General features: G+C 31.4%; 1 protein-coding gene across 14 annotated transcripts; it reads left to right on the plus strand.

Moving 5' to 3' along the window:
* The first annotated feature begins 26,594 nt into the window (after positions 1-26,594).
* On the plus strand, positions 26,595-119,942 carry LOC143083254 (liprin-beta-1-like). 14 transcript variants are annotated; one of them, XM_076259512.1, is made up of 25 exons: positions 26,595-26,650; positions 33,378-33,456; positions 33,953-34,036; positions 34,816-35,033; positions 60,678-60,863; positions 78,722-78,853; positions 80,739-80,847; positions 82,417-82,479; positions 85,037-85,098; positions 91,089-91,173; positions 93,173-93,261; positions 93,833-93,878; positions 94,349-94,455; positions 95,192-95,411; positions 101,222-101,336; positions 101,872-101,994; positions 103,921-104,065; positions 104,862-104,973; positions 105,646-105,734; positions 106,401-106,526; positions 109,114-109,245; positions 109,750-109,938; positions 110,805-110,924; positions 114,385-114,444; positions 115,230-119,942. In XM_076259512.1, exons 3-25 carry the CDS (start codon positions 33,961-33,963, stop codon positions 115,281-115,283), a joined length of 2,658 nt encoding a protein of 885 aa, XP_076115627.1. In that variant the 5' UTR covers positions 26,595-26,650; positions 33,378-33,456; positions 33,953-33,960; the 3' UTR covers positions 115,284-119,942. The 14 variants fall into 14 exon arrangements, with proteins under 14 accessions (XP_076115627.1, XP_076115631.1, XP_076115629.1 ...); XM_076259514.1 differs by having other exon boundaries at positions 26,602-26,650; positions 95,192-95,372; XM_076259519.1 differs by having other exon boundaries at positions 26,605-26,650; positions 95,192-95,255.
* The last annotated feature ends 24,237 nt before the right edge of the window (positions 119,943-144,179 follow it).

Here is a 144,179-nt window from a genome sequence, read left to right on the forward strand (position 1 = left end):
ATATCCTTGACCTCATTTTCATGGTTCAGTGACTACTTGAAAAAAAAGTTAATATTTTTTGTAATGTTAAATTCTCTCTTATTATAAGTAATTGGATAACTATATTTGGTATGTGCGTACCTTGTAAGGTCCTCATGCCCGTCAGACAGTTTTCACTTGACCTCGACCTCATTTCATGGATCAGTGAACAAGGTTAAGTTTTGGTGGTCAAGTCCATATCTCAGATACTATAAGCAATAGGTCTTGTATATTTGGTGTATGGAAGGACTGTAAGGTGTACATGTCCATCTGGCAGGTGTCATCTGACCTTGACCTCATTTTCATGGTTCAGTGGTTATAGTTAAGTTTTTGTGTTTTGGTCTGTTTTTCTTATACTGTATGCGATAGGTCAACTATAATTGGTGTATGGAATGATTGTAAGGTGTACATGTCTAGCTGGCAGGTGTCATCTGACCTTGACCTCATTTTCATGGTTCAGTAGTTATAGTTAAGTTTTTGTGCTTTGGTCTGTTTTTCTTATACTGTATGCAATAGGTCAACTATATTTGGTGTATGGAATGATTGTAAGGTGTACATGTCTAGCTGGCAGGTGTCATCTGACCTTGACCTCATTTTCATGGTTCAGTAGTTATAGTTAAGTTTTTGTGTTTTGGTCTGTTTTTCTTATAATATATGCAATAGGTCAACTATATTTGGTGTATGGAAATATTTTATGATCTACATCTTAGTTGCTCAGGTTTTATTTGACCATGACCTCATTTTCACAGTTCATTGCTCAGTGTTAAGTTTTTGTGTTTTGGTCTGTTTCCTTAAACTATAAGCAAACAACCATATTTGTTGTATGGAAGGTGTAATTCCTTTTTATATTCATTTATTTATTTTTAATCAGAAACAATTTGAATATTGAATACAAGAATCTTTTTAATGGAAATATGAATAAATCATACATTTTTGTTATAAGTAATAATTACTGAACACTGATTAAATGAAACTTTTGAAGGTGTGGAAATGTTAGAGCATTAGCTCACTCATGCATGAACATTTGTCCTGTACTACAGTTCACCACAACCATATTAATTAATCGTTTAAATGTGTACAGATTGAACAATATTTTCTTTCCACAAAGTTAAAGAATAACATTTACAGAATTGTTTTATACATATGATCTAAGATAAGTATACTTTGGTTTTAAATATAATCATGATTTGATGGTAGCAAATATAAATTAAATGACTTAAGTTAACATATTGTTAAAATTTATCCTTTTTGCAGATCTATTATTTTCAATAATTATACATGTATTCTTATTGATTAAATTAGTTATTTTTTTTTATTAAAAGCATAAAATAGTAATATTACTAAGTATATAGAATGATAGATGTGAGAAATATCAATTAATTATATTTTTAAGCTTAATTATATTATGTAACAATGTCCTTTTACAATAAACAATTATACCCTCACTTTAAAAAAGTGCAGGTATACTGTTTTACCTGTGTCTGTTCATTGGTCAGTCCATCAATCCATCTACCACTCCGTCCATCCATCCGTCTGTCCTTTTGTCTGTCTGTCCGTCACATGAATATTTTCATCACATCTCTCTGAGGAACTACATTACAAGGATTTCTGAAATTTGGTTTCAGGGTTTATATAAGTTAGCTATACCTTGTGATGCGTTTTGAGATTCATCACTCAACAACTTCCTGTTTACTGAATACTTGTATCATTTTACACATATTAGCCCAGTTGAAAAGTTTCGTCACATTTTTCCCAGGAACTGCAATACAAGGATTTCTGAAATTTGAGTTCACCATGTGATGTGTTTTTAGAATCACCACTCAAGATTTTCCTGTTTACGAAAATATTTTAAAACCAGTTGCTCACAGTTTCACTTGTTATACCCCATGCAACGAAGTTGCGGAGGGTATAATGTTTTTGACCTGTCCGTCCGTCCGTCAGTTTGTCCGTCAGTCCGTCAGTCCTGTTTCTTGTCATTGCAACTCCTCTGAAACCACACAACAGAATTTCACGAAACCTTTTCAGATAATAAGGACATACTATGTAGTTGTGCATATCGACGGGAAATTGCGATTCAATTTTTTTTCTAGGAGTTACGCCCCTTTGAACTTATTTACTTTAATGTACTACTGCAACAGTTTGTCATCGCAACTCCTCTGAAACCACACATCAGAATTTCACGAAACCTTTTCAGATAATAAGGACATACTATGTAGTTGTGCATGTCGACGGGAAATTGCGATTCAATTTTTTTTCTAGGAGTTACGCCCCTTTGAACTTATTTACTTTAATGTACTACTGCAACAGTTTGTCATCGCAACTCCTCTCAAACCACACAACAGAATTTCACGAAACCTTTTCAGATAATAAGGACATACTATGTAGTTGTGCATATCGAAGGGAAATTGCGATTCAATTTTTTTTCTAGGAGTTACGCCCCTTTGAACTTATTTACTTTAATGTACTACTGCAACAGTTTGTCATCGCAACTCCTCTCAAACCACACAACAGAATTTCACGAAACCTTTTCAGATAATAAGGACATACTATGTAGATGTGCATATCGACAGGAAATTACGGTTCAATTTTTTTTCTAGGAGTTATGCCCCTTTGAACTTATTTGCTTCAATGTACTTCTGCAACAGTTTGTCATCTCAACTCCTCTGAAAACACACAACAGAATTTCATGAAATTTTGTAGATAATAAGGACATACTATGTATATTGACAGAAAATTATTATTTAATATTTTTTCTTATACAATTTTTTTTCTTATACTTATTTAATTTCTCCAATGACTATGTGGGGACATGGGGTATGTGAGCGTGCTCACTAAGGTTCTTTAATTTGCTTAGGGCTCAGCAAAACAAAAGAATGTCATCAAATATTTATTGCCCTTTATTGCTAGACAGTTACTTTCTATTTGGTGATAATAAATATTCATATTAAAGGGGCACTAGCTACGAGATATATAAAAAATCTAATCTATTATTTTTTTTATCAATCAATAATTAAATGCAAAAAGTGAATATTAATTCACTTTTAGCAGCCAGTATGGTTCAATTTTGTCAAAATAAGCTAAAAAACATTGATTATGAATTATTTACTTGCAAGTGAATAATTCAATTTCATTGAATTTGTATTCAAGTGACTTTCAATTTAACCCCTTAGCTTGAGATAGATAACAAGTGAAATGTATATGTAAAGTTATTTAAAGGAAAAGAACTTTTTAATAGTTTGGACAAATGTTTTACATTGTTTTAAATCAGATATGAGAATTTGATTAAAATTGGTGAACATGAATTTGACAGCTAGTACACCTTTAAATACACATGGCCATGCAAAGTTAGCTACATATTACCTTTTTATGTCAAATGTCTGATACACAAAGGTAAGTATCATGAGGGTAGTAATGCCCTTTACCATCAGGCGTCAAAAGGCAATTTCAGCTACCGTTAGCGTCAAATTGATTAAAATCTTCAACTTCGTACTTTATTTGGCTTTTTAACTTTTTTGGATTCGAGCGTCACTGATGAGTCTTTTGTAGACAAAACGCACGTCAGGCGTATATATAAAATTAGGTCCTGGTATCTATGATGAGTTTATTTACCGTGATTCGTAAAAATATCCTTATCATGAATCGTCAGAGGTCTCACATACTTATTGTTACCGTTATTTTTGGAAAAAAATTAATGTGATACAGTTAACTCTCGTTGTCTCGAACTTGGTTGACCCGAAATTTCGGATTAGTCGCAGTTTTCACCTGGTCCCAAACTTTATTCCATACAAAAGTATGTAATTCGACTCCTGATGAGTCGAAATTTCGGTTGAGTCAAACTCAATTTACGGTCCCAAGGTAAACTAAGTATTCAAAATTCATTTTTTATCTCGAACTAATACACATATGTCAAAACATGACCTCCGGGATTTAAATGGATTGCAGAGTTATCTGACAATACACGTGTAATTAAATTTCCAGTCACTGACCACTGTATTGATTTATGACATGCTATTTCCATGAGTGTTTATATATTTACCTAAGATTATCTTTTATAGAATTTTGATAAATAATTAGTGATGCATTGTTAATGTTCATGAAAAAGTATTTAAAATGTTTACAAAACAATTAATTTGTGATTTACACTAATGAGCTTGGGTGTGTATAAAGTGAGGATTATGGCTTCCGTTGATGATCACCTAAAAACTACTCAAACGGCGTCTTTGATCTTGTTATACTCTCTTGGAAAAGCCATAGGATTTTTTTTAATTGAAACAATTGAATAAGTAAAAATAATGTCATTATAATAATAAAAGACTGTGACATACAAATACATCGATCTGATACTAGAATATTGATCCCCTCGCCATATTCACCCGGATTTATTTTAGCTTTACCAAGCTAAGCAAGAGTTGTGTCCCTTAGATTGTCGAACTTCCGGTGTTCGTTTGAGTCGAACTACGTGTATCTCGAAATATTTCTCTGGTCCGGCTGACTTCGACATAACGAGAGTCGACTTTACGTCGAAATCATTTGATTTTTGTATTGTCTAAAAGAAAGTGCATATTTTATCATCATGCACCAAAAACTACCGTTAACGGTTATTGGCAAGAATTTTTACCGTAATTGGTCCTGAAGCTAACTACATTACCACCCTCTATCATATGCATGACATAGTGAGCAACTCTTTGTTGCGATTTGCACATGTGTCATTTAGTGACGACATCAAGTGGTCAATGAAGGATAAAAAACTTAATTCATATAGTTTTTTTCACTGACACCCTTACCCCCTCTAAACTTAATTTTCGAAAAATAGATTGACCAATATGGATATATATATAAAATCAATGGCAATTGAACGAAACTTGATGCAACTTTGACCCCCTCCCCCAGCAATTTATTTGAATTAAGTTTTTTATCCTTCATTGAATTTTTGATGTCGTCCCTTATACATTGTGTTTTACAGATATGTATATATGCAATGAATGCAGCAAATCTTACAAGACTAGAAAAGGTCTTCAAAACCATGCATGTAATATATGCCAACTATGTAGAAAAACCTTTCCATCAGCACAAAAATTGAAAAGACATAATTGCAAACAACAGATATTAAACAAGGAGATGCTGAAATGCCAACTTTGTAAAAAGGAATATTCTACAGAGAATAGACTAAGATCTCATAAATGCTCATATTGCCAGATGTGTTCAATTCTTTTCTCAACATACCAAAAATGTTCCAATCATATCTGTCGACATGCAGGAAAAACCTTGAATACAGAAAATGAAACAAAAGATGAAGTAAAGAATAACACTCAAAAGACAGATAAAGTAAAGAATAACACTCAAAAGACAGATAAAGTCAAGAATAACACTCAGAAGACAGATGAAGTCAACAATAATACTCAGAAGACAGATGAAGTCAACAATAACACTCAGAAGACAGATCAAGTAAAGAATAACACTCAGAAGACAGATAAAGTAAAGAATAACACTCAGAAGACAGATCAAGTCAACAATAACACTCAGAAGACAGATCAAGTCAACAATAACACTCAGAAGACAGATCAAGTCAACAATAACACTCAGAAGACAGATCAAGTCAAGAATAACACTCAGAAGACAGATCAAGTCAAGAATAACACTCAGAAGACAGATAAAGTCAAGAATAACACTCAGAAGACAGATAAAGTCAAGAATAACACTCAGAAGACAGATCAAGATCTTGTTGCACTTGATGTTATACATGAAATCTTCCAATTTAAACCGATAAACTTGACATGGCAAATGAAACATTGCACAAATTTAGGGTTAAGGTTTGAGAAATCATCATATCCATTGTATGATTTAACTGCGCCAAACATAATTGGAAATCCTAAAGACTTACAGAAAATTATAGGTGATGGAAACTGCTTTTACAGAGCCATTTCTTATGCTATTACAGGAACTGAGACAAATCATATCAAAATAAGATCTGCAATAGTTAATCATATCCATCACTTAGGGACAAATCTTCATTCCCTTCTACAACATGGTCAAACATGTTTTTCTTATGTACTGCAAAATCAAATAAATATTCCAGGAAGTTGGGCAACAGAAGTTGAGATTTTTGTAGCATCTAATTTATTAAGAACTCATATTTTCACCTATGTCAACACTGGCAATAACTCATATAAGTGGACCAAATTTGATGCAAACTACCTAAATCCAAATATTATAACAGATGAAACTGGTATTTATCTAAACCATACAAATGGTAATCATTATGATATTGTTTTGTCAACCTCAACAGTTCATAAAACATTACCCTGTGGACATTTTGATGAAAAAAGGGAACAAAGACAACCAAAAAAACAAGAATCTGAAAAATTTGGAGAAAAGAAAATAAGGAAAACAGAGTATATGAGAAAATTCATGCAAATGAGACGATCCAATACAGATTATGCAGAAAAGGAAAGAATAAGTCATCAAAATCGAAGACTAGAAAGTAAATTTAAACATTTTGAAGTAGACTACAATAAAAAGAGAAGGACTAATCCAGAGTTTGTTGCTTTTGAGAAGGCACACAACAAAAAGAGAAGGACTGATCCAGAGTTTGTTGCATTTGAGAAGGAGCACAACAAAAAGAGATGGACAAATCCAGAGTTTGTTGCCAATCAGAAAGAGCACAACAAAAACAGAAGGTCAAATCCAGAATTTGTTGCATTTGAGAAGGAGCACAACAAAAAGAGAAGGTCAAATCCAGAGTTTGTTGCATTTGAGAAGGAGCACAATAAAAAGAGAAGGACTGATCCAGAGTTTGTTGCATTTGAGAAGGAGCACAACAAAAAGAGATGGACAAATCCAGAATTTGTTGCCAATCAGAAAGAGCACAACAAAAAGAGAAGGTCAAATCCAGAGTTTGTTGCATTTGAGAAGGAGCACAACAAAAAGAGAAGGTCAAATCCAGAGTTTGTTGCATTTGAGAAGGAGCACAATAAAAAGAGAAGGACTGATCCAGAGTTTGTTGCATTTGAGAAGGAGCACAACAAAAAGAGATGGACAAATCCAGAATTTGTTGCCAATCAGAAAGAGCAAAACAAAAACAGAAGGTCAAATCCAGAATTTGTTGCATTTGAGAAAAACCATAATAAAAGTAGAAGAACTGATCCAATTTTTATGAAATTTGAAAAAGATTACAATAATAAAAGAAGAAGTGACCCAACCTTTAAAGCCTTTGAGCATGACATTGACAGGAAACGCAATAGTAGTATTAACAAAGCTTTAGATTTACATGAATTGATTGATGCATTTCATCATGAGGTTTCAACAGCTTGCATTTACAGATGTACATCTTGCGATCAGCTGTGGTTTAAGGAATCTGTTGAACCAGTTGAAAAACTACAAAATTTGAAAGAACCCTTATTTTCACAGTGTGTTCGAAAGAAAAATAGTATTGATGGATTTGAGTATGTCTGTCGCACATGTTTAAAATCTTTGAAGAAGGGTAAACTGCCAAATTTAGCAATTTATAATAAACTAAATTTCCCGTTAAAACCACAAGTTTTGATGCTAAATTCTCTGGAAGAAAAGCTTGTGGCACCAGTATCAACATTTTTTCAAATGCGTGAACTTCCAAGTGGAGGTCAGTTTGGTATTCAAGGAAATGTAGTCAATGTTCCAGCTGATAATATGTCAACTGTTAAAATGCTTCCAAGAAGACTGCCAGAGTCACAGACAATACCAGTAAAATTGAAAAGAAGATTAAGATACAAATCGCATGTAATGTTTCAGAATATAAGACCACAAAAATGTATAGATGCAACAAAATATCTTCTGACTAAGCCTTTGTTTAAGCAGTACGTCACGGATGGACTTGATGAGAAATGGCTTACTGAACATATGCAAAGTTTAGAAAACACAGATTGGGATACATTTATTGAAAAAAATCCAGAAACAAATCATCCTCATCCCGTTAAATCACCTGAAATAAAAAACAAACAGAATGAAGAAAAAACTAAAATGAAACAAGAGACAGACAAGACAGAAGAAGATGACCTATGGAGTGAATATGATGATGATTTTGTTAATAAAGATGATATGGAAAAACAGCAGGAATGTGATGGGGTCTATGACACAATGTTATACCCAGAAAACTTAGATAGTCAGAGAAATATACTGTCATTTGCACCAAGTGAAGGTAACTTACCAGTTAGCCCTTTTGGAGATGCTATTGAAGAATTGTCATTTCCTGGTTTATTTTGTGGTGAAAAAGGTCCATCAAACAAAGAACGAACAGTGTCGGTGAAATATAGCGAAATATGCAAGTCCGAACTACGCCAAAATGATCGAAGAGCAGCACAAAATATTACTAATATCTTTTTCAAAGCCAAAAAAATTCAAATGAAACAAATTCAAGATAAGGTTTGGTTGTCACTACGACGAGTAAAAACCAAAGGAAAGAAAATTACAGCAAAAGATTTAAAAGACGAAAGCAATGTCGATACTTTGGTAAAGTTAGATGATGGTTACAGAATATTTAGAACACTACGAGGATCACCACCGTACTGGGAATCTGCCAAAAAAGATTTATTTGCTATGGTTAGGCAATTAGGTTTACCAACTTGGTTTATTTCCCTGTCATCAGCAGAAACAAGATGGAAACCACTATTAAGGTCACTTGGAAAAATAATTGATGGAGTGCAGTATTCAGATGCAGATATAAATACCATGACCTGGCAAACTAAATGCCGATTGGTGCGATCTGATCCAGTCACCACTGCTCGCTACTTTGATTACAAAGTACAAAAGTTTTTCCATTCTTTTTTGAATTCATCTCTAATGCCTCTTGGGAAAGTTAAAGATTTTTTTTATCGAATAGAATTCCAACAAAGAGGTTCACCACATGTTCATTCAGTTTTATGGATTGAGAATGCACCCTTCTTGGAAATAAACGAAAACAAAGATATTGAAGACTTTATATCTAAATATATCACCACAAATAGAAATTTGCCAGTTCAGGATGGACAACAAGATTTAGTAAAATTGCAAATGCATAGGCATACACATACATGTAGAAAGCAAAAGAAAAAAACCTGCCGTTTCAATTTTCCACTACCACCTATGAAAAAGACTATCATTCTAGATAAACTGCCATCAAATATGACTCCTAAGGAAGTGAAGAGACACGCAAAGGGCTATGAACTTATTCAGAAACGTTTAGCACAACAAATGTCCTTAGATTGTACTTTTGAAGAATTTTTGCAAGACATCAAAATGACCGAAGATGACTATATTCTTGCCATTAGATCATCTTTAAAAGAAACAAAGGTTTTTTTAAAGAGAGATCCAGAATGCATTCGCATCAATGGGTACAATGATACTGTATTGCAAGCATGGATGGCTAACATGGACATACAATTTGTTACCAATGCATTTGCATGCTTAATGTATATTGTAAACTATGTTAGTAAAGGACAGAGAGGGATGAGTAACCTTTTAAGAAGAGCATGCGAGGAAGCTCACAAGCAAAATAGCTCTATGAACAATCAAGTAAAAACTATGGGTAACAAATTTTTAAAACATGTCGAAATATCTGCACAGGAGGCTGTTTACATAGTTTTACAAATGAAGCTGAAAAATTCAAGCTGTGGACATATTTTCATAAATACATCTCCCCCAGAAGAACGTCCATTTATTATAAAACCAAATGAGGAGTTACAAAAGTTGCCAGATAACAGCACGAACGTTCAATGTGACAACATTATAAAACGATATTCTCAGAGACCCAAGAAGGTAGAAAGTATATGTTTGGCAGATTTTGCAGCATGGTATGACCTTAGATCAGAAAAGAAAGCAAAAACAGATAAATTGAAAAATGAAGAAGAAATTGAGGAAACTGACATTGAAGATAATTTGGACGATGAAAACTTAAGTCAAGATGAATATGACCCTGAAAATGATCCTAAAACTTTAAAATATAGGAATGGAGTAATTTTAAAACACAGAAAGAAGAAAAACGTCATCAGATATGTAAGATATTCAAAGACAAAAGACCCTGAAAATTTCCATCGAGAAAAACTTCTTCTTTTTCAACCTTGGAGAAAAGAAGAAAGGATTATATATCCCTTTGACACATATGAAGATAAATACAACAGTGTAAAAGAAGGTACTGACTGCAATGCAACTCAATATGAACATCATGCTGAAGAAATTGAAGAAGCTGAACATCTTATTGAAAATGAGTTAGAAGAAGAAGCATTTGACGAAGTTGCCCCTGTAACACAGCATATAGAACTGAAGGATGAAGATGAAAAAGAATCTGAAGACCTTCATCAGATGGGTGAAGACATCTTCACACAATATGATATTGCCAATGATTTACAGTGTACAGGAACAGATATAGAAGAAGAAAAATTAAGAAACAGATTAACTGATACAGAATTTAGAAATATGTGTAGGTCATTAAACCGGAAACAAATGGAGTTTTTTTATCATGTGCTTAACATATCAAAATCTGATGACAAACAATTTATGCTTTTTTTAAGTGGTGGAGCAGGAGTAGGAAAAACAAGACTTACAAAATGCATATACCAAGCACTAATAAAATATTACAATACAACACAGGGAGAAAATCCAAATCAGAAGTCTATTATTCTGGCTGCACCAACAGGTAAAGCGGCGTATTTGATATGAGGTGTTACATTGCATGCAGCATTTGGAGTTCCAGCAAACCAGGGATTTCAGTATCGTCCATTAAAACATGAACTTTTAAATACATTTAGACATCAACTTGAACATCTTCATCTTATTATCATAGATGAAATTTCAATGTGTGGATCAAAATTATTTTGTTTTATCAATCAGAGAATGCAAGAAATTATGGGTGTATCAAAACCATTTGGAGGGATTAATATCATCACTATTGGAGATCTTTTCCAACTTAGGCCAGTAATGGATTCCTGGATTTTTAAGCAACCTTCTGGCAATTCTACTGAAATTTTATCACAAAATGTGTGGAAAGAAAAATTCATGTTTTATGAACTGACAGATATAATGAGACAGAAAAATGATAAAACATTTGCAGAGATACTTAACAGAATAAGAGAAGGAAACCAAACTGTTGAAGATGTGAATTTTTTAAAGACAAGAGTAATACAATCTGATATTCCAGAGTATCCTACATTTGCCACTCATCTGCTTTACCACAACAAAAGTGTAGATATGTATAACAACAAACTGTACAATGAGTGCAAAAACCATAAAGTCATAGTGAAATGCAAAGACATAGTAATAGGAGATATATCTGCAGAGACAAAAGAGGAAATTAAGGAAAAGCAAAGGATTTTGAAATGGGACTGTCCAAAATGTGTGGTATAGCTGTTGGAATGCGTACAGAGTTAACAGTTAACATTGATCTATTCGATGGATTAGTTAATGGAGCTGCTGGAGTTATCAAAGATATTGAATGTGTGTGTTCCCAACCAGATGTTATATTGGTAATATTTGATAATGATGAAATTGGAAAAAATTTGAGAAAAGATTTCATGAAAAAAAAGAAAAATTGGACTCCTATCAGAAAAATATCCAGAGAATTTCCTGTAGGAAAGTACAAAAGTATCAAAATTTCAAGAAAACAGTTTCCATTGAGATTAGCAGCTGCAAAAACTTTACATAGATCTCAAGGTGACACTCTGACTGAAGTTGTAATACAGTTGCCAACACGAAAAGAATGTCATATGCATTATGTTGCATTTAGTCGTGCTGAAAAGGCTGAAAACATGTTTATACTGGAAAATGTATATGAAAACAACATTACAGTATCTCAAGAGGTAAAAGAAGAAATGGAAAGACTCAGAACAGAAAGAAATATGTTGCTTTCCTTTACTCCCTTGTATTGTTTAGATAAATCAAAATTTGTCATATGCTTTCATAACAGCCAATCACTACACTTACATATAGAGGATGTTAGAGCTGATTTTAACTTTAGAGAAACAGATGTAAATATGTTTGTAGAATCTAGATTGTGTTCAGAAGATAGTGACATTGACTATAATCTACCAGGATTTAGATTGTATCGCAATGACTTTTCTAAAAAGAGAACAAGTTATGGCACTGTTGCATATCTCAAAGAATCATTGAAAGCAGACATAGTCAAAATGAACATTAAAAGTATTGAGATTATGAAAATTATCAATCCATTTCTTCAAATTGTTTGTATATATTCCCGTCCTAAAGAATCAGTTGGCAATCTGTTTAGTGCAATGCAGAATCTATGTTCTTCTTTAGATCATAAAAAAGTTATTGTCATAGGCGGGGACTTCAACTGTGATATTCAGAATCCATCACAAAGTACGAAAAGGTTATTAGAATATTTGAAGCTTCAGGGGCTTTTTCAAATTGTTAATCACATTACTACAGACGGGAAAACAATTCTGGACTTAATATTCACAAACTGTTGTGCAGGAATTCAATTTGGAACATTAGAAGCATATTATAGTTATCACAAACCAGTTTGGATAGCTTTAGATAGTTTTGATACCAGTTTCTAAGCAAAAGATTATAATAAAAAATTATCAATATATAACTAGGTGGTGATACACTATCAGTTATAACTTGGACAAGCAGTACCAGCATCTCTAGCAGTTCACTATCTCATCACACATATTGTCTATGACGGTACTTATACAAATATCATCTAAATGGTCTCTCCATCTATACACAAATAACATCTCTAGCAGTTGTTGATCTCTACAAACATATCATTTCTAGCAGCACTTTCTTCCTACACAAAAATCAGACTGGAAGTTCATCATCTCTACACAGATATCAACATAGATACCATCTCTGGCAGTTCATCATTACAACATAGATAACATCTCTGGCAGTTCTTCATGTCTACATACATAACATCTCTGGCAGTTCTTCGGGTCTACATACATAACCGTACTTGGCAATACGACTTTTTTAAAGATTATAACTCGGTGGTGAAACACTATCAGTTATAATTAGCCAAATATAATTCATGTCTCTGTCAGTTCCAGTTATAATTTGCTGAATTTAATTCATGTCTCTGGCAGTTCATCATGTCAACATAGATAACATCTCTGGCTGTTATTCATGATAACAAACATAACATCTCTTGCAGTTCTTCATGTCTACAAACAAAGCCGTACTTCGCAATAAGACTGGTTTTTTGTCGAGCCTGCAACTTTTGTTGCAGAAAGCTCGACATAGGGATAGTGATCCGGCGGCGGCGGCGGCGGCGGCGGCGGCGGTGTTAGCTCACTTCTTAAAAGCTATATATTTTAGAAGGTGGAAGACCTGGATGCTTCATATTTTGTATATAGATGCCTCATGTTACGAAGTTTCCGTCAGTCACATGTCCAATGTCCTTGACCTCAATTTCATGGTTCATTAATCACTTGAAAAAAAAGTTCAGAATTTTTGTAACGTTGAATTCTCTCTTATTATAAGTAATAGGATAACTATATTTGGTATGTGCGTACCTTGCAAGGTCCTCATGCCCGTCAGACAGTTTTCACTTGACCTCGACCTCATTTTATGGATCAGTGAACAAGGTTAAGTTTTGGTGGTCAAGTCCATATCTCAGATACTATAAGCAATAGGGCTAGTATATTTGGTGTATGGAAGGACTGTAAGGTGTACATGTCCAACTGGCAGGTGTCATCTGACCTTGACCTCATTTTCATGGTTCAGTGGTTATAGTTAAGTTTTTGTGTTTTGGTCTGTTTTTCTCATACTTTATGCAATAGGTCTACTATATTTGTTGTATGGAATGATTGTAAGGTGTACATGTCTAGCGGGCAGATGTCATCTGACCTTGACCTCATTTTCATGGTTCAGTGGTCAAAGTTAAGTTTTTAAGTTTTGATCTTTTTATCTAATATTATATGCCAAAGGTCAACTATATTTGGTGTATGGAAATATATTATGATCTATATGTCAGTCCCGCAGGATTTATTTGACCATGACCTCAATTGCACGGTTCATTGGACAGTATAAGTTTTTGTGTTTTGGTCTATTTTTCTTAAACTATAAGTAATAGGTCAACTATATTTGTTGTATGGAAGCATTGTTAGCTGTACATGTCTGCCTGGCATGGTTCATCTGACCTTGACCTCATTTTCATGGTTCATTGGTCTTTGTTTAACTATCTTGTTTAATGTTAAGTTTATGTGACAGTTGTAATAACGCTTTATACTTAGGACTATCAACATAATATCAATGATTAGTAAAGAAGGCGAGACATTTCAGTGTGTGCACTCTTGTTCATTTTGTTTGGGACTTTATTTTTCAAAAGAAATTACAGCTTTTGAAAAAATGTTTTTGTCGAGCCTGCAACTTTTGTTGCAGAAAGCTCGACATAGGGATAGTGATCCGGCGGCGGCGGCTACGGCGGCGGCGGCGGCGGCGTTAGCTCACTTCTTAAAAGCTTTATATTTTAGAAGGTGGAAGACCTGGATGCTTCATACTTTGTATATAGATGCTTCATGTTACGAAGTTTCCGTCAGTCACATGTCCAATGTCCTTGACCTCATTTTCATGGTTCAGTGACCACTTGAAAAAAAGTTCAAATTTTTTGTAATGTTGAATTCTCTCTTATTATAGGTAATAGGATAACTATATTTGATATGTGCGTACCTTGCAAGGTCCTCATGTCTGTCAGACAGTTTTCACTTGACCTCGACCTCATTTCATGGATCAGTGAACAAGGTTAAGTTTTGGTGGTCAAGTCCATATCTCAGATACTATAAGCAATAGGGCTAGTATATTCGGTGTATGGAAGGACTGTAAGGTGTACATGTCCAACTGACAGATGTCATCTGACCTTGATCTCATTTTCATGGTTCAGTGGTCATAGTTAAATTTTTGTGTTTTGGTCTGTTTTTCTCATACTATATGCAATAGGTCTACTATATTTGTTGTGTGGAATGATTGTAAGGTGTACATGTCTAGCGGGCAGATGTCATGTGACCTTGACCTCATTTTTAGGTTCAGTGGTCAAAGTTAAGTTTTTGAGTTTTGGTCTTTTTATCTAATGCTATATGCCATAGGTCAACTGTATTTCGTGTATGAAAATATTTTATGATCTTTATGTCAGTCATGCAGGTTTTATTTGACCGTGACCTCATTTTCATGGTTCATTGCACAGTGTTAAGTTTTTGTGTTTGGTCTATTTTTCTTAAACTATAAGTAATGGGTCAACTATATATGTTGTATAGAAGCATTGTTAGCTGTACATGTCTGCCTGGCATGGTTCATCTGACCTTGACCTCATTTTCATGGTTCATTGGTCTTTGTTTAGTTATCTTGGTTAATGTTAAGTTTATGTGACAGTTGTAATAAAGCTTAGCTTTATACTTAGGACTATCAACATTATATCAATGATTAGTATAGAAGGCGAGACATTTCAGCGTGTGCACTCTTGTTAATATATTAAGGTGAAATGTTAAAAGTAAATACAATAAACTGACTTGTTTAATATTTAAGTACATTTCATGCCTATAAAATAATTGTTTTTTGTTAACAATAACATTAACTAAATATTTACAGAATAGTATTTCTGCACCTTTAATCTACAGAAATATGTTTACTTTTCAATTTTTAATTTCATAGGTGTATCTTTAAGTCATAATCTATTCATTAATTTAGACCTTAGATGTCTAATACAGGGCTTTACTATGAAATTTAAAGTTTTACACTGTGAGTTTTATTAAGTTAATATTTAAACAGGTCTTTTGATGTCCGTATATTCTTGAGCAAAAATTGATTGAATTCCAATTTGTTTTGAAAAAAAAGATCCTGCATGTATCTTTTACTTACTTTAATATTCTTCAATAATTTGGGATTTTACTATGAAATTGTTGAACCTAAAAAATGTTTGATTGTCAATATAGTTGTTTGTAAAATATGCATAACTAATTATATATGTGGTCAATGCAGGTGATGCTTTGACTAAAATACCTGCTGAGGAGAGGGAAAAAAGATTTATCTACCACAATCTCAGGTATGTTTCTCATAAAAACTTTAAAAATTTTGTCTTTGCACTTTGTGTTGAAACCACCATTAGGTGTTAAGGGGGGGGGGGGGGGGGGGTCAAGGACTAGGATGAAATTTAAAAAAGGCATAACATGAGTTTTGAGTTAAAAAAAAAAAAAAGGCAGGATAATAAACTTGGCCCAAAAAAAAGGAAGGACAAAATTTTTCATCCTTAAGCCCTATAAAAAATCAAATGGTAGCTCCCTTTACTTCTTATACAAAACCAAAAGTTGTATGACAGTTGATCATCATCTATAAAGTTGGGCTATACTGCATTTGGGTTAATCTGTCTATATGCATATAAATTTTAAATACAAAAGGAGTTTGCTTTTTGATTGTAATATGGCTAGTGGTAGTTAAATGATCTAGAACCCATAAACGTGATGTGTTCTTTTAGGGCCCTTGTTCAGAATGATTAAGGTGATTTGTTCTTCTAATGCCTGTGATTGCATGATGAATATTCTATGGGATTTGTTCTTTAATGGTCCTTCATAGATGAATGATCTAGGTGATTTGTTCTTTAAGGGCCCTTATATATTAATGATCTAGGTGATTTGTTCTCAAAGGGCCCTTGATATATTAATGATCTAGGTGATTTGTTCTCAAAGGGCCCTTGATAGATGAATGATCTAGGTGATTTGTTCTTTTAGTGGCCTTGATAGATGCATGATGATCTAGGTGATTTGTTCTTTTAGTGGCCTTGATAGATGAATGATCTAGGTGATTTGTTCTTTTAGTGCCCTTGATAGATGAATGATCTAGGTGATTTGTTCTTTAAGTGTCCTTGATAGATGAATGATTTAACCGCTGATCTCTTCTTTTGGTGCCCTTTTGAAGATCACCGGGGCCTTAAGGTCCACATGTGAGCTTCTGTCCCTTATGTCATCCCTTGGCATCCGTCATCGTCCATTGTCTGTCGTCGTTTGTCGTGGTAATGTTTTTAAAAAACTTCTCCTCTGAAACTACACTTGGCCAAATACCTTTAACTTTAACTAAACGTTCCTTAGAGTATCTAGTTTATGAATTCGATCCATCAACAAACATGGCCGCCATGGCTATAAATTGAACATAGGGGTCAAACAGTTTTTGGCTTATATATCCAAAACTAACGCTATCAAAGCAAATCTGTCATGGGGATAAATTTGTTCAATTGATCAAGATCTATCAGCCCTGAAATTTTCAGACAAAATCGAACAACCTGTTGCTGCCACTAAATTGGTAGTTTTAAGGAAATTTAGAAGTTTTCGGTTATTATCTTGAATATTATTATAGTCTATTATGGATAGATATAAACTGTTTAAAACAGCAATAATGTTCAGCAAAGTAAGATCTACAATAAAGTTTTTATGACCAAAATTGTTAATTTGATCCCTTGAGGAGTTATTGCCCTTTAAAGACAATTTTACACAATTTGTTCATCAAGTTTGCTAAGGGAGCTACCATTTGATTTTTATGGGGGGGGGGGGGGGGGGAGCTAGGATGAAATTTGAAAAAAAATAGGCAGGACAGGAGTTTTGAGTAAAAAAAAAGGCAGGATGAGACACTTTGCAAAAAAAAAAAGTCAGGATGACAATTTAGGTAAAAAAAGTCAGGATAAACTAATAAAAAAAAAGGCAGAACCGAATAGAGTGAAAAATAAAAAGGCAGGACAGAGATTACAACTAAAAAAAATGCAGGACAAAATTTTTCATCCTAGCCCCCCCATAAAAATCAAATGGTAGCTCCCTAACATTTAAAAATCTTCTCCTCTAAAATACAGGTGAGCGATTCAGGCTGTTGAGAGCCTCTTGTTTTTCTTTAGCAGTGGCAGAACCAGCGGGCTCAAGGGTTTGAACACCCCTTCTTTTTGGTCAATCAATTGCATTTGAATTTGGACATAAGGTTGGAACACTCCCTTTATCCTTGTTTGTGAACCCCCATTTTCAAAAAGGTTGGGATCTGGCCCTGTTTAGTGCCCATGAATGATGAATGATCCAAGTGATTTTTTTCATTTGTGGTTCTTTTAGGGTCCTTGACAGTTTGAAGGCAGATCCAGGGGCCCAGACCCTGCTTATGTGGGGAAAATTTGGTTGATTATATGGGGAATCACTGAAGCATGACTGGAGAGACCCCCCTTTTTAGGTCAGTTAGTGCCCCCCCCCCCTTTACAAAAAATTCCGCTACTGTGGTTGAATGAGTTGGGAATAACTTTAGGAGATCAACTGTGACATATCTAATGATTTAAAATACATAAATTTTGTTGGTTTAATATTGTGCGAAAAATTTGCTATTTAAAAATAGAATATTAAACAAGGTATCATTACGGAATGGCCTTCATAATTTACTTTCCATTAATTTGACAAAGATGTATACGCTGTCAAACTAATTACACATATTTATCTACAACCTTGTATTAGTTAAACAAATGTTATGTTGACATTAAATTTACATAAATTTTCTTAAAGCATTGATTGATGGGAATACAATCATATGATGGAAGATTACAATCTTACAGGTTAGTTCATAGGTATACATGTATATATGATGTAAGTTAAATTACTTGATTCTGTCATCAATAGTATATGGAGTATGAATTCATAGTAATGATTTGAATTATACTAGGTATTTATGGACTCAAATGTTGATGTCTTTGTTAGAATATTTGATTTGTAGTAAAATCTAGTTCAATTATCTCCCCTTTGATTGAACATATATGATACTCAACTTTACAAGGTCAATCTTATTAATGTGTCAGGATTCATAGATGAAAATTCAACACAAAATAATGTATTTTGTTGAATATTAGATTGTGGTTTTTATTTTAAAACCAAAATTAAGAAGATAAACCATAAAAATGGGTTCTCTACCATTAAATGTACTTCGAATCGGTATGCATTTTGATCATCTATGAAGGCTGTATGATAACCTGTAATTGTTCTTTGTACTATGGTCTTCACGTATAGTATTCTCAGTTGCAGCAAAGTTTTGAGTGGTACTTTTGAAATGTATATGCATTAACACTATATGTAGCTCTATAAAAGTGTGTGTCAGTGGCAGATCCAGCCATTTTAAAAAGGGGGGGTTCCCAACCCAGAGTAAAGGGGGGGGGGGGATTCCAACTATATGCTCCCATTCAAATGCATTGATCCGCCAAAAAAAGGGGGGTCCAACCCCCGGAACCCCCCTCCCCCCCCTGGATCCACCACTGTGTGTGGGGATGGTGAGGGGGCCTACCTAACCTCTGTTAATTTGCCTGTTTTTTTAACATTGATTTCCAGTCAACAAGATGGCTGCATCCCACATGATTATACATTGGAATATTTCTCACTGGACATAAGGCAAATGCTTATTAATTACTTGAGGGTAAAAAATCTCAATTCTGAAATTCTGTTTTTTCTTCTTATAAAACAAGCCCCAGGACGGAGACAGCTTTCTCTATCAGATTGCTGACATTCTTTTTTACACAAACATGTTTTACTTTCCAGCATAGATATGATTTTCACTTGTAAGTCTTTTTGTATATAATTTTAGTAAAAATAGAAATAAATGTAGTCAGTTTCATCAGCCTAACATCCAAATCTGGGGGATTAAATTTTGAAAGGCATCCCTCTATCATTCAAACTCTTCAGAACAGGCAAGAATATAAAATCATAAAATTATCTATAAAAATGATTAATTATAAATATTTCTTATTTAGATCATATAAAACACCTGTTTTTATGAGATAAGCATCTGGATGATATCTTACAAGTTAAAAATATATATCTAATGTTGTTTAACATATGATGACTGCTCTCTAGTGGGTACTTGAACCATCCATCTTTTATTCTGAGATATAAAAAAAGAATAATTGGCAGACTATTTATTATAAGCTACAGAAAATGGGCCCAAACGGAATAAAGAATAGAAAGAAAAAATAATTATGATATAAAAGAAAGACTAGAGAAATTACCATGGGGGTCTAAAATATAAAGGAAAGAAAATAATGGCAGAAAAAGTACAGAAAAGAGAAAAATGGCCTAAAAAATTAAAGAATGCAGAATTGAAGTACCCCTTTAAAAATTCAAATGTGGCAAGGGTATAAATTAGCTTATTTCTACAAAATCATATTTAAAGAGTAAAAGAGGTAGAATTCCATATTTTATTTTATTTATACTTATAATTATTGATATGATATTGATTATGATGACTATTGGATCCTCGTCTAAGTTTTAATATGTTCTTGACCTTTAATTTGCATATATCCCATTGACCTTATGAAAACACCAGTAAAATTTCCTGACCACCTTTGGAAAGAGATTCGAATTTGGGATCTGACTTTACAAAAGATATGTTTTATCAGCCTGGCTTATACAGAATATAATGTGTTTAAGCGAACAGGAATTGTTTGATACAACTTTATCATAGGGATAATGTCAGTGTACTTAATTTGTATAAATTGTATAACCAACTGAATTTGTGTAAACAACTGAATTTGTATAACAACTGAATTTGTATAACCAACTGAATTTGTATAACCAACTGAATTTGTATAGTTGTTGCATAACTTGATTATTTCATTACCATGATTACCATGCAGAGCAAAAATATACAAACATGAATAACTTAACTTAAAATTATAAGAAAAAGAAGATAGATTTGAAATTAGGTACTCTGACATCTTTAAAAATGTCTCACATTAAAACTTTATCATAATAAACTGATTTCATGGCTTGCAGCTTCATCCTTCCACTATATACTGATGTTAATCAAGATGATTTTGGTAGATATTAAAGTAATGTTCTGTGCACAAGATTATATAGTTTCCTGTTTATATATGCTATTTTGACCTATACTTTACTTTTATAATTGAAAAGACAAGATAGATCCCTGCAGGGGATGAACCTGTTATCAATACAACCAGAAAAATATCTTTATTTACTAACACTACTCCTGAGGCCACATATATTTAAATATGTGTCTTTTTAAATTCTTCATTTTATGTTTATATTTGTTTACCTGTCATGTTTGATCTAATGTTTTATTTTGAGGTTATCTTTTGTAAAATTTGAAAGCTTTTTGTATTTACATATAGGTATTACAATATCTCTTATTTGTAAGTAAATAAAAGTTGAAGGGTGAATAAAAGGATACTTGGGATATCAGCAGTCGGAAACCCGGTTGAAATAGAACAAAAGAATCGAAGCTCTTTGTTAGAGAAGGCGATAAATGCTTACTGTAATGTTTACTATTGTGACAAAAATTTTAAAAGTTAATACAAACAAACAAAATTACAATTTTCTTCTCAATTACGAAGTGTTTTATTCTAAAAACACCATTTGCATAAGTTTTCAATTTATTTAGTACATAGTTAAGCAGAACAATTACATATCAAGTCGACGACATGGGTATCTTTCAAGTTGGATGTAGAAAATGCATAACCTCCGATTTTTTTTTTTAATTTACCTCGGACGGAAAACATATCCATCTATTAGTTTTGTAATTTTCGTGTCTGCCCTTCCATTATGTGACTCAAGAAAAAATTCAAAAAAGGGAAACAATTGTATCGAAAAGAGAAAATCGAGTGCACCTTTTCATGTTAGGGCGTGTTTGAGTTGAATATTTTGTCTTGATATCGTACAAAGCAAGAATATTTCATACATCGTCTCGCTTCAGATTCTATCATTTTTATATATCAAAGCTTCAGGTTGACTTTATAACATAAAAAAAGCACTAAAAGATGAAATATACTGGTCAAGTGAAATACCTAACTAATGAATCACAAAAACAGAGTAGGTGTGTTCGAATAGCTATATTTTTACTGAAAGTACTTGACGACAGTCTTTCAAGTTGGATGATGAAAATGCATGTCTTCGAAAAATTATAATTTTTTGTGTGTGAAAACTAGGGTTTATAGTCTTCAACCACTAAAAAATCAAGTTTGCCCTTCCACGAAATATTTAATTAGGATTTTTTTAAATGTTTATGAATTTTCGAAAATTCCACCTGACAACCGATCAGACAGTAGTTTTAAGTTGAATCAATACAGACAAGATCATTAACTGATGCTCATTAGCTAGTTGATACATTTGTCTTTTAAAATACAACTGACATATAAGGATCGTAATGGTGCACTGTGGATAAATTTATCGGTTTCAGAGAGCAAAATTGACAGCACGTCATCCCTACAATGGCTTCCATTTCTAAGATTGTGAAAATGAACTGGCGTAATGGCTTCCATTTCTAAGATTGTGAAAATGAACTGGCGTAATGGGGAGATAATTTTGACGAAGTAGAATCCTGACTGTCAGGAGCGGATCCAGCCATTTAAAAAAAAGGGGGTCCTAACCCAGGACAAAGGGTGGGGTTCCAACTACATGTCCCCATTCTAATGCATTGATCGTCCAAAATAAAGGAGGGTTCCAACGTCCGGACACCCCTCTTTTCCCCCTGGATCCGCCACTGGATATACACCAATAACACTGTAACTAAATATTACAAAATTGGTAAACGTTTCTCAACTTGTAGCTTACAAATATACTCATTGACCTAATAATTTTATTGTATTTTTTGTAAAATCACTTGAAATACATTTTCAACATGTTTTATAGGAGCAACATGATGGGTGTCACATGTTGAGTAGGATCTCCTTCCACAGCACCTGAGATCACCACAAGTTTTTGACAGGGTTTGTGTGTTTATCAGTTTTAAGTTTTCTATGTTGTGTTTTGTGTATAATCCCAGGATTGTTTTTCTATTTGGTTTTTTTTTCTTTTTTAACCATGGTGTTGTCAGTCTTTTTTCAACTTATGACTTTAAATGTCCCTTGGTATTATTTAGCCCTCTTTTAGAAAAGTAATGATATGAACTTCATTTTGGCAAAATAATTAAAAGTTTAATGATTTTTTTAAGTACTCAATTTACTATCTTTAACGATAACCGTTACTGTAATTGTTATTTGCAATTCTGGAACACATATCTATTTCTCTTTTGATATCGAAATTTTACTTCACATTATACAAAATCCTGTAATGGAAAAATAGCATATAAGTTATAAATTCATAATCAATACTGTAAATTAAATATTTTAAATGTATGCAGTGCATTTCTTTATATTTAATCAAACCCCAACAATTGCAGTAATAAATGCACTAAATACTAAGGGGCAGAACCAGCCATTTTAGAAAGTGGGGTTCCCAACCCAGGAGAAAAGAGGGGGTTCCAACTATATGTCCCCATTCAAATGCATTGATCGGCCAAAAAAAGGGGGTTTCAACCCCAGGACCTCCTGGATCCGCCAATGAACTTATAGTATTAAACTTATCTCTTGCATTTCTTGATCAGTACATGAAGTTGTACAACTCTATCAATAAGTATTGAATAAGTACTGCTTGAAGCCTAATTGATATCTTTAAGTAAGCTTTATATAAATCTGACAAAATCAGATATTAAGCCATAAATTAAGTCAATACCAATTCTTATTTGACATATTTACTGGATTGACCTTATAAGCAAGTCCAACTTAAATAATGTTTCATGTTTATTCTAACATATCTTTCAGATTAAAAAAAAATGGTACTTTTGTATTATCAAATCATATATAATAATGAGGTATTTACTAGCAGTTATCCTCAATTGACAGCTGCAAATATTTTGAAGTTGATAAAAGCAATTCCTATACTATATTTATTAGCAAATAAATGCATTCATAGAATATCATTTAATTCTATGATGGGTGTTACATGTAGAATGCTATATCATTTAATTCTATGTCAGGTGCATATTCAAGATTTAAATAAGATAGTTTTTAAAATAATGATTTTATTTTATAGGAATGAAAAGGTACACTCAATATTGACATCAGTCCTCTTAAAAAGAGGGATGAAAGATACCAGAGGGACACTCAAACTCATAAATCGAAATAAACTGACATCACCTGGCTAAAAATGAAAAAGACAAACAGACAAACAATAGAACACATGACACAACATAGAAAACTAAAGAATAAGCAACACAAACCCCACCGAAAACTAGGGGTGATCTCAGGTGCTCCAGAAGGGTAAGCAGATCCTACTCCACATGTGGCACCCGTCGTGTTGCTTATGTTATAACAAACCCGGTAAATAGTCTAATTCATTACATCACATTCATGAAAGGGAAGGGGGTTGTAGTAACGACATAAGAAATGTATCCGATATCATTTGTGAAACAGTTATTCCATAACGGTCAACCAACTTGGCTTGCATTAATATTTTGATGAATTGCGATAATTGAAGTAGAACAAATTAAAGAATATTTAAGGTCTGATTCATTTTTGAAACACAATTTCCTGCATAAATGAAAAACTTTTTCAAATATCCATTGTTTTAATTAAGAGAATGATGGTGCCGAGTCAGCCATCATGAAGCTATATCATAGATTGTTTCTTCCATAATATGTTTCTTGGAAAACTAAGGGTTGAACATGGTATACAAATAAATTCATCACTGGACATTGCCTTCCTTAAGTACATGTAATAGGAGGAAATGCCTACTTTTGAAAAAGTCAACTTAAAATTTGATTCATGAAAAATAAATCTAAATTTTTATTGTCTGTAATCCCGAAGCACTCAGCCAAATATTGGCAAAACACAAAATTTCTTTATCTGAGCCTAATTCTGATTTATTGCTTGAACTGATATAATTTTTCAAACTTTTTTTACAGATAGTTTCTATTGATATTGGTGAATCTATTGGGTTGGAATCCTCTCAGAATTGGTAAGTGATTTACGTTCCAATATTTTAATTGGCGATACTTTAAATGAAATATTTAGAGCTTGAGAAAAGCATAGTCACTAATTAATAAAAATTGGCCTCAAGTGTAAGGAATTTTACAACAGGAAATTGGTTAATTATATAAAAAAAAATGTTTTGTATTTTAATTAGAAAAAAAAAATCTTGATTATGTTAGCAGATTCTCAGAGATTAATCATGATTAAAAGGTAAACATTGTCAACAAAATGGAAAAGGAAAATATTTTAAGAAGTATTGATACTCACAATTTTTTTTTATTTACACTAAATATTATTTCCCGTGATTCATTGATTATTGGTTGCTTGAAAAAGATATTTTATGTTTAAATATTTGGTCATTAATTTCTGCTTTTTATCTTTTTTATTACTGTGAGTTGTGGGCTTAATTTTGTTTTATAAACTTTTGTCTGTTATCCCCAGTTTATACATTCCTTATAATTCTTTGTTTCTGATCTAATATCATTGCTGCGTACATTGACGCACTTAAGTCATCCTGAATATGTGTGAAATATTTGCCACTAGACATTAAGCAACCAACAATCAATCAATTAATCATTCATTTGCTTTAGATTATTTTGAAGCATGCTGGAAACTTATGCCCAATTAAGTCCCAAATCATATCCCAAGACTGTATTAAATTAGAGTTATTCACAGGAGAGCTGAGAAAAACAGGCCGAGCTTTACAAGGATCTTTTTAACATAATCTTTTTTATGATTTATATTTTAGTTCAGATATTTAGTATTAATATGTTCTAGATATGTGTGATATACAGCAGTTTTAGAGAAATTCGTGTACAGTTCATTTATATTCAGATAAAAATTTAAAGTAATTTTTGATGTAAACTATTTTAAATTGAACTATTGAAGTTTTTATCATTAGTCATAGGTGTGTAATAATTGTTCTTTATCAGTTTAAATCAATACTTTTATCATTTGAATCACAATTTTAAATCGATTTGATTGTTACATGTTAAAAATTGAAACATTGTTTAAAATTGAAAAGTAGAGGAAGCATTAAACAACCCAGAATAATTAATTTTCTTTTTCCTCATTAAGTGACTTTCTTTACTAAATCTTCATTTATAATAAAACATTGAACATTTAAAACCACACTTCAATGTGATTTTATTTTGTGTTAGTCAATTTTATTTGGTTTTGTTTCACTTAACACAAAGGTATTAAAGGTAAGGCAGCAACCATTTGATTTTCTGGGGGGGGGCTATGGTTTTTTTTTCTGGACAAATTACCAATCTATTTTTTTCGCGACAAGTCGAAAACAATTTTTTTCTTTCAATTTTAGCATTACATATAGTGGCAGCTGAGGGTGAAACAAACAATTTTTTTTTCTCAGAATCAAAAACAAATTATTTTTTTCTCCAAAAACTGGAAACAAACTTTTTTTTCCAAAAAAAACCATAGCCTCCCCCCCTGAAAATCAAATGGTTGCTGCCTAAGTTCATCAATGTAATGTAACTTATTTGCTTTACAATATATTATGGAATTTTCTACAAATTGATATTGTAAAATATCAGTTGTGAGCCATTATGTGACCCATTTTGGTGAGTGAGCACAACAAAGAAGCATAAAAGCTTCACAACTCAAAGCTGTGATGACTGAGCAGGGTGATATAGGCATAGGAAGGTCAAGACAAATCTTTTTATCATGCATATACATTGTGTTCATTTTGTTATCCTTTTTCTCAAAATTTGGTATGGAGATCAAGATTTGACATTTAATGATAAAATAAACTGGACTTTGTGTAATGCTTTTAATTTTCTACTTCTATTTTCAGACAAATATGACTTTTTCAAAGTTTGACACAGTGTAGTTAGTAAAGTCAGAAAGAACGTGAGTTGAATATGAATACTTATATATAATTAAATTAGGAAAAAAAACTCAATAGAAATTTCAAATATGGGTTGTTCTATGAAAAATAATCCCACAGCAGACTGATGTTGATATCTTTACAATACTACTAGAGGAAGAGACCAATTTCATTGAGATGCATCTCTTCTGAAACCATATAAAGTCGGAAATATTTGTGATATCACATATAAATGTAGTGTTGTTTACTTCCTAAATTTGTCATTGAAACAATCTTTTTTTCACAGAAAACACCAATTTTTGAGAGTATAACCTAATTCTAACTTTGTCTTTTATGCTTTCCAGCATGCTCAGTTGATGTATTGCCCTTTGAAAAAATTGTTTCATTACTTGTCTAATTGTACTAGCATCTTTAATAATAGTACCTTTAAAATTAAGGACTTATTTTATACCATCATCATAATTAAAAACAAAATTACACTTTGCATTCTCATTTGATATCAAAATACAATTGAACTAGATGATCTAAAGAGCCTGTGTCGCTCCCCTTAGTCTATGTGCATATTCAAAAAAAGAAACTCCAACATTGTAGACCAAAATAAAACGCTCAAAATACTAAAGAGGGTCAAACAATTCATTTTTAAATTAAAGGCAATAACTCTTATTAAGAGTGACAGCCGATCTAATCACTTTATATCAGCAATCTACTTTACTTGTTAGTAGATCTTGCCTTGCTAATCATTTTTTTTATTTAAAGTGTCTTTTTATCTATTTTAATTTTCATCATTGTAGGTGAAACGTAAAAAAATGGTAAAAAAAAAAAAAATGGTCAATAAAGGAGAACAATTCCATGAAGAATATTTAGTGAACAAACAATAATACTTATAACTACTTCAAATTGCCAAAAGAGAATTAATGACTATAAAAAAGCAATGTAATATGATTGCCAATAAAATGAATATAGCTACAAGAGACCAAATAACATGGATATCAGCAGCTGAAGATACAGTATGGCCTTCAACATGAGCATACAATACACTTTTGAAAGGCTTTGACATAACCAAATGTGAAACAATTCAAATGAGAATAGCAATGAATGAGGGTCTGGATGGGGGTCTGTTATTCTGTAAACATTTAATTTTCACCCCTTTTTTCTCTAATCTTCAAAAAATTAACCCCTTTTTCCTCTAATCTTCAAAAAATTAACCCCTTTTTTCTCTAATCTTCATTTTTTTTGCCCGTTCTCTAATCTTCATTTTTTAAAGGCATTATTCTTTAATCATTTAACCCCATCCAAACCCTCATGAATAGCCCTGATTCATGACATTTAAACAAAAGAAAAACAACTACAGCATTTAAGGGGGTAGACCTTGGTTCAGGGAGATAACTCTTTAAATCAGTTAAGCGTTTGTAAAAGTCAAGTTCATCAATGTATTTTAAGCATTTACCTGAAACAGATTGAAAATAATCTATGTAACCTAGAAGCTTAGAATATATTTTTGAAAATGGTTGACACAAACGTACTGGTGATTTTAAGAGTTATTTCCCTTAACCTAGGTCTACCTCCTTAACCACAACCATAAATGACTTTAAACAGGCTAATAAAGTGAGAAATTAATTATATTTGCTTAAACTCTGCCAATAATCTGGGACAGTAGTGAAACAGCAAAACATAAGAACAAACTGTAAAAAATAGATAGTAATAGCTTGCTTCATCAGATTATGACCCAAAGCACAAGCAAAAGGGAAAATAGACACAATTTAAGTACCCGGTACAGATTTAAGTTGCTCAAATTATAGACATTTTTTCTAAAAGAAATTAGGATGAACACCCATTTAAATCTAGGGTCCCTTCAAAATTTCATTTTATTTAAATGATGTTTACATATTTTTTTGGATTCAATTCTTTATTTACACTCAGACACAAAATATGTGTTACATGAGGACAAATTAATATTAAAAATAGTGTTATTAAATATGTGGTATTAAATATGTTGTAAATGTAAAAATAATAAGTCAAACTATTATAAAATGCACATGACATAAAATGGGTGTCTTAATTTTCACACAAACAGTTTATTTTGACATTTCTGTATTATATAATAATTCATTTTTGTACAAAAAGGTAAAAAAAGCTGTAGGCTTGGTAAAAATTGATAGCGGTAATAAATCGTCAACGAAAGGATTAATAAATCATATTCTATTATCATGTATACTCTTTGTAATGCAAGCAATTGACTTCTGGTTTGAAAGTGTAAATATTACTTTACAATTGTCATGTGTTAATACATGTAAATGACAGGGGCATTGATTTTCATTATGCATTTATAGTCAAAATAATTGCTTTCTTATAAACATTGAGGTTAATTAAAACCTACCATTATTGAATTAATGTTATGCAGTGTTTCTTCCTTTTGTTGTGCTCATATTTATTTTGTTGATGTTAAATGGAATATTTGTGCTTGGATAATATTGCAAAGTAGATGTGATACATAAATAAAGGAGTAGATTTGATATTAAAAAAATTACATATTGGAGGTTAATGCAGTTTTAATATGATACAAGGAGTAAACTTATTTCGGTAAGCAAATTTTTGTACTGTACTTAAAATTTTTAATACTAGTTTCTAAAAAAAATAATAAGTCTGTTCAGATATTAACAGAAATTTCATCAGAAATAAAAGAAAAAAATTACATCTAATTTATAATTGTGAAAAAAGCTAGTTGCAGATGGGAACTAAGTGTACCAATTATAATGTTCAGTGACAAATATTCAGGGTTTTCATTCTAAGAACTTAATATATAGTGTATAAATTCAAATTGAGACATGGAATGTTATAAATATGATGCAGAGAGTAGAAGGAAATTTAAACAATGTTATAGTATTACTTTTGTGGGTATGGGGCAAGTGAGAATAAATTCATAAGGTCACCTTACATGTTAGGTCTGTTTAATTGATTGATTTTTGATATTTACAAGATCAATTACAGTGACTTGACTGTTAGTGTTGCTATTCATCAATTGCAACTCATTCAACATTTGACCAAATTGCAATTTGTTTTATTAAAGTGACTTGACTGTTAGTGTTGCTCTCCACCACTTGCAACTCATTCAAAATTTTGACCAAATTGCAATTTGTTTTATTAAACCAAATTGTTCAACTGGTCAGAATATTGAACATATTGTTCAGTCAATATGTGAATTCAATATATATTCTTATAAATATAGAATACTTTTAGAAAGAATAACTATATGAAAGCTTAGTTTGGACAATTAATTAGCAATTCAAAATAAACAGTTCCCCTTCATCATGGAAATGCCTATAATATAACTATACAAACTGATAAACTAATTTTGTCACAACATCATTAAAGTGGAGTTAAAGTCTTATAGGATTGAATTATATTTTATTTTATCACCTTGCACTTTCATGACTTGGCTGTGGTTTTCTACAGCAGTTGGTTCAAATTTCTGACCAGTTGCACAATTTGATTTTATAAAACAAATTGCAATTTGGTCAAAATTTTGAATGAGTTGCAATTGGTGGAGAGCAACACTAACAGTCAAGTCACTGTAAAACAAATTGTTCAACTGGTCAAAATATTGAACAAATTGTTCAGCCAAAATGTGAAAGTGCAAGGTGATAAAATAAAACATACTTACAATCCTATAAGACTTTTAACTCCACTTTAATGATGTTTTTTTTTATCATTATCCACTTTAATGATGTTGTGACTAAATAAGTCTATCAGTTTGTATAGTTTTTTATTATTTATTGTATAGGTATATTATAGTCATTTCTTTGGTGAAGGTACTAGTTCATTATTTTTAATTGCTATAAAAATGTCCAAACTAAGCTTTCATATAGTTTTTCTTTCTAAAAGTATTCTATATTCATAAGAATCAGATATCATTTTAAATAAAACATCATATATTCAGTAAAATAAGTGTGAAATAACAATATGCTCTTGATAAGTTTCCATGGGGAGATAACCTAAAATATTATTCTTTTGAACAAAGACTTTTTGAAAGAAAAAATTATTATCTCCCCATGGACACTTCCTACAAACATATTGCAATTTTACACATATTTTACCGAACATGAAATGTTTTAATTCACATAATGTCTGATTCTTGTGAATATAGAATACTTTTAGAAAGAAAAACTATATGAAAGCTTAGTTTGGACATTTTTATAGCAATTCAAAATAATAACCGTTCCTTCAGCATGGAAATGACTATTATATACTACCTATACAAACTGAGAAACTGATTTTGTCACAACAGCAACAAAGTGGAGTTAAAGTCTTATAGGATTGTAAGTATGTTTTATTTTATCACTTTGCACTTTCACTACTTGACTGTGGTTTTCTACAGCAGATAGTTCAAATTTCTGACCAGTTGAACAATTTGATTTTAAGAAACAAATTGCAATTTGGTCAGAATTTTGAACAAGTTGCAATTGGTGGATAGCAACACTTACAGTCAAGTCACTGTAAAAACGAAATAGAACTAATGGTTTTCATTCAAACTGTTTCACATTTTGTCACAGGACAGCTTTTTAAAGGAGTTTAGCTCATTTTCTAGGCTTTTTGTGACATAACCTTAGTAGTTGCATGTTCACGATGATTTGGCTTTTGTCTTTGGTATTTGGTTTTAAAATGAAAATTTTTAAGCAGGAGTTCTCTTGAGCCTTTTGATTACAACAACAACTACACATAACACACTCACACCCATCCACCAACACTCCCACCCACACACATTAACACATACTGATGCATGGAAAAAATAATGCAGGGGATTAAAAGACATCCTAGCTACTTCTTAACTGTTTTTTTTACACTTTAAAATTGTCATGATATTAATAAACAGTGAAGCATGTTCCAAGGTGTGATTAAAAAAATGCTAAAGTGCCAGTTCATAATATGATTCAAAAAACTTTTCATATTTTGATAGTGTTCATAAACTGAAAAATTGTTGCCAAATACATTTTGATAGAAAAATGAAATCTATTACTTTTTTTTGGCAAATTTTAATGCACAAAAAAAAAATATGGTGTGATTTGATACAGATATAATTCACTGGATCATTTTGCATTGACTTCAAAAGCTAAAAATCTAGCCTTAATTAAGATCATGTAATAATCAAAATTTTGAGTATGATCTGGTGAGACTCAGAAATTAACCAATTAAATTACTGGATTTGGTGTTACTAGCACACACTTTGTACTGTGAGTACTGTACTGTTGGTAAGTTTTATGACTGAGGCCTTTGCCCTTGCATTCATAAAAACATTTTAGAACAATTATCATTCTTAAACTTGGAAATCAAACAATGAAATGACAGGATTTGGTGTTTCCAGTACAAATTTTGTATTCTTAAGTACTGTGCTATAAGGCTAGGATGTTAGACTCCTTTTAAATCCATAAAATCTTTATATGCCTATATGTTAATAGAAGAAGACACTCTCATCTGAACCCCCTTGCCTTTAATTGATCCTTATAATTGCTCATTTAAGTTTTATGAATTTTCCATGATAATGATAACATTGTAATTTCCGTTCTCACAAGAGTAATTGATTTCTTAGAATTTTATGCTAAATTAAAGTCGTTATCATTTTAGTATTTTAATTTGTTCTTGTCTGTCAAGGACCTTATGAATAGAATCTAAACTGTTATAAATTTTCACTTTTATCCTGTTATTAATTGATGGTAATAAGGAGGGGACTGATGGACAGAGGGTAGTGGGGAGTGGGGAGGGTCAGTCAACCATGTATATGCCTAAAAGGCAGTACATACAGAGCTTATACCCGATTCATGTGCAGAGCTTTTTAAATAATTAAAATTAAACTGTTGAAAGTGGAGAAATATCGTAATACACTAGTTATAGAAGTAGATTCTGTGTCTCTAATGATTTTTATCCTTTCTTTTCAAACATTTGCAGAAAATTGTGTTCTTTATATATGATGTCACTAATAAAGAAAATTAAACGTCATAATTAAATTTTGACCAATCGTCAATCGTTTGCTGAGAACAGATAATTCACTAGTGATGAGAAATATTTTTCTCACACCGCTTAGGAAATGTGAAAAAAGCACAAAAATTAGAGAAAAGTTACATTAGATGATGAAATAAAGACCAAGTTTAAAATTGACGGATTTTACTTTTGTATACGGGAGTTACTGCCCTTGATTTGAATAAAAATAAGTTACTTATCTAAAATATTGAGAATTGATATCAGCAGAACCTCAGTACATTTTTTATCGTATTTACCAACTGTGCTAATTTCCTGTAATATAAAAATATTAGAAACATTTTTATCAGTTAGGAGTTAAGATGAGTAATATTAGTAACATAGATAATAATTTTTATATATTTATCTCAAAGATAATCAAAGTATATCATATTCTTTCTTCAATACTATTTTGTATCTAAAAAAACTTTTAAGATCCTACGGTGCATCATATCTGTTAGCCATTACTATCATACATGTTGTTGAATTGTACATTTTTGTTATATTTGGAAAACATATAGGTGTTTTTTTTCTCTCATTGACAGATTTTTAATATATAAGTCATGTTTTGTATAGAAAAATATAGAAAAGCATTAAACATTTTGGAATTTGACCTTTCAAGGTAAACCTTGTATGAAATACAGACTAATGTGATTTCATGAATTAAATTAAATTTCAATTTATTTTTAATGTTACTGTAGATTTATATGTTTTTAAAGGACCATTCATTTATATTTTCAGAGTGATGTTCTATAAAATCTCCATAAGAATGGGATGCTGAAACACTGAAGATTGGAAATTTTTACTTTTAAAAGTACAGGTACAGATATATTAAGATTTTAACATACAAGCTTCCAAACATTATTTCAAAGTGTAGAGAGTTAGTTTTTCTTGAATGAAGTGCATTGGAATGAGAGAAAGAAACACAATTTATTGGTGACATAATAGGGTATAGGCTTTTCAATTCAAAAATTGCAAAGTTGTTATCTCCCTTTGCAATGAAAATCCTGATGAATGTATGTTGGTTTACTAGGAATACACAAATTGAGCCAAGCCAATTTTAAAGCTTAGATGAAAAATAAATTAAAGCAGTTTTAAGCCTTATCAATTGAGACAAAAATCAATACATTTAGTGTATCCATGAGGTTAAAAGTTAAAAATTATTTACAAAAAAAAAAACCTGTCAAAAGTCCTTCAGACCAACATATATTGTGAGGAAATGAAATGTTTTTGTCCTCAAGAGTGTGCCTTGTAAAATATTCTTTTGAAGCTTCATTTTGATTTATTGATTATATATAATATGTTTTACATTTCAGAGTGAAACATGGACTCAAACAGTGGAATTGAGGCCAGTGACATGCTTGCAGAAGCATTAAAACAACTGGACAATGTTTTAGCAAGTAAGCTTTTTTTGGTGCATGTACTTAACTTTCAGCAAATTTACAATAAATTACAGAAAAATGTAGAAAATGCACTGGTCCTTGCATTTTTGATTTCTTATTTTCTGTTTTATAAAGAAGGCATTTCATTAGAAAAGTAACTTTTTCTTCAATGTTATTAATTTAAATCAAATCAAAGATATGCTGTGGATTCATTTATTTTCGTGGGCACCAATTTTCGTGGATCAAGGAATCTTACATGTTTGTTGATATTTAATTTCATTGTAATGCTGAAGTCTTCATTTAGATACAAATCTATAGGAAATTTGTCATTCTTTGAAAAGTCAATTTCATGGTTCACCTGTACCCAGGAAATACTCGAAAATTAGTATCTGATGAATGAAAATGAATCCACATAATTAAGGTTTTTAACACTTGTAACACCTTTTACTTCTTCAAACGGGTACACAGTCACACCCTCTCAAATGTCATGGGAGATAACTCTTTGAATATAGAGGACCTGATTTGCAATAGCAGACAGATAAACAGTATTATTTAGTTTCTGTTGAACGGCTCACTTTATACAGTCTTCAATCACTTCTCAAAATACATTTATTTTCTCAGTGTGTTGTAGACCCGTTGGTGACCTTGTGCTGTTTTCTGCTCTTTGGTCGGTTGTTGTCTCTTTGACGCATTCACCATTTCCATTCTTGACTTTATATTGTAGATTATTTCAGCAGATTAATAACAATGATTATGAAATGAACTGGTTTCTAAGATTTTATATTTACCTTAAATAGACACCAAGTTTGAACCACCCAATGGTAAAGCCGAACTGAGTAGAAGAAAGACCCCAAGACGACATTCACATCAGGCCAGAATTGTCAAACTAATGGAGGATTTAAAGAATTTCTTGGAGACCTGTGATGAGAAAAGCAAGGTCATCACCATGGTTCCCAATGAAGTTACATCCTATATTAGAAAATGGATGATTGGTGGGGAGGAGAATACATCTACAGTGAGTTATAGCAAATTAACCACAATTTCAAATGTTCAATGGATTACAAATTTTCTATAGGCATCGTATGTGGAGAAATGCAAAACCTTAAAATTAAATACCTACGAAAATGCAAGTTTTCGTCAATCCACAAAAATTGATAGTGTGACTAAAATAAATTAATTCAAAGTATCTGTGATCCAAAAGTTTTTAGTATTGATAATTATGAAGATATGGCATGGGTTTCCCCAAAATAAAAAGGTTCATATTATTCTCTTAACATTGTTTGTATCATACTGTAAATCCAAGGCTATGTCAAACCAGAAATACTTTGACTGTTCTCTTGTTAAAATGCCAGGTATAAGAGAAGAAACAGAGAAACATCAGCTATAATTGGCCATTTCAGAACCTAATGTATCCTGGGTAATATTTTCAAATGCGTACACCAAAACGTCTTGATTGATTAATAATGTCATAAACAATGGAAATTCAACCAATGATGTGACGTTATTTTCATTTGGTGTATTATAGATTCTGAAACGGCCAATTCAAATATGGGACTGTAGTATTTTACCCTCCTAGGTCACATGGTCAGTTGTTAGCCTCTGGTTACAAGGTCACTTAGAGGAAATAAAACAGTTTTCAACATTTTTAAAGGTCAAAGTCGTTTTTAAATAAGATGTCATACATTAAGGATGCTGCTATACCAACTAAGCTGGCTGTTAAAATTTGACCACATTGGAGCAGCAGATAAATTGATAAAAATGTACTCTCTTAGATGTTACCATGGGAACTGACACATTCAATTTTATTTCTGAAATTTTGTGTTGATTGGCTATTTATGGCTTCGATATAATTCTATTGTCTATTCTAATGTCTTTACTAAACTATAAACTAAACCCAGCAAGTAACATGTACCTGAAAATAATATAAACCAAATAATAGAAAACAAAGTAGTTAACATTGTGTACTATTTAACATGTCCTTGTGTTGACTATGCATTACTTATTTGCTGCTGAATATCAACCACCAATTTGTCAATCATTAACATTTATGATTTATCATAAGTATGTTCTCTTCATGAATATACAGGAAATATTTGCCGTTGGACATTAAGTAATCCACTATCATTCAGTAAGTGCAGTTTTGGCAGTTTATAATATGTGCTGCACTTTACCAATATACAATGGAATAAGTTTTTGATGTGAGCTCACAGCCCGTATTAGTTGCTGTCCATAGTCTGTCTTTATTATGTGTTGTCACATACAAGATGGAGAGAAAATAAAAACTGAAATATTTATCAGAAGAACAAGATCAATGAAAAGGAGATCTTTGTCATTAAATTCTTAGTTTCTAATGTTGGAGAATGGCTATTTTAGGTCTACATCTAATCTAAAGGTTTTATTTGAGGTAATTCTTGACATTTATCATAGAGAGGTAGACCCTAAAACTATTTAATCTTCACATCTCCATCACCTTGTATTTTCCAGAATCCACTTTCCCTTCAATCTTGAGATTCAACATTATACCTGAAATACGAATGTACATACATACTTAAAACAAACTTAATACTGTAAGTGCAATTGTTTTAACAGATTCCAAACATTTGTATAAGATACCTTTTGATGTTGTGTAAATCTTTTTGACATTCAGACATTAATCTGATTATTATTGGGGAGAAGGAAGCCAAAAATAATAAAGCAAAGTTAGATTAATGGATTAATAAAACATATTTATGCTTAATGTAACAAGAGTGCACACACAGAAATGTCTCGCCTTCTTTACTAATCATTGATATTATGTTGATACTCCTAAATCTAAAGCTTTATTACGACTGTCACATAGACTTAACATGAATCATGAAAATGAGGTCAAGGTCAGTTGAACCATATGCCAGGCAGACATGTACAGCTAACAATGCTTCCATACAACAAATATAGTTGACCTATTGCTTATAGTTTAAGAAAATAGACCAAAACACAAAAACTTAACACTGAGCAATGAACCTTGAAAACCAGGTCAAGGTCAAATAAAACCTGCACGACTGACATATAGATCATAAAATATTTCCATACACAAAATATAGTTGACCTATGACATATAGTATTAGATAAAAAGACCAAAACTCAAAAACTTAACTTTGACCACTGAACCATGAAAATGAGGTCAAGGTCAGATGACATCTGCCCGCTAGACATGTACACCTTACAATCATTCCATACAACAAATATAGTAAACCTATTGCATAAAGTATGAGAAAAACAGACCAAAACACAAAAACTTAACTATAACAACTGAACCATGAAAATGAGGTCAAGGTCAGATGACATCTGCCCGCTAGACATGTACATCTTACAATCATTCCATACAACAAATATAGTAGACCTATTGCATAAAGTATGAGAGAAACAGACCAAAACACAAAAACTTAACTATAACCACTAAACCATGAAAATGAGGTCAAGGTCAGATGACACCTGCCAGTTAGACATGTACACCTTACAGTCCTTCCATACACCGAATATACTAGACCTATTGCTTATAGTATCTGAGATATGGACTTGACCACCAAAACTTAACCTTGTTCACTGATCCATGAAATGAGGTTGAGGTCAAGTGAAAACTGTCTGACGGGCATGAGGACCTTGCAAGGTACGCACATACTAAATATAGTTATCCTATTACTTACAGTAAGAGAGAATTTAACATTGCAAAAAATCTGAACTTTTTTTTCAAGTGGTCACTGAACCATGAAAATGAGGTCAAGGACAATGGACATGTGACTGACGGAAACTTCGTAACATGAGGCATCTATATACAAAATATGAAGCATCCAGGTCTTCCACCTTCTAAAATATATAGCTTTTAAGAAGTGAGCTAACACCGCCGCCGCCGCCGCCGCCGGATCACTATCCCTATGTCGAGCTTTCTGCAACAAAAGTTGCAGGCTCGACAAAAATCATTAAGTAGTATGATCTTCAATGGTATTGCACCTTTGATGAGGTTTTGTGGTTTTTGGTCATATCTGTGTGAAGGGCAGCTTCCTTTTCACAGTAGATAGGGTTATAGGTTGCATTTCTGTAAATATTGACAATGCAATTTCCCATAGGAACTCCTTTTACAGCTAAAACTGTACCACTTTTACTATGAAGTTTTGAAAAAAATCTTATCCTAGAATTGAAAGTTCATTTGCACCACAATTTTTTTCAAAGGTCAAAATATAGGGCTGTGCGGCATATTTTCAACGTTTATATGCCCCGAACTTCTCAGAGTTGAAACTTACACTAATTTTCTTAACTACCCCTACCTCGAATGAAAGGTTACCACAGATTTCAATGTAAACAATATGCACGTGTTTATTTACTGGTAACATTCCCCAGTTCTGTCTCTGCGATATGGAACACAGAGAGCATAACTGGGAACCAGTATGTAAACAAAATTAATTTTCTATGAATATTCTATTTCTCCCCAAAAGAGGCGTGTTGTCAGAAACAGCTGTATTTACAAAGTGCAACCTATAATTGGCTGGTTCTTTTATTTAATTGTCTCAAAACCTAAACTATAAAGGATTTCCTCAAGAGAAGAAAACCGCTTTCTTGTCGATATATTTTTTACCTTGAGATATAAAGTTGAGATGGAAGTTATTGGCAGAAAATTTGAAATGTTTCATAACTTTCATTTTCATTTTCATTTATATATGTTTTGGAGTTTAGTGTAGCATTCATTTATGCTGAAATAATACACATTTTTGTTTAGGGGCCAGCTGAAGCTCCTCTTTGTGTGTGGGATTTCTCACTGTTTTGAAAACTCATTGGTGGCCTTGGGCTGTTTTTTGCTCTTTGGTCGGCATGTTGTTTCAATAAAGTATTCCCTGTTTCCATTCTCAATTTTATTCATTATTGATTTGGCAGACTATGGCTAGGGGAGATAACTCTTTAGATTGATAATGGTATCATTGTAACAGTCTATTATACATGTGAAACTGGTTTTATGAATTATTTCCCTTGACTGAGGGACATTATCTCCTGAACTTCTGATCACTGGTATAGTTTTTTAAAGAATAAATATCTGTCTGAAGACATTCAACAAATGTCATATCTTCCAGGTCAAGGTAATATCGGATGATACCATACTGTAAATATTTCAAGGTCAATGTAGCTTATATCATAATGCATACTATCAGTAATTTTATTTATGACAGTAGTATTGTTTTACATCTGGTTCAGGAAGCTACTATTTGAGTGAAATTACAAAAAAAAAATTAGAATTTAGAATTGATACTACAAGTCAGAAGAGCATTAGATAAGGAACAAAATAAGATAAAAATATTGATAGATTATGTATGGAACTCCTGTTTTTTTGGATTTTTGATTTTTTTTAAATGGCAGGAAAAGACTGACTCTGACTTTAACCTTACATTAGCATGAGGTTTACAAATATATTTAGCTATCTTGCAATAAGAAAAAAATTCTAGAATCTGCTTTAATTTTGGTAATGGAGGTATTGAAGTCTTATATGTGACAAGTAAAAGTGTGTCATATGATATGGGGCAATTTATTCACTCTGTATGGTAGGAATTCCCCAAGGAGTACAAATATCTGATAAATACCTAAACCTGACCTGACCACATTCTTAATTGTTCTCAACAGACAATTCTGCATGTGCCACATATTTTAAAAGTTATTTCCCTCCACATAGGGACCTTATCTAAAAAAAACAATTGATCAAGACGAAATATTATATATTAAATAATTAACATTAACCAAAGGTCATATCTTCCAGGTCAAGGTCATATGGATGGGACTTTACTGTATTTATGTCAAGGTCAATGAAGCTTGTGATAAGGCAGCTTATATCAGTAATTTCATTTATGACAGTAGTAATGTTTTACATCTATCTTGTCAAGTTCAGGATGCTGTTAAAGAATGAATATTCACCAACGGTCAAATTTTCCAAGTCAAGGTCATATGGATGAGACTTTACTGTATATATGTCAAAGTCAATGTAGCTTATGATAAGGCAGCAATAATCAGTAATTGTATTTATGACAGTATTATTGTTTTACATCTGCTTAGTGTCTATATCCTGTCAAGGTCATATGGATGAGACTTACTGTAATGTCAAGGTCAATATAGGTTATGATAAGGCAGCTCATATCTGTTATTTTATTTATGACAGTTGTATTGTTTTACATCTGCCTTGTGTCTATATCTTGTCAAGGTCACATGGATGAGACTTTCTGTAATGTCAAGGTCAATATAGGTTATGATAAGGCAGCTTATACCAGTAGTTGTATTAATGGCAGTATTATTGTTTTACATCTGCCTAGTGCCTATATCTTGTCAAGGTCAGGATGCTACTGCAGGAGGCAGGAAGTGATAATAAACAAATAAAATCATTTGTTATCTTAACCATAACCATTAATGAGCAAATAATATAAACATTTATATGAAGAAGATTATTCTATTGACTTCTCTGCATTTTATTTATCAATAAACTGTTTAAAGCAAGGAAAAGTGTAATTACATGTTGAATCTTTCTATGGTATAAAAATGTGCTATTGTTATTGGAATTCAGATGCAAAGATTAGAAAAAATATATGAAATATTCATGAAATTATGGTTGAAACATTAACCAAGGTCGTTATTAGAAAATTAAAATACATTTCTGTCGTAAGAAATTATTATCTAAAGTACAAAACGTATATATAGCTTCTTTACTGTCTGTCTGAGGATGCTGTAAATTGTGACAAGATTGTCTTTCTTCATTGTTGTTAATTAGCGTTAGTGTCGTAATTACTAATTAACCGTGATTGGTATACTACCTACCAACCTGTCAGCGATATATTAGTAAAACAGATTATACTTGCATTATATATCTGTTGATAAAATACCCAAGAGAATGCGAATTTCGGCAGAATATTCCGTAAAAATACTTCTTTTAGATTTGAACAGAGGAAGAAAATCACTCAGCCGAAAAATAACAATTTAATATTCTTTAATGGGATACAAAGTTGAATAGATGGTGAACTTTTAGAACTTGAACGGAATGAAGTTATTTAAAAGTCAAATTCTTATGGAGAGTCTTCATGAATAATAAATGGATATTTTATGATAGGGGTTTATTATAATGTAAACACCTGATGTACAGAAAGAATGTCATCTTAGGCCTCAGTGATTTTAAAAACAATCAGATATGTCAGTGTTTATAGTAGATAAATGGAATCAGAAGTATCGCTTTCATGATTGTATGGAATAATCATTGTGTTGTGTTTTTCCATGTGTTCTATTTGACTTGATAATTGTGATCATTATCATGATTGATTAGTTTACTTGATGAATTTTGAGATTTTTAACATTGACTTTGTGTAAATTAGCACCTATTGGTTTAAGTGGGCGAAAGATGTCCAAGTGATTCAAAACATTTAAACATAGTGATTAGAAAGATATTACAGGAAAATATAGAAATTCTTATTGAATAAATTTTAATTTTTCAATATATATTGAAAAAAAATATTTTTCAATCAACTGGAATTTAATGATGTGATTTTTGTGTTTAATCATGATAATCAGAATTGAACATTGATTAATTGATCATTTATGATTTTACAGGTCATTGACCTTACATAGGAACATAGAATTTTTATGAAATATATCTTTCATCTTTGGAGGTTTCTTACTCTTCAATGTTAAAGAAAAATGAGTGATGGCCTATGCCTAGTTTCCAATAACTAATGTGATTTCTAAGGAGGAAATAACAGGTCAAACTGCCAAATAGAAAATGTTACAAATGTCCATCTAATCTAAGAGATTCTTAATATTCATTTAACTTAAGCCTGAAAAATAGGCTTACGTAAAAATAGTGGAATTTATATTGATGATTTTGAGAAAAAAAAGTAATTTGTGAAAATGAGAACAAAATTGTGCTATAGCTGTAGACTAATGAAATATTGATCTCGTAAAAAATGAATTTAATGAATTAGACAAAAGGATGATAGACATAAGTTTACTTATTTTTGTTTGAAAAAGCTTTTAACAGAAAGGAAAGAGGAGAAAAATGTGGTGGTATAATAAATTGGATGTAAGCTATATATATTCTTATATTGAAAACCAAGGATAGCTAGGCTTTATATAGATATATATGAATGTTCTTCTAAGATTGCATTGAAAGTTGAGACAAATAGAAGACGATTGTTTTATCCATTAAGGAAGTGTCAGCTTGATTTACAGATTTCCAACAGTTTTTAAAGCATAAAAAAATGTGCACCAATTTTTAATTAATATATATCAATGTTTTTTAATTAATTACATGGGAATTTAAAACTTGGATGTGTTTTTATTTAAAAGCTTGTAACTACTTTCTTTAAACATCAAAGGGGGGAAAACATGGATAAATATAACCAAAGGGGGATTTTATGATTAAGTACAAAACAAAGAATTGTTACTGGTAGTTTTAGCGTAATTGTGTATCTGTTTGACGTTCAGTGTTGTGACTTTATAAAACGAAGGAATAAATTGAAAAAAATATTTTATTATCCCAGAATTGGCCTATAGTGGCTTTTGAAATGGATTAAACATTGATTTGAATTTGAGTTAACAATGGATAGGAGGAAATCAGCAGCAGATTATGATGACTTTGTGAGACGTGTGTATTATCAGACTTTACCGGGACCCAGGAGGAGGAGTAGATATGTAAGTCATGTAAGTTAAACATACAGAACTCAGAACATTAGTATAAGGATTTGGTCATAAAGCTTTACTCAGTACTTTAAGAGTACAGCATCAAATCTAGTATTTTGATTGGTTGAATCCTGAGTCTCAGTACATCACTCGTACTCAAATTTTTTAAAGATTACAATGCCTCGATGTATTCGGGAAAAAGTAAGTGAAACAGCAAACCTGAGTCACAAAAAAAGGAGACATTAATTGTGTCTATTCCAATTTATGTCATATGTATATGTTAGATTAAAACATATGGTTCAAGTTTTGAACAAATGTTACTTTTGTAGATCTGTGAATTACAATTGCCAAGACTTATCAATTGGAATATATAATTTTGAAATAAGGGGAAGGGGCCAGAAGTACGAAAGAATTGAATTAGGATTGGGACTTGTAAAAAGTATATGAATTAACCGTATATAATTATACACAAATGATTCTTTTTATGGCCCGCAACAAAGTTGTCGGTGCCATATAGTTTTACCCTTGTCCGATATTCCGAAATTCCGTAATTCCGTAATTCCGAAATTCTGTCATTCCGCAACAAACCATTGTACAGAGTTTTTTTTTAAACGCCTTCAGATATTGGGCTGATTTTTGGTATGTGAGTTAACCATGATGAGTTACAGATCAAGTTTAAGTTTCGTTTTGCTCCGCTAATTTTTGCCGAAATTACGGGCTTTGGACTTTGATAAATTGTTGAAAATCACAGTTATACAGACTTTTTTTCTGAACGCTTTCAGATATTGGGCTGATTTTTGGTATGTGAGTTACTCATAATGTGTTACAGATCAAGTTTAAGTTTTGTTCCGCTCTGCTAATCTTTGCCAAAATTAAGGGTTTTCAACTTTGAAAATTGTAGAAAATCACAGTGATACAGACTTTTTTTCTAAATGCTTTCAGATATTGGGCTGATTTTTGGTATTTGAGTTACTCATGATGAGTTATAGATCAAGTTTAAGTTTTGTTCCGCTTTGCTAATTTTTGCCAAAATTAAGGGTTTACAACGTTGAAAATTGTTGAAAATCACAGATTACAGACTTTTTTTCTATACACATCCAGATTTTGAGCTGATTTTTTATATGTAAGACTACCATCATGTTTGTTGTCCACATGTATTATTGAAATTGAAGATTTTTCAACTTTTTGAGACGGGCCCATTTGTGTCGCTTTGACACATCTAGTTTTTTTATAAAAGAGGGGGATTACATTAAAGCAATTTCAGGAGTGGGGCTTTTAAAAAGTGTATGCATTAACCATATACATTTGTATGTCACTCTATAAGGGAGGCAACCCAACCCCTTTTTAATCTTCGTTTGAATCAAATTGCTAAGATATAAACAATTTAGACAACTTAGCTATTTAAAATGCTCACCTGAATTCAAATAGATACAATTCCATTATGAGAGGTTAAAAGTTTTTGGAGAGAAATAAAAATCAATCAAATATATTCATATGGGCAATGGAGGTTAATTTTGAACAGATATATCATGTTAAGGAGGGGTATTTGCGAAAAATACCAGTCGAGAGAATGTTAAATTTCACGAGCCGTAAGGCGAGGGAAATTCATTCTCAAGACTGGTATTTTTCGCAAATACCCCTCAATAACATGATATATCTGTTTAATTACACCGAATGTTAATGTACTAAAACGCATTGATGATCGTGACATTACAAGCGTCCAGTCGGATAGAGTATTTTTTGGCAAATACCACGGCAGAGAGGGTAAAAAAGGCATATCCTTTTAGCAAATACCCCGGCGGTGTTAAAAATTAACGATATTCATTTGATAACAGTAAATTGGTGAAAAATACACTGGCTATTAACCAATCAAAACCCCGGATTCTTACATAAGGTGTAATTAGACACAAAATATGTCCAGTCCTGGAAGATAAGAACTTATGTTTCCCTGGACTAAAGAGTAAAAAGTAAAAAGCAAGATTTTTTTTAGGGTTACAATGGAATTTATATCTATATGTATAAACATTTTGTTATATTTTTCTATTATAACTTTTATATTAATCTTTCTGTGTTCATATGTAAGAACATTATTATTCCCAACAGTATCACTTATTAATTGTAGCAGGGATATATAAATACACTTAATTTAGTAATGTGACAATGAATAAGATTTACCCTAACCCATGTAGAGGCATTGAGTTTTCTGGTCTATCCATTAATGTCTTTTAGTTTGTCTGTTATCAGGTTAAAGTTTATAATTAGTTTTGAAATAATGAATCTCTACCCATGAAGTTGATGATCATATAAACTAAAAAAATAAGTATAGCTCTTTTCATTATAAATGAGTTTAAAAATTGTATGTCAAGTCTATGCTTTTCATCCAGATTTCATAAATCACTGACCAATGGAACTATGATAAATTTTGAAATATCAGTAGGATATGGCTTTCTATAATGACACTTGTTTTTGTTATTTTCTGTTGCGTCCTTTGTCCAAATGTTTTGGTTGTGGAATTTTATTTAGCATTGAACTATAGAGAATAAGATAATTCAATCCATTTTTAATTTATGAAACAAATAGTCCAATTATTTATAGAGCACACTTAATCTGTCATCATAGTTTAATATTAACATGATTTATAGCTGCTGATGAAGTTATGTATTCATTTGATGCATTTTGCAGTGAAAGCACTTCTGCAGGCATAATTCTTATTAGGCTTGTATACAACCTACAATTACAATTCATATTTGTGTGCATTTATATATTTTTATACCCCACGCAACGAAGTTGCGGAGGGTATAATGTTTTTGACCCGTCCGTCCGTCCATCAGTCCGTCCATCAGTCCGTCCGTCCGTCCTGTTTCTTGTCATCGCAACTCCTCTCAAACCACACAACAGAATTTCACGAAACCTTTTCAGATGAAAAGGACATACTATGTAGTTGTGCATATCGACAGGAAATTGCGATTCAATTTTTTTTATAAGAGTTACGCCCCTTTGAACTTATTTGCTTAATGTACTACTGCAACAGTTTGTCATCGCAACTCCTCTGAAACTACACAACAGAATTTCACGAAACCTTTTTAGATAATAAGGACATACTATGTAGATGTGCATATCGACAGGAAATTACGATTCAATTTTTTTTCTAGGAGTTACCCCCCTTTGAACTTATTTACTTTATTGTACTACTGCAACAGTTTGTCATCGCAACTCCTCTGAAACTACACAACAGAATTTCATGAAACCTTTTAAGATAATAAGGACATACTATGTAGATGTGCATATCGACAGGAAATTACAATTCAATTTTTTTTCTAGGAGTTACATCTCTTTGAACTTATTTGCTTTAAGGTACTACTTCAACAGTTTGTCATCTCAACTCCTCTGAAACCACACAACAGAATTTCATGAACATTTGTAGATAATAAGGACATACTATGTAGATGTGCATATCGACAGGAAATTACGATTCAATTTTTTTTTCTAGGAGTTACGCCCCTTTGAACTTATTTGCTTCAATGTACTTCTGCAACAGTTTGTCATCTCAACTCCTCTGAAACCACACAACAGAATTTCATGAAATTTTGTACATAATAAGGACATACTATGTTGATGTGCATATTGACAGGAAATTATTATTCAATATTTTTTCTTATACAATTTTTTTTTCTTACACTTATTTAATTTCTCCAATGACAATATGGGGACGTGGGGTATGTGAGCGTGCTCACTAAGGTTCTTTAATTTTTGATAACATTGAATTGTACAAATAGGATGATGGACTATAGGGGTTTCAGGGGTGTTGGGAGTATTAGGGTGTCCAAATATCAAGGCTGACAAACATTTTTATTTATTTTTCACATTTTTTATATATTATCTTTTTCATTATATTGAGGCATGCTTTATTGTATGCATAAAACTCTCAATAATAATCAATTATCTTTTTACTAACAGTAATATGTTGTTTTTATAAGTTTGCCTAAACCCCTTTGCCCCCAATCCCACACAAAGTCATGATTGATGGCTACCACCATTCTTTCATGGCCCATAATGTTTAAATGATATCCCAAATTTCAATTGTCATGTAGAGAAATAGACTGGTATGTAACTATGGTAAATTGTGATTTTTTAAATGAAAAAAAAATTATTTGAAAGCAGCAAAATAACACCATTACATTTAGTGCTTTTTTGATATATATGTTGTATGTCTTATATTACAGGTTTCCCCAACATTGCTGCTAAAAAAAAACTATTTGTGATAAAATTGAAATACCCAGGTAGACCAAATCATTTCTTTCTATCGAAATCTCTGTTTTTTGTCTTATTGATTCTTTTATTATTGATTCCCAATATAATTCTAACACTAAACTTAAGTTTTGTGAATTGCTTCAAGGGAATCTGAAAAAATCCAATTAAATCATTTCATTTTTAAAAGAAACCGTATGCATTGTCTTGCTAAGCATTATCCTTGCTCATAAAGAAAGTATCAGAAAAAGTATGAAGTAGGTATCTCGCAGACAAATCTGAAAAGCGCTTCAACATTAAATCTCCATCACTGCCAAATGTCATTCTGTTCAGTAATTTTTTAGGAAAGTGTGACGAAAAGTAAAGTTCATTCAACATATGAAATATTTAAAGTACATGTATCAGCCAACAGGAAGTGAATGTCTGATAGATCTTAAAAGTGCTGATGCAATAACATCTCACCACCATCAATCTGCTGATATAATATGTTCTAGCATTTACTGCTGAAATGTGTCACAGATGACAAATTTTAAATTCATTCAACATATTGAAAAATTTAAAGTACATGTAAATTTAGGTGTCTTACAGATCTGAAAAGTACACACACATTATCGCTTCCAAGCTGCTGATCTTATAGGAAGTCATTCTGTTTAGCAGTACTTGAAAAATGTGTGAAGGACATAACTGTTGGATGAAAAGACAGACGGACAAGGTGAATGCTATATAGCCCTCACTCATTGATTGGGGTGTAATAATAATAGCTTTATAACAAAGTTCAGATATTATTGTACAATTTTGTAACACCATACTTTTTTGTTATGTGTTAGAAATTTTAAAACATACCAAAGATTACACGATAATAAATTGAACAAATTGAACAAGGGAGATAAATCAACATTCTTCATCTTACATTTGGCCTCTTGTTGAAATGGTAAAACCACTTTATATACAGACATTTAACTAAATCAGTAGTGTTGATAATTGATCTATGAGTGTTTAATAGACTTGAGAGATTTGTATGGCTGATACTATTGTCCAGAATTTGACAAATCTATTATCACACCTTAATTATTAGACTGAATAAATGAATGCTTAGGGTACATCATCTGATTTGTATAATTGATACCTAGACACTGAATCATTTCTGGCAAGATAAGTACTGGTATACATTCTAGACGGCTGAGGAAATTACTACAATTTCTTCAGTAAGTTTGAAAGTAGACAACTTAGAAGTCTTCTTATATTAGCCGTCTGTATTCCGTTAACATATGTGATTTATAGGTAAATTGCCAATAATTAGAATATGAATAAAAGTGAAGGTACAATGGACCAAATGACAGAGGAGCAACACAATGGTCCACTGATATTCAGTTGTTTGTGATTGAAATTTTTATAATTTATATGGTAAATTGTTTCTTGATATCTATATTAAAATTAGAAGATGTGGTAATCATGGTAATATGTTTTCTAATGAGAAAAATATTCAAATGGATTTGATGCATGATAACTTAAATTGAAATTTAAAGAAATAGAAAAGATGTTATAACAAAAACTATTTGTAGAAAGCTCTCAAAAAAGTCATAACTGTAAAATTCATTTTATAGAAAATACCAGATGAGGGGAGATAACTCAAAAAGTGTTTTTAGTTTTATGGATATGTCAGTATCATTGAATGAAGAATAAAGTCAATCTTGAAAAGAGCAAATCATGAGCTTTTTTTTTTTATTTCAAAAGAAAAAATCATTTATATAGTGTCTGCATACAGGAGTATGGGTTAAATAGTTATCAAAGGTACTAGGATTATAATTTAGTATACCAGATGCACGTTTCGTCCACATAAGACTCATCAGTGAGGCTCATATCAAAATATTTATAAAGCCAAACAAGTACAATTTGAAGAGCATTGAGGATCCAAAATTTTTTAAAGTTTTGCCAAATACGGCTAAGGTAATCTATGCCTGGATAAGAAAATCCTAAGTTTTTTCGAAAAATTCAAAGTTTTGTAAGCAGGAAATTTATAAAAATGACCACATTATTGATATTCATGTCAACACCAAAGTGTTGACTACTTGGCTGGTGATACCCTCGGCGACAAAACATCCACCAACAGTCAAATTAATTGTTTTTATTTCTATAATGGATTCAGCTTTTTTTTTTAGTTAATCTTCATTAGTACTTTGCTCAATATAGTCATCTTATAAAGTATGAAAAAAAACTATTTAAATTGTATCAGTGCATAAAATAATTATGACTTTATGAGAATCAGTTCTGATTTCAAAGATCTTTAAATGTAAACTTAACTGTTGATCCTGGATTTTCAAATTGTACTTATAATTATAAATATTTGATGAATAGCAGCAAAAAAATCCAAATACCATATTAATTACATTTAAGACATCTTTCAAAATAAGGCTTTTATGTTTTAATATCCTGAAATAAAAACAAGATAAAAAAATTTGATGAATAAAAGCACTGGCTGTCGGTTATTAAAGACAAATCCCTCTATTGTTTATGCGCATATACAAGCGCAACAGTACTATGCCGTCAGCGGTTTATGACGTCGCGGTTTCCGCGAACTGGAAACGTTTATTAGAGTTATTCCTCTTTGAGCCGATGGAGAGAGTGACAATCGTTTTGATAGGTTAATTTTCCGAGAAAAAAAATGAAAATTGTTTTTATATAATAAACATGTTCCAGAATTGGATAAAATATGAGAATGAAAAGAGAGTCAACTATACAGCAATCTAACAACAACAAATACACAAAAATGACTGCAAAGAAACGATACAGAATCTGGATACTCGACAGAAAGATGAGCCAATCAAATTATAATATAATACTTTTTTCCTTAATTTTCTATATGTATAGACTTTCGTAGGTTCTTAATTATATCGATATTTTACAAATCATTAAGAAAATACGAAAATCATCAATCATTCTGGACATGTCCTCAAAATTCAATGTATCTTTAGCAATAGGTACATAACGTGCCTATATATGGATATGGCAAATTGCACTGACGTATTTTGAATGTGTACGGCACTTACATTTTTACATGAATATAATAATTAGATTTCTGATAAACACCAACAAAACAGTAACCTAACGACGTATACATGTAAAACAAAGTACATCTAGAGAAGTTAACATAAAACCTTCTAACATTCTAGGTTTTTCATATGACCATTCCGAGTTTGTTCCGATTTACCAAATTTGATATTTATGTGCAAGGTGCGCAATTTTTGTATGAAAAAAACATAATCGTGTCTGTGTTAAAAAGTTGTCGGAATGAAGAATTACAGAAGAATGCATATGGAAAAAAATCAATTAAAAGGAGATTTGAGAAAAGAGGTCGGACTAGGTTTTATCCATACTCACGGTATGACATCTGTATGAGTATACTTAGACTGAGTTTCTAGCAACATTACGGAATATTTCGACATTCATTGATGCCTAAGGATGAATGATCAAAACAGATATGATGTTAATTAGACCCCGTTAACACATGCACGGAATTGAAATAAAATCTATCTCTGAAGAGCATCTCTCGTTTTCGATCTTTTAAGAACTTGTGCGTTTACATTTAGTATACATTGCATATCTAAAATAATCGGTCTAACCATTTCGATAACAAAAAATCGTAGAAAATTGAATAAGGAAATATTTGGTTCATGAGATAATTATATGCTTCTGCATTTATTAATTTTATTTTTGATTAACATGTCATAAGTAATCATAAATAAAGAATTGTCAGAAAAAAATTACGTATAACGGAAGATGAGTAATTTACAGAAAATAAAAAATAATAATGAATAAATACAATTGAAAAGATATTTTTTAAAAGGTGCACCGAATACCACACGTATAGTAAGTGAATATGAAACGAATAAGTAACAGGGCATCAGTTGAGCACTGAAACGAGTATTTACGCCTTAGTATAGGGTTATTTTACCTCTTAGAACCAATATATAGCATCAGAGGCAAGAAAAAAAAAAATGGAAAAGATTTGTTTAAAAAGGTGTTACCTTTAACAAACATATTGTAAGCGAATAAGTAGCAGGTCATCGGTCTAGCGCTAAAACTGGTACATACACGGTAATAGGTATGTTTCACTTTTAAGAACCCATACCTAACACCAGAGACAAGAAAACAATTGAAAAGATTTGTTTCGTAATAGATGCAACGTATTTCAACGTATAAGCAAATAAGGAACGGTATCAGTCGAGCGCTGAAACGGTTCCTGTCTCAACTCAGGAGTCGGTAATTAAGGGGTTGTTGTTTGTAAAAGAACTACATCTATTAGTTTTTCATTAATTTTGTTTTGTCATTTTCTAGTTTGAATTGTGCTACATTTGTCCTTTCGGGACCTTTTGTAGTTGTTTATGCGGTATGGGATTTGCTCAATGTTGTAGGCCGTACTTTGACCCATAGTTAATAATTTCCTGTGTCAATTGGTCATTTGTGGAGAATTGTGTTATTTGCAATCATACCACATCTTCTTTTTTTATTTATATATTTTCAGAAGAATGACGCAAAAAACGTCGAATATATTTATTTGGTTTTTATTATCTCTATGGCACGTTCTGTCAAATCATTTGAGAATAAACACTAAAATCAGCTTTTTTTAAGAACATTTTTAAACTGACCATGCGCAGATTTATTTTCATATCTACATAAAACACTTGGAATTTTATATCGATTGATTGATTGAAAAGTCGATCGCGATGTATATAAAACGTTTTCACTTGAAGAAAAATCGGTCTTTTAAAACTACATCTGGAGATGGAATGTTTACGTCCGATTGAAGATCAATCTTTCTCATTTTTGCAATACTAAAGATCGGCGATCTCAGAAATGATCGATCTTTATTGTTAGTGGAAACGGAGTCTTATATTTCTAATGATTTTAAGTAATTATCATCTAAATAAAAAGGAACAACATTCTTAAACGAAATTAAAATTCATGATATATACCTGAAGCTAAATTCGATCTGTCTTGTCTTTCAGATATACTTTGATTGAACAATGATATTATATAAAAATGTCTTCACTATTTTAAAAAGAATTTCTGTTAAACACATAAGCACTATGAATAACCTGAAATGAAATGTTCATAGAAGCATTCGTGTGTACATTTGTACAACGCATTGTTTTCCAACCACCGCATTTATATTACGTGTCTGTGATTATATACTGACTTAAAACTAAGTACTATCATGTGTAGATTAATGTGAATTTATCGTAGTTTAAAACAAACAAACAACAAATCAGCAAATAACGAGAACTGGGTTGTCCCTAATTTGTAAGAATATAGCCTAAACTGGCCGAACGTCTTTCGACGTTGTTTTTAGAATTGGCGCAATATGTTCCTGCCAATTCAAATTGTTACCCCCTTTTTAGAAATATCTCTTTTTTCCATTACGGTGACCCCATCTTTTTATTTCCTTATTTTGTTTAGATATAAACAACGCATATTCTATTGAAGACTCATGGAGAAATTATTGGTCAATTTTTTTTAAACTTAATTTTTTTATAGGTATTTCACAATAAAAAAGGCGGGAAAACTATTATAGCAACTTATCATTATTATTTTCCACTCAGAAAATGGTGATATTATTAAAATAGTTTGTATTAACAACTAGGTTAACAAAACAGACAAGTTTTTATTGGATACAGACTTTTAAAAAAATATTACACTGCTATTGAGTAGAAGTCCCAATTTCCAAATTCCGTGAAAAAGATGGCGTTTTAAATCGAAAACGAGGTCGGTGACCCCATTTTTTTATTTGCTTATTTCAAAGCTTTTACCTAGCCTAAAGTAAAAATAAAATATAAAGAAGATATTATTGGTAGATCTGAATAGAAGGATTTGTCTTTAAGTGCCAAACTGCCTAAGAATCAGACAGTGCATGGTGAAAAAGGAATAAAAAACCAACTCAAGTTGACATTAATTATATATATTCAAAATGTTTATATCATTATTTCCTTTTCCTGTTCTAGTAATTCACGGTATAATTTGATTGAAATGCACTAGAAATTAACAATTAAGGGGAGATAATTCTGTTATTTGCTATCATTCTAACTAAAAGTTATTTAGATATTTCTCGAATTACTAGACTCATAGAAATGAAAAACCAACCATTTCTAATTAAGGATGAGGGTAACTTCAAAATAGGATGGTTATGTTGGTGGTTTTTTTTCCATGATTTGATTTTTTTCAAAATTGCCTGATTCTTAAATGAGGGTGGTGGTAAAAGGGGGTTCTGAAAATGGAAACAGTGTACACATGAAAAAAAAAAATCGCAAAAACATTGCAAGAAAGATAAAAATCGTGAAAAACAAAGAGAAAGAAATAAAATTGTTAATATTAAGGAAAAAATACCAGAAGTCAATACTCAGCTGTTCTTGGAGATCATGCAGCCATTATTACCGTAATGGACATAAAGACCTTTCGGTCACCTTTTTAAGCATCTGCTACTTGCATCTGATTTGAAAAAAAAAAAATATTCATAGAAATTGTATGATCATGAACTTTATTACATACCATACATAAACAATTATTAGAATTGCAAAAGTAGAATGGTAACAATATACATCAATTTATATTAGATTACACAAGTTTCAGAAGGTATTGTTACTTTCTTTATCAAATGGGAACAAGCACAAGAAATAAAGAGCACCAACACTTTAAACATGGAAAATAAATAAGGGGAAACACGAAAATGAACATGACACAAGAAAACTAGAAATAAAAGGTAAAAACATGAAAAGACGCTAAATAAAAAAACCCCACCCTTTTACAAAGACAGGCACTTAATGAAGATGACCTTGATCTACAAAAAGTGATATCATTACCAAGATAACTAAGGTTGTGCAGGGTATCCTACTAACATAGATTTTACATGTTCTGACATAATATGTAAGTATAGATGAAACAGGTGTTTTAGTTGTGTGATATCAAAACAGGTAGAAACAATAATAATAAACATGTACATCTATTCTTTAGTTTTATCTTAGACCAAAGTCTATATAACGATCTTATTACTTTGAAGCTATTTCCAAAAGAAACCTGCATTACATATGCTCAAAGTCATGATTTCAAAATGTTAAATAATGGACATGGAGAGCAATTTATCCATAAAAGAGAGGGAGGCTTAAATTGAAAATTCTCTGAGGTTAGCTTTGCTTTAAGCAAATAATTTAGAACATGACATTTTCTTTGCATATAAATCATTGCTCAAGTGCCAAATTATTGCTTATTTGGTTCAGAGATATCCTTTGGAACCAGCAGTCAACAAATAATGCAAAGTTTTTGCCATTTTAACATAATACTGCATATGCAACCAAACTTTAAGTTTAGAAGAGTACTTTGACTACTAAAATGGATGATTAGATCAATTCTTGGTACTATTCTTTAAAGAAATGAAACGCCAAAATTGGCTTGAAAACAGAATAATTTTGCGAAGAATGTCTGTCGCCATGATTTTTCGTAAATCAGTGTCCAGAAAATCTGATCTCTAACACCAAAATTTCCAAATAATGATTATTTGAGGAAAAGGGGAGATAATTCATGATTTACCATATTGTTTTAATTTGTTAATTGAGTAAATATTTTTACAATTACTTATAACATGGAATTAATAAGACACAACAGTAATATCTAGAGTTATCACAGCTTAATCTCATTTTATTACCATCTGTTTGTTTTCCCCACTTTTCATCAGATTTTGATTAAGATAATGAAATTGCTCATTTTCTGCACAAATACTTCAGAAATTGCTTCCAATATAAACAATGCAATGCAATTCTGAAAATTTATATTTTTAGGAAAAAATACTTAACATGCATTTGATGTAGCCTTGGTTGCCAAGTTTTTTCTTTAGATTTTTTGGCTTTAGTTAAATTGCTTTGATAAAAAGGGAAACATTTAATCTGTTTAATTGTTTCAACTGATTAATTCCTAAATGGTTCGCTAATCAAGGTCTATCAAAAGCAGAGTGAATTCTGCATGTTATGATGTAAATCTTGTGGATTAGAATTTGGAAATATCTCAGTTCTGACTATGCTGTGGGTTATGGATATCATTGAATGATAAGTCATCATATGGTTCAAAAGTTTGCTGGACATTGTTTTGGCAAAATTCAGGAAAAAATTGTTGGATTTATAAATCTTGTTATTTTTTACAAAAGTGTTATATTTTACTTTGCTTCATGTTGGCTTTGAGAGGATATTATGATTTTAGTCTGGATTTATTATTTACAAAATCAGTTTAAAATATATTTTCACTGAATTAGCAAAACCACTTTTTAAGCATAGCTGTTTGGCCTTATTCATATGAATCTAACTCAAATGTGTAACTGTTACAAGTTATTTAATGAAAACTTCATTTGGTTACATATATATATATCTGTAGAAACCTGATGTAGAGTGTGAAGGAAACTAATGTGAAGTGTGAAGCAAGTGGTGTGAAGTGTGAAGCAAGTGGTGTGAAGTGTTAAGAATTCATTACTAGGAAAAATTGTGAATCAAAGAATTAATACAGGACTGCTGTGAAATTGTTAACAAGGATAAAACATTTTTTTCATATCTAGATTTCAAATATTTATCAGCATCTTGGAAGATATGAATCTTATGATAACTTAAAGAAATACTGCAGATATCTAAATTTCTGTTTATTCATTTTTTTACGCGTTTTTTCATGTTAAGAAAAAATCAGTGATTATATGTGCTTTTCTCTGTATGTGTGCATTAATTAGAAGTAAAATTTGAAAGATAAAACAAGCATGAAAGTGGAAAATTTGGCTACGACTCAATAATGGAACACTATCGTGGTTACATAACTTTCACAATTTTCTGCTCATTTCAACGTGATACGGATGTCATAAACCTAAATGATGTTCAGTCTGATTTAGATACCTTATCAGACACCCAAATTATGGATTATATTGGAGGATCTAATTCAAGGGAAATAACTCAGGATGCTCATACTATTCAAGGAGCTGAAGGGGTATGCTGAATTTTGTTTGTTTACTTTATATTCTTAATAATTATAATTTATTAAATTTATTACCAGTAAAAGTTGATTTATTGAAATAACGAAGCCATATTAAGGATAAAATTTATGAGTTTAGAATATCAAGCCCATTAAATTGAGTTTTTGAGTGTATGTAAATAAAATGATAATCAGACAGCTTATAATGCACCAGAGAGTAATGTATGCATGTATGTGAGTGCTCTCGTTGTAAGTATGTGCATCCTTGGTGTAAAAGGTTCAGTTAGTACATTATTGATATGACTTACATACTTGCTTAAAGTTGTAGAAATCTAGGTGGGGTCATAACCCATTTTATTTTTTGAAATGATAAAACATATTCTAATGCATTTTTATGTAACAATCTTTTTCATTGGCTAAAAGTTACCGTCAAATCCACAGTTGACCAGTCGTAACTAAGGAGAGAGCCACCATTTCCAATTCATTGGATCAACAAATGTCAAAAACTACAATATCATCAAACATAAAACAACTTCTACCCAATAATCACCATCGCCAGTAAAAATGCATTTGCAACTGTCAAATTGCCAATTGACGGTGTCAGCTCTTCAACTAAAGTACTGTTATTCCTTAAATCTTTGGTTATTAATTTCCTTTTTTCCAAACCATTTAAAAACAGACGAGTGATATGACAGTGGAAAAATAACATTTCCTTCTCTTCATTATTCATGACAGATAAATTAAAGTCAATTTTAGCTCAATTTGTTAGGACTAAAGAAAGTAAAGTTTGTCTATAGATTTGCATTGGTGTAGGTGTACAAGTTGTTTCATACTAGTGGGAATTTTTCAACACCATATGTTGACCTTCAGATGTTTTCTAAATTTTGGGTCATTGGGTATCTGACGCCTGAAAGTATATATCATGTCTCGTTGCAAGCTATATTGTATTAGAGCTGTCATGTCGGGCATTGTGGTATTGAAAGTTTGAAGTATGATTGATGTATAAGACTCAGACTTCATGCAATCAAATTTTGGACCCAAGTAATGACAAAAGTGTTATTACAGTATGCTAAGGTGTGCATAATCTCAGAAGAGAATGACCAACAGCATAGCGTATAGCGGGTTATTTTTGCCGGGTGTTAATATTCGCTTATTTTTTTTCTCGGATAGAAAATATGTTTCCCCAATTTGCAGCAACCACTGTGAAGAAGAGTATTTTACTTAATTATTAGTTATCAGGCTTCAATATAATAAGTTTCTTGAGAAGATAAAACATAACTTCAAATTTTATTTTTGAACTTTAAACAAGCAAGATAACAACTTTTCACACAGAAATGTATGTAAAATGCAGAATAATTTACATTGAGTATACATTATTGTACTATAATGTTAATACTGATATGTGAATTTGCAATAACATTAATTAAAAGCAAGACTGACAATAAGCTGGTAATAGACAGAGAATATTGGCAATATAATATATGCCTTTACATTCCATATTCATTATAAATAATGATCATGAACATGAAACAGCATTTTTATTGGACTGAAGTTCTTCTAGAGTATTTCTTGTAGATTTAATATACATTTTTATAGTGTTTCATTATACATCAGTTCGTGATAATTAAATAAATAAGAGCATATTATGAAATTTTTTAAGAGAGCTCCTTCTGTCTGTCCTTTTGTCTGTTCTCTGTCTGGTTATCCATCTCTAATTTAATCAAACTTTCTAAGCTTCTGAATATAAGACAGATTTGATATTTGGTCAGGAATTTCATAATGTTGAGTTATATTATTATAAATGCATGGAATTTTTCAGGTTTTATAAAGCTGCCGATTCTTCCTGTTTGAGTTACTTATAATATGTTAACTGTTAACTAAAAGGCTCCTATAGATCATTAAAAATATAAGTAAAGTTTTAGTCCAAGTTTGTCTTATGTGAGGGGGGGGGAGTCAGAGGGGTCCTGATCCTGAAATTCTGGGCTTAAAAACATGAAATCCTGAGGTCCCGAATTTAAAGAAATTTAATTCCTGACATCCCGAAATTCAAAACAAGAGTTCCCGGATCACGAAATTTAGGATCAATTCTGAAATCCACAGCTTAAAAACACCCAATCCTGACGTCCCGAAAAAGTCCTGCCCCCCTGTTATGTGCCATGTGGAGACAGTAGAGTGCCTCTCAGTGTTTCAGGTTTATCAACTTATGTTGTGATGTTATGCTATTGTTTCAGAAAAAGGGAGAAGGTTTGGTACCATTAAAATGTTTAATCCTGCTGCAAATGTTTGCACCTGTCCTAAGTCAGGAATCTGATGTACAGTAGTTGTTGTTTGTTTATGTAATTTATACGTGTTTCTCGTTTCTCGTTTTTTTTTTATATAGATTAGACCGTTGGTTTTCCTGTTTCAATGGTTTTACACTAGTAATTTTGGGGCCCTTTATAGCTTGTTGTTCGGTGTGAGCCAAGGCTCCGTATTGAAGGCCGTACATTGACCTATAATTCATTGGTTTACTTTTATTAATTGTTATTTGGATGGAGAGTTGTCTCATTGGTACTCACACCACATCTTCCCAGTATTATAATAAACAAGATTATGGAGTTTGTGTCCTATGGAGAACTTCTGTTTGTTCATTAGGGCCCCGCCTTTAGGCGGGTCGCCCTATAGTGATCAGTCTGTCCGTCCGTCCGTCCGTCCGTCCGTCCGTCCGTAACACTTTAACTTTGTGTCCGCTCCATATCTAGAGAACCATTATGATTTCATACTTTATACTTTACATGTTTATTAACCACCACCAGAGGGCGTGTCATGATGTATGTACAACTTCCTAGGTCAAAGGTCAAGGTAAAAAAACTTTGGTTTCAGTTGACAACCCTGTGTCCTGTGGTGAAGATCGTGTCCGCTCTATATCTTGAGAACCGTTATGATTTCAAAGTTTATACTTGACATGTATATGAACCAACACCAGAGGGTGTGTCATAATTTATGAACGACTGCCTAGGGCAAAGTTCAAGGTCAAAAACTTTGGTTTCAGTTGACAACCCCATGTCCTATGGTAAAGATTGTGTCCGCTCTATATCTTGAGAACCGTTATCATTTTAAAGTTTATACCTGAAATGTATATAAACCAATATCAGAGGGTATGTCATAATTTATGTACAACTTCCTAGGTCAAAGGTCAAGGTCAAAAACTTTGGTTTCAGTTGACAACCCCATGTCCTATGGTAAAGATCGTGTCCGCTCTATATCTTGAGAACCGTTATCATTTCAAAGTTTATACTTGACATGTATATAAACCAACACCAAAGGGTGTGTCATAATTTATGTGCAACTTCCTAGGTCAAAGGTCAAGGTCAAAAACTTTGGTTTCAGTTGACAACCCCATGTCCTATGGTAAAGATCGTGTCCGCTCTATATCTTGAGAACCGTTATCATTTCAAAGTTTATACTTGACATGTTTATAAACCAACACCAAAGGGTGTGTCATAATTTATTTACAACTTCCTAGGTCAAAGGTCAAGGTCAAAAACTTTGATTTCAGTTGACAAACCCATGTCCTATGGTAAAGATACAATTTTTTAATGCACATTATTCACAGCGGGGCCCACAGAGATGGCTCCCATCTCAATGATATCTAGTTGCTTAAGGAATATTTATCTTAAAATTTTATTTCACTATCATAAATAATATTTCAAATAATCTTGTCTAAGTGCAAGAGTGTGCTCTTAGTTTTTACAGTAATAACATCTTTTAGGTTCAAATTGTCATGTTGGTTTGTTTATTCAATTGTTTTTATTTAAATATTATAATTAACACTGCCATTAAAGCGGGAGGTTTGGCATGCCACCAAATCAGGTTCAACCCACCATTTTTTCATAAAATGCCCTATACCAAGTCAGGAAAATGGTCATTGTTACATTATACTGTATAAAAAAGAAGATGTGGTATGATTGCCAATGAGACAACTATCCACAAAAGACCAAAATGACAGTTCGTTTCTGTGTGTGTTACATTTCGGTGTTGTGTCTCTGTTGTGTCGTAGTTCTCTTATATTTGATACGTTTCCCCCAGTTTTAGTTTGTAACTAGGATTTGTTTTTTCTCTATCAATTTATGAATTTTGAACAGCGGTATACTACTGTTGCCTTTGTTTTAATCAAAGAGGAATAATTTCACATCACTATTTCAAAATCATCATAAATAAAGTCTTTTTTTTTTTTATTTGGGTTTTTAATTTTTAGCCTTCAGACGTATATCACAAAATCTAAGAAAAAAAGTATTAAGGGAACTGATCATCATAAAAATATTTAAATGTTCTGGCATAGTTGGGTATTTATTCACTTTAGTGTGTACAATTCAGCTCAGCATGTAGAACAGGAACTGGGTAAACTGGGTAAAGTTGTTATTGTTCAGAGCATGCATGACTTTAGTTACAATTGTTGAATTCTGAATGACCACCAGACAAAACAAATTAATAACTCTTAAACTACAATTGATACTTGCTACTTTTCTAGCTACCACACAAAGCAAATATAGGAGAATAAAGAGAAAAAAATAGCATTAAAAAAGTAAAAAAGAAATACCCAATAAATATCTCTCTATCAGTCAATGCAATTTTTCCAAAATTTTGATGCACATTAAAATTTAAAATCTTTATTGTTATATTTATCTTTTTACAGAGATATAGTTTTTAATTAAAATACAATGTAATCTGATCAAGTATGACAGTGATCTATCATTATATATTTCAGGGGTCCTTACATGGCAGTGCTGAAGAAAGGCTACGTAAAACAGAATCAGAAAAGGATAGTTTGTCTTTACATGTTAGTGTCTTGACTGATCAAATTGATGCCCAGTCTGAAAAGATACGAGATTTGGAATATTCTCTGGCAGAGAGACATGACAAGGTCATCAACACAGAAGATATGTTGCAGTCAGTAAGTAAAATGAAGCTAATGCTTATGTTGTATAATTCTACTGTAAATTCAGAAATTATTGCTATACAATGTATGTTTTTATTATTGCAAGAAAAAGGAGTAAGAGCTATAATCGCAATAATTTAAACTCGCAATTTGAAATTTTTCAAATGAATAAAACAGGATTTGTTCGAATATCACAAAAATTAAAACTGTGTTTAAGTCTAAAATGACAAAATTGCAATGCAAAATGCATGCAATAATTTCTGAATATAGTTATACTTTAAATCTATAAATACTGTTGACTTAGATTTCCAATTTTCCGGTCTAGGATAGGTGGTTTTCTATCAACATTTAAGCTTCCTCCTCCAATAATAACTGGCTCCCATGATATGGCCTATAGTGATGACAAATATGTTTCTTTTACAAATTGGGACTTGGATGGAGAGTTGTCTCATTGGCACTTACACCACATATTCTTATGTGTATAAAACACCAATAATCAATAATACTAATAACTGTTGTTATTTATTTTTGTGATTTTTTTCTATCAATGACAAACATGCAAGATTATGAAACTTATATTTACACATTATTTTGTTTTAAGAGATCTAAAACTGCTATGAAATCACATCTGAATAAAAGGGAAAAATAAGATCTATCTCCCCTTGTTAACAATAGTGGTGTTGATTAACGTTTACATTGATTATTTAATATGCGTAACAGTTTTTTTTTTTATTTGCATTCAATAACTAATTTTTATGTATTTACATCCCTTACTTTATAAGGTTAATTTTGCAAAAAAAAAGCTGTTTCCTTTTTATTTGTCAACACACAAGATCTGGTTAAAATTGAATTCAACCAGTAAGCATGTATTATTGTCCTTCAAGTTGACACAGACAAAGCTGAATTACTTTATATAAGTTGACACAGACAAAGCTGAATTACTTTATATAAGTTGACACAGACAAAGCTGAACTACTTTATATAAGTTGACACAGACAAAGCTGAATTACTTTATATAAGTTGACACAGACAAAGCTGAATTACTTTATATAAGTTGACACAGACAAAGCTAAATTACTTTATATAAGTTGACACAGACAAAGCTAAATTACTTTACATAGTTATATATTATGTCTGAATACAAGTTCGTTGTAAGCATTTAACAATTTTAATTCTTAAAATATAGAGCATGACTTTTTTTTATGGGCACAGGGATTAATTGAAATTAATACCAGTATATTGACCTGGTAATAATTTATAAAAACAATAGTCCTTCTAAGACAGGACAGAAGGTGTGAGCATTTTCCCCCTTCAAATTGGATATATTATATTTTAATGAATAGAAGAGGTATTGCTATAAAATTCTAAAAAATCAACATTGTTTATATACCAAACTGCTCTGTATAAATTTTATGTTCAGAACTCAGAAAGAATTATCATAAATTGAATATGGTGTAATTTGCCAAATTATTTGCAATAATGGATGACTTTTTGATATTATGTGGTGTGGAAGATTTTGAAAATGGATATTCTAGACTGGAACTATTTAAAAATCATTAATCTTGTCCAAGACTAGTTTAAAATAAATATTCTTCAACAAGATTAATAAGAAGTCATTCGCATGTTCAAATCCAACTTTGAAGAATTTTCCCATCAACTATGATAAGAAAGCAATTGAAATTTGGCAGTCGACAAATACAGTGAATAAAAAATTTGTCCATTATTCTAATAAATTGCATTCAACTAATTAGAAAAGAAAAAAATGGATCTGCATTTCATATATTTCTTGATGACTTGTTATAAACATATACCATACTACCATCTAAAGGTTTACACATTTTTTAAGTTAACAATAAAAAAAATCATCAAAATTTGACCTGCAAATAGAAGGGATTTTTATGTGATGAAATACTTTTGACTTCTGACAATAGCTATAAAATTCCATATCTTATTATTATTTATTAATCTACTGTGTCCAATCAATGATGTAAACATTTTAATACTTTGATCCCATTATTGATCATTATTTTGTTAATTTTTTGTGGGAAAAGGAAGATAACTGTGATGTAAACATTACAGTCGTCTCCCTTTGTAAATTCAACCTTGACATTGATTCGGGGAAACCATTTGAGCTGCAAAGTTATCAAGATTTAAAAAGTTAAAGAAACAAAGAAATCATAGAATTGCATATCCCCTTGAGTAAGTCAGATTTCTAAATATTATAAAGGTCACTTGGTATGTATGATGAGCGAAAATTTTGGGATAAAACAATGGCTGAACAGTTCTTGTCAGAAAATCTAACTGAACTCTCTGAACTTCTGCCACTCCGTCCTCGTTTATAAATACATTTCCATTCAGAATAAAAGTGTATCTTGTTTCACTTTATGTACAGTATAATTATCCATGTAAACATACTTCTAGTTTGCATATATAGGTGAAAACATTGCTATCATTTTTGTCCACAACTTTTTGTCAGACAACCTGTCAAATGGTGAATTTGTTTCTCAAATGAGTTATTGTTCCTTATTAAATGAGTCACTTTATTGTGCTTCTAATGAAAAATCTTGAGTTTTGTCTTCTTATCAAAACTATCACATACATGATATAAATATGATGATTTCCTTAAGGCATGCTAGAAGTGCATTTTAACGTTACAGTCAACATGGTCAATCAAACAGAATACAATACTTGTATTTCACACATTTGAGAAATTATAAAGAGCATAAAATCTGTAACAATTGCATCAGGGTAATCTCAGACAAATGAAAAATATGGTCAACAAATTGTTAAAAAATATATAATGTCCAAAAGAGCTACCTATATATGATTCTACAGCTAGATATCAAAACCTTGTAAAATAAGGAAATTAATACAGTGCATTCAAGTCATTAGTATCGGGCGGGGGTCTGATTTATTTTACTGGTAAAAATCTGTTAACTATAACAAAAGGCCTAGTACAAAATGTAGTAGGATTAAGAAATAAAATTGAGAATGGAAATGGGGAATAACTTATAGACAACAACCAAACAAAGGCCACAAATGGGTCCTCAATGTAGCAAGGAGGTTCTCAGCCGGCCCCTCAATAAAAGCATTTTCAACATGTGTTATGTTACCTCCCCATTCTTCTGCAACACGAGAATTATATTTGATAAATTTAAAAGTAAATCTGTTAGTGTCATTCCTATTTTCTTCATTTCAATGATTTTTTTAATTTTTAACTTTCTGTCTGACATACTGTTACCTATTGAAACATTAAGGGATTGGAATAAAGCCTAGCCTTAGTATTTTAATTCTTTTTCATACATGATGGTTAGAACAATTTTTGTTATTTTGTTGGATACATTGTATATCATTTGACATCAGCATTATCATAGTTAGCTATAATAGGGTATGCAATTTTACCTAAAAAAAAATTTAGAAATTTGGTGTGATTGTCAGTGACACAACTTTCTGACACGGACTATGTGATGTAGAAGTTATCAACAATTATAGGACATGGTAGTGCCTTTGACAATGAACAAACCCATGCTACACACTATTTCCAATGCAACAACTCTCAACCAGTGACCAAATTACATGGAAGTTAACAACTATAGGTCATAGTAGGGCCTTCAACAATGAGAAAATTAATAATTCCAAATTTTTCAAATTATTTCATTTTTGCAATATTCACCCATCAGTTCAACCTCAATAATGAATCAGCCCCTATCTTGAAATTACCTTAAGTCCTTTTTGTATAATAAACATTGTTTCCTTTCAATTTCCTGACTTTACAAAGTTTAATAAAAATTACAACTAAATTTTACCATTTGAAAAAATGTGTAGGACAAAGACAATCAAGTTTGCATTCTGTCTTAATTAATTTGTTGGATAATATTTTGTCATAGTAAATTACCTATTCTGTCTAAAATTACAGTACTGCACATGTTGCAGTGAGCAGAAGTGTTATATTTGAATGGTGACAACACAACATAGTTGCGTTAAAAGACAAGTTGAAAAGCAAATAATATCAGCCCTCAATTACACAAATTAGGGACCCCAATACTTTTGGTAGAGTACAGTTTATATTTGCTTATTAGGTTTGAATAGGGATTTAGATTAGTTTGGATTTTTAGTCATTGTTTTGAGAAAAGCTGACATGATTATGATCCTAGAACAATAAATTAAGGATAAAGAAGACAATACTATGAAGATGTTAAGGAATAAGTGTTTATGGTCCTTATAAACTAAAAAATCTGTGAAGTATATCTTTTTATTATGACCTCAAACCAGCCTTTTGTCTTGTTTGACATTTATGATATTCATTTTACCACACATGGAAAAATTAATTCCAAGGACATGTTCAATTTCGGTATTTGTAAAAAATACTTCCAACAAATGTATAATACCTATACTTATTATGCAATAAAGTGAATAAATACTTCATCAATGACTTACATGACTTATGACACATGTGCCATTTCAATTACCCTTTATGCACATGTGTTTCTCAGATGATTCTTTCATACTTAACTTTTTGAAATAAAAGACCTTTCAAAACTCAATTGCTTAATGCTAACACATAGAGCTGTTATACAAGCATTTTGTTTTTATTTTAAGAATTAATTCATCTGATCTTTGTATGGTTTCACAGGTAGTCTCCCTTTGAAGATAATTTGCCATAAATCACAATTTTAAAGTTTACTCAACATCAAAGACATTATTTAATTTTAACACCTGGGGTTTAATTAAGTTGACAAGGAAGCTGTCAATGATTATCTCCCCTTTGACAGGAATTTTTACCTGGTCCCCTGAGGTGAAATGTACCTTCACTGTTTACTTGTATAATACAATAATTAAGATATGACATGTTTGAGGAATAGGTCAACCTTTTAAGTGTCACAAAAAGACATTTTTATAATTTAAGGATTTTTATAAAATTTTATGTGATTTTATAAGTGAATTTTCCATTATGCCAGTGAAAGTGGGTATGAAAGAAAAAGTAAGTTTTCAAATTTATATAAAATTTAATTTAGAAAATGAAATCATATATGTAAATAATATACAAAGTAAGCATGGTTGAAAATTTGTTCCCTTCTCTCTCTCATCTTTACAAGATACACAATTTATGTAAAGATGAGAGAAGGGAATACATTAAAATTGTAAAAAGTGTATTAGATACACCAATGAGGATTTTAGCTCAATTGATTGTATCTACATGTAATATACAAAAATTTCATGCTAACTGAAAGATTTTAATTTTTAACATATGATAAAGGAAAGGACTTTCAGCATTTTGACCTTTAATCTTATAAAGGAAAAATATCATAAATGCAGGATATCTTATTATAGCAATTTGGTTTAATTGATTTCAAACAAGCCATTTTTGAAAATTTTTATTAATAGAATCTAGAATCTATTGTTATTCTCAATTCAAAATTGTGTACAATACAATTTCATTGTGAATACGAACACACCCACACATGCTTTACTGTAGATAGTTATGGTTGGCTTAATATGGATAAAGTGACAAAACTTCAATATTTTGAAAACCTCCTGTTTTGGCCAGCAAAGTATTAAAATGGTCTAGGGATACTTGCATCTAAATGTAGCTGTGATAAGTTCTTGTCTCTATGGACTCTTCATCCATCTGGGACACACCAAAAAGGTTTTCAATTATATGATGTATGTATATGTTCAAAATACAGACTCATTATTTTTTTTAAATGGAAACATGTTCTGAACTCTAAACCTGATGTATTCCTAATAAAGAACTTTTAATGTTTGAGGATTTTTTTTTTAATTAGGAGGATATGTCTACAGCTTTACTGAAAAAACCTACGGAAATACACAATCTGTGAATGATTTGTTCATAATTTAGAAATGTGAAGTACCAGTGCAATGTTCATGATAAATTTCTTCTTGACTTTGATGCAGAGAACTGTGCCAAACCTCCCCTTAAGCTGGTCTGTTTTCTTTCTTTCCACTGAAACAGATTAGCTTAGAATTTTTTGTTGATCATTCTTTTCTTCTCATCTGGAAATACCATTTCATATACAAACATCTCATAGTTATCAACTGTAGCTGCCAAAAACCACTTAATATGATATTTTGAGAACAAACAAATTATATTTTTACCTGAGTGCAGCAGTAATCCATTGCCTTTGTCATGAAATAGATTAGAAAGTACCACCTCATTAACCTAAATTTCTTCCTTGTTTATTTTTTGTCTATCAATTATGGATTTATGATCAATTTCAATATGTATATTCCAAAAGATTGATGAAGCTATCAGTTTATGAACAGGTGAAATGTGCATTTAAATTCATTTTAATGAAAATGATTACAGCATAATGATTAAGGTGAAAAGTACAACATTTTAACCATTATTTTGTGTATAATGTAAATTATACTGTTTTCTGTTATGTCATATCTATATTTTCAATTATATTCTTTAAGAAGCCAGCAGATCTATATGCTAGTCATGCTAGTAGTAATATTCACTATGAAAATATATTTTGTAAAGAAGAAAATGTTCATGAACTAGCACGAATGAAGTCTCCATGTTGAATGCTGTTCTTTGACCTGTAATGGTTTACTTTTTATGCCCCACCTAAGAAAGTAGAGGGGCATTATGTTTTTCTTGTCTTAGGGTCCATTCGTTTGTCTGTCTGTCCGTCCGTTCGTCTGTCACGAACAGACGGATTAACTTTTTAATTTAAATGCCAAATAAGAGTTTTTACCCCAATTTCACGGTCCACTGAACAAAGAAAATGATAAGTGTGAGTGGGGCATCCATGTACTTGGGACAAATTCTTGTTACAAATTGTGACTTGAATGTAAAGTTGTCTCATTGGCACTCGTATAACACATCTTCTTATATCTATTGATAGGAATTGGTTAACTGTTGCTTCAATATTAAAGATTTAGAAAAAAAAAAAGCTATTGGTAGGGGATATGTGGTGCAATAATCTAGTGAGATACCTACATTTACTGTCATTGATTGTATAAGTTATACAATCCCAATACACCTGCCCAATTGCCTGTAAAGATGAAATTCTATCAACCAGTTCAATACCAAGTATTCAAAACCAGACTCTGTGGTAACCATGGTTACAACTTTGAAAACACTTTCAAAGTAATTTAAATAAATAGGCATATAGCTTGCTGTTCAATGTGGAGGAAGGCTCCATGTTGAAGATCATACTCTGACCTGTAATGGTTTACTTTTACAAATTGTGACTTGGATGGAGAGTTGTCTCATTGGCACTCATACCACATCTTCTTATATTTATATGAATCTCACCTGTGACTTGGGTCCTTTCAACCAGAAAATTGCTTCCCAACTAAGCAAGCATGATTTAATACGAATAAGAATATGCCAGCTCAGAATAAGAATTATGTGTCTTGGTGAGAAGACATGTCTCTCTGAGAACTTGAACACTTGAGTATCCTGAGTTTAAGTCCAGCTAATGTGTCAGTAGAGTATAAAGCAAGATTTATTATCATATCAGAAAAAAATTCTGATATACATGTTATATTTGTCACTGGACTTAAATACCAGTTTATCAATTTACACATCATATAGCATTTTTTATAGTATAAAATTGTCAAGGAAAAATGTAGAATTAGACATAACTACTATATATTCAAAGACCATCTTTCACATCTTTATTAATCTTAGTAAAACTATAGGATTTTATACATGTTCCCTTAGCTTAAGTATTATATACATGTACATATGATTAATCTTGAGACTTGAATCTGAATCTGTCCCTAATCTTGAGTCTTATATATATTGTACCATAGCAATAAATATGGAATTTATTTAACTGTATTTTACAAAAATCATTCTATCCCCAGCAGCCAGATCAAACTATGAATTTCAAAATTGATTTTTAAAACTTTGTCAGCATTTTTGAATCTTTGGAGCAAGTACATCTATAGCCATTAAAAACTGGGATCCTGAATATGGTTGAAAGTTTTCATACTTACTATGAAACATTCAGGGGCCTGTGTGGCCAAGTGGTCTAAGAAGTTTTACTACTGTAATCACTAGCCAGTCAACATTGACATTGTGAATTCGAACCCCTTTCATGCGGGTGCACTCGACTCCAATCTTAATTTACTTTAGGATTGTCAGTTTTCCTATCAATGGTCATGGTTTCTGCAGGCACTCCGGCTTCCTGCACCAATAAAAACTCACAACCACAAAATAGCCCTCCAAAATGGTGCTTTAAGTGGTGTTAAACACAAACATTCATTCACAGATTAAAACTTGTAGTTGAATATATAAAAAGAGACAATATTTTTGAATTTGGGTAGAATCTGGAAAACAAAAAACTCTACATGTAGCTGGCTTAAAATTTTAAGTTTGCTCCAAGTTTTCCAAACTGGCGACAAAATATAGCAGCCGGCAATATTTCTGGCTCCATCTTTTTTGGAGCTTGAGCAGCCCCTGCAAGTGCTAATGTGCACCTAAATTCACTTTGTCAGTACTATACAGTTAAAGACTGTACCACACACTTCCAAATCATCATAGCATAAAAACAAATATATTAAGTAAACTAGTTTGACAAACAGTTGATTGGGTATGTATTTATAGCCCTGTTTACATTCACTACACATCAATGTGTTTTTTCAAGCTCAACTTTCAAATTGCAATCCTCAGCTGCCAAAAAACTTATTGATATATCTGTGGGAAGATTCTCTCATGGACACATTAGAACATGTGTTTTCAATTGAAACAGATAACCATAGACGTGATCAAGATGTTTTCTTCCAGTCACGATCTTATCTACTCTTATGTCACTACCTCTGAGCACATCACTGCCAAGTATTAAATTATAATGAATGTGATTCATTGAAGCTTTTATTACTGTTTAAATGCACATTTTTATTTAATCAGGGATTAAAATCAGCATCTTTGTAAAAACGGCTGATTTTTTAAAGGATTTTAGCAGATCTTGTAGTTTTATGAACTATTTGAAAATCTTACATCATACTGCATCAGGTACAACACAGTATATATCAGTATAAACAGCAAAATATATTTTCTATGACCTTGACTTCATGGTTCATTGGTAGATGTTTTCATGCTAAGGTTCAACTCTCAGACATTAAAGCAATAGGTGAATTATATTTGTTGTATAGAATGATAACAAATTGTTCATGACTGTAAGGTTTTGTCTGACCTTGACCTCATTTTCATGGATAACTGGTCAATGTTAAGTTTTTTTTTACTATATGGCATTAAAGGTTATGGTTATCTATATTCGGTGGAATGATTCTGTTCTGCAGTGTTAATCTGACTATACATGTAACCTCATTTTCATAGTTTATTGGACCAATGGTCATTGAATGTCAGTTTTATATCTTAAAAATGATATGTAGGGACACAAAAGAGATGAGAAATGTAGGCTGTTGTCTGCTCTATGGTCGGATTGTTGACGCTTGGACACATTCCCCATTTCCATTCTCAATTTTATTATTTGTGGGCAATTTTCCATTAAAACTGTTTAAATTCTTTTATCTTATATTGTTTGAACTTACTGATTATGATGACTGCAGATAAAATGATTACAAGACATGATCTGAACAATTTAATTTACATTAAAACTGTATATGTAACTTTCTGTATAGCTAAGGACTTACAAAAAGAACTTTCATGATTGATCAATTAAAAAATAGAAAAGATGCACTTGCAGGACCCAGTATTCTCATTAAAACAAATATTTCTAGAAGTAACTGTTAGTCAGTACACCTAATCATTGTCTCGTCTTCCGTAAGACTGTCTTGATTAACCTCTTTAATAGATTTCATTAACACTAATTGGATATTATATCTTGTAAAACCACCAACTGGGTCACGATTATCCTGAAAAATAACATTACAAGTTGTTCATTGATGAATTTATCCCAGTTGACTCCATCATTTATCATGATTACAAAGGAAAAGCCCTGGCATCCAGTGTGGATCATGCTTATTGTTTTCAATTTATTTTTCTCTTTATATAGTATTGGAAACTTTGTACTGTAAAAATGTTAGAAATGGCTGCAGGACGAAATGATCTGTGAATTCATGCCACAGAGTTTTGGGCATTGTTGCATAGATATATGTAGGTCTAAAAGTCCATGGTCTCATTAAAAGTCTACCTTTCAATGTTTGAACCCACAAACACCTTGTTCAATGGTCCAAATATTCTGAAATAAACCTTAAGATGTATACCCAGTGGAATGAAAGGCTCTCACGCATTTCACTCAACAATACTTAGCAGCTTTTGAATGGCAATACACAGTAAAATCAAACCTGTGAGATACTAAATATAATTAATTTACATTGTCTTTGACATAGTTTTATTATAAATATGAATCTAGAATATATCTTCAAAAGTTGCTGTAATTAAGAAATTATTGCAAGATTTTTATTAATGTGAAAAATACACCAATATCAGTTTTTTCATTATTAATACTCATTCCTAATTTTCCTTTACAAAATTTTTGCAATCACATTAATTAGGTATCACTTTTATAGCGGTAACAAGTGATTTGCCATAATAAATCCACACATAAATCTCTGATTTTTGGAAAGTTTGGATTTCGTATCAAGGCCTTTATATCTTTATTACTAGTGTATACATGTATATATAATAGATACAAGATTAAGCTCATATCAACACTTAAGTAAGTGAAATTGATATTGCACTCTGAATTACCTGATATTTATAAACTTCCAGTGAAAAGATTTTCTTATCCCTTTGTAATAGTGGTCTGCTGTGTTATAAATGACTTCTGTTTTTGATGGTGGCCAGTTAATGATTTGCGAAATGAGAAGGGCAACTGTCCAAATTGGTGGTTCTTATTGTAATTATTGCTTTGTTTACAATTTACAGCAATATTATGATAGGATCAAAGGTGTTCATTAATTCATATGTCTTTTTATTGCAACATGTGTTTAGATCTGCAAAAGATAATTGGAGTTTGGCAGGTATTTTTAGCTGACTGTTCTGGAAAGAGTAGCATGGTATTTAGTGTTGATATTACTATTGGAAGGGTCATGCAGTATTTACCAAAAGTTTCAATTTAACATATAGTCATGAAAATTTGGAAAAAAATGTCACTTGTTTCTATCCATGGGATATTGGTTCTCAATCATTTTGCATACGGGTATGGATAGTTGACCTTCCCATGGATAGAACCTAAGTGCCCTTGATGAAAGATCATTGTTAAGTTAGACAGAAAATATGCAGTACACTAGGTATACTTTTCTTTACTGACATTTCTAGAAGACATCTTTTTTCAAGACTAAGGTTTGATTTAAAGACATAGTTCATTTGTACACTATAATACCTCAGAAATTAATAGGCCTCACAACATATTTCTCAGTAAAGGTGTAATATGTACTACAAGCAGAAATTGGTTGAGCGATGATAATGAAATTGTTATTGGATATTCTCATACTGATTACATGTAATTACCCATGTAACATGTCACCTTATACCAGGTCGGCTAATATTTAACCCTTCAAATTCATTCTAACATCATTTGGGGATGTTCTTCATAAGGAATAAACATGTTTAGGATCTATCAAGGGACATGTTATAAGTGATCTAATTAAGCATCAAACAAGTGTTTATTGATTTGTGGAAATGTTTAACATTGTCAAGGAAACAATTGTACAAAACGTACTGATCATCTAGATACAAATAACTCATTTAAAAAGCAAAAAAAAAATCAGAAATTTAGAAAGTTTACTAGTAAAACAAATAAAAACTTTTAAAAGAAGATGGTCCCAACATTTCCCCCTAGAAAGTTCGTCATGGGATTTAGAACAAAGAAAAGCCATGCTTTTCTTTTCAACTGTTAATACATTTCACATAGATGTAAGAAGACATACTTAATGTAACTCGAATAATTCAAGCCCTTTCCGTGTCCGATTTTCTCCCACACGAGGGCTTGAACTCCTTATGATCATTGGCCGCGTCGCCTGCTCTCTGTGAGAGAGAGCCAATCAGCGGCGATCAGGATAATGAGTCTGCGCAACTCTCTTGTAATTGTCTTACCAAACACGTGTGTTCAATTAACACAAATCCGATAATAATTAATTAACATCAATTAACATCAGTTTACATCATTTAACATCAATTAACATCCGGAACTCCTCCTTCTTTAGCTACCAATTTAAATCAAAATTCCCATATTGCAAAGCGGTGTGAAAATTCCTGTTGACGGTCTTGATCGAGGAAGACGTTCAGGCGTTAATGTAGCCTTCGTAGATCAGCGGAATATAACGACTAAATTATTCGGGTTATACTTAATGCAGTAAAAAAAGAAAAGGGTGGATCCAGCCATTTTTAAAAGGGAGAGAATTTCAACTATATGTCCTCATTCAATTGCATTGATAGTAAAAAAAAAGGGAAAAAAGGGGGGGGGGACCAAAACCTTGGATCTGCCGCTGCGTGATAAAAGGTTGCATGGATATTTAGTTCACAATGATAATTGATATTCAACAATGGAGCATTGATTCATTTAGAAAAAAAAGATTAAATTCATATCAAGTTTAGTGATATTTTATGAAATATTGATTGATCGTTGAGTTTAAATTGATTAAGAATTTTTAAACTTTACTGAGGTTAATAGATCAGTGATCTTTCCATTATGAAATTGAGAAAATCGTTATTATGCTATTTGTTTATTGTTGACATAAGCCATGCTAGCTGTCATGTGGAATGTGATGATTTTGATAATTTGATTTAACATGGAATTAATCTGTGTTCTCTTGACAAATTTTATGATCTAAGACACCAAATTAAGTGTTGTTTTAAAATTTTGGTAGTATTGAAGTGGAATTGGAAAACAAATTGATATAGTTTTCTATTAATTTTGAGGTTTTGATCAATTTCATGTTGAATTGTTTGTAAATAGAGAGTTTGATGATAAAAAATAACCTATTCCATTCATGTGAAAAATAGAAAAAAGTTTTAATATGTTAACAAAGTTGAAGTATTTATACTATTAATGCAAATTTGGATTGTATAGTGCAAGAATTGATTGAGAAGGACAGAAAGTGCAATCTATTAAATGGTGCCATGTTGGCCAGATGCACAAGTACCTTCATAATATCAAAGTAGAAAGGCAATGAAAATAAAGATTTATCTATTGGTGCCGATCTTGTAATAAATTGTTACTTCTGTCTAAGGAGCTAGGGAAATTAGTAGAATATTAATAAATGTGATTCATTTACAACTCCATGTTGTAAACAGCAGGTGATTATGGTCCAGCCTCTAAGTGAAAATGAATGGATTAAACGATAAGTTTATTTGTACAACTTCTAACTCTGCTTGATATCTGTGTAATCGGTGAAGATGCCTCATCCTGGTATCTGTTTTTATCATCATCAAAACAAAAGTTAAATGAATATGTTATGTGCGATTGCTTAACCTAGAAAAGGTTAAACAGATATAAACGCACTGAGTCAGTGAGTTAGCCAGAGGCATTGTACTGTTGGAATTATTAACGGAGTATTAAACTCTGATTTGATGCTGATAATAAAATATAATATTCTAAAAGGAGAAAGTCTGAATGTGCATATTGAATTGCTTACTAGCCATTGGTGATTTTTTGCTTCGGACATTTGGTTGTTTTTCCTGTTTTGATAATTGCTTTGGGAATACATTCTTGATTCTGGATTATTCATAGCTTCTAGATATAGCCGTAACTTCCTGAGCGAAGAGATTATAATTATACATGTATAGATAATATTCATTGATATATCAGACTTTTCAGTTTCTGATTTCAACAGTTTTGTACTTTTGATGCTAATATTGGCCATTATTTCCTGATTCTATTGTGAATTCAGGATTGGAAATAGACCTATTTACACATATCAATTTTCATTAAGACTGGAATAGTAGTCTAAAACATATATTTTAGGATTATTGTTCAGATTGACAGGACCAAAGAACTCTTTATGCTGAGGCTTATTACATTTATTTTTGATTAGGTATTTATCAATAAGAAATAGACATTCTTGATCAATCAACATCAATTTCAAGATCTGTTTCATGAAACTTATTCAGCATCAAATGAGGAATTACATTTTGATCTACCAAGAACAAGGAAATATTGACAGCTATAGTAAATTAAGTCACAAACGACTCTATTGTTTGACTGATCAGACAAGGAAACTGATTTCTTCACTTGTCGTCCAACTTCTGACCAATTTTGTGAAATGTTATATATATAATATGTCTGCTTGCCAGTAGACATATTTTTTTTTTATCGCTGTATGCAGAACTGGAAAACTGATACAATATTTTCTATTAAAATTTTATTGTATTGATTTTAAATTGGAAACTTTTTTCATTAATAATTAGAAGGAAGTTAGTTTTGTTGAAATTTGACAATTGTGACCTGTGATTGATTTCACTACTAGGAAGTTCAAACTCTTTGATTCACTATTGGGATATGTCTCTCTAACATTGTCAAAGTTGGAGATAAAAAAAAGAAATATCTTGCTGTGCGGAGGAGAAATATGAGATGATAAAATATTTTCACTTTTTTACATTTTTCTAGAATATATCAAAGTTTCAGGTGCACAATGAATTATGTTAGATAAATCCTATCTTCTTTCATTGGTTGATGATTAAGTAATAATTATACCTATATACATTGAGGAAGGAATTAATCTATCCAGAAATACAAAACTTGGATATTTGATTTAGCAGTGCATTTCAGATTACCACATTATTCTGATTACTGTTAATGCCAGCTGGTTGAATCATTAGGTTTATTTATTGTTTAAAATACAACATCTGGGATTCGGTAAAAAAAAAGTGAATTTTAGGATTAATTGATTACTGTTGCTTGTAAAAAGAGAACTTTATCAGAAACAGAAACATGTCTGATGAAAATATTCGATACAGGCATTCAGCTGGGTCCAATGGTCGAAATGGTCATCGCCCTGCCAGTGCAGGAGTTTATTGTTCTTTGTGGGAATCTAAGCTTCATGAAATAATGGTAAGACGTTTTTGATTTTACACACCTATATAACTTGCAATATTCTTGATATTGTACAATTTTATTCTTATTGGAGATATATATACTAAAGTTTATTTGTCAAAATAGATTTTGAGCAGTATTGAAACGAATGTATCATTAAAGGGTCTTAATTTTTTAAGGTAATGCAGTTTTTAGAGCTCATAAATTATGAAAATATCCATGTACATGTAAACCTATTGGTCCTTTAAATAAACGTCTTTATGGTTACCAATTTCATATTTCAGTAAGATATTGAAAAGGGCCATTTCTGTCACTAACATTGAATTTTACTTTCCTCAGTTTAATTTATGTAAATTTTGCTATCTACTCATTATTATTATATGGTCCATTCACTCCAATATTTATTGACTAGGATTGCCTGTTATCTGCCTATTAGGGGTGGAAGGTTTTTCTATGCACTACTTCTCGGGTCCTCCACCAATAAAAAACTGGGAGCTACAAAATAGTCAATAGTCCTCACTCCTGAAAGTGATATACATTACAATTAAAAAACATTAACTCATAATACTGCAAATATTTATATTTTGGCTTTGAACAAACCCAGGCTATAACCAGACTACTTCTAATGTCTATAAAGGGAAAGACTATATCTGTTTGGAGGTGTACCGATTCATATTCTGTCTTGGAAAACTTTATTATATGAAATTTTGCCTTTAACTAACTTTCAGTTTTGAGTACTCTTATGGTGTTACTTTCTGTTTGCTATTTATGCTTAGTTATAATGTAATCAGTCTTACCTCTTGTTAATTGATTATTAATCCTTTAGATTATTGTCTTTGTATTGTTTTACTGTTGTAACACTATATATAGCTACTGTGCCAGGGTGTACACTGTACAAACATATATATAACCCTGCCATAATTTTTTTGCTGGTCTGAAGGCAGGGAGGAGCTTGTAATCTAGCAGTTGTTATTTGTCTGCCATTATTTCTTTGTTTCATTATTTTTTCAGAAATGGCTGTTGGCGTTATCTTTTAATTGTTTCACATTTTGTGATGCTTGACATTTTATGCTGACTATACAGTATGGGTTATGTTTATTGATGAAGGCCATAAGGGGGTCTGGTGTTGATCACAACCTTTTCCTTTGCTCTAACATGGCTATGGTGAATAGTTACCTCATTTGCAATCATTGTTAACTTGTTCTCATCCTGAACATGCATGAAATATATGCCACTGGATGTTAAGCAACCAACAGTCTATCAATCATTCTACATCTCCACATATTTATATGTCAAGGTAATAGCACTGTAATTCCTGTAGCTCATGTCAAATGATTACTTCAGTATTTACAAGTTGTGTTGTTCTTTGAGGTGTTGGATTTTATTGGGTTGATCACTGATTGGTTCATACTTAAACTATTAACCTTTTTCTTGCCGCTTTTCAATTTAGCTGTGAATCATAGCTCTACGGTCCTTTTGATATTGTTTGACAATTTGTGGACCATTGTTAGGAATATATCTAGGACCATTAGAGTTACGGTGAGGCATTTACTTATGATCAGCCAAGAACAAGTACAACACATACATATATATACTGGTAGCTGAATACATGTAAAAGTGATACTGTAAACAGGGAAATTTTCGCGGCAGTTTTATTTTCGCTATTTTCGCGGTAAGGATTAAAACGTGAAAATAAAACGCCCGCGAAAATATAAAGAAAACTCTTTTCATTACATGAAGACAATATTCACTTTTGCAAATTGTGACTTTTCTGTGACTGTGTATGTGTTTTTATAAGCTATCATGACAAACTTTTAATCTTTTTTAACATTAAAGGAACCGAATTCAAAAGATTTCTGATTGATTTTATCACTTGATTTAAGATAAACATGTTCTCTTTCCAAAAATATTTTTATAGGCGACTAGGAAACCGCAAATCCAAAACAGCGCGAATTGAGATTGTGTTAGTAAATCGCGAAATAAAGACAGCGCGAAAAATTTACCGGTTTACAGTATTCACATAGTAAAGTAATTAAGCACATTCATATTTCTAGAAGTTCTAGAAATATTCAATTCAACTAGAAAAAAAGTTATATCTTTTATTTACATTCTAACTCCTATTATTGGTAGTCTATGTTTCATAATGTTTAGTTAATGCCTCACAATGTTTTGTTTCAGAGTTGTTGTTTATTAGTTAAGGAATAGTGCCAGATCAACATGACCTCATTTCATGCTTGATTGATATTTTAATTGGTTTTACAAGTAGGCCTGCATGATACATTGTAACCTTATGTAATTAATGATTAACTGAAGAATAATTGAAATAACAGAACATCAATTTGAATATAAGCAACACATTGCTTAACAAAAGACAATGCATGTAAAACGGCAATATTCTCAATCTGCAATTGATTTTGAATTTAAACTGCATCAAAATCTATACAAGGCACACAATGCTTAATTGTTATTTCAGATTTATATTTAGGTTTATAACACAAATCTAAAAGATGATGAAAAGGGGACTTTAAGAAAAAGTGACTTCTAAAGCTGTGATATATAATGCAAACAGGATATACATTGTTTAAGTGACGGTTTTAAATGTAGCTCGCTGTCATATTGTATACAAATGACAGGAGTAAATCAAAATCAGAAAATTTGTTACACAAAAGTTACAATAATACATCAATATCTGGAAGTACAGAGTACAGAAAGGTCAGGAAATTTGTTTCAAGATTGTAGCAACATCAAGAAATTTGTTACAGGAGTACAGCAACTTTTAAGAAATGTGTATAAAGGAGTACAGCATGATATATAAAATAAGTACAGCAAAATCAGGAATTTAAAAAAAAATTGGTAAAGTAAATGTACTTTAAGAACTGTATTTTTTCCTTACAGGAACTTCTCACAAGAACATCATTGGAAACACACAAGTTAGATCTAATGGCAGAAATCTCCAGTCTGAAGATCAGATTGGCCTCTGCAGACAAAGACAGAAGAGAATTAGATGACAGATTACGAATTTCACAGGTATGAACATTACAGGTTAACATATAAACTTTGTGAAGAGATGTGGAACATAGAAAAACTGGTTATATTGTTTTGCAAGGATTGACACTCATAATCTCACAAAATATTATTTGATTGTAAAATTAAAAACGGAAATGAGAAATGTGTCAAAGAGACAACAACCCATCCAAGGAGCAGAAAACGGATGAAGGCCACCAATGGATCTTCAACACAGCAAGAAAATCATGCACCATGTAGTTTGCTTAAATTCCAGTGGAAATTATTACATGCACATTCAGATGAAAAAATCAAAACAAGATTGAGAACAAAGCTAAGCCAAAACACTAGCAGTTAGATTTCAAAATGCAAGAATTTACAGTGCAGAGAAATATTTTTATGATGTTTATTAAGTTTGCATATATAAGTTGATAGTAATGCTGAAAAAATAACACATTATAAATGGGAAGCTTACAATCTGAAAATCATTGTAGATCACATCTAAATCAACATTATCAATACACCAGTCATTTTATTCCTTTTTACTGCAAAAATATAGTATATATATGAATTATATTATCCTCTATTCACAGTTTCACAACTTACAAAAATTAATTTGTAGTACTGATTCATATCAGAGTTTTTTAAGTGCAAAATTAAGATCAATGAATTGATCAGACTCTTATATTAATGTTAACTGATTTTACATGATTACCTCAAATGAATAAAAATTGTCATATATGATCGCTTTAAAAGAGTTTTGTAGTCATGTTGTGATAAGTTACAATAAATTGCTCTTAAACATGTTCAAAATAAGCAAGAATCAATTAAAGGCAAGGCACACATCTTACGTAGTCGTCTATTTCTGACATTTAATGTTTTTGTTTAATGTATAATAAAAAACAAATTGTTAATGTTATGAATAAATGCAGAACTTAATATTCATAGAAAAAAAAAACAACATTTAAACTTTATAACATAGTCTTTTGACAAGTTAAAAGCAAACTGCTAAGACATAAAACCCCCATCCTTCCTTGTCACCTACACAAAGAAAACTATCCATACTTTTTGTAGAGTGTCATTCTTAAATTTGTACAATGGCCATTTAAGTTATTTGCCTAGATCTATGTTAATTTCAGCTTTAAATTTAAGTCATTTTTTTTTTCATATACATTTTATTCTGATTTGTTCAAACCCTGCCAAGGTACTAACCTTCAGGTTCAAATTTTTGTGGTCATAACATTGTTTCGGGTGAATATTACCAATATATAGGGGGCACATTGTAATTTTTAAGAAAAAAAATCTAACAATTCTGTTCACATATACCCAAACTTTCTTAAACACTCAAATTGCTGTGGGTTCAACTGTTTATCCACTTAAGATTGAACATTATTTTTAAAACAATGCTTTAAATGATTTCTGTCATGTAGTTTGTATAAAAAAAACTAGGTCAACTTTTTAAAAGTCATGATACAACTTTCATTTTCAGATGCGTAATTACAAACTTTACATATCCTTGTTCTGGTTTGGTACTTGTTATTGAAAAAAAAAACCTTCACTTATCACAAACACCAAGCCTTTCATCTGATTCAGACAGAGCAAACACTCAAGACTCATAAAATCCAGGAAGAACAAAAGGTGCACTCGCCGTTATAATTGATTCTACAATCAAATTTCTATACCAAGCTAATACCAAAACAAGATTTACATATATTTCTACGGCAATTTATTGATTATAATTACCTATTATTGTGTTATAATTGATTCAAGTCTGAGGTTTATTGTTTTGATAATGAGGTAGATATTTGCTTTTATTGGTTTAAATTGTAGATTGCAAAACAATCGTTGACACATTTCTTTTGTATTTTGAAATTTGTTGAAAATAGATTATTTTTTTTTTATTTTTTAGCGACAGATCAAAGAACATGAATCAAAATTAGCAATAAAGGATGCCGAAATCAACGAACTTCGACAGAGGGTAGTCAGAAATGGAACAGTTGTAGGATCAGATTCAAACGGTAAATGTCAAATTTGTGGAGAAATGGATTTCCAAAATTAACTTTTAACTTCTTATTATAAAACATCCATGAAACATTAAAAACATTTTTAGATTTTTTTCCCTCCATTTAAATTGCGGTTTCCATCAATTTGCTTCTTATCTAATCATTTGCTGTGGTTCTTTATACTCTTCATTTTATCCCCTTATGTATCTTTATAATATAGTACACTTTAACATGTTTAAGATGAATGCTGAACTTTTTAAAGTTTATTTGCTGCTTTAAAAGATTACATCTTTGAAAATCCTCCATTTACAAAAAATTGTAATTGGGATTTGAGAGCAACAAGGTATTTGAAAATGAAACATATGTTGCAAAAAAAAAAAGACATTGTGATTGGTGGATATTTGAATCCCCTTAAAATTCAGTAAATTATTTTTTGCTGCAATTTTCTGTTAAATGGCTGTTGTTGATTGTATTCTGTGTGAACATTATCATTCAGCCCAATTGTTTGATAACTGTTTGAGTTTGTCGAACCTTCATTGAATTTGATGTAATTTGGACAGGAGCTTTCTATGATCAAAAGACAGTATCCTAGGCAAAATTGTGAATGAAATATCAGTTTTTTTACTCCTATCATAGTGATAAAGATACTTAACTTTTAGCTCACATGGCCCAAAGGGCCAAGTGAGCTTTTCTCATCACTTGGCGTCCGTTGTTTGTTGTCTGGCTTCTGTTGTCCGTAAACTTTTACAAAAGTCTTCTCTGAAACTACTGTGCCAAATTTTACCAAACTTGGCCACAATCATCCTTGGGGTAACTAGTTTAAAAAATGTGTCTGATGACCTGGCCATCCAACTAAGATGGCCATGCCACCATGGCTAAAAATAGAAGATAGGGGTAAAATGTAGATTTTGGCTAATATCTCTGAAACCAAAGCATTTAGAGCAAATCTGACAACCCGTTGTTGGGTTGCTGCCCCTGAATAAGTAATTTTAAGAAAATTTTGCAGTTTTTGGTTATTATCTTCAATATTATCTTAAATAAAGATAAACTGTAAACAACAATTATGTGTAGCAAAGTAAGATCTACAAATAAGTTAACTTGACCAAAGCGGTCAATTTACCCCTTAAGGACTTATTGCTCTTTATAGTAAATTTTGAACAATTTTCATAAATTATGTTCATTTTTGTAAACTTTTACAAAATATTTCCCTTTGTAACTACTGAGCCAAAGTTGACATTATAGATCGAGAAAATTGTAAACAGCAAGAATGTTGAGTAAAGTGAGATTGACAAACACATAATCATCACCAAAACATAATTTTCTCATGAATTCTATTCTCATCTATTACATGTATTATGTATGTCCTTTGTTTAGTATGATCATAGACCAAGGTGAGCAACACAGGTTCTTTAGAGCCTCTAGTTTAAAGAAAACATAACTGATACCAGCTCTTGCAGGTTAGACACAGGGTTCCCCTGAAAGTTTTATGAATTAAAATTTTAAAAACACTGGTACCCTTACAGATAGTTATAATATTGAAATAATGCAGATCAGTTCTAGTTATATAGCTTGATTCGATTCCAGGTGACATAAGCTGTACCAAAGGATTAGAACGAGAACGTACATTAGATAGGTTAAAACGAAAACGTAAGAAAAGATTGCCTGAACAGATGGTCGTTGTTTTTTTAATTCCCCTTTAATTCTCCACTAACACTTTCTTCCTCTAATGAATCTATTTCTTCAGAGTTCTCTTTCTTTTTTTTTTTTTAGTTTTGGTGGTTGGAATTTTTATTTATTTTTAGAAAAAAATGTTCTCTGGAAAGTAAGGGAGGGATAGACATAATTTGATATGAGCAGGGTATGTTTTAAAGTTTAATTTTTAAAGTTTTTGAAAATTACCTGGACATTTTCTTTCTTCTTATTTATTAAGTTAACAATAACAATAGTTATTAAAGTATGTTCATGAACATCTTTAGTTGAATTATGGGGTACCTTAAGATTTTGAATATTCTTAACAATAATATACCATTCAAAAATGTTTTTAATTGAGCCTATAAAGTCGGAAGAAATAGTTATTCAATTCCCCATGCAAGATGTTAAAAGAATATCTCCTATTTCTTTTCACATTTCAAGCAGCGCTTAGACGTAGAAAATTCCCTTGCGGTATTGGTAAGTGCCCAATAGGCCAGATTCCATCACAGAACAGTCACAAAATCCCATAGTTCATGCATGCTCACCAAAATTCATCACATTTAGTCAGAGAACATTTTCATGTTGATTTTAATTAGAATACTCATTCATATTTGTTTTTCAGCCGTTTTTATGTCCAAGCCAGTTTGACGTTTCGCAGTCTTCTTGAAAGACAGATAATGTATTGCTTTTTCGCCTTCATTGGTTTGACAAAACTCCTATACACTTTGTTCTGATAATTATTTTTTCAAAGGCAGAAATATTTCTGATTCAACATTTAAATGACAGAAACTGAGGATCTCAAAACGGTGGTTGCTAAGCACTTTTGACCTTAAGACAGTCACAAGCTACAGACTTTAATCTTCCTGATTATCAAAAATATAATGATGTCAGACCCTTTTAGTGAAAGTATGAACACATAATCTGTATTTTATTCAGGTTGCTTATTAAAAATTGAGGACACCTGTTTTCGGTTCTGTTTTCTTTATATTTGCTGATTGATATAGAAGAAATCATGCAATGAGTTTTGTTTATGATTTTATTCTAGATATGAAATGGTTTTAACAAATGTATTGTTTACTTTTGGTGTATTAATTGCATCTGTAAATATTTTTTCTCAATGGTTTTTGTGACCATTTGTGTGACCGTCAGGTATGCTTTAGTTATTGATTGTAGCACGTCTCTTTCAAATTTGCTACTTGTGTAAATTAATATTAATCATATGTGTCCACTATAAGACTGTTAATTACTGGTCAGTTTTAAAATATTCAGACCTCATAAAAGTATGAAAGTTTTACATTACAAGAGGACTCCTATAACCTTAATTATTTGAAAAGATTGAAGCCTACATATGAGATAAATTGAGAATGGAAATGGGAAATGTGTCAAAGCGACAACAACCCGACCATAGATCAGACAACAGCCGAAGGCCACCAATGGGTCTTCAATGTAGCGAGAAACTCCTGCACCCTGAGGCGTCCTTCAGCTGGCTCCTTAACAAATATGTATACTAGTTCAGTGATGATGGACGTCTTAATGGAATAGATAGACATTTTATAACTTATTACCATGGCCTCTGGTTACATTGTAACACTATTTTGATTTCTTAATTGGTCACAGATAGGCATTATTTGCACCCAATCATATAAAGATAATGAATAGGTAAAACTTCCAGCAATAATTTGGCAGTTGTAACCTACTTATTATGCCTGAATGAACTTTGAATGTGCCAGGCTGGTCTTTTACTTTGGGCTCAAATGTCTAGTGTCTGTATTTATTCTTTTTGAAGTTATGAGGTCCATATATAAGGTATCCATGGGCTTTTTGAGAGGATGAATGATGACCTAAGGTATCATACAATTCAGTTTTCATACTACCTTTCACAATTAAATTTTATGTAGTTTCTTTTTGTGTAGAGTTGCATGAATGATACAACTTGTACATGTTTTAGAGGTTTTATTGTCTTTGTCATAGAAAATTGAGTTCTACTAATATTATGTTGAAAATGTGTGATTTCATTATTTTAAATGTTCTGTTAGCAAAATGTAGGTTTTTGCACTGATGGTGCTTTAACTGTAAAGCGTCTTAATTTTGTGCTGTGGATATGAAAGCCATTATGTGCTTGTAGAATGAAAAAATGGTGATGGAAAATAAAAGTTACCATACCATTTCATTGTTTTCTTTGGTTTAAATAAAAAAAAGTATAAAAGAGGTTTAAAAAAAACATAGGCAATACTAGTACATGTATATGAGACATAAAAAACAAATTTTGAGGTTTTAATATGAATATACTTATTGAAGTTTGTTAGACTGTTTGCATGTCATATTTTTACATTTCAGTAAAACTTTTGCGTTTTTTTTTGCACAAAAAATAAATTTTGTTTGGTTAGGCATGTCTGCAGCTTTGTGGCCTATATATATTTTGTTTTATCATAAGTTCATCTCATTTTGTAAAATTATGCAACTTGTACTTAAGCTATAGGTGTGGTTTAATTTGTTATTATTTCTTTTTTAGAATATGAAGTTGAAAAGTTAAAGAAGGCAGTAGATGCCTTGATGTTATCAAATCAAGAAAAAGTATGTCATTAATTTTAAACTGTTTAAGTACAATCTTGACAGCAGGTGTTATGATAGATGTACAAGGGGAGATAATTCATGATAGATTATTATAATGGGAGATAACTCAAATGGAATGATGTAATCTGGGGGAAATTGAGAATTTGTTATCAAGTTCTAATTTTATGAATTATTTTTACTTACCAGTCAAGGAATATACATAAGGATTATCTCCCTTACAACGTTCTCATAACTCGCAACACCTGGATGATTTCAAACATCTATCTAACATTGATCATCCGGGTGAATGCCTCCTCAGTTTATCGGCGGGAACAAAATATTCCCTTTTACCGAAAATTATTTATAACTGGGGAGGTGGTGGGAGCCTTGACTGGTAAGTAAAAATAATTCATAAAATTAGAACTTGATAACAAATTCTCAATTTTATATCATATATATTTTTACTTACCAGTCAAGGAATATACATAAGGATTACTACTGATTTCAAAGCAGTCTGAACCTTAGGAGGAGTGTTATAAATAAATTATCTCACCTGAAGAGACTTTCTACAACACATGTACACATCTAATAACAGCAAAACTTCTCTGTGATTCTTTGTCATTTCAAACTTCATCATAAGTTGAAATGTAGTTCATGTTCATATTTAAAAACATATAAAATACTTCCACCATTTAAAATGCTTCCACCACTAACATTTTAATGAATAACAAAAACATACTGTGCAACTCGCCGAAAATATCAACTTAGTCTATTTTCTGTAACACATTTACATCTAATTCACGCAAATAAAATCTACTAAAGGTAGATTCTGAACTCCAATCTGCAGATTCTAAGATCGAATTGATAGATGCTCCTTTAAAGAATGCCCAAGTTGGGCCAATAGCTCTTGTAGAATGCGCATGTATTTTCCCTTTCCCTGGATATTCAAAATCAGAATAAGCCTGTTTAATAATTTGAACAATCCAATGTGAAATTGTCTGAGAGGTAACTGGTTTGTGAGGTTCACATAAAGCTAAAAATAATTTTCCTCTTTGGTCCTGTTGTAATTTTTTACGCAACGGTTTTGTTTTATCTAAATATTGTAACAGACTTTTCCGTGGATCTAAAGAGGTATTCTCAGTGTATGTAGGTACGAAAATTTTTGCTCCAAAATGTTTCTCCCTATCCTGTTTGGCTAGGCCATGTCTTATAAACGTAATTCCTTTAGTCTGTATTCTCATGGAGCCTTCATCCGTTCTTAGTGCCTGCAGATCGCTACATCTCCTGAAAGTAGTAATGGCAGTTAAGAATACAGTTTTTAAAGTCAAATCTTTTAAAGTCATTTGTTCAACATTGTCAAAAGGACTATTTTCTAACATTCTTAATACTACGTGCAAATCCCATTCAGGTAATAGTTTTGCAACTGGAGGTCTTGTATTGAAAACACCTTTAATCAATCGAATTATTTTAGGATGTTGTCCAATTTGGAAATTATCTATTGGAGGTAATACCGTGGACAACATTGAGCGATACCCTGCAATTGTTCTGTATTGCAAACCACTATCAAATAAATATGATAAAAAATCAGCTATCTGACTTAAAGATATTTTATAGGGATCAATTTTCCTTGTACTACACCAGCTATTGAACCTTCTGAATTTTGAGCAGTAATCTTTTTGAGTACCTTTTCGCCATGAGGCGGAGAGTAACTCTCTAACCCCTTTAGAAAAGCCTTCTGTTGTAAACCGTTCGTTGATAGAAGCCATGCAGTCAGCTTGAAAACTTGTGGATTGGGATGATAAATCCGAGTTTTCGGTTGACATAACAATTCCGGAATTACTGGTATCCTGATGGGGACTGCTATCAATAATTGTAGCAGCTCTGGGTACCAATGTCTCCGTGGCCATTGGGGAGCTATCAACAAAATCTGACACTGGTACTGCCTCATATATTGCAAGACTTTTGGGATCAGACAAATTGGGGGATAAGCATAGGCGTACATTCTCTCCCATGAAATTGTCAAAGCATCCAGAGCTAAGGCTTTCTGATGTGGGATCCATGAACAAAAAATTTCTGTCTGACGATTGTCTATTGAGGCAAATAAATCTATGAGAGGAGTTCCCCAAATTTGAAATAGATTCTGAACCACAAGTTTGTTCAGAGACCATTCTGTATGTTGAATTTTGGTTCGACTGAGTTGGTCTGCTAAAATGTTCAATTTTCCTGTTATATGAGCAGCCTTCATTCGAATATTGTTTTGAATTGCAAGATTCCATAAATCCCATGTTTGGTAGCAAAGAGTGGGCGATTTCGTCCCCCCTTGTTTGTTTATATATTGGACCACTGTGGTATTGTCCGATCTTATCAGAACATATTGACCTTTCAACTGATTTAGGAAGTGTTTCAGCGTTAAAAACACTGCTTCCAATTCTAGGGAATTTATATGTTTCTTGCTCTGCATTTCTGACCATTCCCCTTGAAAAATTTGATTGTTCATAAAACCCCCATACCCGGTTTTCGAAGCATCTGTCGTTATGGTTACAGAGGTTTGAGCCAGTTGAAAATATTGGCCTCTCAGCGTGTTTGCTGAATCTTTCCACCAACTGAGATGTGATTTCAGATGTGGTGTAACTGGGATCTTTATGGAAAGATCCTGACAACTTGGTCTCCAAAATGAGAGGAGATGTAGTTGAACCGGTCTCATGAACAAGCGTGCATTCGGAATTAACTCTATGCAAGATGCCATTATGCCTAGTAATTGTAGGAAGTGAAATGCTGACACTGCATTCCCTGATGAAAGAATTAGTATTGCCATATTCAATTTGTCTATTCTTTCCTGAGTTGGGCAAACAAGTCCCTTGTCCAAATGAAACTGCCCCCCTAAGTATATCAAGTTTTGAGTTGGCACTAGACTTGATTTTTCTCTGTTGATGAGAAAACCTAGTGAATTTAGGAGATCGAGACATTTCTTTCGATCTTGATATAATTGATTCTTGCTTTGATTGACTACTAGCCAATCGTCTAGATATACTACTAGTCTTACATTTTGAGTTCTCAAAAAAGCCGCTACTACGGAAACCATTTTTGTAAAGACTCTCGGAGCCGAAGTTGGTCCGAAACAAAGAACTTTCCACTGATAACACCGGTTCTGAACCGAAAATCTGAGAAACTTGCGATGCTTCTGAAAAATTGGGATGTGTAAATAAGCATCGCTTAGATCCAGAGAAATGGCCCAGTCTCCTATTTTTACTAAGTTTAATACTTTTGTGAGAGTGTCCATTTTGAAATGTATTTTCTTGAGATACCTGTTGAGGGGTCTGAGATTTATTACTGGTCTCATTGTCCCGTTCTTTTTGGGGACTAGAAAAAACGTACTGTAGAAACCTGTTGCTGCATCTTGCTGGCGAACAGGTTCTATAGCATCTTTTTCTATAAGAGTATTTATTTCTTGGATTAAAATATCCGAGTCTTTTAAAGACACAGAGGTTTTCCGTATGCCTGTCCCAAATGGCATTTCTAGAAACTCTAGTTTGTAACCCTCTGCTATTACTGACAAGACCCATTGATCGTCTGTTATTTTTTCCCAATTGTCTCGAAAAAATCTTAGACGACCCCCAACTGGTATCTCGGCCTGATTCTGATAAATTATTACCTTTAACTCTGAGTCAGCTACTGTTTTTCTTTGGGATCCGAAAAGAATTCCAGTTGCCACCTGCTTTCTTTTCTTTATCTTTTTTCCCAAAGTCATCAGCTTTATTGTCTTTCTGGAACTTCCTAGGAGCAGATCTCACAGAAGATTTATTATAACTAAAACCTGAACGTTTATCAGCTGAATTAGCATTGTTATAATTAACATGAGTAGAACTATTGTTAGAACTATATCTAGGAGCTTTATTTTGCCAATCTTGACGCACCTGAGTAGATTCAAACTTTCTCTTATTATTGTTTTTATACTCTGGTAACAGATCGTCTAGTTGCTCACGTTGTTCTTTACGTTTCTCAAGTTTGTCTTCCAAACCTTTACCAAATACACCTTCATTCGAAAGAGGTAAATACAAAACTTTAGCCTGTATATCTTTCAAGTTATTTAAACCAGACTCAGTAGCTGCAGCCTTCCTGCGTATCATATGGTTAAACGCACCTGTGCGTCCTACCTGATCAAGAGACTTTGTCGAAATTGCAAACAAGTCCTTCACCATTTGACAAGTTTCATCACTAACATTTTCATTTTCAACCCTCTCTAATAAGGTTCCTAATGTTTGTTGCATATACAACACTGATATAATACCCATACGTGAAGCCACCTGCCCTTGATAGGCTAGATTCTCTATCTGTTTTAAAGGTTGAGTAACCAACTGCTTATGTTTGTCCCATGACTTAACACTATTTGTACCATGAACAGTTCTTATCATTGGTTCTAATAAATCATCCAAACTGGGTACTTGCAAAAAGCTTTTAGATTTATCATTAACCGGAAAACAACTACGGTATTCATCTTTATAAGCTGTAAGTTTCTCTGAATTTTTAGTTCTCCAGGAACGTTCTAGAATTCTAACCTGTGCCTCATCAATGATCAAGCCACCAGAATTATCAGAAGATTCTGAAGGAATATCTTCCTTGAAAAGTTTAGACAATAAATTTAAATTATCTGACTGCTTGTCTACAGTTTTATTGTTATTATTATCAATGTTACTTGTTAGTCTCTGATTTGACTGACTTTCAACATTGTTACTAATAGTAGGTTGAGTTTGTAGATATTGACTAAATCTTTCAACATTTCTAGATTTATTGCCAGCCTGAGAATAAACAGGACTACTGAGGCCACGAGAATATTCATCCTCTGATGAACATAAACCAAGTAAATCAGCCTTTTCACGACTGTCTATATGAAGAGAAATTTCTGACCTATTGTCAAAATCAATATTTCTGATGATTCTAGGACTTCCCAAGTCCTCATCAAGATTTGCATTCAAAGAAATTACCGGTCTACGCTCCCCTGTACTTGGGACGTTATCCGAACTTTGTTCTCTCTGCGTGGCTAAACCACCAGATTGAGAAACCTGTGCAACAGTCGAACTACCTATAGTAGCACATGACTTGTTCATAACAGCAAATAACATATCCATTTTCTTATCAAACCTGTCTTCCATACTGTTTAACTTATTCTCAAGTTCAGCCGTCTTTGACACACGTTTCTTTTTCTTTGAAGAAGCGTCTTTTGTTGTCCTCGCCATCTTTTTCACGAGAAAATCACCCGTTGGCGTTTCACCTGCACTATCTGAATCAGCATTTGCGTCAGTCAGTGAGTGTCTATATTCTTCAGCCATCGTCCAATATGAGCGGACGATAATATTAAACGTACATAAATAAAAATTGCAACGACGAGACTATAATAGAAAGTCTCAAAGTGAGAACGTCTTATTTTGTTGCCGCCGAAAGATAAACTGAGGAGGCATTCACCCGGATGATCAATGTTAGATAGATGTTTGAAATCATCCAGGTGTTGCGAGTTATGAGAACGTTGTAAGGGAGATAATCCTTATGTATATTCCTTGACTGGTAAGTAAAAATATATATGATATAAAATTAATTGATTGATGAATAAAGTTGAGAAGTGTCATGGTTTATTTATATAGCAGACACTAAATTAGCTATCAAATAATATTTAGTGGCACTGTGTGTAAATTTTGGTTTATAATTAAGTGCCATGATGTGAGTAGGCAATGGATAGAAAAGCATTTCAAACTTCATTTTTAGACCAACCCATCAGTCCAATACAAAACAGGTTATATAAACATGTCCTAAATATGCATGTAATAAATGCAACTAAATAAAGCATCCATCTAAAAAATATGTTAAGTATGACCAATATTGTCTCTAATGAAAAACAGGTTAATTAAAATTATTTATGCTAAATACATGTACTGTTATCACTTACATTTTAGGACACATAATACTTAATTAAAACTATTTATACTAAATCCATGAACTGTTATTACTTCTATTTTTAGGACAAACGAATTGATGAAATGAGGAAATTAGTAAGAAAATATAAAAAGATTGAAGAAATGGTCATTCATGCTCAGGGTAGAAAAGGTATGTATACATTAACAATTTTATCTGACTTGTGCCTCGTTCACATGTACCTTTAATTCAAATTGAATTTGAATCGAATTCGCTAATCGCGTTTTTTTAATTCGAATTAACTAATTCGCATTAGAAATATGTTTTTGTTTATCCGAAGTAAAAGTTACCGTCGTTAGGACAGTAAAGCGAATTTGACGCGCATTCCAATTCGAATTAGAATTGACGTTAGGACGTTAAACATTTCGAATGCGAATTAAACTAATTCGAATTAGTTAATGCGAATTGAATTTGAATTACGTGTGAACTCAGGCCTAAATTAGAATATTGTTTGTTTGTCCGTTTCCAACCCTATTTTTTGAAACAGGGTAGGTAGGTAGGTAAAATATTTTATTTTTTCCCCAAAAAAATAACTTGACACGGTACATTTTTTGACATGGGTAGGCAGGTAGGAATAATATTTTATTTTATAGATACAAAATCTGCATGATATCATTTTTGTCTGTATTTGCCTTTGTTTTAAGTATGATTTTACTGATCTTTACATAGTTATTAAAGTTTCTGGGACTATTAGTATAACAGTCCCAGGAAGTTATGAAAAAAAAATATCATGTAGAATGTGAAGTTAATTCATATGCACTATTATTTTGTTTTCAAATATCAAAATATAGGGCTGTGCAGCATATTTTCAACGTTTTTATGACTGGAACTTTTAAAAGTTTTAACTTGAACTGATATTCTGTCCTACATACATGTACCTTGTATGTTTAACTCGACCGAAAGGTTTATTAATATCATATATCTTCCTAGCATGGTTTGTGAAACAGCTGTACACAGCAGTGCATTTCCCACCACTGTCGCCATGCAACCAGTTAAAAGAGCTAAAACTAATCATTTGTCTTACTTTACGTACAACCCAGAGACTGGGTGTTTAAATTTCTTGTGTTCCCGGTGTTATCAATAAAAATTTAAAAGACTTGAAACTCAATTGTCACGTATTTTACATCGCATTTAGAAATGGTCTGTAAGGAAAACTTGGCGATTTAACTGCCAATTATTCTCCAATTTACAGGACTTCCATTCATGTAAGATATAAATAAAAAGTCAAAGCTGGTAGAAGGCAGAGTTAACATAATCATCCTAATCTTTGGATCACCAAAGGCCATCCCTACATCACTGTATATAGGATACAACGTCTGTTAACAAAATATTTTGTACACACGTTGATAATTTTGTATTGGACAAACTTTTTTGAATGAACCCTGCTCTTCAAATATAAAGGGCAACGTTTGTCATACTTTCAACATCGACTTCAATCAAATGCTTTGAATCTCTAAATGCAAGAGTCAATGCCAAACACTCACGTGATACCAAACGGACTTAACCTTATACGGGAAAAATAAAACCCGATGATTCTGGTAAAAAAGTTTTGAGCAGGAAATACTAATAAGATTTTCAGTAGGATTGAAAAAAAAAATAAAAATAAAATATTGCTGGTAAATAGAAATAAAAGATTTTCAGTCGGAACGAATTATTAGGGTCGGTTGGTAAAGGGCAAACAAACAATATTTTAATTTAAGCCTCAGCATTATATAGTTATTCATTGTCAAGGCAGAAAATGTATGTAATACATTAATAATATTATCTGACTTGGCACTTTTTATTGCAACTGCTGCTTAAAAAAAAAAAATTTCAATGAGAATAACGCCTGAAAAATTTTCAGCTTATTTTTCGTCTTTTCAGTCTTCTAAAATAAGGCAACAGTTGTTTACCAATGTTCAAATCTTGCAAATCAGAGACATTTCAAATAATAAAGAAAAAAGAGAGAGACAGGGTATATCAAAGTTATCAAGCCATGTCAGCATAACCACAACAATTTCACACTTAGTCACAATACAATGTATCACTATCTTAAATAGAACACTATCTGTTAAATTGCAGTTCTTATGACAATATATGTATTTTAAAAAACCATGCTAATTACATTGTGTTTGTTTCTATCTTATTATAGCATTAGAAGAAATGATGATAAATGCTGAAGATGACACAAGCTCAACAAGTTCTACGACACCTTCATTGTCAGATCCTACTAGAGATATGGTATGTATCAGCTTTTAAATAGTTTACAAATTTACAGATTTTGATTTTGAATAAAAAATCTAAAAGAAAGAAGATTGAGAAATTTTTGTTACAGAAAAACAATTTATTTAAAAACAAAAACAGCTGTAGTTTGTTAAAATTTTATCAATCATAATATGTTATGCCATCGCTGCTAATCAAAAGGGGCATTAAGTGTTAGCCTTGTTCATTCACAAAATTGATTTCTGTTCTTTAACTTTGTTTGCCTCTACCAAATGACATGAAACTTATACACAACATATATTATCATAAAACACAGATTAATTAAAATTTGATGTCTTCACATTTACAGGTCTCTGGTTATGTTTATTTATTATAATGTTATTTGCAAGCAGGGGCATCATCTGTATGTCATGGACATATCCCCATTCACTTTTTCAAAAATGTTGATGATATCATGTTGGAATCTACTGTTGAAAATAAAATGCGTATCTAAAATGTCATTATGACATGGGATTAAAAGATAAGAAATAAGAAATGAAATCAGTTGACTACAAAGAAATATTTTTATAACTTAATTTGTATTTTGCAGTTTGATGACAAGAATTACTCTTCCCCTAGTGCTACAAGTACACCTGGTAAGTACAACTTATTTTCTCTCATGACAAAACAAATACTGTTGATTCCAAATTACTGTGATTTTTAAAGATTGGGCAAAAAATAAGAGATTACTTATTTTGATTTCAGGAAAAGTTGCCTACAAATTTATGTATTAGATGTTTAACTACAAGTTCATATTATTGAGTTACTTACCCAGTTGCATTATTCACATTAACAAAAACCTTTAAATAATTTCTGAATTTACATTAAAGTATGAGAAGTGGCTAAAAAGGTCACACTACTATTTTAATTTCTTTCTTTTTATTCGCTCTGGACATTTTTTTCCATGCATATGTTTTAAGAAAAATTTATACAGTGATTTACATTTTTGTTTTTTTTTTTAAGGGGAAGGGGTTCAAAAATATTAAACTGAGGTATAGTTTTATCAGAATTCAGAATATTCATTGAATTACATATTTACACTTCATTTTTTAAAATCTATTTATAGTTCAGTCATATGACGGAAACAATTTATTGGTCAGTACTCCAAAAAGATCCTCTGGTGGATTACAACGATCAAATAGTGCCGAAGATGTCACGCCGACTAATAAAAAAGTAAGTGGATTAAACTCTGAAATAAATTTATCCTAGTATTCTTCCGAATAAAAACTAGAACTTACTACATTATGACATTCTTTTTGCATTGTTGATTATTCAAAATCTTTCTTAAACAGTCTTACAGATGGTTTTCAAAATATTCCTATTATTCAATTTATTACTAACTTTGAAATTATAAAAATTTTACAAGTCACTTGAAGAGTTTTATAAAATCCTGAATTTGAGCTGTTTGGTCCATCCAAACAATTCCTGTTTCTAGAACTGTTATGTTTGATCTAAATTTTGGGTCATTGTCAGTTGAAATGCCTTAGCTTCACAATTATGGTAGAACACTTAGGTAGACTAACATGAGGTACAAGATTAAATATACCTCTTAGAATGACAATATTAAAATGCCTTCCATGATAAAAGATATTTACCATCAAACAAAGCATGAAAAACATGTATTTTTGAAAACTTTAAAAAGTTATTCTGTGATTACTATGTATGTTTTGTAATAGACAGCATAAAGATAGCATTTAATAGATACCAGCACTAATTAGTATTAATATATTGGAAAAGAAGTTAATTTTAATCAGATATTTAGATTTACTTTATATTTCCAAATACAAAAAAAAAAATCACATTTAATTGTATCAATAATCAAAACCCATGATACCTCTTTCAAACTTAAGTAAATAAATGACTCCAAAGTTGACACATTTTTACTAACTATAATTTATTTATATTCCAGAAACATATAATTACTAACAATAATCATCCAGAAAGCTACAGTTCTGCTGGTCCGGAATCATATGGTACGTTAGTTAAGGAAGATCATACCGAAGTCCGAAGGTCTCGGGGCTTTCCTGCATTAGGCAGGGCTTTGATGAGGGTGAAAAGCGGCAAAAGGAGTACCTCGGCCCCTAATTTAGGTGATGGGATTACCATTATAGAGTCTGCAGTAGATAAGTGTAAATACCTCCGCATGCCACGTTTCTGTCCAATACTCTGACTAACAAATAATACTGTTACAGTTCAGCCTGGTTCCCTGTAAGGTTTTGAGCAGTGTGATTAAGTGGTATCAGTTCCTTTTTTGTAATCTTAATCTAAAAAAAATGATTTCTCTGAATATGAATAGGGCTTGACACCCATGGTTAAAGATCCTGATAACCTCTTGATCCCTTTTCATAATCTTGATCTTAATCTTAAAAATGATATATCTGAAAACCCAAGGATAAAGCTCTTAATAACTACTTCAGATATTGCAAAATTTCTTTTATTTTAACTATTCATTGTATTTAATATCTGAAAGACATATTTTAATAAAATAAAGGTAAAATCATGCTCAAATGATTATGCATATAACTTAAAGTATAAATAAAAGATCAAAAGGTTAACATCTTTTCGTGAACCTATTTAGTTTCAGATTTAATTTAAGGCCTTGAGTAATATATCAAAACAAGTTTGAAGTATACTTAGATTATTTATTAATACTTTTATAATTGTATAAATAAACCAATTTTTCAAGACGTTTTGGCCATTGGCATTCTTCGGTTCTTTATATTGTAAAGATAAAGCCATGTAGTTGAGAGGAAAAATAAAGAACTGAAGAAGGCCAATGGCCGAAACGTCTTGAAAAATCGGTTTATTTATACAATTATATAAAGTAAGTTCCCTATTGGAATTTTGAAAACAAGGATAATATTTTTATCTAAAAGAACAAGTAGCTTGATTAATCATACATATCATTAAAAGTATAAATTAATTAATTTTTGAACTGAATTTAAAAGTTTCTTTTTTATTAAGATGAGTTGATTTTTAAAGATCAAAATACATTTCTCATAAACTTTTTATGGTGTTTTGTCAAATTTTTATCAATGAATCACCTCCACCTAATGTGAAAACAGACTATTTTTGAGTAGGAGACTTCCAGAATACTTCCACCTGTAATAGACATTACACAGTTTATCATTTTATTCTGTGCTTAAATTTTTCTTAGATACACACTGCTCAAAATTATAAAAATAAAAAGGCATGCATCCAGATTTACATGTATATCCCCGTTCTGAATTATATACTCCTCCTCAGTTGTAAGCTCGCTATACTCCAGTTTGTCAGCATGGTTATAATCAATAATAAAACACTCTGTAATTAAATTGCTTGCCAAAGATCACTAACTCTAACATAAATTGTTATTTTTGTATGCAAAAATAATCAAATTGTATATATTTGAGAGGCTTCAAACAGCTCTTTTGCAAAATTACACTTATGTTTTGAAAGTAAAATCCAATATTTTTAAAGTATTGGGTAAATGCTTTCATTTCTGTAAAGAAAAAGACCTTGCAAAAATTGTGTTTGTGGTCTAAATGTGACCTGTTTTATGTCATAATTTACCCAACAATCTCTTTCTTTTGGCATTCCAAAAATCTATGACAATCAGGTTTTGTTTCAGAATTTATTTTCATGATTTGTACATTAATTTATTCAAGTTCTGAATCTGTATGAGAAATACGACAATAGGACATAAACAAAGAGCAATTTGTTTTGGTAAATGTGCCATGCTTATCAAGATTTAATTAAGAATACACTGAAAATGGAAATACAATGTATTTGAAAACAAAATATTTATTTCCTGTGGAGTGGCATGGTCACTAAGGTTTACCCTCGATGATCTACACGTCCCAAAATTGGTTTCTGTTTTCAAACTTTAGGTGACCTCAACCAAACATGTGATGAAACTTAAACTAAATGCTTATTAATATTACCAGCAAACAAAGATCAAGGTGGATATTTTGGTGGTGTAACTTACACTGCTCTTGAGTTACCCCATTACTGTTTGTTATTCAGTGAGAACTCTCTAGCACCCCAGCAATCTCTTAAGACAACATACAAAAACAAATATCTTCAAATTTCAAAGAAAACATAATATATACTTTATTGAAAAGTACTTTACGCCATAATGTCAATAGGTTTGAATTGGTGCATTGACTTTTGCATATTTACAAACATCAGCATTGGTGTCTTATGGACATGTTATTCTTTTATTTTTTCTTTAAACTGTTTTCTTAGTTATTATGTATTTGCCCTTGTGAATAGTTAAAATAGTGTCTTGAGATTTAATATCAACCTTTTAATTTTTGGGTGATATTTGTCGAGCCTGCAACTTTTGTTGCAGAAAACTCGACATAGGGATAGTGATCCGGCGGCGGCAGCGACGTTATCTTACTTCTTGAAAGGTTTATATTTTAGAAGGTAAAAGACCTGGATGCTTCATACTTTGTATATAGATGCCTCATGTTACGGAGTTTCTGTCAGTCACATGTCCAATGTCCTTGACCTCATTTTTATGGTTCAGTGACCACTTGAAAAAAAAGTTCAAAATATTTGTAATGTTGAATTCTCTCTTATTATAAGTAATAGGATAACTATATTTGGTATATGCGTACCTTGTAAGGTCCTCATGCCCGTCAAACAGTTTTCACTTGACCTTGACCCCATTTCATGGATCAGTGAACAAGGTTAAGTTTTGGTTGTCAAGTCCATATCTCAGATACTATAACTAATAGGGCTAGTATTTGTTGTATGGAAGGACTGGAAGATGTATATGTCAAACTGGCAAGTGTCATCTGACCTTGACCTCATTTTCATGGTTCAGTGGTTATTGTTAAGTTTTTGTGTGTTGGTCTATTTTTCTCATACTTTATGCAATAGGTCTACTATATTTGTTGTATGGAATGGGTGTAAGGTGTACATGTCTAGCGGGCAGATGTCATCTGACCTTGACCTCGTTTTCATGGTTCAGTGGTCAAAGTTAAGTTTTTAAGTTTTGGTCTTTTTATCTAACAATCTTAATCTTAACTAGCTGTAGAGAAATCAAATGTTGTCCGTGCATTAACTCATGAACCGTTCAACCAAAGCTTTTAAAATTTTAATATGTTGTTACTGACAACTAAATGAAGGTCAAGTTCAATAATGGCGATTTTGACTTTTACCGTTCAGGAGTTATGGTTCTTGAAAGATTGAAAAATGGAGTTTCCAGTCGTGTCCGTGCATTTACGCATGAACTGTTCTACCAAAGCTTTCCAAATTTTAATATGTTGTTACTGATGACAATATGGAGGTCAAGTTCAATAATGACGATTTTGACTTCTACCGTTCAGGAGTTATGGTTCTTGAAAGATTGAAAAATGGAGTTTCCAGTTGTGTCCGTGCATTTACGCATGAACTGTTCTACCAAAGCTTCCCAAATTTTAATATGTGGTTACTGATGACAAAATAGAGGTCAAGTTAAATAATGACGATTTTGACTTTTAACGTTCAGGAGTTATGGTTCTTGAAAGATTGAAAAATGGTGTTTCCAGTCGTGTCCGTGCATTTTCTCATGAACCATTCAACCAAAGCTTTTGAAATTTTTATATGTTGTTACTGATGACAAAATAGAGGTCAAGTTCAATAATGACGATTTTGACTTTTACCGTTCAGGAGTTATGGTTCTTGAAAGATTGTAAAATGGTGTTTCCATTCACGTTGTTGCATTTACGCATGAACCATTCAATCTAAGCTTTTCAAATTTTAATATGTTGATACTGATGACAAAATGGAGGTCAAATTTGATATTGATGATTTTCACTTTCACCATTCATCAGTAATGGTTCTTGTGATATAGCCAGGACACAAATAAATGTTAATAAATCCGGTTTGCTGTCGTTGTGACAGCCTCTTGTTTTCTCTTTCTACTGATTCAACACAATATATCTAATTAAACGTAAACGATTGGACAGATCATACGTTCATGTGTGTAGAATATTCAGAAATTCTACACATTTCAATTATGTCTAAAATAGTTTCTTGTGTAATACAATATCCATGATATCTATACGATAAGAAATTTAATTAATGTTAAAATAGCTACAATCAAACAAAAATGCGATAAAACCATGATTTAGATTTATTGGTAAATATTTTCAAAATGGTATCCTCATTTTAATAGGGTTTTATCAACTCAATCTTCAAATTCGAAATCTTCCCAACTATATCACTTCTCTACAGATAATATTTCAAAGTTAATTATGAATGAAAAAAACAAAATTGCATGCAAGAACAATAAACAAATTCATTTATGCATCTGTTATCTAGGATTTCATATTTCTTTTGATGCAGTAAACCATTTGTTTATGTTTCCATAACAACAGATAAAAATTGCCCATCCATTTAACATACGGTTGTTTTGAGAGGAAATGATAAGAACAATATGTTTATTAGCATCCTGTTGGCGTTAAGTGGGGTTTACGTAAGAGTGGGTAATCATTTAATAATGGGATGTACTACTACTCCAGATTCTTGTTACTGATTGTTTTGTTTTAATAACAATTATGGATGATTTGAGTTTAGGTAATGTATTTTTGCTTATTTTTCATAATCCATTTTCTTATTGATTCATGAAATAATGATGATTTGGTTTGTCTATTGGTTGTATCTATTAGATAAATTTGTTTCATGACATTTTATTGTTGAATTGAAAATAACTTTTTGAAATTGAATTAGAAATAGAAATTAAATATAAAATGATTGAAGATGTTATTTAAAAAATGAGAAATAGACATGAAATTTAAAAATGAAATGGAAAATGAAGATTTAAAAGCATGTCCCTGCTTCTTTTGAAGTTAATTTCCCCCTCCCCCATCAAAATGAGTTTGCACTCTTTCAACCTTGTCATCATAGATTTCAAGTTTTGGCTGATGCTCATGCAATAGCTTTGTTTTGAATTGCTGAATGGACAGAAAAGGGTAACACTAGAAATCAAAACCCCCATTAGCCCCTCACCTTAAAAGAAAGAAAGTGGGATTGGTATATAAAATAATTGTAAACTTGATAATTTTGCTATGTAATATTATGTGACAATTTAACAATACCGTAGAATGCTAGAAATAAATGAATATAATTTAAGTATATATATCTGTTTAGCATGTTTCATGTATACTCCATACGTGCATGTACTTGTTCAATTAACAACAATTATTTAAAGAAGAAAAATGTACATTTCATTGCAATTTGATGTTAAAGAATCTTTTTGCTTTCTCATAATATGTTATAAATTTGCCAATTTCTTTTATTACTTTGGCAAGAATCTAAGATAATTTTTGTTTATATAACTTTTTAAAACTATAGTGATGATAGATCATAGTTGTTAATTTCTTATATTCAGTAACAAATGGTTCAGTTTTTGTAAAAGCATATTGATAACAGTCTTGTTTTTTGTAAATATTTTTAAACAAAACTTTATATACTGCAAGAACAGTTTGCAAAATTTAACATGAAGTATTATTCTGTCTTAGGATGTTTTATTTCCTGAATTTGGTTTATGGATGTCAATTATTGTTATTGAAATAGCTACACAAAGTGTAGTCCAAGTACTTATGACATCTTTGAAGTTATTTTAATGCTTTGATTTGAAGCCTATCTGTGAATAAGGAATCAATAAAAATTAAATTAGAAAATAAATAAATTTAGTAGACATCATGATGAAAAGTGCAGTGGTAATTTTATGTAGGCTTGTCTCTTTGCACTAAAACTGTTCAAGCTAAGAAAGGATCAGGTTAAATAAATCCTATGCAAGTTGCTAGTTAGTGGACTTTTCATGATTTTTTGGCTTCTTATCAAATGAAAGGGTTTACAAAGAAAAACCTATAATAGAGAGAATTATTGGTCGAAACAAACTTGACCCTCTGAAAAGTTTAATAATGTCCTTTTTATTTAATGATTTGAAAACTAAACTTTTCAGCTCAAACAGAAGTAGTTACTGATGATGAGGACGGCCTCCAACATTTGAGTGGTATTGCTGGAGGGATGCCGATCGATGCCAAGAAAAAATCAGGATTACGCAGATTTTTAGGAAAGTATGTATTTATTATACAAGATATATTTATATTCGTTGGATACTAGTTTTCAGAAATTTCGTGGGATCAAGGAAACCACTAATTTAAGTGTTCATCGAAATACTAATGTTCTAAGGAAATTGTATTAAGCAGAAATTGGCAAAACCATGAAATAAAGTATCCGGGAAAATGCAAGTTGTCCACTATCCACAGACATTGGTACCCACAAAACTAAATGAATCCACATTATTGCTTTGTTTTATTGGTAATTTTACATGCGTGTTCTAGAGAGATTCAATTTAATTACTATATGTTAGAAAGGTATTCCTTAATTTGCAAGATTTATCTGAAATATGATCTCATTGAAGTGAGTGTTGAAAGTTTTCACTTGAAGAATAGAGTTTTAATACAGAGAATTTTATTTTGTAAACACTACAATACTTTATAAATGTTTCAGCTATTTTAATGACTAATGTGAACTTTGGATTTTGGAAATTGATACCCTTGGTAGAGCAATTAAGAATACATGTATACATTGTTTTTATTGTTTGTCTAGATTAAAAAGAAGTGGATCTCAAGATTTCCATGAAAGAGAAAAAACTGAGCAGTTTAAACGAGGAGGTGTGCGAGCGACAGCCTCTGGTAGACTTGGCTGGTCCAAGGATACCAAAGTTCAGGAGTAAGTAGGAACGAAAATCAAAAATGATTTGATTTAGTTTTTGTCGAGCCTGCAACTTTTGTTGCAGAAAGCTCGACATAGGGATAGTGATCCGGCGGCGGTGTTAGCTCACTTCTTAAAAGCTTGATATTTTAGAAGGTGGAAGACCTGGATGCTTCATACTTTGTATATAGATGCTTCATGTTACGAAGTTTCTGTCAGTCACATGTCCAATGTCCTTGACCTCATTTTCATGGTTCAGTGATCACTTTTTTTTGTAATGTTGAATTCTCTCTTATTATAAGTAATATGATAACTATACTGTAAATTCAGAAATTATTGCATGCATTTATTATTGCGATTTTGTCATTTCAGACTAAAATGCGATTTTAATTATTACGATTTTGAGAAAAATCATGTTTAATTCATATAAAACATTTCAAAGTGCGAGTTTAAATTATTGCGTTTACAACTCAGTCGCATATTTCGCAATAATAAAAACCTCGCAATAATTTCTGAATTTACAGTATTTGATATGTGCGTACCTTGCAAGGTCCTCATGTCTGTCAGACAGTTTTCACTTGACCTCGACCTCATTTCATGGGTCAGTGAACAAGGTTAAGTTTTGGTGGTCAAGTCCATATCTCAGATACTACAAGCAATAGGGCTAGTATATTCGGTGTATGGAAGGACTGTAAGGTGTACATGTCCAACTGGCAGGTGTCATCTGACCTTGACCTCATTTTCATGGTTCAGTGGTTATAGTTAAATTTTTGTGTTTTGGTCTGTTTTTCTCATACTATATGCAATAGGTCTACTATATTTGTTGTATGGAATGATTGTAAGGTGTACATGTCTAGCGGGCAGATGTCATGTGACCCTGACCTCATTTTCATGGTTCAGTGGTCAAAGTTAAGTTTTTGAGTTTTCAATTTGGGCTTTTTATCTAATACTATATGCCATAGGTCAACTATATTTGGTGTATGGAAATATTTTATGATCTTAATGTCAGTCGCGCAGGTTTTATTTGACCTGACCTCATTTTCACGGTTCATTGCACAGTGTTAAAGTTTTGTGTTTTGGTCTATTTTTTTTAAACTATAAGTAATGGATCAACTATATACATGATATATGTTGTATAGAAGCATTGTTACCTGTACATGTCTGCCTGGCATGTTTCATCTGACCTTGACCTCATTTTCAAGGTTCGTTGGTCTTTGTTTAGTTGTCTTTGTTAATGTTAAGTTTATGTGACAGTTGTAATAAAGCTTTATACTGGCATGGTTAAAGCCTGTTGTAGCAGTAATTAAAGGGAGGTAACTTTTATGACAGATCATTTCTATAAGTTTATACTTATGAGAAGGCATCTTATAAAGAATTTTTGCACTTATGCAATATGATATATTATTGCACACTACTTTTCGGTTACATTATATATGAAATATGTCATTACTCATATTTAAATATAGTTTTTATACTGAGAAAAATCTCAAAAATGAACAAATGGAGGAGAAATTTGAACAAAAGAACCACATCATGAATACTTGTTTTTAAATAGTAATTGAGATGATCAACAAATATTTGAAGGATTGGAGTTCAAGTGGACAACAAGTGGACAACATACTTGTACAAATTCTTTTCATTTGAAATTAAAAAAACAACATGATTTCATCCCACAAAGACTTGTTTATCACTTAGGTTTGACTAGATTAACTTATATGTCATATTTAGATAAGTAGTTTCCTGAATGTAGAGAGTCTAGTTTATGTGGTCTTACATGTATAGGAGAAAGTATAACATTTGGAAGATGTCTTTAAACAGTTTACAGTAATTTACTTCAACTGAAAAAATTGTCTGTTGGAGAAAAATATCATTTTATTATTATTTCATGCATACATTGTACTTAATTTTTAGAGACAGATTTCATACATAGATATTTTTTTTCAGTAATACACCTTTTGCTCGCTGGGACAGTGATCGTGTGACAGCATGGATGAATGAGATTGGATTAAATATGTATCTTGTAGAATGTCGGAAATATATCAAAAATGGCGACCAGATGCTAAAATTTACCTCACATGATTTAGAAAAAGTAAGTGAGTTATATTTTATGTGTGTAGTGTTATCTCAAATTCACCGTGTTCACACCAATGATGTCTTGGAATCTACTAGGTTGTAAAATAAAACGATAATTCTAAAATTCTTAATCATTTTAATTTGATTTAACATTTTAGAAAAATGTGTGAGCATGGGGGTCCGACTTGGAAGTTTAAAAAATTTGTAAGGGTTCCACGGAACCCAGTGTCTGACCTACTTTTGCTGCTAATCGCAGGCTCAACAAAAATGAGGGAAAAAAATAATAAAAATATTCCTCTCGATTCTATCTTTTGATTGTAAGAATGTAAGAAGCTTCTGTCCAAGTTTGGAAAAATCCAGGATAGTTTACGAATCTAATAAATGTTTTACAAACTTAACTGCAGACTGTATGTAATAAGAACTGGAAGAAAAGCTAAGTCCATTTATAAGTAAAATATGAAAAAACAGGTACAAAATTTTAACAAAAATTCCTTCTAGATACTAGCACTTGATCAAGCTTCTGTCCAAGTTTGGTACAAATACAAAATAATTTAATAAAGTTATTAAAATTTAAAAACTTTAACCACAGAGTGAATATTTGTGGACGCTGATGACGTAATGTAGGATCGCTACATCACGCTTTTTCGACAAAAGTCGAAGGCTTGACAAAAATGTTTAAATGTGTAGACTGCCAACAAGTTGTTCATTTATGAAGATTTTAGCAGAAAAGTATATTAAAAAAAACCAGTAAAATAAAGGGCTACTTTTCAAAAGCTATAAAGTCACTTATGTATTGTTATTTATTATTTTAGGAATTAGGAATAAAGAATTACTTGCATCGGAAAAAATTACAACTAGCACTTCAGTCAATATCAGCCAACTCAGCAGAAAAATTCAACTTCCTAGATCACAATTGGGTCACACGTAAGTTTGCCGATAAACAAATCATTGTTACTATAAATTCAGAAATAATTGCGAGGCTTTTATTATTGCAAATAATGTGACTGGGTGAATATGGCAATAATAAGAACTTGCATTCTGAAATCTGACAGATACATTCATGCTGAGTTCACACGTAATTTTGAATTCGATTCGCATTAACTAATTCGAATTAGTTTAATTCGCATTCGAAACGTTTTACGTCCTAACGTCAATTCTAATTCGAATCACAATGAGCATCAAAACGACTTTAACTTTTACATCGTATTGACAAAAGCGTACTTCTAATGCGAATTAGTTAATGCGAATTAGCCAATTCGAATTCGATTCGAATTAAAAAAGAGGAATGTGTGAACGCAAATAGCGAATTCAATTCGTATTCGATTCAAATCAATTCGAATTAAACGTACGTGTGAACGAGGCATTATATGCAGTTTTTCTTATAATTATTCTCGCATTTTGGTCTATCGTGTAAAAACGCAATAATTTCTGAATTTATATTACTAAATTTTCGAAATAATCCATCAATAGAAAATTTTGTAATATTTATGAATAAGTATTTTGAGAAAACATTCTATAATAAGTTCAGCAAATAATAATGTATTATTTTTTTTTGTTTTACATTCACATATTATATTTTACATTTATTGTTTGCAGGATGGTTAGATGATATAGGTCTTCCACAGTACAAAGATTATTTTTATGATGCAAGAATTGACGGCAGAATGCTACATTTTCTTACAATTGTAAGTACAGAACCAGCATTAAGGTTAACTGTATGTACATCATGAAATTTGTTTCAGTTCTCTTCCTTTAGTTTGCCTTAACCAAATGTCATGACACTTGTGCACAATGCTAATTACTACAAAACACAGATTTAGTTCTGTCCCTTTATAAAGCTATATGCAAGCAGGGGCATCATCTGTTTTGTCCCATGGACACATTCTCCATTAATTTGATATATCAGCCAACCCCCTTCAACAAAAAATTGTATAAAGAAAAAGTGAACACATATCAGTTTAGAATTGACTTAACTTTTCAAAATGGCTAACATGGATACAAGTAATGAAAATTAAGTGATTAAAAGGAAGCTGAATTTACCCTGTCTACTGTCAACATAAAGGTCATTCCATTTTACACACTTACTATCTAGGTTTTATCAGCCATACATGTGTCTGAATATACAATTATTATTCAGCTAGGCTTTATATGTATTTGCCTTACACTTACAGACCAGGTAGACCCTGTACATATATGATACATTTAAAAAGAAACTTCAAGATACAAATTCTGTTTTCTCATAATCACACTTGTTAAGAAAAAGTATGCTTGTGATAAATATATATTCAACGTTTAATTTTAACTAAACACACACAAAAAAATTCACAACAATTATACATTATACATTACAGGATGATTTAGTAGCATTAAAAGTGACCAATGAGTTACACCACATCAGTATCAGAAGAGGAATACAGATTTTACGTGCTCATAGTTATAATCCACAATGCCTACGACGAAGACCTTCACCAGATGAGGTTAGTTGCTTGTCTTAAAAATGGGTAAAGTATATTCTCCAAATAAGAAGATGTGGTATGAGTGCCAATGACAAAACTCTCCATCCAAGTCACAATGTGTAAAAAAAAACTCTTGTGATTATATTTCCCCACTTATATTGTAATCAATATGTGGTTCATTTGATTTCGGTTCTCTGTTGTCAAAATATCACTATTATGTCAAATTTCCTTGCTTTACTCTGAAGTTGCTATTGTGGCACCCAGAAAAAAGGTGACCATGCCTGATTATGTCATATAGAAAGAACACATCTTTTTGCATATCATTGAAAAATAAATAAAGTAAGTCACCATATTTTCACAAAAAAAAGTGCTTGAAATCATGAGAGAAATTGATTCCAATATAGATCCACTTTCAACATTTGAATTTAACATATTTAATTGTCATAATTTAGAGAAATATAGTATCACACAGGATGCAGTTGAAGAACACCTGTAACATGTAGTTCATGAAATATACAGAGTTCTTGTAAAGTAGCAATCATTTCAACTGTTCAACAGTATAAATACCATGATCGATGTTGAGTTAATTGTCTTGTAAAAAAGTTTTTTTCTTCCTGGATCATAATTACAAAATTTCTCTTGATTTATTACCTTGTCAATCATTTGTAGAAGGTCCTAAACAATTTTTATAAATGCTTTCCCTTTACATTTGATAGTGAAGATTGATGGTAAAACCATGTTAGTTAATTATCATGTATTAAATAATTTGAATAAGCGAGAAACCTATTTATACAAGAAAATTGAATATGGAAATGGGGAATATGTCAAATAGACAACAACCCAATCACAGAGCAGAAAACAAAGGATAAAAGATTAGTTTGGAAAGTTACATAAGTATGTGCTTTCAGAGTAAAAACTTTATTGTTTTGTATCACATAGAAAAATGTAGTTCAAGTAGTGACTTTGAATATGTCTTTGTAATTATTCAAAATGAAAAAAGGGGGTCCTAAAAATCAAGTTCTAAAAGCATTTATATAACCTAATAATTTAATTTTGGATGTAACGCGTCTTCTGATTGGCTGACGTTATTTTGTTATGAGCCCATAGACATAATGTAGTCATGTGACCGTGACGTCATCAACGTTTTTTCATGGTTTTCTACGGTTTAAAATGGAATTTAGAATTAAATTATAAGAAATGACTGTAATATTTTTTCTGTCTATTCGAAATAACATAAAAAATGTGGTGCACACTGTTAAATAACCCGCTACGCGCGTTATTCAGTGTGCACCAAATTTTTGTCGAGCCTGCAACTTTTGTTGCAGAAAGCTCGACATAGGGATAGTAATCCGGCGGCGGCGGCGGCGTTAGCTCACTTCTTAAAAGCTTTATATTTTAGAAGGTGGAAGACCTGGATGCTTCATACTTTGTATATAGATGCTTCATGTTACGAAGTTTCCGTCAGTCACATGTCCAATGTCCTTGACCTCATTTTCATGGTTCAGTGACCACTTGAAAAAAAGTTCAATTTTTTTGTAATGTTGAATTCTCTCTTATTATAAGTAATAGGATAACTATATTTAGTATGTGCGTACCTTGCAAGGTCCTCATGTCTGTCAGACAGTTTTCACTTGACCTCGACCTCATTTCATGGATCAGTGAACAAGGTTAAGTTTTGGTGGTCAAGTCCATATCTCAGATACTATAAGCAATAGGGCTAGTATATTGGGTGTATGGAAGGACTGTAAGGTGTACATGTCCAACTGGCAGGTGTCATCTGACCTTGACCTCATTTTCATGGTTCAGTGGTTATAGTTAAATTTTTGTGTTTTGGTCTGTTTTTCTCATACTATATGCAATAGGTCTACTATATTTGTTGTATGGAATGATTGTAAGGTGTACATGTCTAGCCGGCAGATGTCATGTGACTTTGACCTCATTTTCATGGTTCAGTGGTTATAGTTACATTTTTGTGTTTTGGTCTGTTTTTCTCATACTATATGCAATAGGTCTACTATATTTGTTGTATGGAATGATTGTAAGGTGTACATGTCTAGCGGGCAGATGTCATGTGACTTTGACCTCATTTTCATGGTTCAGTGGTCAAAGTTAAGTTTTTGAGATTTGGTCTTTTTATCTAATACTATATTCCATAGGTCAACTATATTTGGTGTATGGAAATATTTTATGATCTTCATGTCAGTCGCGCAGGTTTTATTTGACCATGACCTCATTTTCACGGTTCATTGCACAGTGTTAAGTTTTTGTGTTTTGGTCTATTTTTCTTAAACTTTAAGTAATGGGTCAACTATATAAGATGTTGTATAGAAGCATTGTTAGCTGTACATGTCTGCCTGGCTTGGTTCATCTGACCTTGACCTCATTTTCAAGGTTCATTAGTCTTTGTTTAGTTATCTTGGTTAATGTTAAGTTTATGTGACAGTTGTAATAAAGCTTAGCTTTATACTTAGGACTATCAACATAATATCAATGATTAGTTTAGAAGGCGAGACATTTCAGTGTGTGCACTCTTGTTTATGTTATTTCTTCATAGACAGAAAAAATATTACAGTCATTCCTTAATTATTTTGTTTTCTTCTATTTTTAGGGTCATTTGCAGAATATCCCTGGAGATGTTGCCTTATGGACAAATCATAGAGTAATGGAATGGTTACGGACCATCGATTTGTCAGAATATGCTCCAAATATGAGGGGCAGTGGTGTTCATGGTGCTTTAATGGTAAATATCAACAAGTTTATAAATATGGACAGAATTTTCATTTTAGGTATTGTAGGTATTGTGTAGTGTATTTAAACAGTAACTTCAACACACTTAAATATTGCCTTTTGTGAAAATTACAGCTATGACAATGAGTAAAAAGATTCAGCTCTTACATATATAGATACACTTTCACATTGTTGAAAATGCAAGGGTAGCTTGGTTGTAGAATACAGTTTTCAGATGTAGGTTTAATGATTTTTGCACATTGAAGAATCTGTAAAGCAAAGCTTAAAGGGTTCATTAGGTGGTGTGCTGCTTTAAGACAAGTTGAGTTAAAAAGTAAAATGTTTTGATCCTAAAGCCAGACTGTCAAATATATTATTATTAATTTTCATGTCTGTTTCAGGCATAAATAACTTGGTAAAAAAAAAAAATGTGTGAACCCTATAAAATAGTCATAATCCTCAAAATTTTCTGTATTTGGCCATCAGTTATTTAATATTTATATGATTTATTTTTCAGGTTTTGGAACCTAGATTTTGTGCTGAGTTATTTGCCCAGTTGTTATCAATACCATCAAATAAGACATTATTACGGAGACATCTCAACACACATTTTATAGCATTAATAGGCAACGATACACAGCACAAGAAGAGAGAGCATGAATCTAACCCAGCGTATATTCCACTCTTACCTAATGCCAAAGTCAAGGTAAGTGATATAATATTTATTCATTATTTTTACTGGGGCACTTTATTTAATGGGGTAATGATAGACTGAAAAGTGGTAGGGGGTAAACTTCTAAAAGTGCCAAGCAAAATAAAAGCTTTACTTTAATCTACTATTCTTGATTGTAAGTTAGTCACTGTTCTCATATACTTTCATTTTAGTTTTTAATAACTTTGTTATGTTTTGCTAAAAGAATGGGAAGGGCAAAATCATAATACACCTTATCGCTATTTGTCCGCCATTACAGGATATCACACAGGTTCCCATAAATTTTGAAGTCATAAAACAAAATATCTGACGCCACAATGGAAAACTGATTGTTGTTGGCGTGAAAAGTTCAAGCGGCCGGGTCAGCCGGGATTAGCGATAAGGTGTATGCTGTCAGCTCATATACCATTGTATTTGGAAATATCTGGGGTTATGTGATTGCAAAGTAAGCAAATGACAAACTCCTTTTGGCACATTTACAGATTTTATCAAAAAATCAAAAAATCTAAATTCCATATAATACTGTTGAATCAATTATTTTTCACTGGTGGCAATTTTATTTGATTGATTCAAATTTGTATTATCATCAGTATTTGATTTCTTAGGTAAAAATAATATACCTCTTTGCTCAAGTCAAATGTACTATTCAATGATTTAATCGACATCAGACGAGATTACATGATAAAAGATGAGATTTTCAGAGATATGCTTAACACCTATTTTAAAGATGTGGTATAACATCACTTTCCACATTAAATATAGATTATAAATAACATATTGAAAAAAAAACAAGCAATCAAATGTAAGTTAATTTCTTATAAACACAGGAAATAAAAACATGCATAAAAATTACTTTTCAGGTAAAGAAACATGGTATATTTGGTCACAAGAGGAGTAAGTCTGATGCTGAAGCAGATGATTTTCTCTGTCCAATAGATTTTGGTAATGGTAGAATGGTAAACGGCAGGATGGATCCTGAGGTAACTATTATAGAGGAACTCAGACAAACAAGTCATCATTTTAGAATTACTCCAGTATCAATTACTGATGCACTTAATATTGTAACCTTCAATGTATTACGAATTATGGTGAAGTTGAAAGTTGAAACATATTGCTTATGGTGGAGAATGCTTTTGTGCTTAACATCAGAAAGCAGGAAAAATAAAAGTTTCCAAATTTGGAACTTGTATGCTAACTTAGTCACATTGTTTCAAAATGAAGTTGTTGATCTTCTGAAGCTTGCTCCATGAATTATGTCCCCTTTCTTGAACTTACGATCATAAAAAAGTATTAGAAAGAAATTCTGAATATTTTTTTAGCCTATATATAACCTTTGAAAATAGAAAATTTATGAAATAAGCTTAGTTTATATTTTTGACGATAGAGACTTGAGACATTTTATGCGATAAAGAACCTTTCTTAACTTTTTGACCAAAGGAATGTTAATGAAATTCAATATTTACATTTACTTTTGCCCTTAGAAAAGCACAAAAAGGTAAGCTGCCTTAACAATGAATTACTATTTTATTTCTTCATAATCAGACTTTTTACCTTATATACCACATTCTTTTAGGGTTATATAATCTTTTAGTATACCTTTACCAGAAGACAAATTATCCACCAGATCTCCATAGATTCAGTGTCCTAGAAAGTTATCTTTTAGGATATTTGATCATTTGTAATTGTAGACATTGTTTTTATTGTAATTAGTGGAAGTAGTGTTTCCAAATATTTAATGTAGAACTGTCAAGGTACTTCTTTTGTGGTGATTTTTTTTATGAAAGATAAAGAGAGGGAAATTCAGAATTGAAAAAAGTTCTTTTTCTTTCTGATTTGTACTTATATACATGTATATATTTATGTATGATGATAATTATGTGAAGATTGGTTCTCTGCAGTGTCTATAGTCTTTTGTAACTGTTGAAATAGATTGTTATTTGATGTTTTCTTTATTTTTGTTTGGTTCATACTTCTTTGTATTTTTGAAACTAAATGATGATGATAAAAATTTGAAAGAAGTTATACATAAAATTCTTTAATATTGATTCAAAGATGTCGGTAATTTTATTGTAAAACCCTTAAAATTAAAAATCCTCTGTGGACTTTTCAGTTACTAATAAGCAGATTAATCCTCTGTCTCTTATGGTCTGTTCCAAAACCGCTACAAATGTTACATTTAAAAAATTTCGTCCTAAAATGTGACTGTCATATTTATAAATGAGCTATTGAAAAATGTTAATGAAAAATCCATGGATCTAATGGAATATTTGTTAAATTTGTAAAATAAATTTTTCTATATTCATTTTGTTTTATTGGTGTATATATAGCATTTATTGGTAAATGATTTATACCTGGGTGTGGTTACTTTTTACAAATACATGATATTTTTATCATTTGATTATTTTAGGATTGGTTACCCTTGATATACTTTACCTTACAATTCAGACCATCAAATATTTTCCAACATGTGCCAATAGATTGTATATAAATCTGTCTTCATCACAATAGACCATATTTCTGTTGATTTTGTCTTGCATTGACTTGCCTTAAACAATACACAAGCCAGATGTTTCTAGCATTCAAGGAGTCTTACAATTGTTAAAGTTTGTTAACAGGTCAGCTTTGTGGATCCACTTTTAGCAGGTTAAGGATATATGACAGTGAGCTGTATTAGGCTATTATCATTGATGAATCTTATTTCCATAAAGTCATTTGTTACAGACTTTTTTTGAGGACATGTTTGTCTTTTCTTCATCTGTCCCTGCTGTGGCGTAAGAGGCATCAAGTTTTCCATCTGAATGTTTGAACGTCCCCAATTTGGTTTCTGTTCTCTAACTTGAGTTTGCCTAAAGCAAATGTTATGAAACTTATTCACAATGCTAACTACAACCAATTTGAATTTTGGTGGCGTCACTTTAGCTGTTCTGGAGCATGTAGAGTTATGCCCCTTAATGGAAATATTGTTTAATTTTGTTTCCGTTCTCCAACTTAAGTTTACCTCAACCAAATATTACGAAACTTATATACACAATACTTATTATTGCAAAACTCAAATTATGTATAGATTTAGGTGGTATCACTTTTATCATTCTTCAGTTATGTACTTTAAGATATGCAAGCAGGAGAATTATCTGTGTCGCATGGACACATTCCATATTTATTTGCCATGATTTTATTAGTTTTTCTTCTCTTGAATTTTGAGATTTGAATATTCCATCTGCCTCTTTTCTCTGGACCCCCTCTTTGATTCATTGTCAATTGACAAAAGTTATAGGTTTAATCATTGCCATATAAATTTCACCCTTTGCATTGCAATACAACTACACACAGTCAACACATATCCTTTGTACACAAACTTTATTCATATGACAATCAAGATTTCACTAAAGTCTTTTTTCCCCCAATTGTTTACATCATCCAACATATGCATGTTAATATATTTTGCTGAATTTAGATATTCATTTGTATTTAAGGATTTGAAACATTAATGTTGATGACTGGATTATTTTGGATATAAACAGGGCTAAAAGAGCTTTTTTATATGACTCAACAGTATTCATGCTGCAAATGCTGTAACTTTTACTTGTTAATTGTCAGACATAAGCAGGAAAGGCTTTTGCTTTAAAACATCTGTATATTTACATTGTATATATTTGTATATTTACCAATGCATGCTTGATATATTTAAAAAAAAAATTAACTTTAATAATTTGGATAGATTATATAAAATTATATGAGTGAAATTTTACTAATATTTAACTTTAATAATAAGTTTTCTTCAATATTTTGGACCTTATGACAAGTTTTCAATTTTTTCTTATTCGTGATATATTGGTACAGGTCTGTTTGATCTATTGTGTCATTTCTATGGAGTTTTCTATTACCAGTAGAAAATGTTGTCTAAGAAAGCCGAAACTTTTATATATTTTGATGAAAGTAAATGCAGAGGTCATGCACCATTTGTGCACTGTCAAATTTAATCAGCCCTTAATACCCACGTTGGTCTTGATATTATGTGTATTTAGAAATATTATTAAAGTAATTGCAGCGAGAGATTTCTAAATTCCAATGTCAGATATGGATCAAATGGTCAAGAGCCTCTTTATTTTTGTCACTGAAACATTATTTCTAAAACAAAATGCCAGAAGTACTACATTGATCCTGTAACTGTGTATTACCAGCGTTATTTTGTCAAGATGGCTATGTAGAATAGAATGTTTGCTTAAACAATGGTGATCAAGTAGAAATAAAAGAGATTTCCCTAGGCTTAGTTTTAATTAGTAATATTTATAATCCGAAAACAGAATACCGGTACTAAGTTCGGACAAAGAATTAGTTGAAAAATACTTATAGGCTTCTAAATGAATATGAAATGCATTATAGTTTTTGTAATTCTGTATAAATACTACATATAAATATGAGTTTTCTTTTTCATTGCAGAAAGACCAAAAAGCAGCAAAAGAAATAGGTGCCTTTTCAAAAGAAATAAACTCTTTAACAGTAAGTATTATAAGTAATTAGTTTATACAGTTGTACTGTGAATTGAAAGGTCATAGTTATTTTTCATGTTGCTTTGAGACCATAAGAATGATGACTTCACCAGATACGTTAACAGCTTTCAACTTTTGTCAATTGGCATCTCATACTTAGTTTTTAATGGTTGATGGACAAAATTGATCTCATCCAGGAGGAAAACAATATATTTGAGTGATATTAAAGGGAGCAGGATGTTTATACTGCAATGAATGTTTCAAACAAAAAGAACAGATCATTTAACACAGATTACACAAGTCTTGTAACAGTGGTAAAAGTAAAACTGCATCATCAGTTTGCACAAAACAATGTCACCTTGAAAGAATATAAGATTTAACAAGTAAATCTCTGTCTTACTATTTCTTTGCATCTAAACAGAAAATAACCAGTACATCTAAAACTAAAAATTGCTTATGATGATCAGGGCAATTGGAGTTCCAGACTTCTTTTTTTTTCTCTTGACCATTTGTTGACAGCCTAGAAACAATTTAGAAATAATAAACAATGACTTGTCATTCATGAGTGTGAGCCTTGCTGTTTCCCTTGAAATTGTTGTCACACTTAAAGAATCTAAGTACAGTCCTGTTCTAACAGCCAATTAGAGGATAATATGAAAATCAGGAGTTGTGTTTAAACTGCAAAACATAAACATATTTTTTTAAATAAAATGCAGATGTGTTTACTAAGTATTTCCTTTAAACACAAATCTCTATACATTTCAAATATTTAACAATTCTTTTTGATAATTTCAGAACATGCTTTCAAGTGACAAGTTCCTGGAAAATGTGCCATCATCGAATGTGTGATTGTGAACTTTATTGTTTTATCCAATCAAAATGCTCCAAGCCAAACAGGAACTGTCTCAGGGGAGCGAACTGTGGTTGTTTTTACAAACGGTTGTTGATTGTTATTAATTTGTACAGTTAATATGTACAGATAATCTGTGAATAGATTATTAAACTTTGTATATATGTATAAAAAAAAATCAGCATTTTCTCAAATTTTGCTTGTTCATTTTATCAGCTTAGTGCTAAAAATGCTAAGTTTTATTATTGATAACTTTTAAATGTATGTAAATCTAAGATTTACTTTTTTTAATGCTTTGGTGACTGAAGCATCCACTTTATTAATCTGAGATTTATATTTTAAATGATTTAGGCTGTTATATTTTGATCAATTCTGACTTTTTTTAGGATTGATTTTAATTGGATATGATTTTTGTAAAATGGTTGTCATTTTTATCAGATCTGTTAGTTTCATCAAATAACATAATAATCCATCTGTTACCCCTTGCATCCCTCATAATTATTTGTCATGTGACACATATGTAAATAGGTATTCTCGATACCAGGCCTGTTTTTCACATAAAAAAATCTAACAATTAAAATTGTTCTTAGCTCATGAATAATTCCGTATGTCAATGATTAATTTTAGTTTTTAAATTTTCTTTTATAACAGGCAGGCCAGGTCTTAAATTTTTTAGAAACAGATCTTTGAGGTAATGACTGTGTTGGCTATTTGCACATCAATTTTAACGTGTCTGAAATTAAATTATTTTATTGTTTAGTGTCAATGGTTATGCACCTTTTGTAAAGAATAATTTTCAATTGTAAATTTTAATCTTTTTATCATCATGTTGTCATGAAATGACTATTTTTTATCATGTTTGTCAGTTATCATATTTTTTTATCATATTTTTGTGAACTAATAAATCATGCCCTAACTAGAATTCAAACATTTTACTTCATTTCATTAGCATGTGGACAACATTACTATTTTTATATGTCAAAGTCCGTCCCATACATGTACTGTAATGAGACACATTTTGAAGTTTTCTACTTAAATCTTAGATGATTAGTTTTATCATAGAGGAGGACTAGATAACTAGAAAATAAATGTTAAAAAAATTTATATCATTCTGAGTATATGAACAAATTTTAAAAAATGTTGATCACTTTTTGTAGGCGAAATTAATCTAATATGCATAGAAGTACAGTAAATGATATACATTATTCAACTTTATAATATTTTGACTGTGACTGTTGATCGTTTAAAGGGATTGTATTGAAGGATGTTTGCTACTCTTGTTTTGAAATTACCAGCTTTTTAAAAGACTTTATATTTGATAGTTTACATATAATGGAACTGAAAAGCAGAAAAAATGCAAGGTCTGTGGTCTTATTTGTGAGATAAAAGCCATTGAAAATATGTGATTTTTTCTATGAATTTTCATACATTTAACATTGGCAACTTTTTTCTTTTATAAACTATGAAAAAATACAGATTTTATAAATTTAAAAAAAAAAATGCCATTTTAAATTATATGAAAGAGATTTTTTGAAAGAACTAGGTGTACCCTGGCAAATTTGTCAATGACACCACATGCATATAATCAGAGTATTCTGAAAAACATGGCAAAAGTCCATAACCATAGAAGCAAACATCCTTAAGCGACCGAAATGTGAATGTATGTGAACCTGTTTAAGTATAACATAATTTGTAAGATATGCTTTATGGCTGTGACTAATGAATGGATGTATATGAGGGGTTTGAAAGGTTTTATTTTTCATATTTGTCATGTTTTATACTGCAGTACTAACATGTACTAAATAATCCATAGAAATTAATGAGAAGAGAATTAATAATGATAGGATAAGAGGAGAATCAAATCTTTTGGAACAGTTTTTACAGTAAATACAGTTATAAAATTCAAACACATCCAGCTTATATAACTCTTTTTTTGTTCAGTGATAATGGAAAGTTCCTTGGAAAAATAATTTTGAAATTTAAAGCTCATTGCCAAAATATGAAAACAAATTTGAATTTTTGATGTTTATTATAATATAGTTTTTCCACTAATCAGTACAGTATACTATGTCATGCTTGTATTTGATCCAGTTCTGCTGCCAAAACAACATTGCCAACGAAAGTTAGAACTGACACTGGCACTTTATGTTTTACAGCACAAATTGTATTCAAATGATATTAAACAAATCTGAATTCAGTGTAAACTGCCCTTAAAATTGGAAGTTGTACTTTTTTATGTATTGATATCCTGCATAAAAAGCTAATACTATTAGATTCATTAAGTAATTATATAAGATATTTTTATGGCAGAGCACAATATTGAACAGAATAAATCTCTTTTTATACCCCCGCTTTAAAAAAGGGGGGGTATACTGTTTTACCTCTGTCTGTCAGTCCGTCCGTCCGTCCGTCCGTCCATCAGTCCGTCCGTCAGTCCGTCCGTCAGTCAGTCAGTCCGTCCCATGAAACTTTCGTCACATTTTTCTCAGGAACTACACATCCACCCTTTCTGTAATTTGGTATCAACATTTATATATGTCAGCCATACCGTGTGATGCGTTTTCAGATTCATCACTTAACAACTTCCTGTTTACCGAACACTTGTCTGATTTTACACATGATAGCCAAGTTGAAAATTTTCGTCACATTTTTCTCAGGAACTACAATACAAGGATTTCTGAAATTTGGTTTCAGGATTTATATAAGTCAGCTATACCGTGTGATGCGTTTTCAGATTCATCACTCGACTACTTCATCAATCGACAACTTCCTGTTTACCGAACACTTGTATGATTTTACACATGATAGCCAAGTTGAAAATTTTCGTCACATTTTTCTCAGGAACTACAATACAAGGATTTCTGAAATTTGGTTTCAGGATTTATATAAGTCAGCTATACCGTGTGATGCGTTTTCAGATTCATCACTCGACTACTTCCTGTTTACCGAACACTTGTATGATTTTACACATGATAACCAAGTTAAAAATTTTCGTCACATTTTTCTCAGGAACTACAATACAAGGATTTCTGAAATTTGGTTTCAGGATTTTTATAAGTCAGCTATACCGTGTGATGCGTTTTCAGATTCATCACTCGACAACTTCCTGTTTACCGAACACTTGCATATTTTTACACTATTAATATTATCCACTTGCGGCGGGGGTATCATCAGTGAGCAGTAGCTCGCAGTTTCACTTGTTTTATCTTGTTTATTTGTTCCATGGTGCTACCACTAACAATACATTTATATGATTATTTTTAAGTTATTTTAACTGATTAAATTAACAAGAGGTTATTGAATTAACTTCAACCACATATAAGTAGATTAAGTTCACCTTGCTTTCATTTGTTGAATATGACTTTAGCAAGCCTCAGTCTCCGATGTAGAAACAAAATGGCCACTTATGCATGTCAGGCGATATTGTAACAGTTATGAATATTGATGAATTTACACAACGACTATCCTTTGATATTATGAAAAGAAATTCAAACTTTAATGTTTTTATTTCTATCGAACAGTTTGTATGATTTACTTCTCTTCAAATACACATTTATGTAAAATATTTATTATCACAAATTTTAATTTGATAATTCAAACATTGAACATTGAGAAGATCATGAAATCTTTAAAAACATAAAAATACCTCTTTGATGTGATGTGCCTTTTTTGTGTTTGTGTTTTTTTTTGCTGAAGTTGACATCGAAAAAAATAATTAACCAATTATAAATATTTCACATGTTTAGATTTCATTTTACATTCAAACATATTATCTAAGATGGGACAGTGTAGTGTATAAGCAACTTAGATATCATATTTTACCAAAATTATTATGGTCATACCAAATTTATTTGTTATTTATTAAAATGTTTGCTTCTTTAATGTTTTGACAAATTTTAAAATTATTAAGATACTACTTTATTTCCTTGTTAAAAAAAAACGAAATTTCTTCTTTTTCATTAAATAAAATTTTGTACAAAATAGTTCTTGGTTGTAACTCTACAGAATTAAATACTCCATTCCTCAGAATATTTTGTAATGCACATCATTGTTAAATCAGAAAATAAATTTAAAGTAAAGTATTGCAAGAATCTGTCAAAAGCAAGTCAATTTTGAGAGGCTAAATTTGAATTAAAGAGAAATATATACATGTCTTCCTGTCTATTGCAATATAGTGTTTGATATAACTTGTTTAATCAAAATTTCCCTGATAGATAAATCTGGCACATTACCTTTTTAGTAATGAAACCTATTTTTTGTTCTATAAATTTTCTTAAAAGCATTATGATATATTTTACCAAATCTCAAATTTTTCATGAAAATGTTTTAAAGATATCTTTACAAAGGTGAAGGGTAACATGATATAAATAAACTTTAAGGAAATAAAGTGAAAATTAATGATTTTAAAATATTTCTTAACCAAATGATTATTTTAACTGAAAAAAGCTATTATTCAGTTTTTAAGTGTGTATTTTTTATCCCATCAGTGATCACTTATGAAATTAATAATGTCAAGATAAAAAACATTTTACATACAATCATGCCAATTTGTACTGTTACATGCATATTCATTTCTTCATACAACATTTTATAGAAAGGTGCAATGCCAGTACATTTATATTTTAGAAATGTATAAAAATAAATCATGTATATTTTAATGTGTTGTTTAAATTTTATATACAAAGAGGAGATTTATGGTATACATCAATGAGGCAGTAGCTTGATCAACACAGAAAAAATAAAACGAAGAAAAAAAGACCAGTGATATGAAATGCTGCTTATTGCTTTTTGACAAATTGTAAAGAGATGATCAAGTGCAAAAACAATGAAAGCCCTGTAAGCGCTGTATGCAGTTAACCAAAAACCAAGGCAAACATAATTATGAAAACTGTGGCAATGTTGCTTCAACTTTTAAAAAAGAACAAACATTAAACATTCATATATTATGTATATTGTACATTTATGTTCATTTAATGAATTAACCATTAAGGCAAAAAAAAAATCATGTTTTATCAGATTTGCAAAAGCAACACATGTATCAAGTATATTTTTTCATGGTCATGAGTCTGCAGTGGTACAAGTTTGCAATGATTGCAGATGTTCTAGTTGATAGTTAACGTTGGTATTAGTTGACTGATAGTAGTTCAAGTTAACTATAGTACAAGCTTGTTTAAGTATGAATGGACTTGCTTCCCTTGAAAGAAAACTGAGATTGCTTTCTACAGTACAAAAGTTATGAGACCCAAATCAGACAAATGTTTACTACTACAGGGATCAAAGGTGGGGTCTAACTGACCTGCCCATAGTAAATGACCCCCACTTTCACCCTAAATCCATGATGTGTAAATTTTGGAATAAAATGGCAGGTAATTATAAAACAGTTGGTCAAACATTCTTGGGCTTGAAAGATATGTTTTCATAAAAAGGAGCCATATCAAAATGAAAAGTTTTATAGGACCAGATATAATTCCAAATATAATTAAGGTAAATTCTTTAAACCTACTTATTTTTTCCATCAATAAAATTTTACAATAGACAAGAAATAATTGTAATATAATGCTGTTACGTATTCCATCAAATAAGACTCCCATAATTATTCATTCCCATGGTAGCCTGACATTGGTCAAAGTCTAGTACATTTAGTTTAGTCTAGCAAAGTGATATGCATATGTGACGCCTATGAGATTGGCCTTGAATATCATTCAATCTTTTAGAAATGACAAACAGGAATGAATATGGTTTATGGGTTGGTATCTCAATCTTTCACAAGTTCTCAAAACACACACAAAACGGTGCTATAAATCAAATGAAATATAGAGGAGTCGCTGCGGTCACCCCACCCCTCCTGTTTGTGAACTTGTAAACAGTCGAGATTCCCACCTTTTAATTAAACCATATATATTCATGTATGGGAAAAAGAACTAATCAAATGAAATATAGGGAGGGTCCTTAGGGTCAACCTAACCCCTCCTGTTTGATAAATTGGAAACAGATGAGATCCCTACCCTCAACCATATATATTCATGTATTTGGCAATATAACAAATCAAATGAAATATAGGGGAAGTCACTGGGGTCGCCCCATCCCCTCCTGTTTAAAAACTTGATAACGGTTGAGATTCCCACCCCTAAACCATATATATTCATGTATGGGACAATGAAAAATATTCAAATGAAATATAGGGGTAGTCCCTAGGGTCACCCCACCCCTCTTGTATGTGTTTTGAGAACTCGTAAAAGATTGAGATACCAGCCCATAAACCATATTCATTCCTGTTTGTCATTTCTAAAAGATTGAATGACATTCAAGGTCAATCTCATAGGCGTGACATATGCATATCACTTTGCTAGATTTAACCAATGTGTACTAGACTTTGCCCAATGTCAGGCTACCATGGGAGTGAATAATCAATTTATGGGAGCTTTATTTGGGAGAATACGTAACAGCATTATACTAGTATTATAATTATTTCTTGTTTATTAAAAAAAATTATTGATGGATAAAAATGAGTAGGTTTAAAGAATTTAACTTAATTATATTTGGAATTTTATCTGGTCCTATAAAAATTTTCATTTTGATATGGCTCATTTTTAAGAAAACATATCTTTCAAGCCCAAGAATGTTTGACCAACTGTTTTATAATTACCTGACATTTTATTCCAAAACTTACACATCATGGATTTAGGGTGAAGGTGGGGGTCATTTACATTTACTATGGGCAGGTCAGTTAGACCCTAACTTTGATCCCTGTAGTAGTAAACATTTGTCTGATTTGGGTCTCATTTTTGGGGCTTATGGTCCCAACTGTTTAGGAATTAAGGACCTAAGAAGTGGTTCAAATAATCTTTTTTTCTAGTTTCCAGACAATAACTTGTGTGTAAGTATATGGATCTTTCTGAAGCTGTACCACAAGGTTCCATGGAAAAAAAGGAAGGTTTGGAATGATTTTGGGGGTCATGGCCCTGACTGTTCAGGAATTAGGGGCCAAAAACAATACTTTTCAAATACTTCGTATAAATTTCTTATTTCTTTACCAATTTCAATGGGGTTTTATTATTGAGTTATTTGAGTTCTTTAATATGCTGAATCTAACCATGTATTAAATTTTTAAATTTTGGGCCTCGTCTTTAGGGTTCAAAATTAAACTTTGTTGATTTCATCAAAAATTGAATCATGTTGTTCTTTGATATGCGGAATCTAACTGTGTATTAAGATTTTTAATATTTGGTCCCGTTTTCAATTTGGTCTACATTAAGGTCCAAAGTGTTCAAAATTAAAGTTAGTTTGATTTCAACACAAATTGAATTATGCGTTTATTTGATATGCTGAATCTGACCATGCATTAAGTTTTTCGATTTTGGGCCCCTTCTTTAAATTGGTCAATATAGGTCCAAAGGGTTCTCAACTTTGTTTCATTTCATCAAACATTGAATTATTTGGGTTCTATGATATGCCCAACTTAGCCATTATTTAGATTCTTAATTTTAGATCCTGTTTTCAAATTGGTCTACATTAAGGTCTAAAGGGTCCAAAACTAACTTTGTTTGAATATAACAAAAAATAAATTCTTGGGATTCTATGATATGGTGAATCTAACCATGTATTTATGTTTTTAATTTTTTGGCTCTGTTATAAAATTGGTCTACATTGAGGTCAAAAGGGTCCAAAATAAAACTTTGATTGATTTCATAAAACAATGAATTGTTGGGGTTCTTTGATATGCTAAATATGACCATGTAGTTAGATTTTGGATATTAGACCATAATAAGTAAATGTCTAATTTGAAAATTTTAAATTCTTAGACCACATTCATTCTGTGTCAGAAACCTATGCTGTGTCAAATATTTTATTGCTATCCAAATTCAGAGCTGTATCAAGCTTCAATGTTGTGTCCATATTTACCCCAACTGTTTAGTGTTCGACCTCTGCGGAAGTATCAAGCAGCGCCCTTTAGACAATTTTTATTGTATGATGTTGTCATCTGGTCATTCTATTGGAAGGTCAAATATTTTTGATTCAGTCATGCTGTATCTATGTGATCACTGGATTGGTAAAATCTAAGTTGAAAAACATATCGTACAACTAATAATGTGTTTAATGACTTTTGAACAGCAGTATACTTCTGTTGCCTTTATGACTTGCAGAAACTTTACATACCATTTTGATCACCTTTTGCCAACTTGTTATTTGTCATTTGCTCTTAAAGCAAAAAAAAAAAAAAAAAAAGATTGGACACACAGCTCCTTTACTTTATACACACTTGCATATAGTTCAGTTGTAAATCAAAAGTTTTAATAAGTTACTATTCATGTAATACAATGAAAGGTTATCTATAGGCAAAGAACAGTACTGGCTTAATACAATAGTTTAAAGACTGTCATTATTTACAAATAACTTCTTTGAAGGTAAAGTTTAAATTTAGATCGCTTGTCTTAACTGACCACAGTTGTGTATTACATAATTTGAAACACAATAATATTGACCCAGATAGTACACCTATAACCACTTCTGATCTACCATGAGAAAAAGTAAAATCACAAAAATACTGAACTCCGAGTAAAATTCAAAACAGAAAGTCTGTAATCAAGTGACAAAAGCAAAAGTTCAAACACATCAATCGAATCGACAACTGTCATATTCCTGACATGGTACTGGCATTTTCTTATGTACAATTCCATTAAATTGCCAACAATGTGTAAACAATGTTAACAGACATAATGGGTAAAAATATCGAAATCATTCATCAGAGATAATTAATTAAGAATAAAACTACGCGATTAAGCGTTTTCTCGATTTAGCGTTTTCGCCTTTTCGCGTTTTTACGATATACATTTTATTATAACATAACATTTTAAATATAATGGGAGACAAGACTACAAAGTTATTCAAATGATTGTCATATAAATTTCATATTTGTGACGTATTTTAAATATTTTTATTAATTAGACAAGTTCTTTACATTGTTTGTTGACAATTACTGAACACATTTAAAAACAGATGCATTTGTTTAAAATGCCTTTGAATATACAATTTGCTGGAAGTTATAGTTTGGTCATTTTAAAATAAATGAAATTAATCATTATTATCTCCATAGTTTTTTGAAATACCTAATATTTCATTCATTGCTCTTGTTATGAATCTAAAATTTTTAGTATTTAAAACAGCTTGTGTGAAAAAAGTTTAAAATTTAATAGATTGTGGAGACAAGACTTTTGTCTTATAAAACTTGGGACGGTTTCGCGAAGCTATCATAAGACCTGTTGTAAGATACAAGATTATCTTACATCCTATACATTTCTAGAAATATGATTGGTGAAAAGCGGCCGCGTGAAGACCGTGTATATTCAATATTAGGTTAGTAGGGAGGCGGGGCCTAATTCGATACATGGTAAGTAACTGGATTTACGACTTTGGCACTGTTTGATTATTTAAAAGTATTGAAAGTTCTGTTTAATATTGTTATATCAAGGTTGTTTATAATGAAAAGTTATTATTTGCATTATTTTTTTTAGTGCAGACCAATTGAAGAAGGTTCTTAAAATTGAACACTTGAACACTTTAATATAGAAATAAGAAGATGTGTTATCATAGCAAATGAGACAACTCTAGTATAAATTCAACAAATAAAGATAGTCGGTAAGATAAATTCGTTACATAGTGTGCTAGTGACCTAATATGATATTTAAGGGGTCAGTAAATTCCATATGGGGTTCGAGCTTAGCTCTCACCCCATATGGAATTTACTGATCCCGTTTATATCATATCAGGTCACTAACACACTATGTAACTAATAATATCTTATGACATGTCTTATGATCCTCTTAGGACTATCCAATACCTCGCCTCAAAACTGTCGTAGGTTGATCTTGGTAAAAATATCCTAAACCTGATATGAAATTTATATGACAATCGTTTGAATGACTTATACTTTGTAGTCTTGTCTCCAATGATATTTAAAATGTTATATTACAATAACATGTATATCGTAAAAACGCGAAAAGGCGAACAGGCAAAACGCGAAAACGAGAAATGGCCTTAACCGGCCACCGTCAATAAGTGCTGTTTCAATGCCTATTTTCTGAACCTTTCAGCTCAAACTATAATAGAAAATATACAGCACTTTCTTTAGAGATTTGTGTTTTCAATCAAGCCAAAGTTATTTTATTGGGAAACAAAATTGAAAAATTCCCATCTTTGAAAACAATTTTTTGGTAAGATTAAAGATATGAAATAAAACTATTCATCTTCAGTGTCATATAATTTTTATTAAAAAAATCAATGATATAAAAATCCTATGATAGGTTTCCAAAATTATATACTTATATCTTGCAGTTGATAACATTCATTAAAGCAACCAATCGGATAATTTGAGAACATGAACAATAAGCGTGATTTCAAAAAGAAAAGTTACACTAGTTATTTTTAGTGAAATAATGATGAAAAAAGTATATGTTCTTCATTCAATCTTACTGTTGTTTGGTATTTCATTCAAACAAGATATGACACTTTGAGCAAACATCACTCATCCAAAGTTGTGATGGTTGTCTCTAAATATCTTACGAGAGCTTGTACCTTTTGTTATTAAAACTTGGTCTACCCGCTGTAGCTAACAAATGACTGATTTTTCGATGTAACTCTGGTAAAAAGCGTATTTCCTTTTGTAGTGGGCTTTTTAATTTGTTTTAAAATCTCATTTATTCTCAACTGATCTCCTCTTTTTGTGTAGTCTTTTAACTTTATTTATCATATAAGTAGTCGTCTGACAGTACATATGTTAATAGACAGAGGGTAGAACTCAATACGATAAACATTTTTGCACTCTCATGTTGACATAGTGCTTTACAATGATAAACAAAAAACTGCATTTTACATTAATGGTCGATTTTGTCACGTCGGCAAGGTTTCTTAGGTTATCCACAGGCGGTGCTCATCGGACTTATTGTTTAAACGAGACACTTCATTGATAATTTTGGCGAAGTGTGATTAAATGTGCCAATTAGTGACAGAAGAGACGATCTTCCTAAAAGTTAACAGAGGACGACTAAAAAGAAGAAGAATAAAAAATGTCATTCGAGCACACATTTTCGTCCTCTTATAGGCTGTTTCTAATTGTTGTGAATAATTGATTACCTTGATTTAGCACCAGCTTGTTTAACATGTTAAAGGGGAAATTCGAACAGTTTTGTTTATTTCATTCTTATACTTAGTAATCAAGATTAAGTATGTTTATAGTTTTATTGAATGTTGATAAATTTTTGATTCAAATAATAATCATTGTTTTTTTTTTATTTTCAGTTCAGTTAATAGTTTGCATTTTTTTTTAAGAAACCAATATAGTTGTCAAACTTTCATTAAATTATACGAAACTAAGACAAATGCTTCTTTGTGATTTAGGTTATAACAACAATACTATGTTTACACTTCGAAGTTCAGACAAAACTGCTCTGCTGGAAAATTATTAAAGCCTCGGCTCCCATAACCTCCTAGATATATAAAAGCGTAATGCATTAATATATAAACCCCCCTTTTAGAACAATGTTGCCAATGTTTGTTTAGTGGAAAAGATTATTACCTAAATTTAAGGACACAACTAGTTAAATGACACAACTAAGACACAATCGATGAACTTATAGTTTACATAATAACACTTCCTGTATAGAGGATTTATATATATATTAAATAAATTTTGGCAGCAGAAGAATACCGATGTTTAATCTCACAAATCAGTTAACAAGATTCAAACCAAGGTAACAAACAAGAACTAAGGGAATTGGTCCAAATGGATCGAGACCAATACACCAAATGTAAAGTAGATATACGACAGAATGACGTGATTAACATCAAGGAAGTCATATATATTTTTTTGCATCGCATTGCTTGGTTGAAACATTCTTTATAAAATAAACAGAACAAAATAATCTGCATATCATGTTGAAGGTCTACCAAAGGCGATGACAGGATTAGATGAATTTGGCACAACATTTATGAATTTATGATTTTCCAATGACCTCAAATTTCATGTTTGATTTAGCCTTCTAACTGGTTTATTGGGGTGCCAATTATGAGTCTCATGTAGGCGAGAAACGCTTCCTGTATACACAGTTACAATTTTGATATCTTAAATAAGGTTTATAATTATGTTACAAGGACAAATAATTACCACAAGCTAAAACAGCAATCAAGCAAGTAAATCATTGTCACTTTGTTTAAGGTATCAAACAATTGTCAAGTGATCCAAGTGTTCTGTGTTGATGTCAAGATGCGTGATTTAAATACCTGTCAACTTTTCAAAATTCCCATGGGGGTTTTACGTGCAAGATGTAACCTAGAGTTCAACAAAACCATCAAGGGGGCCTTCAAATATATTTTAATGTTCTTATTTGGCTTCTTCATAATATAACAAGCCTATAGCCATTGAAAAATGTATTGTTTTGTATAAATTGTGGACAGAATTGCTCTTTTCAAATTTCAATGTGGGAGCCTCTATGGGGGAAATCCCTCGCAAATAGTGACAGTTGGTAGGTATGGATTCAAAACACTTCATGTCGCTAGGCATCTTATTTGAAATTTTCCTAACTTTTTTAAACTATCCTGGATTTGTTCCAAACTTGGACAGAAGCTTGTTTATGAACAAACACTAGTATCTAGAAGGAGGAGTATTTGCTAAACTATAACATTTATAAATGGACTTAATATTTCTACCAGTTAACATTATATACAGTCTGCAGTTAAAGTTTTAAACACATTTATTAGATTCATAAAATAGGCGAGACACTGGAGTGCGCGGAACCCTTACATTTTTTTCAAAACTAAATAAAAAGTATGGGTCACCGGACTTTTTTCACGCTACAGGTTGTGCAAAATTGTCAGACTTTGTATAGATAATGCACGGAAAATTCATTTTTTTGTGATAGAATAAAACTACATTATATGATTAAATTTTCAGATAACATGTGAATGATCGCTCACATAATATGCATCCACAGAAGAAAAAGAAAAAAATGGATCACCGACCTTGTTTTCTTGCTACATATTGTAATAGGTAACTTCACAACACTTACTATTATAGCACTACTTTATCTGAGCTATATCCCTTTTTTGGCTTAATTGAAAAAAAACCCCAATGAATCAAAAATAAAATGTTTTTATTTAAATTATAGCCGTAAATATGATAAAACACATCATTTTCTATATTGTCATTTCACATCTGATAATTTGAAGGACTTGAGATTACTATATATATGACGTTTGTAAACAGTTTCTAATTTGAACATCCTTTACAAGGCTTTGACTGTTTAAACACTATTTCATTAAAAAATTGTATTGGATTGGGCAACATGCATAGCATATGTAAGCCCTCTCCAGCTTTTACTGTTGACAAAATTTACCATGAAACCATATGCATTTCCGCAAATGTAGATTTTGTTATATTCCCTAATTTAAATTGTGTTCCTTGGTTGTAAACTGTAAAGAATTTGATTGCAAAAGTCACGCTAAAAGGGAGAGTGGTTAATATAGAACTGAACACAACACGTGCAAGGAATCCTTTTATATGCTCTTTGGATTTTTCCCCCTGAAAATTAATTCTGACCTACTATATTTGCTAGGTAATGGAAAATGCAGAATGGCACTACATGCATATATGCATTATAGCTTTAACAAAGGGGTAGTTTTTTATTTGGGCTTTTATATTGCATACATGCGGAGGTGTCACTTTGCATTGGGAGTGGTGTTCAAATACCATATGATAAAGGGACGATTTATAAAGTATGAATATATTCCATATCCATAAAAATACTTTATCAAGGATACATGACAAGACATGTTATGTTAAACTAAATTTATTATATAAATTATTATTCAATAGATGGTCCAATAAGACACACTCTAGTCTAAGGGGAATTTTTTGAAATAATTAATTGTTCATCTGATCTCAGCTAAGAACTGACAATTGTCCAACTATTTTTGTAATTGGCCAAACTTTATGGAGACAATTTAACAAGACAATATTAATATGATATAACCGTGTATTTTTACTTTGTCTAAATTTGCCGGGGATTTTTGATTAATTCAACAATGCAATTGTTTGCTATTTCAGGCTTGAGCGTCCGTGCGTAGGTTTAGTTCTGTTAATAGCTTCTGACTGAGACAGTCTTTTAAAATATACCAACCTTTCAAATTGATGGCAAAGAATTATAACTTTAATCCAAAGACTTCATCGAAACTGAGAGATTAAATGAAGATGAACTTAATCATTTTGTTGTGTTTTACTCAGTTTGAAATATTTGCTGCCCAGAATGGTAAGTGAAAACATTATAAAAATAAAAATTAACGCAATATCAAACTATACATTATCTACTAACTATATTATTTACAAACGAATAATTATAAAATAAACCGAAATTTATATTGAAAAATATAATTAAAAAGTCAATAATCATCTTCGGTTTTAAATTTGTGTGATTCTTCTTTTTACAATGATACTTATTGTCATTTAAATTTGATTAAAAGTTAATAGTTTAATACATATCATAGGATAGTCCCACCAAAGAAATGAACAATGTAATAAGAAAAACATTAGGGCATGATTTGGAATACTTTCATAATCCATGATTTAGTTTATCGAAATTATGTCTTTGTACTAAATGAATTTTTAACAAACAGTTAGCGAATTCTTTTTGGCACTGTCGGAAGGTTTACAGATATTAAAGATTTTGACATGAACAGTCATCTCAGTTCTTAAATCTATGACAAATGAGAAGAGTTTAATTTTGAAATAAAAAATTTCTCCAACCTTAATAGAAATATACCAATTTCACCTGCAAATGGGATAAGAATGTCCCAACTCATTCGGTATTCAAGAGCTGGAAGCTGCTGCTCATATTTTATAAATCGACACCAGTGCATGAGCAGGAAGATGAAACTAAGGTAATGTCAAGGAAACTCTACTCCTTTTTCTTAAATAGTTCATCGGAAGATACCAAGACCTTGTTGATAAAAATTCCGTTTCAAATTCTCAAATTATGCATGATGCTCTTGAAATATAGATTCTATGTAATTTTTTAAATTATTTACTGTTTAGTCTCCTTTTGGGTGGATCGGTATTTATACATTCCGCCATTGTGTTATAATGTAACGTATTCTTGTTTTTCATTTTAACTTATATGTGCTTATGAATTCTCTGCGACTGTTATACATTCAATGGGATTTCCAGTGAACGAAAAAAAAAAGCCAATTCACTCTTCTTTATATGACAGAGTCCAGTGTTTAAGAAGAGTTCCCGTTTCCATAATTTACTCACTAAGTGACCTGCTCAGCAAATTAAAAAAATTACAAACAAATTTTTTTTGGTATTTTGTCACTGTTTACCTTGTGGTCATTTAATTATAATTATATCGTGTGTATCAGTTTAGTTCGTTTTTTCCAAGCAATCGTTATTTATCAACATGGGTGACTTGAGTTGTAACTTATGATGTTTAATTCAGTGGCAAATTGTAAGAAAGGAAATATAGAATTTGGTTAAATTTTGGCAAATGACCTTTTATGAATAACTTTTGAAGTCATCCGTGAAAAGAAAAGTGGTGCTATGGGAAAATATTTTATCTGTATCGTAGAAACAAATCCCAAAATTCCTAAACCTTACTTGACTTCATACTTACATGGTCATTTTAGTTTAGTTAGATCCCCCATCAATCATTATTTATCAACATGGGTGACTTGAGTTGTAACTTATGATATTTAATTTAGTGTGCGGTTAAATGTGTTTACGACCAGAATGCATGTTAAAGCGTTTATTACGCGTTTTCAAATTTGCAGTGTTAACAAAACGTTGAGATTAAAAAGCTATAGGTAAATCAAAATATGATGAATAATGAAATACACTTAAATGATATATTGAGTTCATAATATTATTTCAATTTGACATTAGTTAACATGTATGGTGATAATATCGAATGTCGTAACCGTTTGCGGATCCTTTTCATTTAAATTACATAATTTTTTAGATCACCTTATTATTGTTATATAAATGGAAAACCTAAACTGATTTACCCTTTGAATTTTATTATGTCATTGACACATTTAACTTGATGCATTCGTTCAGTTGATTATCTTATGGTGTTAATCTTCTATACTTTTGTATTTCATCTTTTACAGGTGTCAATACAATAGCTATTGAACTTAACAAGTAGTATTTAATTAGTAACCAATCAATATGATTTACCAATCCTATTATATTAGTTTTAAAAAAAATATTGAATACAAATGTCAAAATCAAGCACAAAAATATTTGAAAATATTTTATGATAAAAATAATCACGTCACTTATATTACTGAATCTTTTTTTTATATTTATTCAGCCAGTAAGAGGTATAAAAAAAGAAAATATTTGGAAATGAACTCTATTTTTGCTATAATATTAAAGAGGCAGTGGCTATGAGATATATAAACATTTTTTTTTCTTTTTCAATCATAAAAGTCATATGAAACGAGTGACTGGTGAACACCAATGTTTATCCAATTCTTGAACCAATGCATGTATATATCATAAACTTAGTGGTTAAGTTTTTTCCCTCTTTGTGTAAATAAACTCATCATAGATACCAGGACTAAATTTAGTAGATACGCCAGACGCGCGTTTCGTCTACAAAAGACTCATCAGTGACGCTCGAATCCAAAAAAGTTGAAAATGCCAAAAAAAGTACGAAGTTGAGGAGCATTGAAGACCAAAATTCCTAAAACAAATTGCCAAATACAGCTAAGGTAATCTATGCCTGAGGTAGAAACGCCTTAGTATTTCAAAAAATTCAAAAATTTGTAAACAGTAAATTTATAAATATAACCATATTGATGACAATTCATGTCAGCACAAAAAGTGCTGACTACTGGGCTTGTGATACCCTCGGGGAAATCAATCTCCACCAGCAGTGGCATCGACCCAGTGGTTGTAAATAAACTCATCACAGATACCAAGACTAAATTTGGTATATACGCCAAACGCGCGTTTCGTCTACAAAAGACTGATCAGTGACGCTTGATTCCAAAAAAGTTAAAAATACAAAATAAAGTACGAAGTTGAGGAGCATTGAGGACCAAAATTCCAAAAAAAAAATTGCCAAATACAGCTAAGGTAATCTATGCCTGAGGTAGAAAAGCCTAAGTATTAAAAAAAAATTAAAAATTTGTAAACAATAAATTTATAAATATAACCATATCGATGACAATTCATGTCAGCACATGATGATGTGAAAATATGGCAGCTACTTAATTGTCGTGTTTTGAAGCCGAACATTACCGATTGTCACCTTAAAGTAAAAGAATCAACAAAGAACCATGGATATTAAGCACGTGTATAACATGTTCAATCATAAAATAGTTAAAAAAAAATATTATAATGACAATTCCATGCGTATTGCGATCGCCGGATTTTTACGAGGAGGTTCACGCTAAGCTCATTATCACTGAACTAGTATATATATTTGTTTAGGGGCCAGCTGAAGGACGCTTCCGGGTGCGGGAGTTTCTCGCTGCATTTAAGACCTATTGGTGACCTTCTGCTGTTGTCCGTTTCATGGTCGGGTTGTTTTCTCTTTGACACATTCCCCATTTTCATTCTCAATTTCATGTTTAATAAAAAAAAAAAGTAAACTTCTTCTTAATATGGACAAATTTAAGAATTTTCTTCAGAAAAAAGGATATTTACATAAGTTTTATAATGAAAACTATTCATTTAGTTATTTGTTTTCAATTGAGGTTTATATGACATTAATGAAAGTGAAGTAGTGAAATAATAATTCGCTCTTTGCAGCCAGAATTGTTGAATGTTTGTCAAAATACGAAACATCTACGATGAATGGTATGCACATTGTTTATAAGTCGGTTGTAAATTATGCCTGTCTCTGTAGATAATATTATAAAACAGGTGCAGTGGAAGTGCAATTACAGACTGACTAAATTTTACTTTTAAAACTGGTTAACAATGATGTCGTTTTTTTACATTTACCTTATTGGTGAGATTTATACCTTTTCTTCTATAACATGACCTATATAATGGAATCCCCTGTCATATATCTAATTGTGATTATCTTTACGTATAAATTTACGTGGTGCTTAATGAGTCTTGTATCATATTGTTTCCTATATGCTCAGCAACAATAGTAAAAAGATTAAAAACGTCTGAGCCTTCTATTAAGGATGTTCGCTTGTCATGTCTTGGTATTTTTGTCAGATATTCAGAATCCTCTGTTTTATCCCTTTGAATGCCATTAAAATTTGGCCAATTGACCCCCATTTTTCTTTTTATGAATCTTTCACATTAATTATTTTAAGCCAACTGTGAAAGTCTTATTAAATCTTTCTTCTTTTTAAAAGTTTTTGAGACCTTACACCTGTCAATGATAAAGCTATGAATTATCAAGAGAGAACATTTTCCCCCAAAACAATCAATGTCTTATATCTTGAAACAATCACATTGACCTATATTTTGTTTTGCTCTTTTGGTTCCTTAATTAATCCTCTATCAATTTATTCTAGTGTTTTTAAAAGCTTACTATTTTGAAACTGTGTAGCGAACCTCCTTAACTCAATATTATTTATTATTATCTCATTTACACTGCGTAAACATTTTTTTTTATCCCAGGTAAGCACATTAATTATCACAGTATTTCATTTGAACTGATTGTATTTTGTAAAAAAATCACTGCTTGCTTTATTGATTGACCACACATTTGTTACGTTTTGAGGATGTGTATAAAAAAACAAAAACAATCGGCATTGCCTTGAAACCTGCTGTGCTGAATTGTTTCTTTATTCACATGAAGCTGAATTCATACAGGATATTTTGTAGGAAAAGGACAAAAAGTCAATAATAACTTCTACCTTCACTCTCCGCTAAATAGCGGTTGTTCTTTCATTAAAGCATTCATAATATGATGACCATGTTGAACGCACCTTTTCCATTGAACTTGAAGTAAATGATACAATAGATACAGTTAAGTCTGCCTCTTATCTTGACATACATTGCAAATTTGACAATAAGGGTCGGTTGAAAACAAAACTTTAGGACGAAAAGAGATGATTTCGAAATTCTATATAACAAAATTCCAGCAGCTCGTGCATACGGAGTATATATCTTCCCGTTGGATGCAATATTCTAAGGCTTGTATTACCTATCATGGTTTCCTTGATAGAGGTTTGCTGCTCACAAGAAGCTTTCAAGCTAAGAGTTTCAAGCGGCGAAGTTGAGTTCATGCCTTCGTAAATTTTACGGACACCAATCACAAGTTGTTTAACCGTTTTATAGTATCTGTTTCACAGAGGACGATATATGTGTTCAAATTGTCGTTACTAAAATTCTGTGTATAGTTTTTTTATGGTGTATTCTATTTTGTACTACAGGTATATGAGTAGATGTAGCACGTTCTCGTTGGTCGGGAATCTATCGTTTTCGGTATTGATCTTATAAAACAAACTTCTTCTTTCCACGTGCGGCGAAAATTAATTATTTATATTTTTTTAATAATATTTTTTTTTTTACTACTAACCAATTTATCAGCGATTTAATTTCGCAAATTTTCAAATATCTTTGATGTCGTTTTAGAATAAGGAAGTTTCCAAGTTTTACATATGCGCGACGATTAATATAACTTGAGATAAAGGACACAACCGTAAATTCATCATCATATCGTGATAAACATTTAGAATTTGACAATGATGATCAGTTTTAAGCTAGGAACAAAACTTCACGATAAAAGAAATGATTCGGTTTTCCATTTGTGAACTTTACCTTTCTTTGCATAAAACTCCAGCAAAGCTGAGATCACCCTAGTTTTTGATCGGGTTCGTGTTGCTCAGTCTGTGGTTTTCTATGTTGTGGTTTTACTTCCACCGAACGTGCGTGGTATAAGCAAAAAAGATACCACCAAGATGATATTTCGGCTTATGAGATTTTTATAATATAAACATAATTAACAAATCTTTTTCAAATATTTTCTAAAATTATTTTCAGATCCATGTGACAATCATAATATCATAGCTGATGGTATCCGAGCAACAGGTTATAAACTGCCAAGTAGTGGTGTAGCTATCAGCGACGACAGACTAGATCCAGGGTGGTACAAAATAATAAATGAAGCAGGAACAGAAATGCCCACGGAGCCACCAGGGTTAATGTCTTGTGGAACTTTATACCCAATTTGGCTTGATGGTTCGTTAGAGTTTATTTTGCACTTTGAGAGTTTAGTTTCAGCAGATAACACACACTCATCAATATTTATACAGCAGTCGGTCTCATAACCGACATCTAAAATAATTCTAATGAACGTATGATAATTAATAGAAATTATGCAATAAATGCATGTATTGAAAATCTTAAGATGTGCATGTATTAAAAATGCAGCAAAAAATCATGTATCTGAAAGGAAATTCCATATCTGACATGTCCGATGTAAGAATCACAACAGGCGCGAGTCTCAGATCTGATGTAGTATAGGAAGTATATTCTATAAAGCTTTTGTGTTTTGGAACTTTTATCCCTGGCATAAACCAAAAAAAAAAGAAGAAAAGAATACGTAAATAAGAGATTATGATTTTTATTATATACTACACTAAGTGCATTCACGGATCGCATTTTATGTTCTAGGTTTGCCTCCAACAGACGACACCACAGAAGTATCGCGGACTGTGTGCGTACAAATGTTTGTTTCAGATTGCCAGATGAGTTGGAATATTGCTATCAAAAAATGTCCTGGCAATTTTCTAGTGTACAATTTAGTTGAAAGTGAAACATCAAACTCTGCATATTGCTTTGGTAAGTGGTTGATAAAAAGAAAACAATACGGGTTAAGAGTGTAATGAATTTTACACAAGTTGTTTTGTTATTCTATGTCTTTGTATTGCTTTTTCATTAATATTTGCATAACATCATAAATTTCTCTATGTAAAAACACATTCCGACATGTGGCCTTGACATAAAATATTTTGAATTCCAAACGAAAAAAGATATTCTTCTCTGTTTGTCAAGTATATACTCTTTATTTGTAATTACATATAAGGATTTCATATATTGTTTTCCTTGACGATCAAATGCTACCAATATTACATTTACGATACTAAATACTCTAAATACAAAAAAAAAATCATGTAAAACAATTAAAATGCCAGTTCCTTTACACAAGAAGTCAGCCAACAAATACCTATTACACGTATCACCCCCCATTAAAAATATAATGCAATAGGAAAAAACATTAATACAAATGTCTTGAGATTTGTGCAGCGATAACGATAATCAAGGAACATTGCAATTGTGTGAACTTGAACATACTCTATAGAAATATTGTGGTAAAAATATTAACAAATACGTTTTCACGTGATATAGAGTATTGATATGAGCCCTCAACCACAGCTGTACGTAAACAAATGCCAACGATTCAAGGTTTTATTCAACCTAGTTGGCCAAAAACTTAGCCCTTCAGTCGGAGAGAACCAATGGGAACGTGTAGGTGCTAAGAATCGAGAATAATAAACTGTTTATGTTTTCATAGGAAAAGAAGTGCAGTGCCCCGATGGAGAATATTCCGAAACAGGATTCACTCCTGATTGTTCTAGTAAGTTCTATTTGCGTAACTGAACTACATTAAAAGGAGTTAATCAAAACTAAACCGACTTTTGACGAAAATGCGGGTGACAATCAAAGTAAACAAAAAATGGCGTTTTTAAATAAGGCAACTAGGCAGTCAAATTGAGTCGAAGTTGAAATAATCTGAATGTTTTATTACTACCTCACACTCATGTATTGTGCTGTTGAGGTCAGATGCATGAAACTGATTTCAAGTATTCATGTAAAAACGAATAATTAATTTCAAATGGGATAATTAAATTTAGGATCATTTTGATGATATTTGTCTGTTTAACCCCGAACAAAAACAACGACCGGTTACGATATAAGAAAAAGAATATATGGCTCCTTTCGAACATTGTTTTATTTGTGCATTGAATAAGTAATGAATATAACATTTTAAACAGTGAAATGCTGATCAAGAGTATGCAATTGCTTTTGTTCACAGATGAAATCCCTGAAGAGACATTTTCCCCAGTAGTTCAGGCTGAACTTGCAGAGGGAAACACATCCAATCCAGTTCTGGGAGCTAGCCTAGAACCTGTTTTTAGATGTGAATTTGAATTTGTAATCGATACAACCTATGCATACGATGTCTATTGGTTCATTAACAACCAGTTAGTTATTGTTCACAAACGAATTCCGGAAAGCAACATAAATGATACTTTGCTTCGTCCAGAAGACTGGGTTAATGACTACACAATGAATATGCTGGTAAGATCTAAGATGGTTTTGATGACATTCGTGTTTTTAAAAGACTATAATCTCAAAAAATAACTCATCCTTATGATATATATATATTATTGCATATCATGAGAAATATATCGTCTTCTAAAATGACTGAAACTATAGAATTACCTATCCTATCTAACTATCAGAAAATTATAATAATAGGACTCTTGTTTCATAAAGTAAGTACGCTTTTTATTCTTCAGTTTCTTAACATTTGGGATAAATCTCGAATAGAAATGACACTAACTGTCTTTATCGTCGTCATATTTAAATTTACGTATTTACATTTGCTTCTCATGTGGGGGAATTAGTTATAATACGAATAAATACCAACAATATATTCAAACAATAATTTTATTCGTATACATACTATATATATAACTAATGTTATTTCAACTGATCGGGCGGAGCTTAGGGTTCAATTTGCATAAGGACAGTCTATTCGAAGATATGTGTGATAAGGATGATTGCCGTTATATCATTGTTACAGATTTCAAATCACTCATTAGTGGTACCAAACGGATATACAGAAAAGAACTAAATGTACGATAAGGGATGAGTTAATTTAAATTTATAGCCTTTACATGTGCTAAAGCAGTTTTTCTTATTTAAGTATCGGCTATTGTTTTATTCTGTTTGAACCATTCCTGAATATGAGATTTATCTAAAACGTGTTTTATAAAAAACAATATATATATTTAAAAAATAAAATATTTAGACCTAGCTTAAATAGGAACAATTCCATTTGCATCCATTTGCAACTTATCCCCGTGCCCCCACTAAAATAATTATAATATAATGAAGAGAAAAAAGTATTTAAAAACGTTATAAAATGCTTTTGCAACTTATCCCCGTGCCCCCGCTAAAATAATTAGGAATATAATGAAGAGAAAAAAGTATTTGAAAACGTTATAAAATGACGACAAATGCATATTTTGAAACTGATGTCGTCATGGTTTTTACTTTCAATTTCACTAATTCCGATATGTGACAAATTTTACAGGTTTTAAAACTTTGCTTTACAAAAAATCAACGATTGTTTCTCATTTTTTATTTTGCGAAAACACACATACTTAGTGTTTACATATTTTAACCGGATCAATGACCATAACTGGACACTTCATTTATGAGTTGATCCTAAAACTCCTGTCTATAGATGGACTGGCCTGTAATTAGCGAACTAGATAAACACAGTCAAGTGAAATAAATCGAGTAATACATTAATGTAATAAGACGGAACCAAACACAACCAAAAATTCAAACACGTACGTAAATGAAAATCAAATTAGAAAAGTACCAAGAACATTGAATTGATGACAAATATGTTAAAGAATTGTACTTTACAAAATTAATGATAACTTTATGTACTAAGCATCTGAAAACGTGAATTTTGAAAATATGATTCATAGAAAAACGAGTCGAAAATGCAAACAAATTACGGTCGACGTTGCATACAATACCACCTAAAACAATGTGCAGTTCATAAAACATTGAGCATTTTCACTGGTTTCTAAGCTATTTAATACATGATATGAGATCGTTGTCAGTTGTACTACTTCAGATTCCCTCTTGTTGTTCACTATATCACCAAGATCTGTTTAATTGATGATTTCACTCAATGATTATATCACGAGGCTACAACCTTTATAAAGATATGTGTCAGTATGCTATTGATCGATATTTTAATGCTATTTTTTTCTATAATTTCAAATTGTGTAATAATTTAAGAGTATAACATTTGTTACTTAAAAAGTAAAATCACAAAAATGCTGAACTCCGAGAAAAATTCAGAATGGTGAGTAATAATGTTTAGTATATATCATTTAATTCATATTCGAGCATCAAAGCAAAAATTTGAATGTACGTGTATTATATATTGAGTTACTACTTTATATTTATCCAAAATAGTCACATACCGATGAAGTGCGATTAATGTTATATAAATTCTAATTGTTTTAATGTATAAGCTTGATATATCGTAACATGAATAATAATACAACTAAAAGAGAATAAAAATGTATATAAAATCTAGTGATAAGACCGTTTGTCATACTTTTAATTCTCCTGCATTGTAAATAATAAAGAAATAGGGTAAATTTTATTTTATTTTGATAGCTGTATATAATATTGATATAAATTTCGAGATAATGAAACTGCAATGGAAGATCAAAATTTGTGAATAGCAGGACTGAATCGTCACACAGAAACACATAACGATAAGGAATTATTTCCCACTAGAGCTTTTGAAAATCTTTTGCTATGATAAAAGTTAACTATGTCCAGTACGATATCACTTACGTTTACGTTCAAGCAATCACTAAAAAATAATCTTTGTAAATTTTAAATTTATATATATATATACATTGTGTGTATCGTGAACAGTAAACAGACAATGTATATCGTTCACCTCTAATTTTTCATTTCTATCAACACAAAATTTAAATGTCTTATGTATATGTTTAGGTAAGATGCAGTCTTCGGGTAAGGTTAGATGTTGATTCCGTTCCCGGACCAACCTTTGAAAGTCCAGTTTTCGAAGCTGGTGTGAAGGTAAATCATGAGTATTCCATGTATAACTTTAGTGGGCACTTTCAATTAATAGTTGAATATAGTATTGTTATTTTTATGAATTTGAGATATTTTGTTGGGCAATAAAGATAAAACTATGTGTTTGTTTTCTAGTAAAATGTTGCAAAAGCTTTTTGTTATTTCAAAAAATAATCGGATCATTTTGCAATGAAATAGGTTGTTTGTTGTTGTTAAATGAGCAACATAAACACGTACAATAAAATGCGATTAGTTTGTTTTCCATTTCAAAACTTGAATCAATGTGTGTATCACATGCCACATATGATAAACTTACCGACTAGTTTAGCAGTTTTAACAGATGATGGAATATTTAATTTTAAAATATTTTCATATAATTAAAAAGTCTGTACAACCTTGCTTATATTTAAAAACAATTAATAACATCCCTGCAAATATGTGTTTTGCGGTTATCATTTTGCGGTAAAAAAAAAACCAACGTGGGAAAAGTTAAAAGTCTTCTCTCACCATATTGCGAATGTTGTTACTGCAGACATGTAATCTGACAAAAACCCAACATTTGTTATCTGTGTACTTACTAATCACTTTATTTTGTAACTAATGCAACGAGCACTATTTTTGCAGGGTTCCTTTTTACAGATCATTAATTAAATAAAAATTAAAAAAATGGCTACGACAAGACATAAAACGTAAATTTGGTTCTGTCCATGCTGAAACTGTATCTAGTCCAAAGCAAACGTTCGAGCTTCTTTCAAAAAATCCTTTGTAATATGTTTTTAAAAAGAAGCAATCCACTCTGTATGGTGATGGTATAGCATTTTTGTCTTAAGTGTGAACTAGTTGATAAGAAAAAATAATGATTAAACCATGTCAGCTTGAAATAAGAGTTGAGTATATGGCGACCTCGGACGGGGTTTCCATAAAAGATAAAATTATGAATAAAGGATTCAAGAATCTTGAAAAAATATCTAACTACCCCATATGGAATCATATCCCCACTAATCTATAGAAGGTAAGATAAATAAAAAGATATATCGTATATCTCTAATACAATGTAGCAATGTAGCAAATGTGAGTCCTATTACAAGTACATGGTATAATAACTAAATAATGATATTTTCAGCCAGAGTCAACTACGTACGAGGTGATAGAGGGTGAAGAGATATCAGTCCTATTTTCTTCTTCTGTCCCTGTTGGCTGCATAGGGTCAACAAATTCAGTGAAACCACATTGTACTGAAAATTTGAAGATAGCACAACCAGAATATCAGAATAATCCGTCAAATCAATGTGTCAATACCATTAGCAGTGGTTCGATGGTTTTTGAAGCACAAGAATGTGGAATAACATTTTCTACAATAAACTGGATGGTGCCAGTGAATCTTAGAGTAAAGGGATACATTGACAATATATACAATTCAGACAACAGAAAAAGTTATATAAGATTATTAACAGAGGGGACAAGTTCGACAGATCCGTCAGGTGTTTGGGATACGGTCAACATTCCAGAAGTAGAGGTAGTGTACTAGTAACTAAAAATAATGCGAAGCTTAAATTAGTTAAATAGTTACGATTCTATTTTTATTTATGTTTGTACTTTTGGAAGACAAACCTTACTTACAAAACTCCATTGCCATTGTGCATGTTTATGTCCAGATCTACATTTACGTCTAAAAATAGATTGATATTAAGCAATTGATTTTTAGAAAGTAGCATTTGCAGGAGGTCATACGTTTTTACCTGTTCAGTCATAATGTATTCGTAAACAAACAACGATCTAAATTAATCCTGTTATACGGACTATTTTTGTCAAAAATACAAATGCATCTTTTCTGAAATTTAAGAACGTTGATTTTAGTTAAGTTCTACATTTGAGTTTCAGCTTGTTAAATGTTAAGTTCCCTATGATATCACGTTACGTCATAATCAAACTGTAATCTGTTTTTCTTTTTTTGTGTGAAATTTTGTGAAATGGAAAGAATCAGACGTTTGTTCATTTTAAATTTTTGTTGTTGCATTTTTTAATTATTTTTATTATACTCATTTTCGCGGTGTATCTTTATTCTAAAATTTCAAAGGTTTGTATATTATCGGTTAAATAAATAAACGTGAATTTAAATCAAACCTTTGTATTGAAAACTTACTTTCATCTATTTACATGTGCAAATGATCTTACATCGATGACATATGACATGTATACAACCCTGTTAATCCGATTAATAAAAATACTAGATAAATATCAACAGGTGACAAGTACAAACCAACTGAATATTTAAGAAATAATAATTACTCAATATTATCTTGAACCATATGGTTTTTCTATTGTAGTTGTTATAATCTAATTTACAAACATGTGTGGATAATAACAAACACATTTTTTGAAAGCTTTACTGTAATTATTTGATAACTATTTAAATTGTTATTATAACTAGATTTTTGTGAGAATGAAACAAGCACAAATAAATACACGACTACGATTATTTAAAAAAGGCAACAGTAGTATACCGTTGTTCGAAAAACAGTTTACAGTATGCATTTATTCATTCACTATTAATACAGTTGATATTATCACACGGGACAATAATTAAACTTATTATACTGTAGTTATCGGTGAGAATACCGCGGTAGTTGAGACGTCGTGGTTTACCTTTTTCTTTCTTTTTTTTTATCTCGGCTTGGCGTCATTGCATGACGTAACCTTTCGCATTTCCGAAAATTGTTGGATTTGTGTTTTTTTTATTATAACGATAGTATACTTCCTCCGCCATTTATTGTCTGTTGTCTTCTTCAATATAATAAAACACTTACTGACTATATATTCGTGAAATAGTAAGTTTATTATCCCCTCGGATACAACTATTGCCCTCGGCGTCGCCTCAGGATAATAGTTTCACCTCGGGGACAATACACAGCTACTTTAGTACAAGTAATTTTGATGTTCCGTTCTAAAAATGCATATCAAATGTACATCTGTAAAGCTGTATATGAATTGTAAATCTGTATATAAATTATAAATCTGTATATAAATTGTAAATCTGTAAAACTATATATCAACTGTACAGCTGTAAAGCTGTATATAAACTGTACATCTGTAAAGCTGTATATAAGCTGTACTTCTGCAGAGCTGTTTATAATTGTAAAGCTGTAAAACTGTACATCTGTTAAAATGTGGATAGATATCGTATCACACAAATGCAGTGGTAGAATCTATGTGTTGTAGTTTATATACTTTAAAATGTACAGTTTATATACAGTTTTACAGATGTAAGTTTACATACAGTTGACATATGAACAGTTTTATATACAGCTTTACAGCTGTACAGTTTATATACAGCTTTACCAATGTACATTTGGTATGCATCTTTAGAACTATACATCAAGATTACTTGTACTAAAGTAGCTGTGTAAACTTACTATTCCACTCATACCCAGTCAATGAGTTTACACTGTTGAACGAGTTTTTATTTTATTTTCGATTAAAAAATTGCGAAAATTAATACTCGCGAATTTTTTTCAAATACACAATTCGCAAGAGTTAGTACACGCGAAATAAATACAATTACAGTATAGTATTATCGTGTCATTGAAGTTTTACTTCGCATCTTTGATGAAAGAAGATAAATACAGACAGTAATAACAAATACAGTGAAAAGAATGTCATGCATATTGTTGGTATCGTATGACCGTTTAGATCACAGCAATACGAAAGATTGATCAATTAGACAGTTTTTAATTTGATATCAGGTGACTATTATCGACAGAGACTCAGAACTCACCGGAAGATATTGTGGGATATGGGATGATCCAACGTATCGTACAACTGATGGAAAATGGTACAACTATCATGGAAGTGGTGAACATGTTGTGTATAGGAATAAGATATACCCTTATTCGGTAAGTATATTTTATTTGGTTACTGTCATGATGATGATGATGATGATGATGATGATGATGATGATGATGATGATCACCCGTTTGCTTATATAATCATATTATGTATGGTT

Source organism: Mytilus galloprovincialis, chromosome 7 (assembly GCF_965363235.1).
Source record: "Mytilus galloprovincialis chromosome 7, xbMytGall1.hap1.1, whole genome shotgun sequence".
In the NCBI taxonomy this organism is placed as follows: Eukaryota; Metazoa; Mollusca; class Bivalvia; order Mytilida; family Mytilidae; genus Mytilus; species Mytilus galloprovincialis.

Excerpts from the sequence above, each read along its gene's own strand:
- LOC143083254 (XM_076259512.1), top strand. The coding sequence starts at position 33,961 with ATGGACTCAAACAGTGGAATTGAGGCCAGTGACATGCTTGCAGAAGCA. Across the intron at positions 104,066-104,861 it reads CCTCACATGATTTAGAAAAA|GAATTAGGAATAAAGAATTA; the intron begins GTAAGTGAGTTA and ends TTATTATTTTAG. Across the intron at positions 105,735-106,400 it reads TGCTACATTTTCTTACAATT|GATGATTTAGTAGCATTAAA; the intron begins GTAAGTACAGAA and ends TATACATTACAG.